A 135,431-nucleotide genomic window follows, 5' to 3' on the forward strand; every position below is an offset into this window, starting at 1 on the left:
TTTAATTAAGCAATTAATTCATCTTCTTAGGTATGAAAGAAAATTAAAGAAGCAGAAATTCAAACACCAGGAGGCACTGCAGAAAGGGTCAACAACTGCAGAATAAATGACAATGAGTGAAAGCATAACAAACATAACATAAACCAGATGTATTTTATCCAGATTTATTATTTTATTGTTTGTCATATTGTCACACATCTTTTCAGAATGATAATTAAACTAACACTTACGAATCTTTCCTTTTCCTTATGTTTTTAATATTTAACGGCAGGATTGGTAAAGTCCACAGTGAAGTAAAGTTGAGCTGTTTTCAGCCTGTCACTGACGGATCCAAGTGGATTATTTTTGAGTCAGGCTCACAGTCACTGGTGTCCATGGTGGTTGGGGTCGTACTACATTCATCAAACTCTCTAGCAAACTCCCAGAACTTGTCTCTTACGTCTCTGTTCTCAATGCACAGCACCCCGCCTCGTCTCTGATACTGGGTTTGAGCCCTGTTGACATCAGCTATACAGGTCCATTCACTGTTGGATTCACTGTTGGTCACACACCACCTTGAATGGTCCTTTGTAGGACTCCATGTACTAGCAGGACCCAGAACCTTTTTTATAGTTTTAATGTTGTACACATGATTGGGGCCTGAGCAGTCAGAATCGGCCCGATCTTTCTGGCAGCCCCACGTCTGCACATACACATGACTCTGAACTGCCTGGGCAATAGTGTGGTACAGGTCTCCATCTGCAAAAGGATCAAGGAGCATTTAAAGCATTTCCTGTCTTTTTGAAACATTGAACCTTTTAAAACCCGTTTACACTCACACTCTCTTCTCAGACACTGCATTTCAGCCATTGATGAAGACATAACGTCAGTAACAAAGTGAATAACAGTACGTGGATTTCAGATATGCAGCAGCTGTCGGCAGCTATAGGCAGCATAAATATCATCGCCTAAATTTCTATTTGGATGTAAATACATATATGTCAACTGGCATTGAGCTAGGCTGATCCTAAAACCTGTCCTCTCTTTAAAGATTCCAAGTCATCCATTCTCATCCCCAATGATATTTGTCTGGTTTAAGACCAGACAAATATCACTGTAACCATTAAAAGCTTAACCAACAAAAACGGGTGTTATGGCAGCCAACTAGGGGGCTCCACTCACACCCAGGTTGCTGGGAGGTTTGTTGTCAAGTGTGTGGCGCAAAGTTATGTGGAGACGGATAAAGTCGGAGTGAAAAGCTGGAGTTCCTGTGTCATCTGTGCCATACCTCCACAGTGTAATTTAAAGGATGATTATTACTTTAACCTTTAAACATGCAGACATCTCACCTGGCTCTTGCAACTGTTGTTTAGCAATGCTATAAAACCTCAGACCTCCTCTTGATGTGAGTGTTTGGTAATCACTCGATGGGGGAACTTCAACCCATTTTGTTGCATCTATGAGCTCTTGATGGAAATCATCTGGAATATCATGTTCAAATGGAAAAGCTCTGATGTACTGCAGATGTTTACCTGGAAAAAGTTAAACAAGATCTTTACTGTGAGGTTTAGATCAGCCTCTGGGCTTTAAATTGTGAAATGTCCAGAGTTCGAACTGAGCTTTTTACCGATCTGTATGAACTGGTTATAGTTGAAAGTTACACAGATGAACGTCTGAGCAAGTTGTAATCCAGATTCAGGCCAGAAATTGTTTTGGTCTCTTCTGAAGGGGAATTGAGGTGTGCTGTGCAAGAGCCAGACCCCAGGTCTGTCTCTTTCCACCATGATCACCCCTGTGGACAGTAAACAGTTACAGTGCTGGTCATAAAATAAGGAATAGGATGCATTTTATTCAAAGCACTTTAATCCTTTCACTGCCTTCATAATAATGATTCAGTCATTTTATAAGATCAATAGTCTAACAAACTTTTTCCAGTGTTTGTTTTATATGTTTGACAATGTGTTGTCTGTAAAAAGAAGCTTTCTTTACCTTTACTGTGGCCAAATGTGGTATGTGAGGAACATCCTGGAGGTTGATCACTGTAGCTGATGAATCCAAAGTTTGGCAGCTGTAAATCATACAAAAAAAAAAAAGAAAAAATCTGCATTAACACTTTCAAGAGACATCCTCGGCCTACATGACAGCACAGTCTCATAGACGTTTGTGAAATGGTGAAAACACTGAATCTAATCTAATTCCTGCTTCTGGATGTGGATTTTTTTCTCCTGGTAATAAAAATTCCTCAGTTGCCTGAAGCTGTCTCATGTGATGCGCTTTTGCCTCTTTGACTAAAGTGGGCATGTTGTTTTTTTCACTTGTCCACTGACAGCACTACCCAGCCATTGTTTTTCTTCAATCCCTTGCATGCGCTTGTAATAGTTTCAACTGGATATGTCAGAACTACTGTTAAGCACCTACAATTTAAGCAAATCATTATTTCTCTCCATTTCATGGAGCTAAAATGAAAAATCATGATAAAACAGCATTCACACTTTAAATCTGCACGTGTACCTGTATTGAGTGTTTCCAGCATATGCATTAAATGATGTGTTTTGGTAGAGGACCATTACTGGACCAAACTAATGGTCTCACCATGTTTCTAATTTTCTTCAAGATTGGTCTCAGGGTGTGGGCCAAGGCACCAGATGGATCTTTGAGGTTCTTGTAGTCGGGTCTATTGTGCATGTAGGACTTGCTGTTTGCTGAATCAATGTACAAGTAGTTCATCTTGTTGTTATATCTTCTAGGGTTAGATCTAGGGATAATCTCTCCAGGTGCTTTGTAAATGATGAACCTGATGAGAAACAAACAAAACATGACATGAAAAGAAACAAACTCCAAAGTGAAAATGTTAACCTGTTAGATGCACCGGTTCACCCAACATCAGCCTACGCAGAGGTTTGATCAAAAACCCCTTCGTATCATATTTTGATGCTCTCCGTACACTCTTAGTGGCATTTTCCAACATGAGGAAGAATGAAAACTTCTTATTGGGAGGTAAAAAATTAAGCCACATACAGTCGGGCAAAAAAGCATTTAGTCAGCCACCAGATGTGCAAGTTCTCCCACTTAAAAAGATGAGAGAGGCCTGTAATTTTCATCTTGGGTATACCTCAACTATGAGAGACAAAATGAGAAAAGAAAATCCAAAAAAAATCACATTGTCTGATTGAGGTGGGGGTGTGGTCTCTGGCCTGCTGCAGTATGGTGAGCTCTCAGGGCAGCGTTGAGGTGGCAGAGGAATTAGGTGTGGACTAAAATTAATCATGCTCTTTCTGCTCTATTTATGTACAGTGATGAAGGAGGTGAGGAGAAGAGTGTGAGGAGTCGTGAGAGCAGGGGATGCTCCTGGAGTAGGGATGGGTACCGGTATCCGGTGCCATGATGGCACTGGTTCTGACATAAACAGTAGTAACCAGACCGAAAAGCAGCGCACATTTCGGTGCTTTATTTCAGTGCTTTTTTTTCCTGAGCTGTGATACACTTTAGATTCTAGCCAATCATTTTACGTTTCCGAGGATAGTAGGCGGGTCCAGGTACGTACGTTCTTTTAGAGCAGAGCTACAGATTAAAAATGCCCAAGGCGAAGCGGTCAAAAGTCTGGCTGTACTTCACAGCAAAAGATGCAAACTCAGCAGCAACAAGTGCTTTAAGCTGATACTGTGATACTGTCAAAGGAGGTAACACCTCAAATCCGATGAATCACCTGGCGACGCATAGCATCCCCCAAGAACCCGAAGAGGAGAGTCCTGGCCCCTAGCCCTGCCAGTGTAGCAGAAATGATGAGGATGATGATGCAGCAGCAGCTGTTCTTCTCTGCGTGAGTAGCTTAATGTTGTTCGTGTGTAATTTACGTTGAGTAGGCTAACCACGTTATTACATTAATGCATGTAAGGTGAACTAGCAAACATCATCATAGCTACATGCGGCTGTCTTCTTGTTTGATGGCAGATACTCCCTTCACCCTGGCCAAAAAGGCTAAAATGACCAAAGAAAAAGTGGAAAACAGTTAAACATGAGAGGTTTTTGGACAAAGTTTGTGTTTTTTTCCATTGTTTAAGCACTGCTTCCAGCCTAGAGTGATACCATATATGCCCCATAGCTGCAGAAAAGGCTAACATTGTTATCTTTTTACAAAAAAGGGCCCCCCGCACCCCGGAGGAGGCCTGACCGAGCAACAGGCGCCAGGCCCCGCCAAGTAGTCACCGGGAGTGAGCCGGTACATACCTGGGTGCCCAGCCCCGGACACCAAGAACCACCAATGCACCGACCCCTGAGGGCATCAGTCACCGGCAGGGAGTGTGGTGAGGGGAGATAGGGGAGAGACCTGACATATAGACACAGACACAAACATGCATTCCCACCCTCATGCACACATATACAAACACTCAGCACTCACCCAACGTAAGGATTGACATAAATGGACATGTACACACAATCACACGGCCCCTCCCGAGAACCCTCAGTGTCTACATGGATTTAAAATTGAGAGGTGGGCACCAGCGCCAGAGGTAGGTTTGAGTACACAGACCGTCCACTGGACGCCATTAACGTGCCCACCCTCAAGGCCCTATATATATGTGTGTGTTATGAGAGTGTGAGTATTGTGAATGTCTAAGTTGTGAGATAAAATTGAGGCACAGGTGGCCAGAAAGGGACAGGGGGGGAAGGGTCTCCCCTGCACCCTTGTGACACACCCGCACCCCAAGGCCCTACCTGTGTGGGTGAGTGTGGTGGAGCGGGAAGAGGGAGGTAGCCGGGGATGGGGAGGAAAAGGAGGGAGGGGACAGTTGAGATGACATCATACAATCTAGTAAGAGTGGTTAGTTGCCTGGATCCAGCCACTCTTACTAGATTGTATGATGTCATCTCAACAAGGACAAATTAAGTTGCTGAATTTCATGCAGATGCTACATAATTTAATTACGTTCACCATAGAAACATGGAATTATTTAGTTCAAATTACAAGTTTGGATCTTATGCATGTAACAACCATCCAATTTCATTTTTTTGAGTGCATCTTTTGCTCGTTTCTCCTCCTCTTCTTTTCTCTTTTTTCTAAACTGAGGACCTGATGGCTTTGAACTTTTCTTGTGCATCTTCCACTGGTTTTAATTTTGCACTCCAGTATGAACACCCATCCCCTACAACCTACACCTTAGTTCACAGATTCACTTTGTCTATGGTTTATTTCTGGGATTTCACACGACCCAGGATTCAAATCATGAATACATGATGGGCTTGGATTTACATCATTATGAATGAAATGTGCTCTATTTGGAAGCAGCCAGCCCCGCCCCTTTCGACGGGTTGTGTGTGAGACTTTAAATCATCAAACTGTAAATTTTAAATTTTAAATTGTTATTGATCCTTTACCCCGAGTCCTAAAGTGTATATTTATTTTCTTACTCTTCTTATATTTATTGTTTGTTTACTTGCACTGCTGTAACTGGAGCCTCGTCGTCTCGTCTCTATATGCTGGACTGTCTGTAGCGGAGATGACAATAAAGTTTACTTTGACTTCAGCAGCGAGCAGGCGCACCGAGGGCTCTCGCGCTCACTTTTCGCGTACAGAATTTCTAAAAAACATCGGTGCAAATTATAAGTCTGTATCATGATGTCTGGTGTTTTCGTGTTTGTTGGTTTGTTTTTATTTTTGTTTTACTTTGGTTGGTTATTAGACGCCGCTCCAGCCACCAGTGAATCCCCCCCCCCCCCTCCTCCCTGTACCGCCAGCAGCAGGCACACCTCGCAAACGGAGGGCGCCCTTACTCCCAGCAAACGGGTGATAGAAAACCGATCGGTGCCTGTGCCATTCCCAATATGCGCTGGCTGACGTCGGGGCAGCATGAGTACGAGCAATTTTTTTTTTTGCCGATGCCCGTGATGCCGCCCCCCACCACGATGCCGCCCCGGGCAACCGCCCGTGTCGCCCGTATCAAAAACCGCTACTGGCTGTGCTCAGTCGCCTAGTGCCTGAGCTCGGATCATACCAAAATTAGGGGGAATTTACGACTGTGCGCTATGTGCTTCGAATATTGTGTGTAGGTTTTGTTTTATACAGTTGTCAGTCAGGCATCCAACTATGAAACAAATTACAATCCAAAAGACCCCGGGCTTCTGAAAAAAGCAGAGTAATGTTTTCCACGTCTCACAAGTGCAGATCGCGGCAGGTATAATGATGGAGTTGAGCAGACGAATCTTCGTCATCAGGTCGGTCTTTGGAGTGAAGCAGATCAGCTGCTGGAAGACCGCACCCACGTTCACAATCCGACATACAACATAATGATCAGTATCTCCGTCGCATGCAAGGATGCTGCCCAGGTTGGGGAATTGGTTAACCTCCTCCAGAGATGGGATCCTGTGCCGTCATGTAACCAATTCTCATAACCTTGATCTGGTTCCCGCTAATCCACAAGCCCACTTTGGCTGCCTCTTGCTCCAAGTTTTCATGTCACGGTCTTCATATTCTTCCAGATATCAGCAAACAAAGCGATGTCATCCGCAAAGCTGAGGTCCGTCAGGCATGTTGGTGGATGCCAAGGTATCCCAAAGTCATCTTGGTCCATGAATATGGAACGCCAGGACTGCCATAATGAATTAATTAAATACACCATTAAATAATTAATTAAATGTGGCAATAATTAATTAAAAATTGGAATTAATTAATTAAATAAATAGTTATGACACATGTAATTAATTAATTATTGACACATTTAATTAATTATTTAATGATATATTTATTTATTTCATTTTGGCAGTCCTGACGCCTGGCTCTCATCATGAAATAATTTTATCTGTCAGCCTCACCCATCAAACTCAGGGGGCGGGGTTAACTCTGATCGAGTCAAAACCATTGTTTTGGCCTGGTGGCCATTGTTTCTAGCACACAACAACCGGCATGTGGAAGCTAACAGAACTGAGCTTTGAAAAACCCTGTTTGTGTGTCACCAAATACCGTTTTAATATTTTTTAGCCGAGAATGTAGTGGTTTAATCTTCATGTGTCTGGTCGGTTTGTCAAGATACAGCCTCTTTGCAAAAGTGCTTCGATGATGTCGGAGATGTCTGCCCAGTCTCACGGCAAAGCGTGGGATAGACCCGCTCGCCTCGCAAGCAATCCCACCGACAAAGCGCAGGCCCCGGTACACAGCTGTAGTAACCCCCGCTGACTTCTTTTACTGAGGTTATATTTATCGGTGTTTTATTTCCTGATGTTCTTATGTGTCCTACGTGTTTCAGTCGCCAATTCTGAATTATAACTAACATTAAAAACATGTTTAAGGAGGAGAGAGAGCAAATAAATCTGTTTAACATCTGATCTTTGGGTTTTTGTTCAGTAATCAGCGTGACCTGTGTATAAACACATAAAAGAGATAACGTTGGTGTTTCCGTCATGTAGTAACTGCTGGCTTTAACTGTACAAAGGTTGTTTGACACTATGAAACACATACAGACTTCATGATGTTCGGCTAATATTTTTATTGTGAATATTAATCATGCTGACCTCGCTCTGTACACCACGCAGCGAGGTCAGCATATCCACGATATCCTCAGCTCCATGAGTTAACACAGAGTTTCACAGCTGACTATCTAACTGCCAACTATTCCAGAGACGTGAAAATATACAGCATAAAGAAAAGTGTAAGAGACTCAGCAGCAGATTAGAATAACAGTTATACATTTAATAAATCACCAAATGAATCCAAGAAACGAGCAAACCTGTTCCGACAATTTGAGTTTGTATTCCCTCAGCTGCAGACTCGCTGCTGTTTAAATGTTTGAAAAGGAAGATTAGATATAAACAAACGTCAAACATAGACTCAGTCTGCCTTCACATTTGATATGAGGCCAGCACGTATAGTGGCCTCAGCAGGCTATTACTGAAATACACATGCTATATCATAAACTATGATATAAACAGGGAGGTCCTATTAACATGTTTAGTTTTAAAGGACACCTTCCTGCCTTTAGTCTCATTCATGAGCAGTTTTAGTTTTCTTCTAACATCCAGAAGTCTGCACGATGTGTTTCATAGTTTGTAACAAGCCTTTGACAGGTAAACATAACATGACCGAAAAAGCAAAAAAAAAAAAAAAGAGAGAGAGAGAGTGTTGAGATAAGAAGAGAAAATGCTCTCAATTATGGAGACAGACAAATGGTTCATTTATGTTTGATGTGTGTTTATTCCTCCCTAAATATCGTCGGTGAAGTTCGCCATGCATGTCAGATTTTCCTGCGCATTTTTATACCTCTGCCAACAGAGAGAGAAAAAAAATCACATTCTAACAGACAGCTGGTGCTTAGAATACAGTTGAATAACTATTAAAAAACAGATGATATTTAGATGATAGTTCAGTCTAACACATGTGCCAGTGAACCATTAAACGTCTGTGAAACTATGCAGTTATGAAACGTAACTTTAACCTCAGCCAAACCGATTTGCTCAGTTGTAAATAAAACAGCGAAGTAAACGTGACCCGACAGACAGAACCTGAGTGAATGAAGTCCAGCGTTTAACCACTGAGAGCTAAAACTCAGCTGAGGTTTGAAAGCTGTGTGCCGGTGATTGGACATCAGCCGCTGATGAAGCTGTTCGCCTATAAAGTGCTCTGTAAGGAAACGAGCTCCAGCAGCTCTGCGCTCGGGGAAAACACTATATTTACTTATCTTGTGCAGAAAAATGCGCTGACATTGCGTTATATCGAGCACCGGCTGCCCAGTTAAACTGTGACTATCACCAGGTAACGTAGGCGTGTTTCTTGAATTAGCAGCAGGTGTTAAACAGCTGACAGATGAGGAGGAGGATGCATGCAGGTAAACTGAGGGTCTGCTGAGCTGATCGCTGGTTTCGTGAGAAAAATGTCAGCTCGTTCTTTATGTTACAGAAGCACAGAGACACAAGACCAGGCGGAAAGAGACGATCGTTCGGTGAAAATGAGAATCTGCGAATGCAACATGTGGAACACGGAGAGTGGAATATGTAAACAAACCGGTTAACGTAACCCCCTCGGTGCACTCTGCATGCTAACTGTTAGCAGAGCTAGTGAAATCTCTGAAAACATCTGAGCACTTTTGCAAACATATTCTATGTTGACAACCTGACCAGACATACGGCGCGACATTCGCGGCTAAAACACTGTTAAAAGTGTAGCTGGTGACAGAAAAACGGGGTATTTTAAAACTACACCACCACCATTGCTGCCTGTGATTTGATCTGCATTCTGGGATACCTGGCTGCCCCAAGTCTACACAAGCAATCGATTATCTAGGATCGACCTGTTTTGACTTACTTTGCACGGCAACCAATCAAATGTTAGAGAAGCTGCATGGGCAGCGTTAACCCCGCCTCCTGAGTTTGATGGGTGAGGCTGACAGATAAAATTATTTCATGATGAGAGCCAGACGCCAGGACTGCCAAAATGAAATAATTAAATACACCATTAAATAATTAATTAAATGTGTCAATAATTAATTAATTAAATGTGTCAATAATTAATTAAAATGTGTCAATAATTAATTAATTACATGTGTCATAACTATTTATTTAATTAATTAATTCCAATTTTAATTAATTATTGCCACATTTAATTAATTATTTAATGGTGTATTTAATTAATTCATTATGGCAGTCCTGGCGTTCCATACATGACAGTCCGCATGATAATAATAATAATAATAATAATAATAATAATAATAATAATACATTATATTTGAGGGTGCCTTTCTGAAACCCAAGTTCACCTTACAAAGAGAAAAATGTATCAATATAGCAGTAGATTAAAAATAGATTAAAATAAATTAAAATAGCAAAACAATAAACAATAAACAAGATTTGACAACATCTGTATTAAAGTGAGTAAGCCATACAAGTATGTTTTGAGCTGTGACTTAAATAAGGGAAGAGAATCTAGGGGGACACTGATTCAGGGTCTCTTTGAAGTGTTCCACCCCTGACACAACAAATCCAGTAAACGTGTTTTTATGGTTTGGTGTAGTAATCTGTCCTCATCTCTTTTTATTTAAATGTTTTTTTTTCTCTGTACTTTATGTTTATTTTATGGGTAAAAGTCCTGTCAGCCTTCTGCTGAGATCTGTTCTGTTCTAATAAACCCAAATTTCAGGAACACCTTTGGAGCTGTTCAGTTTAGCACCACTTAGCAGTCAACAAATGTTGTCTGAAGGTAAAGACCCTACAGTGTTAATCTAGCACACATGCTCAGTCTGATTTCATTTGGGAATAAAAGGTGAGTTTAAAAAAAAAACTTTGACCATAACTGACTACATATACTGTATCATCAGCTCAGCAACCACAAGGCAGCGATCCTACCTTAAAGCCACTCTGGATGTTATTATGTCTATAGTATATTATTTTTATTATATTGGTAAATGTTGGGATTGTCGGGTATCCTGTTTGAAGAAAACACGTCGCAGCCACTTAAATGAATGTATATCAACGTATTCACATAAAGAAACATTTATTTCAAGGAACATAAAAATGCTCAAATTTTAAAGATGACTTATTTTGTTCACGTGTTAGCTGTTTACTCGTTTTATGACGAGGTGGATGTTGTCGTTAGTATCCCAGATATCAAATACTGATTGAAACAAAGTTAAATCAGTATCAGGCAATTCTGTTGAATCAACACTGAAATCTGATATCTGCAACTCAAGAACTATATAAGGATATTTAACATTAATTGTACAAATGTTGCTGTTTACAAAGCACAGATTATTTTAAGAAGTTTACATTTAAGAATTTGTGAGCAAATGGTGCATTAGGTTGTAATTGTGTGGAAATATGTGTTTAAGGATATAAAGACGTACATTTAATGAGTTACAGTAAAAAGAAGTCCCTCTAAATGTTAACATAAACGGAAAATATCCGTCAATGGTACCAAAATATAACGTGAATTTAACATCCGTAGCCGATATCGGGCTTAATTTGATTTTGGGGGACGTACGTTGGAAATGCCAGTTTTGGCACTATTTAGGAACAGCTTTCAGATACATAAAGTTGCCTCTGATGTCGCTGCTGATGTGACGTTAAATATGAGGAAAGCAAAGAGGGAAACCTTTACGATGTGTTTTAAACGCAGAGGAACAGTCGCACAGATAAGGGCTGCTTATGCGCCATAATCACCACAAATGATGCCATAACACCTAAGCGTGAGCAGCGTGTGGCAAAGCAGCATTCATATTACGTTTAAGAATATGTGAAACAGACGTTTTTGCATGCACATCCACTTTGGTGGTCCACCGTCAGCCCTCCTCAGTGCGTCTGCGCTCTCCCCCCCATTCTTTCCTCCTCTCGCTCTGTTGCTCAGGCGCTGTTCTCTACCTGACAGCAAGCGGAGAGAAAAACACAGAACCGCGCTCCCAGCAGCTCACCAGCAGCTCACCAGCAGGTATAAAGGCTCGCGCTGGAGGGAGCATCGGGTCCCCGCGCTGAACACTGAGCGGTTGTTGCATACTGCTATACACAGCGGTATGGAGCGCTCCTGATTCCAGCAGGACGCCTGGAGGAGCGCAGCCATTCTTTCCTCGTTACATCTCGGATCTGTTTGGACGTTCAGAGGCCGACCATGTCTGTACGAGAGAAGAGGATCCAGACTAAAGACAGTGTTAGCCTGCTGCCCTGCTTCTATTTCGTAGAGGTGAGTCAGGCTTTGCTTTGTACCTCCATCAAACGCCTGCTACAGCGAGGATGTCATTTGATTTGATCGTATTTATATCAGAGCTGCATTATTATACACGAGCCTCTATTAGTAGGTGCGTTATATGAAGCTATATAAAAATAGATAATTCTAATTGGTCAGCATTAAAATGCAATAGCCTGTGATGAGCAAATGGCGCGCACGTTTTCATCGAGATTTTCATCCACTTAAAGTATGTGATAAAGCACAGCATCCCCCCTTTACCCCCTCTGCTTGTGCTCAGCACAGCCACCTGTTCTCATTATCAAAATAGGTCAAGTAAAAGCCAATGGGCTGCTGCTTTTTTCTATTTTTTAAGTAGCTGTGCAGCTGCAGCTATTGAATTTTATATTTCTAATATGTATGATATTAGCTGCTCACACAGTAAAACGCTGACATCTCAACAATCATCCGTGGTAATACACACAATATCACAACGTAGCATCATTTCTTAATTTATTTTTAATTTTTTCTGCTTTCTGTCGGATCCAATAGAAAGCAAAATGCAAACCACGAAAACAAATGTTTTTAAATTAGGGGAGACCGGGGATAGTTGTAACACTTCCAATTTCTCCAATCAGGGCTAAGTTTCAAATGATGTGACTCATCCTGTGCATGCCCAATTCAGTTCTGCTATTACATGTGAAAAATCAGCACATTTTGTCAAACATAGACAATTTAACATGAAAAAAAGTAATTTGTATGCCAAAAAGTAAGTTTTTCTACTTTATTTCAATTTCTAATAGCATTATCTGCTTTGCAGTTAAACTCATCAAACTTAAATTGTGTTATTTGTATGTCTATGGGGATATATTCTGTGTAGGTCTTTAGTGCTAATGTTTTAGCCGTTGGCTGTAATGTTAGCTAGTTCATGGCTATAGGAGTCTGGGTTAGTTGTAACAATAATGCAGATGTTACAACTTACCACACTATTACTTTAACTTATATTAAACAAGTTGGGGCAACGACATCAGCAGAGAGAGGTTCACTGGTCGCTTTTGTATATGCGGTTAATGCCATTGGCAACACAATTCCTCCACTGTTTGTGTTCCCCACACATACATTGTGCAGACCACTGTGTCAGAGATGGACCAGTAGGACTTACTGGTAGTGGAAATAAATCAGGATGGGTGCAAGAAACAGATTTCCTCATCTTTCTGAAGCACTTTGCAAACCTCACCAAGGTAAGCCATGATAAAAAGTAATGGAATTGCGATGCTGGTGAACAACTACATTTTTTCAGCTTCATTGTTATGTTCAAAATTGGTGCAAGAGTTGTAGGTTATAATGCCCACTGAGCCAATGAGGCCAAACTCAAGGAAGACCAACCAAAATTAATGAAATATTCAGTTGCAGAAAATTCCATAATTTCTCTTTTTTGGGGGGTTGGAATATGTTCAAAAGCTAGATTTCTGCATTCTGTCACACACACACACACACACACACACACACACACACACACACACACACACACACACACACACACACACACACACACACACACACAGCTACATAAATGGCTCTAAGTGCATTCATGTGTTGAATAAACAAAGATTACATGTTAATATTTTGTTAGTACCCTTATTTCATTGTGTTACATTTCACCCCAGGATATGTTACAACTAACCCAGACTATGGGGTTAATTGTAACATTTCACTCTTTGTGTTTGAGACCATACCATGCAATGGGTAATTGTGCTGCAGAGAAAATAGCTGCACTATTTAATAGCAGAGACATGTAAATACTTTGCATTACATTTTGAATCCACTACCTTAAACGAGCTCCAATTTACAGACAGAAATGTCAAAAATGTTACAACTATCCCCGGTCTCCCCTACATTTTAAGTGTTTGGGTTCATGAGCATCAGTTATGAGACCTCAACATTTCTGAAATATGTATCATTCAAAAAGCAAAAATCACATATCATAATCATCAGATTTTGCAGAAATCATTGCACAGTCTCACATTCAGCTGCTGTTTTTAGCCCAACTTAGAATCGTCCATCTGCTATTCGTTTTTCCAGCCAACCCCCAAAATACAAAATGAAAACACGCTGGTTTTAACTCCTTCTCAATTTAAAACATTTTAGTTGCTGGATAGTTTTTAGGCTGTGAGTATACATCTAAGGGAATCATTAGACGTATAATATACCCTAAACCAAAAAGACCTTTGTCTAAGGACCTGGAATTAGTCTCCTGCCTACTGTAACAAAAGGAGATCAGAGTCAAAATTTCAAGTTGCAGGGTCTACACAAAAATGCTTTAAGCAGAATATTATGGAAAAAGTATGTAAGTGCATGTTAGGAAGCTGTAAAGTTTAGTCAGTAAAAAGAAAGTACACCTGCCAATTGTAAGTCTTTTCTTCTCAGGAATAATACCACGATCTGAAGCACACTGGCATCAGATAATGGAAAGAATCAAGATATTACGAGGTTAGTTCAGGCCTCAAACGCTGTGGTGAGGAGTCAAGAAAGCTGTGGATAAACTAGAGACCTCAATGAACCGAAGCAATGTTTTAAAGAACAGTGGATCAAAATGAGTGTTGCTCACTATGTGTTTATACTCCTCTCTGCATTTAATTATTAGTTTAATTAATTATTAGTTACTATTAACCTCTGTCTCTCTTCCACAGCAGGTCTTTATCCTGTCTTCCTTCTCTCACCCCAACCAATCACAGCAGATGGCCCCGCCCCTCCCTGAGCCTGGTTCTGCTGGAGGTTTCTTCCTGTTAAAAGGGAGTTTTTCCTTCCCACTGTTGCCAAAGTGCTGCTCATAGGGGTTCATATGATTGTTGGGCTTTCTCTGTTCTCTTTGTATTATTGGAGGGTCTTTGCCTTACAATATAAGGCGACTGTTGTTATAATTTGGCACTGTATATATAAAATTAAAATGAACTGAATAGAAAACAACTACTTGAAAGGAAGAGTTCTGCAAGCTGCTGGATTATGGTGTATTGAGTTGTTCACACAGTCCCCTGCATTGTGTCTTAGTTTTTGTTAAAATGACACAGTGTAATTTCACTTGTGTTGTTGTTCTCAGGTTGTATTTACCTAATCTATCAAATTTTGTAATTTCTTGTTATGTCCTGATAGTAAAACCTTAGAACTCAAAGGGGGTGCACTTTCTTTTTTACCATTTTTAGGTGACAAATTAGTGCATTTAGTGCAGCCATGACAGAAGCAGATGAAGGCCAACAGTGTAGCGGTGCATTTTTATTTTCACACACATTTATATCAGGAAAATCAGGTTAAAAGGTCGGTTACAAGATAATGAAAATGAACTGATGATTTCAAACACTGAAGCGCTGCATGCAGCTTCTGTTGGCCGTTGCTCATTCCCCCACTGCTATCTTTATGCATGCCCTAATTCACTGCTGGCCTTTGGCTCTACAGTTATACAGCATTATGTATAATATATGACTCCATTTAATACTGTGTGATAGGTATTTCTGGAATGACTGCAACATTTCCATGAACGTCTCTCTCAGCAGTGACATTGTCAGGGGATTCCCTGGATTTTGTTTTGGGAATCTTTCATTCACACAGCAGTGCGACCTCACTGCAGTTAATGTGGCAGAACAGTGAAAGTCAGCCTCGAGCTTTTTAGAATCACTGAAGCAGCTCACTGAAGGATTTTTGCTTTTCTATTTTTGCAAACAGCAGGAGGCTTAAAGTAGGTCAGTGCTGAAAGTTTACTGTGCCCAAAGAACAAAGTCCCTCGTACTTATTGTTGTGGTGAGAATGATGTGTACACCGATCATGGGCATGCATGTCATGTTAATGTGAGCTTCACATGATTTCTTTGAAGTCTTGTCTTTGCAGGGTGGACTGATTGTACAGCATTCACCTTTAATACTTAAAACAACAACAATTGAATGCACAAGTTTTAGTTAATGTTGGAGTTTCTCTAATTCACATATGCTCAAAAGCTTAAAACATCTAGCTGTTGATTTGAGGTGAAGTTGAAGAATTTGGAGGCAGTCCTCCTCCTCCTGTTTACTTTGTGCAATGTACCAGTACCACTGGGAGCAAACAGCCCCAGAGCATGATCCTACTGGGAGCAAAACAGTAAGTGAGTTAAACGTATTTATATGTCATTAAAGTGCTTCACAATACAACCAGAAATATAAATAATAATATAAAACAATGAGAAAATTAAGTAAAAGCTTGTTTGCATAGAAATGTCTTCAGCTGCTTTTTAAAGAGTCGATGGAGTCTGTACAGCCTAAAGACAACAGAGCTCCACAGCCTTGGTGCCCAGGACCAACAGTGACCTCTGACCTGACGACCTAAGTGCTCAGGATGAAGTTTCAGCAGGTCAGAGATAAACTGGGGAGCCTCACCGTGCAGAGCTCTAAAAGATAAAACTACAATTTTAAAATGAAACCTAAAATTTACTGACAACCAATGAAGAGAAGCCAAAACTGGATTCTGGAGCGTTCTGTACAGTCTGAAGGCGATCCAAAGCTGATTTGAAACAAGTAAAAAGACCACTACAATAATCCAAACGAGAAGAAATAAAAGCAGGTTCTGCCTTTGACACCAGCAGCCTGAGTTTAGAAATGTTTCTTGGATGAAAAAAACAGTTGTTTGGAGTGTTTGTCAAGCGACATTGAACTGTCAAATATAACACTCAAATTTCTGAGACAGCCAGAGCATGCTCGGCAGCTGGAACAGTTTTCTTAGGTTTCAAAGCCTCGCTTTTACTCCTCTCGCCGTTGTGGCCACGTAGCTCAATTCTCGTCTCATCGTTAGAACTGCAAATGTTCAGTTGAGCTTTGGAGGAGTGGATTTTGGAGCAGTTTGCAGTTTGACCCTGGAAAAGGTGTGCTTATGTACATTTGTCTGAACTCATTATGTTGGAATCTGCAGTTGTTTAGGAAGAGTTTCAAGAGACCTACCAACTAGTGTAAATTTGTAATTCTGCTTCTTTGACTTGACTTTTGTTGTGAATACCAGTCAGTCCAATGACTGTTGTTAAATCCTTGCTACGCTGCAAAGAGAAACGAGTAGTTGTGGTAAATAATGAGCAGTTAATAGACTTTGGTCAAGTTAGAAGACACCGTAGATCCTTTAGCACCACTTACTGAAAGGCTTGAATGCATGTATATATTTGTATGTATACTTCTGACCCTGTGTGGATTAGATCAGTAGTCCCCAACCTTTTTTGCACCACAGACCGGTTTATGTCTGACAATATTTTCACGCACCGCCCTTTAAGGTGTCGCAGATAAGTACAACAAAATAAAACCAAAAAAAAGAAGAAGATTTATTCATAACGGACGGGAAAAGACCCAGGGACACCGAGTTAATGATAAAAGCCCTGAAAACCATATTTCACACCGAAGCCTCAGCTCTCGCGGCCCGGTACTAAATGGCTCACGGACCAGGACCGGTCCGTGGCCCGGGGGTTGGGGACCGCTGGATTAGAATAAATCTAAAATAAAGTGAACCTTGTTCACCCACTTTCTTTTTGAACATGAATATTGTACAATCATTCTACCCCAGGAAAAAACATTTGAGGGGCAGACAGTAAGCAGGGCATTACTGCTAATCGAGTGAGTCAGTTTTGTGCAATTATAAGAGAATCACAGTTCATCTGCGTGTTTTAATGCAGCTCTGGAGGCTTTGCTGCAGATTTTCTCTGTGTAAAACAAACGGTGGTGGATCAGGTGCTCTGATGAAGGAGTCCTGTTAGCGTTAGTCAAGGTTTTAATGGTGAGCACAGTAACAGCGCGACTGCTTTGGAGGCTAGAAACATGTTTTCTTCACTCTGCTTGAGATCACGGTCTCAGTAATGGCTCCGCCTCTTCGTTCTTCACGCCGACTCCATGTTAAACTGTGAAAGTGTCATCACGTCTGCTGCTGTTGTGTTATCAGTGTTTCTGTTTAAAACTGGCGCGTCACAGAGCCGTGCCTTCAGTGAAGCATCGAAGAAAAGAATTTGTGTCGAGAATTTTTTATTATCAAATTATTCGAAATACTCGATGAATCGTTGCAGCTCTATTTCCAACTAGAGCATGGATCACACTCGTCAGGCTCCCCAGGAACCTGATGTGTGTGCCAGGACACCTGAGAGGAGAGGTTGCCTGCTTTGGAGGAACAGTGTGGTGTTTATTCTGGTTGTGTAACGCTGGAGAAGCTCTTCATGCATGTATTCGTCTTACAGCTTGTTTAATGTGAGGAACAGAGAATCTGTTGTCTTCCACTGTGTGACAAACTGAGCCTGACTCTGTGCGCCTCGTCCGCTGTTTTCTCAGCCTGCAAACTGCAAAGCAAGCTATTATGTGGCTGCATGTCAAACAGCAAACTATCTGGATTCATTAAGCTTTGATGCTATCAAGTATTTCCCTCAATATTCATTCAATAAAAATGATATATGATAATAATAATACATAGTCAGCTTTATCACGGCTTTAGTCTAACATGTGCTTAACACGGTCTTTTAAGTTTGCCCCAAAGGTTTTTCAGAATGCTAAAAACTGACAATGTTTTTCAAGGTTCTGTGGTTCGGTGGCTAAAAACAGAACTTGTTGTTTGAGACAGATGTCCTGAGCGTATGTGTGAAGCAAAGCTGCCAACATTTATTTTATGTGCCATTAAAAGTGTGCACTTCACACAGCTAGTCCTGACTTACTGCAGCCTCAAATTCTGCCAAGAGGCTCTTGTACATCAGCCATGGAAACAGTTGGCATTGCCACCCAGTCACACCTGACACCCCCGTGCTTTCAAACAGCTTGCTTCATCTGTTGGTCTAATAATAGGAACACACAGAGCAGAATGAGGTGGAAACAGTCTATTTAGCCCTTCATCCATTCATCTTAACTGTGTGGGGACTAGACGCAGAGAACAGCCTGGGCAGGTCACTGAGCTCAAACAGACACAGTGCTTATTAAATATTTCCTACAGAATTTCAGTGAGGATTACTGAATATTAACACGTTTATATAGATGTAAATATCGCTGAGGTTTGGTTCAGCTCACTGGTGTGACTGCACAGTCCATAACTCAACATGTTACACTGTAGTGGGACAGTTCAAGCTTCCAAGCCTTTAGTTTATGAGCACTGTTGCCTTTTTATGGGTATTTTTCAAGCTAACATTTGTTAGCCTCAAAGTTAGAGAACAGCACAGGCCTGGAAGTTTGTGCAAGCAAAGATGACACAGACATCAGTACAAGCTACATATGAACTTAATATTATTGTTAAGACAAAAAACAGACAAAAGACTTGGAGACGAGGACCGAAGTTTCGTTGATTGAAGTTGCTGCAATATTCTTTTTCTTGTCACGATAAGAACAGCTCCACCTCCTTTGTTTACTGTTGTTGGCAGTCACATCTGATTTGCTTTTCCTCTTCTGCTTCAGATATTATTTAGCATCAGCTGACAGCAGGTGGACTTCTATTCCAAATGTTATTTGACAGTAAACTGAAAGTGGGTTGTGAACCTAAATAGATTCAACCTGTTTCGAATGTTCTCCTGGTGACGTGAGTCATTATTAGCAGGAAGTTTCACTAAGCCTCGTGGATTTTAAAAGATTAATGTTTGATTCCTGTAATACTGCGATTGCCAAGCAATATTTATGGGAACACAGACAAAAATGAAAAAGTATATATATAAGTATAAGTAAGTATATATGAAGGTATTTTTAGTCTATGAGTCTCAAAGTTTAAGGAAGCTGCAACTAATGTAATCATGCTGCCTGCACAGTTTGGTGATTGGATACTGTAGCAACTATCCAGCTACTGTGGGTCGTCCTCAATAAGAGTGAGAGCACTTCACTGTTTTGTACAGTTCAGTTACTTTTTGCATGCATACCTAATACTGCTGGGTGCATACTATGACCCAGCCAAGGAGCAGTCTTTCTTTAGAGATTCTCACAGCTACCTACTCATTAGTTATTATTCATCTCTAGCTACAGAGCTAATCTCTCTCTTCGACAGTATGTTCTCCTCCTCCTGTTACCCCAAACTGGCCCCTGAGCCTCTGTCAGAGGTTTCTTCTTATTAAAGACGGTTTTTCCTTCTCACTGTCATGAAGTGCTTTCTCAGAGGGGATCATTTGATTGTTGGGCTTTTCTCTGTATTATTGTAGGGTCCTAACCTTACAATATAAAGAGCACCGTGATTTGGCACTGCGTAATTAAAAATGAATTGAACTGAACTGTGTGCACTGCTCCGCCTCCATGTGCATGTCGTGGGCCTACATGTGTTATCTAAGGAGAGGAGATTCTCAGCTAAATCACAGCCACACTTCTTCCTTCTGCAGCTAAGCCAGAACAAACACAGCTGACAGCCACAGCAAAGCTTCAGCAACACTTGTAGGATAAAGAGCAACTCTGTTGTTCGACTGACACATTTCATCTCGTGCCCTTCACCAGGGTCATGGTGACAGGCTTTTTTTAATGCATCTTGGAAGTAGGTGAAGTTGTGCCAGAAACCACTGCTTCTGCAGTAGTTCAGTCATGAGTTTGCTGGGCTCCTAAATAAGACTTTGAGTAAAAATGCAAGGCACAATCAATTTTATTTGCAGTTTTGAAATAAAACTTATGATATGACAAAAAGAAAAGGGCAATGAGACACAAAGTAGGCTGGCAGCGAGTGTTTGCATATGTAGGCCAATGGAGGATCTCTGCTGGGCTGAGCTATCCCACAGGAGACGAGGCTTTTCAGAGAAAGGCAGCATAAGCAATGCAAGACAGTCTTGGCTCCGATCACTCTGCTAATCTTCCATTCTGACAGCACTGGTCGCTTTGCGAGCCTTCAGTTGACTCACTAATCACTGTCTGTAAAATAATTGTGTTCATTAGGTATTCAGTCAAATAGTCATTACTTGGGTAAACTAGCCTATCACTAAAATGGTCCAGTAACCCTCATTCTGTTTGTCTTCTAGCTGAGTGTGAAAAGCCTTTGCCTCTGGATGCTGTACAACAGCCAAGCCTGTTTTTGAAATATGTGTCAAGTTGGGTGCTTCAGATGCTTTAGATGCTTTAGAAAATGTTGTTTTTTCTTTTCTATTTATTCTCTGAGAAACGGGGAATTAATATGACAGAAATATCCATAGTACCAGTTTGCCCAGTGGTAGAACTCTCCATCTATGTACAAATGTGTTGTTAAAATAAGTAATTGACATCTATCCGTCTGGAAAGGGTTACAAAGCCATCTCTAAGGCGTGAACCACAGCGGCAGTCAGAATCCATAAAAGGAGAAAATATAGCCAGCCTACCAAAATTACTGCAAGAGTGCAACTAATCCGAAGGCAAGAAAACCATCCAAACATCATTAACCTGCAGGCTATTTGTCTCAGTTAAGGTCAAAGTTCTTTGTTCAACAACAAGAAAGAGACTGGACAAGTGGCATTGATGGCAGTGTTCAAAGGAGAAAACCACTGCTGACAAAAAGAACACAAAGACTCGTCTCTTTTGGGCCAATATTCTGTGGATTGACAAAAGTGGAACTTTTTGAATGTACAACTTCCAAAAAGTTCAACTTTGGAACTTACATCCCATTACATTAGTGTCTTAAAACTAACACATTTGCTGGAAGCATCAAACATGGCGGTGGTAGCATGATGGTTTGGGGCTGCTTTGCTGCTTCAGTGCTTGAATGCTTCGCCTCTACTGATGGAACCATGAATTCTGCTCTCTATCAGATAATCCTGAAGGTCACAGACATGACTTTCAACATTTTGCTACAAGTCAGACACTTAACCCACACATTACAATGAATAACAGGGGTTTTTAATCGTATATACAGAAACCTGACAGAGATGACTGGCAATACTTTACCTCAAACAACTGAATGGATACATACGCTGTTTGAAGCAACTATTTAAGATAAGATAAGATAAGATAAGATAAGATAAGATAACCTTTATTAGTCCCACACGTGGGAAATTTGTTTTGTCACAGCAGGAAGTGGACAGTGCAAAAGTTATGAGGCAAAAATTAGAATACAATAAGAATAAATACAGTACACAACTGTACAGAATAGAATAAAATAAAATACTATATACAGTAGAATAAAATAAAATAAATATACAATAAGATAAAAATAGAATACAAATACAAATACTATATACAACTGAGTAAAAATACAACGATGACAGAAAGGATTATTGCACTTAGTATTATTGCATATGTATGGATGTGTGTGCTTGATCAGTTAAAGTCTTTATTATGGAGTCTGACAGCAGTGGGGAGGAAAGACCTGCGAAATCTCTCCGTCCCACACCGTGGAGCAGCCCGTGATGCACTAAGTGTATTTTTTAAGCCACTTATTGTGTTTGTGTCAAGAGATTTTTGTTTTTATATAATTTGATCAGCTTTATGAAATGTGTTTTTCTGTTGTTTAAGCAATCTAAATGTCTATGTGATCTTTCACCTAATAACTTTCTGATGAACTTATTCAGCTACTAAATCCACTTCCTGTTTTTTCTGAGAACAAATGTAGAAAGGGGAAATAACCCGTTGCTTTGGGTTTGTGCAGATTCAGAGTGACGTTGTTACTTTTACACACACACAGACATGTATAAAAATAAAAGTATCCCACATCAAGAGAAAACATTACCTTCATCGAACAAAGTATTCGAGTAAAGCAGCTTGTAGTTCTTGTTTAATCCAAGTATCTGTTAGTAATGAAACATTTAGCCTAAAATGGTCCCGTAGTCCTGTATTAATGTTGATGACAGCTGGGTATAGTCAGAAATAGTGACTGGTTCAATTGCTGTTGTGTCTTTCAACCTATACTTTTTTTTTTTTTTTTTTTCAGTTCACTCAGCATACCTCTATATTTCTTCTTGGAACAGGCCTTAATACTGTGTCCCTCTAGTCCTAACGTTGCTCCTCCAGCCTTCCTTCAGCTCTTTCTGCTCAGTGCGTCTCAGCTCAGAGCTGCTTCAGCTGCAGCGAGGCCTCTGTTAGTGCTGCAAAGATGGTGTCCAGTTTCATTTGCACTTTTGCTGGATACAGACATTTCACTTGTACATCTTTTCTTTTGAGTTGTCTGATCATTTTGTAAACCTTGGATTTTGATGTCCTTTTCTGGTAGTTGTGTCACTTTCTACCGAAGCAGCTTCACAAATCCGATCATATCTTCACTCTGGAATAAGGAGCTTGGAAAAGTCTTCACATCAAACATTAGGATCTTCACTCTGAAAGATGCTAATGTTGTTGCATCTCAGTCTGATTTGGAGATCCTTGCAGCTTGTGGAGAGGTCCATATCATGGTGAATCTGGTATGGTGCAAAATCGCTGTCTTTGACTGTGCAAGCTCTTTCCTCTATTTGTCCAGTTCTTCCTTTGTGTTTAGCAATTTGGTCTTTAATATCTGTAACCGCTCAAGACATTTTTGTGTAATTATGCCCATCTTGATATACTTTATGCAGCGTTTTCAACTCTTTGAGTAGCATTAGGTCAGGCTGGCTTGGTGCTCTCTGTTTATCTTCCTTTTCTTTCCAAGTATCTGTACACAGAGTTATTGTCTCATGGTTGTAGTCATTTTGTAGGAGTGTATTTATTTTTTGCTGCTATTATGTATAATGTCACTTATTTTTCTCACTGTTTGGTGGAGCACCACTGTTTTGCTAAATTAGCTTCTGTGATGTCACTGGAAGTGTTACTTTGTTTTGTTTTTATTCATTCATTTTTGTGATAATCCAACAGAAACACAACGTTAACATTCTCTGACAAAGGAGCATAAAAAACAAACATATCCCAGACCAAGAACAATAAAATAAGATATCATAAAGGGAATTTACAACCTTATAATACAGCATTCCAGGATTCTTGTTCATTCACCCAGGTATCTGGTCATTTTCAGTTGTCATTCACTCCTTTGTGTGAACTCTTTTCAGTATGTTTCCATTGTTATGGACGGTGGGCTTGTTTCTTTCCATTAGTATCTGTAGAATACAGTTTTTGACTGGACTGTATGTCTCTCGAGGTATAGCTCATTTAGTGGAGAATTAACTAGAAGGATTTTCTCTGTTTCTTCTTTGATTCTTATCCAGAATCCTTGGATTCGGACATATTTCTATATTTTAGGTTTTTTTATAACATGGGGAGATAACAAGAGGTGTATTAAAAATCAGATTTTAAATTTCCAATCAGATTCTCTCCACAGTTGACTAGTTGACTGCTTATTCGCCTCTGTCAGTGCGCCCCAGGGTGGCTGTGGCTACAATGTAGCTGCCATCACCAGTGTGTGAATGTGTGTGTGGATGGGTGGATGACTGGTTGTGTAACGCGCTTTGGGGTCCTTAGGGACTAGTAAAGCGCTATACAAATACAGGCCATTTACCATTTATTCCCTTGTGACAGGGGTTGCACAGCTCTTCCGATACATTATCAGTGATAATAACACTCAATAGTTCCCATTTCTCCTAAATATGTCCTGTATTTTGGCAGGACTCATATAAGGCTTTTGTATTTATGAGAAACATGTTCCTTAGTTGGGAGATGTTTTTCTTCTATGCTGTTAGGATCAATCAAAGCTCTTTCTTTGTGGTTCAGGATGTAGTGTCTTATTTGAAGATATCTATATGCGTGTTTAGAGGGGAGTTGGAATTGTTCCTGAAGCTGGTTAAATGACTTGTTCCATTAATGAGTTGATTTATTGTATTAAGGCCTGCATTGGCTACCTACTAAATCCACTGTCCACACAGGGACAGTTCTACATTGCCTCTCACTGGCATGGCACTTGAGACAGATAAAGAGCCCCCCAATTTTTTACTTATTGTTGTCCACACCTCCAGAGTATGTTTTGTCCAATCCTTTTCTATTTTTAGGTTTTTGTCAGATTTTGCATTAATGAAAGGTAAAGTGTTGGAGTCCCCGCCATAAGTAAGAGTCCTTCACCTTTTTCATCTTCATTTGGAGCATATAAGCCTCCAGTTGTTCCAGTTACCATCATATAACGGCCTTCATCATCCTGAAAAACCTTTCCATTACTGTAATAAGCACATTTGTTAAACAGGACAGCAACCCCTCTGTTCGTCCTGCTCCTGCAGGATGCATCATATTCTTGGTTGATGTTCTGTCTCAGATGCGCGAGTTTATTGAATGAGAGCTACAGAGCACCGCAGTCTCTTTAATTGTCCGAGGATTTTTTTCCCTTAATTAGGTTATTAATTCTTTTTACGTTATAACTAACGAAGTTCATATCTGTCATATTCGCCACATGATGGCATATTCCCCTTTGTGTTCTAACATGTGTATAATGTATACATGCTTAGTCTGTAAGTGAAAATGTAAACTATGTCTGTAACATGTCAGAGAGAAGGAAAAAGAACAGGGCTTCCACGCTTCCAGTCGTCCACATTGTGGACAACCCCATTTATACTGGGGCAGAGAAGTGTGACCCTCCTTCTCTGTGGGAAAAAATGCTTAATGCACAAATAACCAATATCCCACTGTTGTGTAAAAATGAGTGTGGTCCACTCATATTAATCCTACACATCCACCGCCTGGACTTTATGAAGCATAATGTTTGTAAATATGTGACAGTTTACATCTATATTTTGGGGCGATTGTGGCTCAAGAGTTGGGAGTTCACCTTGGAATTGGAAGGTTGCCAGTTCAAGCCCCGGCTTGGACAGTCTCGGTCGTTGTGTCCTTGGGCGAGACACTTCACCCGTTGCCTACTGGTGGTGGTCAGAGGGCCCGGTGGCGCCAGTGTCCGACAGCCTCGCGTCTGTCAGTGCGCCCCAGGGTGGCTGTGGCTACAATGTAGCTGCCATCACCAATGTGTGTGTGAATGGGTGGATGACTGGATATATAAAGCGCTTTGGGGTCCTTAGGGACTAGTAAAGTAAAGACTAGTATTATAAATACAGGCCATTTACCATTTATATTTTGGCAGGAACAAATATCCAGATATACTCTGTCTTCTTTCTTTTTTCCTTTTCTACATGTCAATCAGCGTACCTTTAAGTCACTCTAGCATTTAACTCATTTAAAGTTCTTCCTGCATGAGGGCTCTTAGGTCTGATGTTGACAACGCTGTGTCTCTTTGGGTCTTCCTGTTGCATGTCCAACCTTCCTTCCGCTCGTCTTCGATGTCGCACCATGTTCTGACTCTGAGCTCTTTCAGCAGCGGTCTTCTCTCCTGCATCCAGTTTTATTCTCAGGTTTGCTGGGTATAGACATTTCGCCTGCACCTTGTTGCTTGATAACCTCATATGTTCTGGTTCTCTTCTTCTGTAGGTCGGACGAGTAGTCGTGGTCACAAAAGATTTGTGTATCTTTGAAAAAGACTTGTCTCTGGCTCCATGCTGTCTGTATGGTCATCTCACTATGATAGATCTAGGAGGCGTCGTGGGGTCTTTAGGTCGAGGACCACATGAAGGATGCACCCTCTCAATGATGATACCCATCTCCATTGGGAGTTTCAGTGATCCAGCTTCCGGTTAATTTTGATCATATCATTTCCTTCACTTCCCTCTGGAATCTGAAAAATCCACGTTGTTGCGTGTCAGTCTGTTTTGTAGCAGGAATCACAGCGCCGTCTGGTGTCGCATAACTGTGTCTTCTGCTAGTTCTTCCATCTATTGGTCCAATTCGCTCTTCGAGTTGGTCTCTAATATCTGTGACCTCTTGTTCCAGTCTTTCGAGTGACATCTTTGTGTGGTTGTGTCCATCTTGGTTCTCTTTACGTAGCTTTTGCAGTTCTTCCAGTAGCATTAGATCCGGCTTTGTTTTTTGTTCATAGTCATTTCATATAGATTTTCTGTTCTCCTGGCTGTTTAACAGCCTGTTGACTTCAGTCATCCCTTATTTCGTGTGTTGTGTGGCGGCGCTTTGTTGTTTTGCTGCTTCACCGGCATCACCGGAAGTCCGCCTGAAGTGTTTCTTTTTTAGTCACTATGTGTTTATATACAACTCTGCATGTGATCATTAGTTATTATTAATCTCTGGCTCTCTTCCACAGCGTGTCTTCGTCTCGTCTTCCTCCCCTCACCCCACCCAGTTACGGCAGATGGCCGCCCCTGAGCCTGGTTCTGCCGGAGGTATCTTCCTGTTCAAAGGCAGTTTTTGCTTCCCACTGTTGCCAAAGCAGTTGCTCATAGGGGATATAATAAGCAAACTTACAGAAAGATTACTCCCCTGTCTCTGCCATCTGTTGTGGCGTCTTTCAATGGTGTAGAATTATAGGAAATTAAACATTGCCAATTCTTAAAACTTAGACCCTGTAATGATGGGTTAAAATATACGTGGAACGTGCATATCAACATAAAAATGTGATATTCAATTTATGTGAATAAAATCAGCATGTACATGAGTACATGCTGATTGTTGGGTTTTTCTCTGTATCTATGAAGCGCCTTGAGGCGACTTTTGTTGTGATTTGGCGCTATATAAATAAAATTGAATTGAATTGAATTCGTCTTGATCACGTAGTTTCTGTCAGGGTGGTGAGGCCATTATGGAAAAATGCACCCAAAAGCAGAGCGACAAAGACTAAGATTTACAGAGTTTACTTTTACACCAGAGAATGAAGATAAGTACAAGTCTGGGGAAGGAACACACAGGTTTCTTCCTCGTCTGAAGGATGTATTGACTAGGGATGGGAATTGATAAGAATTTGGTGAGTCTGATTCATTATCGATATTACTTATCGATTGTCACTGGGTTCTCACTAGTGCCGCTTAGTGATGGTGGTAACTCTCAAAGACATTTCTGCAAATATCTGCATGTTGTATTGTCAAATGTTTGTGCATGTTGGATGTATTTCCCCTCTTTGTTGTGATCAGTGTTGGGTTGTTACTCAAAAAAGAAATGTATTACACACATCACACAGAATGCTTTTATTCAAAGTACGTTAGTTAATCACTCCAAGGAGACAATAATTCATTATATTGCTCATAGCGTAACTCTTGGTTTTTAGCTAGCTTAGCGTTAGCATGCTGTCTGTGCAGGTGCTTGCAAAGAGCCTAAGTTGTGTTAGCAGCATAATACAGTTGTTTCTGTCCTGGATGCAGTTTGCACTTTACCATTAGCTCTCGTCCTTAAAAATACAAGTAATGTCCAAATCTGCCCTATAAGTGCCCAACTATTCCAAAGATTCTCCCTGGATTCAAATTCAAATTCAAATTCAAATTTTATTTGTCACACACACACAACCATACACAGTATGACATGGGGGTGAAATGCTTGTAGCTGTACAATGCCCGACCATTAAATGACAGAAGAAAAGTTTTACAATATTTACAATTTACAGTTTACTACAAAAATTTACAAATTAACTTAGGAATTTACAGTAAAGAATGTGCAAATAGCAGAAGAGATTATAAAGATAAGGATTATAAATTATAGGAATTATAGGATTATAGGAAATGTGTGGTGGTGCGTGTGGTGACGTGTGTGAGAGTCCAGTCTTATAGTGACATGTTTGGGAGAGTCCAGTCCTACACCTGGTTCAGGCCCCGAATAGCCTGGGGGAAGAAGCTCCTCCTCATTCTCTCTGTTTTGGCCTTAAGGGAGCGGAAGCGCTTCCCAGACCTCAACAGTGAGAAGAGTCCATTGTTGGGATGGGAGAGATCCATCATAATCTTCCTAGCTTTGGACTTGCACCGCTTGGTGTAGATGGACAGCAGGTCAGGGAGCTCTGATTGAATGATGCGTTCGGCTGAGCGCACCACTCTTTGCAGATCTCGTCTGTCCTGCTTGGTGCTGTTCCCAAATCAGGTCCAGATTCTCAGCAGGGTTGAAGATTCAGCTCTCACATGCCAGCAGGCCATTAATCACTGAGATATGAAATTATCCTGCGGGCCGGATATAATTGTATCATGGGTCACATGTACGTTTGACTTCCCTGGCAGGATCGATAGGCCACAGCCTAACAAGAGAGTATAGTTTTTATATACCAATACATGGAAAAAGAAAATTTTATAGTAAACATTTTAATTTTGAATCAGTCACCTTATAGATATTATGAATTTTGGTTCTCTAGGAAGTTTCATCTAGATTAAACCGGTCATGTAGGAGGAATTCAGGAGCAATTATGGAATTATCTTTGTCTAACATTAAAATTAGTTTGATGATCTGAAACATCATCGTCATCCTCATCATCAGCGTTTATTTATATAGCACTGTAAAAACACACCTGGGAGACCAAAGTGCTGTACAATACAAATATAAATATAGTAATAAAATAGCAAAAAGCAGACATAGCAATAAAATTAATAAAAGTGTCAGTTACCCACAGAGTTAAAAGCCAGGGAATAAAAATAGGTTTTTAATCTGAACTTTACAACTGGCACTGATGTAGTCTGTCTAATATGGAGAGGAAGGCTATTCCAAAGCATTGGCGCTGCAACAGGAAATGCTCGGTCTCCTCTAAGTTTTAGCCGTGACTTTGGGACCGAAAGCAACAGCTGCTCAGCTGACCGAAGTGAAAGAATGGGGACGTGGGGCTTCAACAAATCAGACGAATTTCCTTTTGCCAGTTAAAGATCGTACCGCAGCATTTTGCACTAGTTGCAAGCGTGACAAAGTGCCCTGCCCAACCCCTATTAACAGAATTCCGATAATCCAAACGTGAAGTAATAAAGGCGTGAATAACACTTTCCAAGTCACGCTTGGAAAGAAATGGCTCAACCTTTCTTTAAACATTCTTAAACATTTAAGTTTGACAAAAAGCTGAGAAATCAGGAAGGAGGTAAAGACTTTGTCATAGCGCTGTAGCTTGGTTATACATTTGATGCTGAATCCTCTTATAGCGAGTTTGGTATTCCTTCAAACTGTAAATGCATCACTCAGCAGCTTCAGGCTAAATCAGTGCCTCCTCCTTTATGTAACTACACTGACACATGTGGACGGTGGTGCTACAGAGGGTATCTGCCCCCAGCAGGATGTAATCACAGCTGCAGCACTAACCCTCTAACCTGGAGGCTGGTTCCAAAGGGCTTTGTGTCCATTCTACTTTTGTGTGACAGAATTCACTTTATGACATTTTTAACTTTCTGCTGATATACTGGAATTACTACCAGTGAGTCACTTAAAAAGCTCTATGACTGTTGGTGCCATTGGCCCAGGACCCACCAAAAATAACTGCCAGGAAAAGCCCACTGGAGCCTGCTTTCCATTTTTACACATCTATTATTCAAAATGCACTGTCTCTACGCTGTGCTCTCATCTCTGTAATCACTAAGGAGCTGCCAGGAACACATACGAGCCAGTAGAAGGATTGTGTCAGAAGAACTTTAAGGGATTTTATATGCTTCAAGTCCAAAATTCTGATCATTATGGGTTACAGCTCATGGAATCCTGTACCTTAAATGATTATAATATTTATTTTCAAATGTGAGTAAATTACTGTTCAAACTCTGTAACTCTGTGTGTTCATGCCAATGCCTGTCCCTGCTTTTACACTCCAGCAGGAGTGTGAACAGTGTGTGCTGTGGGTGGGTGCGGTCCTTGATGATATTGTGTGCCCTTTTCCTGACCCGAGTGCTGTAAATGTCCTGAGTGGTGCTGTTCCCTGGGGTGGCTGTAGCTCAGATGGCAGAGCAGGTCAGCCACTAATCAGAAGGTCGGTGGTTCGATCCCAGGCTGCATCCTGGCTGCATTCCAAATATCCTTGGGCAAGATACTAACCCCATGTTTGCCTACTGGTGGTGGTCAGAGGGCCTGGTGGCTTGCTATCGCGAATGGGTGAATGACTGAATGTAGTGCAAAGCGCTTTGGGGTCCTATGAACTAGAAAAGCGCTATACAAATGCAGGCCATTTACCACACTGTGATGGAGTTTGTCAGGATACGCTCCACTGTGCATCTGTAGAAGTTGCTGAGAAGTTTGGAGGTTAATTCACAATTTTATTGTTGAGCCTTCATGATGATCTGCCATGTGTTATGGGTCCAGGTGAGATTCTCACTGATATGGGTGCCGAGGCATTAAAGAAAAACTTTAACCATTGGAGAAAAAATTATTCATAAACATCCCACAGATGTAATATTATCTACAGCTACTCTTAGTACCATTGATGTTAAGTTAGACTCTTTTTCTCCAATTGATCTTTCTGAGTTAACTTCAATAATTACTTCCTCCAAACCATCAACTTGTCTTTTAGACCCCATTCCTACAAAACTGCTCAAAGAAGTCCTGCCATTAATTAATTCTTCAATCTTAAATATGATCAACCTATCTCTAATGATCAGCTATGTACCACAGGCCTTCAAGCTGGCTGTAGTTAAACCTTTACTCAAAAAGCATCTCTAGACCCAGCAGTCTTAGCTAATTATAGGCCAATCTCCATTAACCTTCCTACAGTAGTTGTCAAACAGCTAACTGATCATCTGAGGAATGGTTTATTTGAACAGCTTTAGAGACGGTTACATTACATTATATAGGTTTCCCTTAGGCCAGGGGTGTCAAACATACATGTGGCCCATGACACAACTATATCCGGGATATGGTATGTTTGTATGTGGGAGCTGAATCCCTGCTGAAAATCCATGGAGAGTCCTTGGAATCATTAGTCTGCTTGCCTATTGATTCTGCTCATAGGTTCTTGCATTTGTCCTTTAGTGCAATAAAAATAAAAGTAAAGTGCAAACTGCATGCAGGACAGGAACATCTGCATACTGCTTCTAACACTCTCGCTCTTTGCAAGCATCTGCACAGATAGCATGCTAACGCTAAACTAGCCAAGGACCCCAAGTGACAAACATTTGACCACACAACATGCAATTAATTTCCACAAATGTAATGTCTTTGATATGCTGCTTACTAATGGTGTTGACTCTTAAAGTGGAGCTAGTGAGAACCCAATGAGAATCAATAAGTAATAACAATAATGGAATCGGAATAGCTAAATTCTTGTCAATTCCCATCCCGAAGACAGCAAGTGTAGTGGTACGTTCCAGGTATACTGAGAGATGGAGGAGCCGGATTTAAGTGCAAGCATGCTGGGGAAAAGTGAAGAAATAAGGGAAAGCATAAAGTGAGCAGCATCTGGGTGCATTTCAATGATATTGGAGACGGCAAAGCTGAGGGCAGAATTTATAAAATTAGGAGCTGACACCCATTTTTATTTTTACCCATTTTCCATTGTGGAAGACAGAAAATTCCAAACCTGTCCAGGCCTTAAACTTCATGTTTGTTTACCCTCGTAAATGCATAGAAACAAGGTTTTTATGAAAACACTGAACAAAAAATTTCCTTGAAAAAGTCTAAAATCTACAGTTCAGTATTGAGTGTTACATAAAATAAAGTAGATACAAGGTGTCTTTGATTAGCAGAGATGCAGAGATGTCTGCATGTACCACAGAGCCATGGCTCAGTGTCTATCTAATTGAGTCTCACAGGCCTGAATGTGCGCTTGAAGCCATTTTTAATTATTAACTGCTCACCAAACACAAACAGAAGCTGAAATTTTGGACTTTTAACTGTATTTTCTTCAGTTTTACTGCTTTTCCTACAGATAAAAACTTCCCTTATGGCCACTCATACTACACAAAGCAATTAAGCAATTACAAATTAACCTGTTTAACTCCAATGCCCTCGGTACCAGAGGTTCTCTACTATAGAAATTTCAGTTTCTTTATAGCTACAGTTAAAAAACAAAACAAAACTGGACAGTCTGGGCAATGAACTGTTTACACATTTCTTCCAATCTAACTCCAAAGAGTCGCACTGACAAATTTCTCTCTCTGTCACAGCATCTTTTTTGTAATCATGTAGAAAAACAATATGTAAGTTCTTTCCTCTGACAGAAAGGAGAATGTCACTGGTGCAGCCCACTTAAGGTCAGAGTGGACTGTATGTGGCCCACAGTGTAAAATGAATTTGACAGCCGTCTCATGCATCAGAAGACATAGCATACATTTACACTGCTATGCAGATGACACCCAGCTCTATCTGTCCATGAAGCCAGATAACACACACCAATGAGTTAAACTGCAGGAATGTCTTAAAGACATAAAGACCTGGATGGCTGCTAACTTTCTGCTTCTTAATTCAAATAAAACTGAGGTTATTGTACTCGGCCCTGAAAATCTTAGAAATATGGTATCTAAGCAGATTCTTACTCTGGATGGCATTACCTCGGCCTCCAGTAACACTGTGAGGAACCTTGGAGTCATTTTTGACCAGGACATGTCCTTCAACGCACATATTAAACACATATAGCCTTCAGTCTTTCAGTCTGTGGCACCAAGGCCGTGGAACAGTCAACCACCACAACTACGTTTGGTTGACTCTGTGGAATCCTTTAAAAAGCAGTTAAAAACTTTTCTGTTTAAATCAGCCTTTTGTTGATCAACGCTTTTTAAATTTTAAATTTTTCATTTACATTTAACATTTTTTATTGTGTATATTGTCTAATTTGTTACTTAACTTTCTGTTTGTTTTCATCTTTGTGTACAGCCCTGTGACGGCCTGTCTATGAAAAGCGCTTAATAAATAAACTTTACTTACTTACTTACTACATAGTACTGCTTTCTTCCATTTGTGAAATATTTCTAAAATAAGAAACATCCTGTCTCAGAGTGATGTTGGAAAAACATGCACTCATTACTTCCGGGCTGGACGACTGTAATTCATTATTATCAGGATGTCCTAAAAACTCCATGAAAAGCCTTCAGTTAATCCAAGTGTTTTTATCTCAGTTTGAAAATCTCTTCAGTGATCTATTGGTTTACCTTTTCAGCTTCATTTACTGATATTCACTGAGGATCATTTCTGTACAATGAAATAAATTCAACGTGGCTTTAGCAAGAACCCAGAACAACAGCACCATCCCTTCTAACCAGGGCATTCTCCTTTGTGGCATACATCTAACTCACGATGTTTCACAGCATCTGAAAAACATTTAATTACTTTGTTAGGCAATTAACAGAGAAATTCAATTAAATGTTTGTTAATTACATAGAGGACAGTGAACTTTACTTATTTCAGGGGTTGGTTACAATAAACTCTACGATTCATTCCGCCTTTGTGAGACTTTTAAATAATGGAGGTGAGCCAAAAAAAAGCATTGATGTGTGTTACCTCACAGCTGAAAGGAATCATGACACTATGAAATGTTTCAAATGCAGTTAGCTGCTATTGACCTGTGCAAATCATACTGCACTCTCAAAATGAGACCATGTGACATAAATTATTCCGCTAAAATCGGCTTTGAAGAATGAAGGGTACAGTATTTCTCCTGGAGCAGCTTCGTCTGCAGTGTTAGCAACGTGAGTCACTGACCTATATTTGTCATATTCACAAGCTGAGGGAAGCTGGCAGCGGCCGGGAAAAAACAGACGAGAAAATGGGAGTCGGGAGGAACGTAGGGATGAGCTCAGTGTGTGGAGGTGGTTCACTGTCAAACATGGATGACTCCTGCATCCATCGTGCTTCCTTTATTCATTCACCCAGCATGTTATATTTAATAGGCATCATCAAAGGAAGATGGACGCTTTCACAGCTCTGATTAGTCTTTTTATTTTTTATCAGCAAACACTAATCACAGCTTGTTTGAATGCACTCTGTGCAGACCGGTGTAAAACTAGCAGGGCTCAACAACCTCATTCACCTCGCAGTAGTGCACACGGGGGCAGGGATAGCTCAGTAGGTAGAGTGGTGGCCCCATGATCGGAAGGTCGGGGGTTTGATTCCCCTGAACAGCTACCCTGAGGTACCCCTGAGCAAGGTACCGTCCCCACACACTGCTCCCCGGGCGCCCAGTGGCTGCCCACTGCTTCACTGAGTGAATGGGTTAAATGCAGAGAGGGATTTTCCCCACGGGGACCAATAAAGTACACCTTCTTCTTCTAAAGAAGCATATAGACCCATCTTCACTATGCACTGTGTGACTCTTCCATCATTCTCATCTCCAGCATGGCAGCTAAGTCCTTCTGAAGTATTTATCTTTCATGTCCAGGTAATCTGTAGGGCTGGGCAGGGGGTCATCTGTTGAAAAATCTACTGTCGAGGCTGGTGTGGGAAGGTTTTTCACAACAGGGTGAGGCAGGAATGATGAGTTTGGTGCCTCAGGCCCCGGCTCATTTCTGTCCACCAAACTGTGGATTCTTCGTCCTTCCATTTTTTAGGAGGTTCCAGCACTTCCAGCACTCCTACCTATGAGTGGAAACCAGTGTCCATAGCTGCTCTGGGACCTGAAGAGAGAGAGCAGACACGAAGGTGTTACTGCATGTGCTAGGTTGTGGTGGCCCATGATGATGATGATGGTCCAGGAGAAGCAATGAATCCTGCTTCTTCACAGGCAGCCCGTCCACAAACTGCTCTCACACACTCACAGTCACATTTCTCTCTCCGGCTGCAGCCAGTTGGTCACCGTGTCTCTGAGCCTCTGGACATAAGAGAGGACAGTGTTTAATGATTGTAGCTGCTATACATGGTTCTAGAATGTTTATGCAACTTACCCTTTGAAAACAATATAAATTGAGAACATAATATTGTCTGATAATAGATGTTTGTATCCAAAAATCAGTGTTGTTAAAGCTAAACAATACATTCTTCCAGGTCTCTGAAACATTAATTAGGTATTAATCATCCATTTATACATTCTCAATAGAAGTGTGTAGGCACGTACGTACTTGGTCAAAATTGAACCAAAAATGCTGGAAAGGCATGTAAAGAGCATGTAAGAGTTGTCCTGGTCCTGCTCTGTCGACCCAGTGTTTATGTTTTTGATGATTAATATTCTTTGATGAATGTTTCCATGGTTTAGTCTCTTGCAGTTCTTTTGTATTTTGTGATTTCTTCTGCGTTTCATGTGTCACGTCTCATCGAGTTACATCCTCGTTCCAGCGTCAGCTCTGCGTCTCTCTTTTTATCTCTTGTTTCCTATTGTATTTACTTCCTGTTCTGGTGTTAGTGTGTTCAGTTTTGCTAACACAGCATACCTTCAGAGTGTTGTTTGTGAGTTTGTGTGTTTAATGTTGGGATTTTCATTTCTTTCTTATTATGTCTTGATTACAAAAATCTCAGCAGAGCAACATTAGATGCTCAAATTTCCGGGCCAAGTAATAAGACAAGCAATTTAATGACTTGTAATGGCTCATTCATCATAAAATATCGATATTTTAGTAATTTAGAGTAAATTTGTAGTTTATCATTAACAGGAACACAGTGGAAAAGAAACTATAACATTCGGATTGTCTACATTCAAAGGAACTACTTCCTCTTCCGCCTTTCACAGTCATGTGCAAAATAGGGCTGTATAAATGCCTCGCAGCCCCTTGGCGTGCGCACTCACAACAATGGCTGAGCGTAATTGTAGTCACGTGCGGACTTATTTTACCTCCACAAACAGCTGAGACGTGGTTTGCGATACATGTGGCAAAAAAGTGCTCCAAGAGTGAGGTGTTGTGGCCATACTAGGGAGACATTCATAAGGGCTGTTGGGGGGGATGGGGGGGTAAAAACATTTTACAGAGTTTATTTATCGGATAAACTACGTTAAATGTCACCGTTATTATTGGCCGGCCCAGAAACAGCGGGGGTGTCCAAATTCAGAGGATGCTTCCACCTGAGGACCCGGCCTTCACGGTCTAAAGAAAGCCGGGTAGTACGTCACGAGCTCCCTCGGTGGAGTAAAACTGCCGTCTGCTCCTTGCTATCTAAAATATAACCGGGCGCTGACGTAAACTCTTCTGTTTAATTATTTTCTGTTTGACGTTTATTCAGCTGTGTGAAAACCCCGGAGGAACCCTCCCAAGTAGGGATGGGTACCGGTTCTGACATAAACGGTAGTAACCAGACCGAAAAGCAGCGCACATTTCGGTGCTTTATTTCGGTGCTTTTTTTCCTGAGATGTCATACACTTTAGATTCTAGCCAATCATTTTACCTTTCCAAGGATAGTAGGCGGGCCCAGGTACGTACGTTCTTTTAGAGCAGAGCTACAGATTAAAAATGCCCAAGGCGAAGCGGTCAAAAGTCTGGCTGTACTTCACAGCAAAATATGCAAACTCAGCAGCCTGCAACAAGTGCTTTAAGCTGATACTGTGATACTGTCAAAGGAGGTAACACCTCGAATCTGATGAAACACCTGGCGACGCATAGCATTTTTTTAAGAGCCGAGAAATGCGCCGTATTTGATAGCTTGCTGCGAGACCTCACACCGTGCACATCTACTGCGGGTGTGGTGCCTGTTATCGGACCCGGAGTTAGCAACATCCCCCAAAAACACGAAGAGGAGAGTCGTCTGTGAAGGTTCTCAGTCATCCAGGTCATCGTAGTCAAAGGAGCTTGCAAAGAAAAGCGTCTGGACTTCTTTAAGTTACTTGAAGACGTTTCACCTCTCATCCGAGAAGCTTCTTCAGTTCTAAGGTCAAATGGTGGAGAGTCCCAGATATAAACCTAGTGGGAGTTTCCCCCCACAGAGGGACAAAAGGACCCCCTGATGATCCTCTAATCGCCTGAGCCAAGGTGTGAAACTGGGTGTGGGTCCCGTGGATGAGAGGTGAAACGTCTTCAAGTAACTTAAAGAAGTCCAGACGCTTTTCTTTGCAAGCTCCTTTGATGAAGAGCAGAGTCCTGGCCCCTAGCCCTGCCAGTGCAGCAGAAATGATGAGGATGATGATGCAGCAGCAGCCGTTCTTCTCTGCGTGAGTAGCTTAATGTTGTTCATGTGTAATTCACGTTGAGTAGGCTAACCACGTGATTACATTAATGCATGTAAGGTGAACTAGCAAACATCATCATAGCTACATGCAGCTGTCTTCTTGTTTGATGGCAGATACTCCCTTCACCCTGGCCAAAAAGGCTAAAATGACCAAAGAAAAAGTGGAAAACAGTTAAACATGAGAGGTTTTTGGACAAAGTTTGTGTTTTTTCCATTGTTTAAGCACTGCTTCCAGCCAAGAGTGATACCATATATGCCCCATAGCTGCAGAAAAGGCTAACATTGTTATCTTTTTACACAAAAACAGCTGAACATGAGAGGTTTTTGGACAAAGTTGGTGTTCTCCATTCTTTAAGCACCGGCACCGTTTCAAAAGTACCGGTTTGGCACCGGTATCGGATAAAACCTAAACGATACCCATCCCTACTCCCGAGGGAATAATAAAGTTAAATTTAATTTAATCTAATCTAATAACTTTAATCTCAGCCAAACCGATTTACTCACGAACAAATAAAACACTGAAAAAGTCAAACAATAACATTTTTAAGTTATCAAAGTGACTTATATATCATGCTTAACCCGAGTAGCGAAAGACCGCAGGGTTTGAAGACGATGTGTCAGTCGGCTCAGATATTTGAAGTTTACACAGCTACATTCACTCCTGAAAATATGTTAAAAGTTTTTTTGCGACCCAGAAAGAGAAATAAGAGTAATATTAAAACTAAGTTGCTGCTGCCATTGTTAGAGACTGGAATTGGCTGGGCCGCGCTATGAATTCTGCGATATGGTTTTTTGAATTTTGTTGTCTGGGTGGAAATTTGGGAGAAATTCGGGAGAATGGTGGCTCCGGGAGATTTTCGGGAGGGGCACTAAAAGACCACGCAGACCACGCCCCACCACAGATTGATTCACACTATTTGCTCAAATCCAGCTAAATGCACTCAGACTGACTCGGTGGCGTTTCATAAAACAGATGGACTGAAAGAAAACAAAAAACACTAAAGCAATATCAAATATGGTACTTCATATTTTTCCCATATTATAGTTTTTCTTCTTGGTAAAACCCACTGCTCATCTGGCAAGCAGAGTGTGGTTAGATGGGCCATACTGGGCACCTAGGAGATGTTATGGTACTGGGCACTGGCAGTTGAACTCTGGTGAAGAATGTCAAAAGGAAAACCGAGTATGCTCCCGTTTGCACACATAAACCTCCTCTCAGCTTCACAGTTCTGCTAAAAACAATGTCCCTAGCTCACTGTATAAAGCAGATATTTATGTAACTAGTTGAGTATTTTGCTTACACATCAGTACAGCGAGTACTTCCATTTGCTGAATTGAAAAAGTAAATACCACATTTATAACTCTGACCTTATTTTATAGTTGGGATTGAACTGAACATGTTATAATTAATGTTGTCTTAAGACCTGGTTGTCATTTTGTTTGTTGGGATGTAATTAATAAGAGGAATTAAGTCCACGTGCCATCTTGCATAACCGTCCATCCATCCTGACCTTTCTATGTTGTTGTTCTTATTATGAAATGAAATGTTAATGTGCTCATTGACCCACGGGTTCATATGGGCATTTGCAGCTTTGACTGGCTGTTTAGCTATTCAGTGGCAATCTGCTGAAGCTCTTGCTGTTTATGACTTTGAACTAACGCCTCATTTTCTCTGTCTGCTGATGTTGTGTCTGTGTGTAGCTGCCCATCCTGGTCTCATCTGTGGTGAGTCTGTACTTCCTGGAGTGGACGGATGTGTTCAAGCCAGTGAAGTCTGGCTTCAACTGTCATGACCGCAGCCTAAGCCTGCCCTACATTGACCCTAACCACGAGGTCATCCCCTTCCTGATGTTGCTCAGCCTGGCCTTTGCTGGACCTGCCATCACAGTAAGGCTTCACACTTGACAACAGCCTTATTTTAAGTCTTGAAACAGTGCAAAATAGCCTTTAGCAGTCATTATGGAGGTGCTCTAGTCTTAGATTTTATAGTATAAACACACAACCATTGTAAAATGTAAATTAGAAAGAAGGGGAAGAGATCTGCATTTTTTCCTCTGGGTGTCCGTCATCTTTATCACAAATCAAATTACCAGAAAAGCTCTGAGAAAACTGTCAAAGCTAACAGGCAGTGAGACTCCAGACCTGGACAACTCAAGTGCAGGACTCGGGAGATTACAGCTCAGTGCATTTATTTACAGTGAAGTTATTTACAGTTACCTTTGCAGTTATTTATTTGTAAAACATGCTTGGAATCGTATGATTTTCGTTCCACTTCTCACGTGTGCACCACTTTGTGTTGGTCTTTCACGTGGAATTCCAATAAAATTGATTCATGTTTGTGGCTGTAATGTGACAAAATGTGGGAAAGTTCAAGGGGGCGAAATACTTTTGCAAGCCACTGTATGTACGACAGTTACAATACAATACAACTTTATTTATGTAGCACAAAGACCAGAGGTACATCAAAGTGCTTCTCAATAATACAATAGTAGGAAACTAAATTAAAATTACATAAAATTGAAATCACTTAAGGAAGTGCAAAATACACTACCAGATGAAACAGAGCGCTAATTACTCGGCAGTGCTAAGTTAAATAAATAAGTTATTGATCGTAATTTAAAAGATTGAATGAATTCAGACACGGGAATATCAACTGGAAGATTATTCCAGTAATGCAATAATATAAGTTAAGATTGCATACAGGTGCGATTGGAAAATGCAATGAATACTACCTGATAAAAACACCAACTAGTGTCAGAGTTCATGTGCAAGTGGGGGTGGGGCAGTCAGTGAAAGGGCGGTGTTGGATTCGGAGGGAGGAGCTGGATACAGGTCTGGAGTTCATGTGTGTGAGAGTCGAGAGGGACGGAGCAGGGCGAGACTTCAGCTTCCTGACAGCCTGATGGACGAAGCTGTCTCTCAGTCTGCTGGTTCTAGCCCGGAGGCTCTGGAGTAGCAGGAGCACGGTTTTAACTAACCGATTAGCTCGATGATCCAGTGAATACAAAGTCTCAGCAGCTACTTTAAGTAGTGGCTTCTTAATTAGATCATTAGGTGGGTGATTGGAGCAGGTGTGTTCGGCCACAGACGGGAACCTGTGATGAGTCCCGCCCACAAACACATACAAACAAGAACAAGGACACAAGGAAAAAGAGAATGTCATGAGGGACCATGACCAAAAACAGGGTGAGGACATCTAACAAAGCTGAAGTCACAGAAAACTAAGAACTAAAGTCACAAATAACAATACAATAAAAAATCATCTTAAGACAACAAGAAGTTCAGGGAAATGCAGAATAAAATTATTAACAGAAAAAAAAAAAATACAGAACTCGAACACATAATATATCAATAAAGAGCTGTAAAAGCTGCTAATAATAAAATGCTCAAACAGATTTAAGGAAGGATCATGTCAGTTAAACCTCAGTTAAGTAGCAGAAGTGTTGATGAAATTAACAGGCATGAATTAACATGTGTGCTAGAGTGGCAACAATGAGACAACCCCCAGGACAATGTTAAATTGTCTCTGATCAAGGAATCAGAAACTGACTTCATGAGGGGGGCCTGAGGGCCCAGCGTACTCTAGTGGGTGCCTGTGAACAGCTGAAATTACATTATTTGGAAATGGTCCAGGAAACCTTACCAACTTTGATTCTACAAGTTTTCTTCTTAGATCTTCACTGAGTTCATTGGAGTTCAAGGTTCAAGGCTCAAGGTTCTTTATTTGTCACATGCATAGTTAAACAAGTATAACACACAGTGAAATGTAGCCTGACACGCTCCTCGACATTTGCAAAAAAAGGGGGGGGGGGGGGGGGGGTAGAGGAAGAACATTATATATATAGTATATACATTAGGTGAATGTGCAGTAGTAGCAGCAAGCAGGTGAATTCTGTGCATTAAGTGAATTAAATAAGAATAGACAATCTGACTATTTTACAGGATAGACAATATAAACATATTTAAAATTAAAGGAATTTGAAATGTACATTGTGCCTTGGTTTAGTGTCTGGGAGAGTCCTGTCTCAGTCAATTATAGATGATGTGAGAGGGCGGGTGTGTGTGTTTAGGGCACGGATGGCTTGGGGATAGAAGCTCCTCTTGAGTCTCTCTGTCCTTACCCGGATGATGCTGAACCTTCTACCAGATTGCAGAAGTTGGAACAGTTTGTTGCCTGGATGGGACGGGTCCTTCAGTATCTGCGCTGCTCTAGTCCGGCATCTCCTGGTGTAGGTGTCCTGAAGCGGGGGGAGAGCAATCCTGCAGCAGCGTTCTGCTGTACGGATCACTCTCTGGAGAGCTTTTTGGTCCTTCACACAGCTGTTCCCAAACCACGATGTCATGTTCTGATGCTCTCCACAGCGCCTGTATAGAAAATCCTGAGGATCTTTGGAGAGACCCTGAACTTCCTCAGTTGTCGTAGGTGATACAGGCGCTGCCTAGCCTTTTTGGTCTGGACCTGAATGTGGGCAGCCCATGTCAGGTCTGAGGAGATGTGGACACCAAGATACTTGAAGGACTGCACCCTCTCCACTGGAGCTCCATTGATGATAATGGGCTTGTAGTCTCTGTGCTGACTCCTTCTGAAGTCCACCACCAGCTCCTTGGTCTTGCTGACGTTCAGCTGGAGGTGGTTGTCCTGGCACCATGATGCCAGATTCTTCACTTCATCCATGTAGGCCGCCTCATCGTTGTTGGAGATGGCACCCAACACCACTGTGTCGTCAGCAAACTTCACAATGGTGTTGGAGCCGTGGGTGGCCACACAGTCTGAAGTGTAGAGGGAGTAGAGCAGTGGCGAGAGGACACATCCCTGAGGTGCTCCTGTGTTGATGGTGATGCTGTTAGAGACGCATCTATCCACCCTCACCACCTGAGTTCTGCCAGTGAGGAAGTCCAACACCCATGCACACAGACGGCTGTTAAGTCCCAGATCCCTCAGCTTTGTGAACAGTCTGCAGAGCACTATTGTGTTAAACGCTGAACTGTAATCAACAAATAGCATTCTCACATAGTTACCCTGTTTCTTGTCCACGTGGCTGAGAGTGGTGTGTAGGACGTGGGCGATGGCATCCTCTGTGGATCTGTTGGATCTGTAGGCGAACTGCAGCGGATCTGTGGTGTCTGGGATGGAGGAGGAGATGATGTTCTTCAGCAGCCTCTCAAACACCTTCATTACTACCGAGGTCAGTGCAACTGGCCGGTAATCGTTCAGGGATGAGGGTTTGCTGTTCTTGGGCACAGGGATGATGGTGGATCTTTTGAAGCATGTGGGGACCACAGACTTCGCCAGGGACTCGTTGAAGATGTAAGTGAACACACCTGCTAGCTGGTCAGCACAGCAGCGCAGCAGACGGCCGGTGATGCCGTCTGGCCCCGCCGCTTTCCTTGTGTTCACTCTCCTCAATGCCGCTCGGACGTCATGCTCCGCGATGCTGGTCACCGGTCTCTCGCTGATGACGTCACTGTCCTCGGTAGTCAGGCGGTAGATAGCATTAGTGAATGCAGAGTCAGCATTGTTCTGAATTCTGTCCACTACCAGAAAATCCTTGGCTTCAAAGTGGCTTCAAAGTTTCTCCATCCATCCATCCATCTATCCATCCATCTTCTTCCGCTTTATCCGGGGCCGGGTCACGGGGGCAGCAGCCTAGCAGGGAAGCCCAGACTTCCCTCTTCCCAGCCACCTCCTCCAGCTTATCCGGGGGAACACCAAGGCGTTCCCAGGCCAGCCAAGAGATATAAGCTTTCCAGCGTGTCCTGGGTCTGCCCTGGGGCCTCCTCCCAGTGGGACATGCCCGGAACACCTCACCCAGGAGGCGCCCAGGAGGCATCCTTGTCAGATGCCTGAACCACCTCAGCTGGCTCCTTTCGATGTAGAGGAGCAGCGGCTCTACTCTGAGCCTCTCCCGGATGGCTGAACTTCTCACCCTATCTCTAAGGGAGAGGCCAGCCACCCTTCGAAGAAAGCTCATTTACACCGCTTGTTTCCGCGATCTCGTTCTCGTCATTACCCACAGCTCGTGGCCATAGGTGAGGGTAGGGACGTAGATCGACCGGTAAATTGAGAGCTTCGCTTTTACACTCAGCTCTTTCTTCACCATGACAGACCGGTGCAGCGTCCACATCACTGCGGCCGCAGCACCAGTTCGTCTGTCGATCTCCAGCTCACTTCTCCTATCACTCGCGAACAAGACCCCAAGATACTTGAACTCCTCCACTTGGGGCAGGAACTCATCCCCAACCCGGAGTGGGCACTCCACCTTTTTCCGGCTGAGAACCATGGCCTCAGATTTGGAGGTGCTGATCCTCATTCCCGCTGCTTCACACTCGACACTAATAACTGCTGTCATATCGAGTGAAAAAAATACAACATGCTTTTTTTACATAAATATTGGTACAATAAGTGGTGTAAAGTGTGTAATATAAAGTATTGAATGAATGTGTTTGAATGGGTGAGTGCAGCTTATAGTGTAAAATGACTGAATTGCCAGTAAGTGTAGAAAAGTTCCGTATATAAATATCAGTGCCATAATATTTAGACACAGTCGTGTAAATCTGATGTAGAAACCTGGTTTGGATATAGGGCTGGGACAACGCGTCGACGTAATCGATTACGTCGACGCAAAAAATACGTCGACGTAAAAAAATCTGCGTCGATGCGTCGTCACTTTCAAAAAAAGACATGGCGGCAGCGAGTAGCGGAATCATGAGTGAGGCAGTTGCAGTCAACTTAAATCACTCCACCCGAACACGCAGTTCTACAGTATGGGGATATTTTAACAGAAAAGGAAGTGATTCAGTCGTTTGCCGACTTTGTAAGGTGGAAATAGCCTATCATAAAAGCACGACGGCTATGCACCAGCACCTCAAACGACTGCATCCAGGAGCAGCTTCTGCAAAGGACAAACCACCGTAAGTTTTCAACTTTTTTACTAACGCTAGTTTTTACCCGTTAATTCATCCAGACCCCCCCACGTAGACGTACACTCACTCATAGACACAGAGATAAACACCCAACCTCCGTAAATGCAAAACTCATTTAAGCTGCTGAGCAGTAACATATAGCAGTTGCTGTTGTTATTGTTTTTTTGGTTTGTGGCCCATGCTGGCGAAATGAGTCTGAATGCACGCAGGCTGATTATCAGAATCGGCGAAAGACAAAAATGTGAGACAGCGAATTGGCCGCAGGAGAAATGTTAACAAGGATAATGCACCACCTGCTAAACGTAGCCGTCGTGGACACTATTACAACATTGTTAAAGTGCTTGCAAAAGCAAAATGACAATGAACTCTTGATTTGTCAAATTTAATGTGTTTCATCCTATTTGAACGCTGTTTTTATACATAATGCTTCTCCAGCTTGATCTTATAGGTCAAAGTTATGCCATCTAATGACTAGAAAGCAGTGCACCAGTAAAGGTGCCATCAGCCCTGGGTGTTTAAACGTTATCTTTTCCAGCCATCATGATTACTGCATATCATATGTTCAACATTGGGGATTATCATTAACCTCTTACTGTTATGCTATGAAAGCACATGGCATAACAGTATGTGTGTATATATCTATCTCAACCAGATCCTTATCAAATTATTTTGATATTATGCTTTCCATATGATTATTTTGTAATTATTCGAATTCATCTGTGTGCTGTGTGTGATTTATGATTTCAGGAATAAACAGAAAAGTCTGGAGGACTACTGTCAGAGAAGAAGTATACCATGCACCCCCCAGGGGGTGGCTGTACTTACTGAGAGCGTCTTAGCTATGATTTTAAAAGACAAGAGACCACTTGCTGTGGGTGAGGGATTCAAAGAAATGCTGACCACTTTCCAGCCAGGTTACACTCTTCCGTCTAAGCGTCATTTTACAAGCATGATGGAGAGAAAGTATGAAACTTCAGTGGAGAAACTAAGGAATGAACTAAAAAAAAAGCCTCCAAAACATCCAAAATCTCCCTTACCACTGATGCTTGGACAAGTCTGGTCACAGAGTCCTACTTAGGGGTAACTTGTCATTTCATTATTTGTTCAAAGACGCCATTTCTGCTGTTTGTATATTATTAATTTTTTGCTATGATTTCCTTTGTTATATTTGTTTTGCAAAACATTTAATTTTTTGTTTAAAACAGAAGATTGTAGTACAATGTTATTGTGGATTTTGTTTTGTGAATGAAGAGCACTTTTTGGCAGAAAGCAAAGTGAATGTTACATTTTGTTTGTTTAAAGACACCATTGTTGCTATTTATTTGAAATGTTTTGTTAACTTTTCCTTAATTTTATATATGTTTGCACATTTCATTTCTTGTTAAATGCTATCTCTATTGTATTGATTGTACGACCTCTACAACTTTATTTTGAATTTTTTTTTATTAAAAGGTCTTCAAATGAATAAATTTGTGTTTTTCATTTATATACATAAATTAGTAAATGTGAAATTGCTATACAAGTCAAATAATGGGGGAAAAAATCGTTAATCGAATCGAAATCGAATCGGATTGAAAAATGAATCGTTAGATTAATCGATGCATCGAAAAATTAATCGCTAGATTCATCGATTAGGAAAATAATCATTTTGCCCAGCCCTATTTGGATAATTTACTTCTATGCATCTCTGAGTCTTTGGACGTGTTGGTTACTTTCACAGTAAGTTTTATAGACTTTTAGATATCATCACTGTAAAAAGCATAAAACTTAAAACACCTTGGAAAGTAATTAAACTTTGCAAACATAAATTCCCGTATGAAAAATTTGCAAGAGAAAAATGTGGTGTACATTTCTCTCTGGTTTAGGGTGGGTCATGTGTCCAGGGTCAGTTTTGATAATATGCACATCACTGGAGCCCCCCTCTCCCTCTCCCTTTTGCACCTGTCCAATGCTAAATAATCTCTAAATATTTATTTTTTCCATCCTTCTGGTTCTGCAAAGATGTGTAATCCCATGCAGAGTGCATTTGTGTGTTAGCTACGTGGCTGGGTTTATCCGAGAGCTTTGAGTGGAATCCAAAGAACAAGCTGTGGCACATTGCTCACATAAAGCAGCCAGTTCCTGTTCATGTTCTCAAACTGGCTGATTATGTCAGAACCACTTTGGCAGAGATTTATAGTCTGAATTTTCTGAGTGTCTCCTCCTCTGTGAGCAGACGTAACAGGTGAGTTGTTGTGTTGACAGATAATGATTGGAGAGGCCATCCTGTTTTGCTGTCTGTCTCGGAGAAAGCTCGGCGGTGGCGGTGAGGCTAACATCAACGCAGCTGGCTGCAACTTCAATTCCTTCATACGCAGAGCCGTCCGATTTGTTGGTACGTTGATTTTTTTAAACTGCACACTTACTCATGTCACATAAAGGCAGTCCATGGTAGCCAGTTAAGAATTCTAGTACCTTTGTGGTGACACTTTTTTCCTTATGGGAGCTCAAAATGGGAATTTTACAAGACTCCCCAATTTATTCATATACATGCCGTTTTTTTATTCTATGCCATCAAGTGCTTTATAATTATTTTACGCACACTCTCGATACATTGGGAGGTGCCCAAGGGTACTTGGGCATTCCGAGTGGAGCAGCAAGGAATCAAACCATCAAACCTCTGATTAGCAGACCTGCTCTACCCTCTCTGAGCCACAGCCACCTCTATGTGTGCATTTTATCTGCTAACAGTAAAATTACTATTATCTCAATGGATTCATGCTTTTCGTTTTGGTTTTGCTTTATTAGCATTGGATATTAAAACTGATTCAGTCTCTAAAGACGATGCATTCATCCACAGTGCTAAACCAAAATCATATAATTCCAGCATTACCAGCAATACCCAAAAGTAACAAACACAAACTTTGTTTTTAAACCATTTTTGGTTTGGTCATTACTACATGGTAAATCATCCAAATGGTAAATCATCCAAATGCATCCACTTTATAAATTAGCACATCATCCACATTGCAGTGTCACACTATTTGCTTCATTTAATAAATCCGGCCTGTCATGGTCCTGGGCCATGTTGGCCCAGTGTTCTTAGTTTTCTTGTATGTTTGTATTTTGTTCCCTGTTTAGGTTCTGTTTCCTGAGTTGCCCTGTTGTGTTGTTCCCTGAGTGCTTTCACTTTGTGACTCTCACCCCCTGTGTGCCCCTCTGTGTATTCATGAGCCCTCGTCCCCTTTCGTGTTTATTCCGTGTCTCCCCTGCCCGTTATGTTGGTGTTCTCCCCGTGCTCTCTCTCCTCCTGTCTGAACCTCTGTACTTCCTGTTTCACCTCTACCGTGATTATTATCAGTGTCACCTGTGTTCCCCGTGTGCTCCCACTTCCCTCGTTAACCCTCTGTGTATTTATGTCTGCGTCTCCCTCAGTTCTGTGTCGCGTTTTCCCTCATGTTGTGTGTGTTCTTCCCTGTGTTTCTTGGTGAGCTTTGTATTTAGTTTTCCCAGTTTAGTTTTGTATTTCCTACGTTCTGCCTCTCCAGCATTAAAGCTGTAATTTTTGAGTTCATCCCCGTGTCTGTGAGTTTTGCATTTTGGGTCCTCCTCGTGCCTGCCACACAGCGATCCATGACACGGCCACATAAATACTCTCTCACTCACACAAAGAAAATATAATACATAATACAACACTTCACGGTAATTTTATGGCAAAGTTGTTTGTCGACTGCAGCCTCAATTGTGTAGTTAATTTATTATTCATCGTCATTTTACCCTCCTTCATTTTTGCTATTATTAATTGTTGGACAATTCGTGCGGCGTTGAGAGCAACCATTGAAAAACTGAGCTGAGTTAAACTGGACTGGATTGTGAAGTGATCCAGCGTCAGACTATACCGCGATACATTATTTTGTCTAAATAATACAACCATACAATTTAAACTAAACATTGTAAAATCTGATATTCTCACTCTTTTTCCTCTTGGTAAGCACATATCTCACCATCTATCCTCAGGAGTTCATGCGTTCGGTCTTTGTGCCACGGCCCTCATCACAGACGTCCTCCAACTGATGACTGGATACCCAACACCATATTTCCTAACTGTGTGTAAACCCAATTACACCACCCTAAATGTCAGCTGTGAACAGAACCCATACATAATGGAAGATATTTGCTCAGGGAGTGACCCTGCAGCAATCAACCAGGGCAGGTAAGGAAAGAAAAAACACTCGATATGCTCCACTTTACACTGAAAGACTTGGATTCTGAACACTTTCACGCAAACGACACACAAATTAAGAGTGGATCAGTTTTGTAGTCAAGAAAAATCATTTAACGTGATTCTTTGTGATGCTTTATATCACTAGCTATAAAGTACATTAGCACTCTTAGAGGGGAATATAAGACAATTGTCTTATAAAACAGAGAAAAAAAGGCTTTTTCTTTTTAATATTATTATGAAGTATATCACATAAAGAACAGAGCAGGGATAGATTGGAAAACTTACAGACAAGACAGAGTTGGTAAGAAAAATAATACCAGCAGGACTGTGAATGTGTGCAGTGAATGTGAGGGTGTTAATTTTATTCAGTCCAGGTTTAATGCAAATTAGGAGAGAATTATGACAATAATAATAATTATAGTTCAAGCCAAACATCACCACCAATAATCCCAATCAATAACTACGACCAACAATGACAATAATAACAGTGTCAATCCCAAAATGACTTACTTACCTGGATGACTGAGCATGCATCAAGACAGATAATGACAACAAATTACAACAATAATACCGTTATAAGAAAATTATAGGGAATAACTCAATTGCATGCATCATCAATTCTGCAAAAGTATGCTGGAAGGATGATGACGCTTCTTCAGAAGCTGGACAATGATGCCAGGAAAAGCACGAAGCAACTAAGTAGGTCATTAGAAGAAGAAACAAACTACTGGAGAGAGGAAGATGATCAGGGAGCCAGAAAGAGCCAGAAAGAGACATTCTCTCGTTAAAGAGAATGAGGGAAGGAAAACAGCCTAATTACACACCAGGGAGGGAGAGAGTGTATGAAACAAGTGAATTCAAACACATGACATTAATGAAAACAGGAAAAAAGAACAAAGGGGAAAACAGATAAGTCAAATGAAAATTCAGTTTGGATTTCATTTCTGCTGCGCTAATAGCAACACAGGCAAAGTCACCACTCTGAAAGACTTTTGTCATTTGGCTCTTTTACATCAACAATGTGGACTTGTGATTTAAATCAAAGGATTTAACACAAGTTTTGCACAAATTGTTTAGATGTATCGCCATTTCAATACATGTCACATATTCCAAAATCAAATGTTCAAAGTAAAGCTTTTAAATATGGATTGTTTTTTAGATCTGGATAAAACACCTTTAGAGTCAATGGCCTGTATTTGTGTAGCACTTTTACTAGCCCTAAGGACCCCATGGCACTTTACACATCCAGTCATCCACCCATCAGTGATGGCAGCTACATTGTAGTAGCTGACCACCACCAGTAGGCACCGGGTGAAGTGTCTTGCCCAAGGACACAACGACCGAGACTGTCCAAGCCGGGGCTCGAACCGGCAACCTTCCGATTACAAGGCGACCTCCCAACACTTGAGCCACGATCGCCCCACCAATGACCACCTTAAATGACCAGCTACAAATATCACACGATACTGTGTTTCCTGTGATTTATCTTCATGCTCGTTTGAATTATGATCAGGTGAATGACTTTCTTTGCCTTAAGAAACTCTTGAGCTGTTTTTGCAATATGAATAAGACTGAAACTGAGAAGAAAGTACGAGCCTGTACACTTCACAACTCATTCTGCTACTTCTATCAGCAGTCACATCAGCAAGAAACATTACTGAAACAGTTCCACCTTGTACCATACATGCCCATGCAATAATGCTGTGATATACTTCAGATCATGAGTGTTCTTTTCCATCTCTATACCTTTCTCTTACCATCCTTCTAGTACAAGTTAATCTTGATTTCCCCTACCCAAAGATTTTTCTTGACTGAGTAGGTCATGTTGTGTGGTCATCATGGTCTTTTGGTGTTGCTGAGTTGGCCGGTGCATTCTTTTTTTTTAACAATGTACCATGTTCTGCCTTTTATAAATTACACTGGATTATACAGTTTTGCACACTGCACTAGAGCTCCCTCTAGTGGCTGATGTGTAATATTGTTTTAAGTGCTTTGGAAAAAGAAAAATAGAGGAAGTCCATCCAAGATGGCTGAACGTAATGCCGAAATATTAAAGTTTTAACCTGATATGGACCTTAAAATATTGTTGCTTTGGACGATATTTGTCTGTAAGAATGAGTGATGATAAAATAATAAAAAAAATTTTGTTTTGTTTAAAAATGGTATGATAATTTGTAAGTTTAGGTGAGATCAACACCAAGGTACCTGTAGCTGTCCACAGTCTCAATGTACCTTGTATGTTCAGTGGTTGCAGTGGAGGATGTTTGTGCCTGTGGAAGTCTACCACCAGCTCCTTGGTTTTTCTAGTGTTGATCTGGAGGTAGTTCTGCTGACACCAGTCCACAAGGCCATGGGTCAGTTTTCATCAGTGATGAGGCCAACTATTGCAGAGTCATCAGAGAACTTCTGCAGGAAGCACTGGGTGGAGTTGTGAGAGAAGTCTGCAGTGTAGATGGTGAAGAGGAACGGAGCCAGAACCGTTCCCTGTGGGGCCCCGTACTGCAGACGACCCTGTCCGACACACAGCCCTGAGTTCTCACATACTGTGAGCGGTCAGTGAGGTAGTGAAAGGTTGTGAAAACTGCATTCCCCAGAATCCTTTGCAGTAGAGATGGAATGTACTCAGGTTTAGCTAGAAAATGAAAAGTTTTTGGGAAGCCATTATATATCTTGCTCTGATGTCAGGTTTTTGTGTTGTACCCCCTTTTTTTGAAGTCTCATATGATGACTATTGTTCCTGTCCATTTTCTTGGCTAAGTGCATTTGCTACAACAGAATCCACCATTCCATACTTGGTATCCGTAGCCAGTCTTGGTAATGATCTGGCTGAGTTTGTTCGCCACTTCCCAATCCTCCTGATGAAGGCCCTTCCTGTTGATCTTGTACAGTTCAAGGCATTACAGGATCCATGTGTGAGGCACTGAGTCATAGGCTTTGTTGTAGTCTATTCATGCAGCGCGCAGGTTGGCCAGTCTGGTCTCACAGTCTCAAGTGACTGCCCTGTCTACACTTGTACTGTATTGACTCTGTGTTTAATCATTACAAGACAAAAATTTAGATTAGATACAACCTCCTCTTTTTGGAATCTGTACATGCTTATTCCAATATAAGTAAGACAAGACATTGTAATTCACATGCTTAAAATGGATGGAACCTGGACTTTTCTGGTCATGATTTCCGATACCATACTTATCCATACCCATAGAAAAAGTGCTTGTGTTAATAGGTGAATGAGGCAAGTTCTGTAAAGCTTTGAGTGCTCCGGTGCTTTGGAGTAAAAGAAGCATGTTTCACTTCGCATTACCTCAGTAAGGCGATGTGAAAATGAACAAATATCATCTTAGGTTGACTTAAATGTGCTTTGTTCCCCTTTTATTAAAACACAGAAAAACACGTCACACAAAAATATTGCAAAAGGAAACAGTTGCCTTATATGCATAAAGTATATAAAGTCAAAACGCACATCTCACTTAAAAATTAAGATAGCCAAATGTAAACAAATCAACTTGTTAGAGTCCTAAATGATCACCTTTAAAGTGCTAATAACATCATGTACAGTGAGACAAGCATGGAGAACAGCACTGACTGGGAGAGGCTTTGAACAGACGACATACTCAGTTCAATTCAACATGTACGACTTTAAGAATGCACAATGCACTCTTTACTGTAACATAAGTAATACCACACAAATTCATTATTACCATTTGCATAATGTGCTTCTTCTGCAATAAATAATTTCAACTTGTTCTAGAATATATTTCACCTTCACAACCTGCAATGAAATTGTTGACATATTTTTTTATTAAATACTTTTTAATTCAATCTAATTAATAATAACTTCTGTTGTTGCAGGATGTGGTAATAATCTTCCCTGTGGTATCAAAAATGGTATTCTGTATCAAGTATTTTCCTAGACATTGGCATGAAGTTTAAATATCTAGTAATGTGACAACTAGAGATGGACCGATCCGATATTACGTATCGGTATCGGTCCGATACTGACCTAAATTACTGGATCGGATATCGGAGAAAAATAAAAAATGTAATCCGATCCATTAAATATCACGAAAGCACCTCGCAAAACTTGCAACACGCCGTAACTCACCTCAGAACGTTAGCACTCGGAGCAGTATGCATCACGTGATAGAGCGGCTGTGGCATGCGGGACCTGTCGGTGGTCTGGATAGCATGTGGAGCTTCGCTAGCAACCTGGCATTTCATCTCCGACAAAGTTATCCCCGAGAGAAGTAAAGCAAGTGTGTAAGTCCATCTCTGAATGTTTGTAAAGCATTCCCACGTTAAGCTTAACGAGCGACTGCCTCTCGCTCTCCGGCTGCTACTTCAATCATGAAACTGCTTAACGATCAGCTGATCGGCTTTTCTGTCGCGAGTCCGTCTCTCTTGTTTGTTTTTGGTCCACTTTGCACCAGAAAGAGGAAACCAGCGGCTGAACAACAGCAGCACGTTTAAGCTTGATAAGCTGTTGTTAGAATTTATTTAATATTACTTTCTACACCAGGATCTTTTTCTACGTAGCTGACGGCTGGTAACTGTGCAGGGGCGGATCTAGCAAAGTTTAGCCAGGGGGGCCGATAGGGCATTAACTGGGAAAAGGGGGCACAAAGACATACTTTTCTTTCTTATTCTCATTTAAAATGTCGAGCTTTTAATAAATAATTATCTGACACCCAAAGTTTTAATTTGATGTAAAAGGAATAGAAGTCAGTTACTGTATATAGTGACTATTAAGTCTAATATATATACCCTAGTAAGCTATAGTACTTTTTCCTTTGGGAAGGTACCATCTGTGCAGTCTGCAATTTTGTTGAAGAAAGATGTTGAATCTATTTAATATTTCTTGAAAAATAATTGATTTCTGTGCATTTTTTTGTCACACTGCATCAAATTAAGGTTGATTACGTTGATTAAGCATCATGAGGTGGAGCGTGAGGGGTGGTTCCCTATTTTTTATTTATTTATTTTTGTTGTTGCTGGGAGTTGGAACCCTATTAGTTAGGTTGCTTAATATTTACGCTAAGTACTCTTTAAAATACCAGAATAGGGAGGATGGTGTAGGTCTAAGTTTATTAGATTGATCAGTATTGCTGAACTATGAAATTTATTTTTTTTGCATACAGGTATAACAGAATAGCTTTAGTGTAGTTGTTGTTTTAAACTTGAGTATGAAGTTATACAAAATGCAGCAAGATATTTAAAAAAAAAAGTTTTGTTGATTAAAAAACACTATATCGGATTCATATCGGTATCGGCAGATATCCAAATTTATGATATCGGTATCGGACATAAAAAAGTGGTATCGTGCCATCTCTAGTGACAACCATAGTCCTTTAAGATGCAGCTATAAAAAAATAGAAGTATTTTAGATGTTAGGAGGGGTATCACTGCATAAATGGATTGGTTCTTATAAAGTGCTTTTCTACTCCACCTGAGTACTTTTTGCCTCATTCACCCATTCATGCAAGCACTTTTTTCTATGCAAGAGTTATACTCTGATGGATGCACCAGAGAACAACTTGTAGTTATTTTCTTGGCCAAATACATTTGGTATGCAGACTGGAGCATGCAGGGATTGAACTACCAACCACTAACCTTCTAATAAGGCAGACGACCTGCTCTGCCTCCTGAGCTATAGACACCACATAGCAGTGGGAGGCCTCACATTACAAGGGTGCACAGTCTCGTCACATCTGCTTTGTAGAACTGAACAATAAACACAAACGTTTTTCCTTTTGCTCCCTACATTTTACATAAATATATATTTTCTACTCCTTACATTTTCAAAACAGGCTCACTACTTCTTACTGACCAGTTGGTATAGAAGAGAATAACTCCCCCCAAAATGCAGCATTTATGTCATGAGAACTGCCCTGAGCAGTAATGACAAGAAAAATGATATCCTAGTCATTATACAAGAAGGGAAAAAAAACAATTTAAATTGGAAAACCAACTGGAAAAATCAATTTGTCATCAACATGATTACAATTACCAGTAATCAAGTAACTTGAACAAATACTTGTTTGTACAAAAGATGTACAAAAAAAACAACCACACAATTTCTAGGATGTTATGTGTTTTCAACGGGTACTTTATTTTCAGATGCCATGGTTTTCTTCGTATATGTCCCCTAAGGCTGAAGTATCATTTTCTGATTGTTAATTAGAAAGAAAATACAAAAGCTGAAGCAGAAGAGACAAGTTTCTCTGAAGAGATGGTGAATAGACAGATTTTACAGAATGAACATTACAAACATTTAACCTCTCTAATATTGATCACCACCTGCACTCATGTATATATCATGTATATATCTATCCACTTAGCACTTTTAATTCTTATTCTTATTTTTATATTTTTATGACAGTATGTTTGCACTGAAGCACCGCAGCAATTTCCTAATGTTGTAAACCTGCTCAACATTTGGCAATAAAACCCTTTCTGATTCTGATTGTATCTGACAGAATTTCTTTTAAAGCAGCACAACTGTGTGTATGTGCTGTATGTGTTGTTCTAAGTTTACAACTGGACTTCCTCCCCCTCTGAGAGAGACAGTGGTCTGTTCCTTCCTGCATGTGTTCCAAGAGCCAAAGAGGTGCTTTTTGGACGCTACTACTACGACTGGTTTAAAGGAGGCTTCAAATGATTATTGCACTCCAGCTTTAAATATTATGCATGTCTTTTGTATTATTTATTACGTTTTGTATTGAAACCTCAGTTTTAAACTGACATACATTGTAACACTTGTGTTACAATGAGATTATTGCAGGTATAATTATAATGGTTATGTCAGCACTAGAGTTGACCCACTTCTAGTGCTGACATAAGCTGTGCTATCTGTTTTCAAACCCTTAATGCAATTTGCATGACACCACAGATGTTGCAACTGTGCAACTATGTTTCCATAAATGCACCAACACTTACCAATGTGCACATATGCAGAGTCAGGAGTTAGCATGAGGCTTTAATATCAGGAGCTGTCATAAGTAGGTCATGGATGGAGCAGAGTGAGAAACAAAGCTACAGATTCACTTTCCTTCTGTAGCACTCTGCAGTTTATAACGCTAGCTTAATTTGGTTCTGCTTTGTTTATATAGGCCAGTTTACAACAATAGTAGCCTTAGGCAAGCCTTGTCTCTATGCTTGTATGTGTTTCATTAGTAAACATATGACTGCAATGTTGCAGAGCACCAGTGTTGGGGAGTAACGGAATACATGTACCGCCGTTACGTATTTAAAATACAAAATATGAGTAACTGTATTCCGTTACAGTTACCGTTTAAAAAGGTGGTATTCAGAATACAGTTACTTTGTTGAAATAAATGGATTACACTGCGGTACTTTCCTGTTTCATTTTGTCGCGGGTCAGGACTGTTTGGGTTTGTTTGACTGTTGTTCTGTTGTTCTAGGCAGCGTTACGGTTGCCATGGTTACAGGGCGACGCTCTCTCTCTCTCTCTCTGTGACTGTGTGTTTCCTGGGTGAGAGAGCGCCTTTTCGTCGTTGTTGTTGTTGTTGTTGTGCTAAGCTAACAGGCAGAATGCTACAAGCATAGCTCTAAAGAATGTAGCATCATGGGCAGTGTAGTCCGTGCTGCAGGGAGAATGGACTGCCATACACGTTATGGGTCTGTGAGCGCGAGGAGGGAGAAAAAGGGGAGTGGAAAGGTACGAGCTGTCATCGAGGAAAAACGGGAGCTGGAAGCATGTAAATATAATAATAACCACTGCAGCCAAGAAGAGTGCCTGACGAGCCCAGTTGTAAGTAAGCTATTAAGACTCGACTGTACACCGTGTTCGTGTTTTCCTCCGAAACAATAAGTTCCGTTGGAGCAGCCTTTCAACGCGTCTCTCTGTCAAGAAATGTTGACCCACACAACAAAGTAAAGCTAGTTTTCGGCTACGAGCCAACAGGGACCCCGCCGTATTAGTCAGAGGTGTCACGGTCCTGGGTCTCCTGACCCAGCGTCTTAGTTCTTTGTGATTTTTGTATTATTGTACTTGGTGTGAGTTTCTATGGTTTCTTGTTTCGATCCCTTGCCCTTCATGTTTCTCTATGTCCCCTCTGTTCTGTGTAAGTCTGTGTCTGCATGTTTGGGTTCCCCTCTGTGTCTCTCGGTTCTTAGTCCTCTGCCTTATGGTTTATGTCTCTGTGTTTCTTAGTTGCTGTCTCCACTGTGTCAAGTTCGCGTCTCTGTGTGATACTTCCTGTTTTACTTTGAAGGTCCGTGTCTTATGTGAATGTGTCCTGCTTTGCTTGTCTCGTCAGTTCTAATTTCCCCCAGCTGTGCTCTCCTTCTGTGTCTCATTCTCCTCGTTACTTCCCAGTGTATTTAGTCCCTGTGTTTCTCTGAGTCAGTGTTGCGTCGCACCCTCAACAAGCTGTGTGTGTTTTCCCTCCGTGTTACCAGTGTTTTTGTTTCCAGCTCAGTATTTCTGCTTCAGTGTTTTAGTCCACCAGCGTTTTTGTTTGTCTTTTGGTGAGTCTAGTTAGTAAGAGGTTTTACAGCAATAAAGCTGCACTTTAAGTTGAACTTCTGTGTCTGAGTCCTGCATTTTGGATCCACCACTCCTGCTTACCCACCTGCCACACAGCCAACCATGACAAGAGGTCCCTTTACTACAGTTCGGAGTCGCGGACCTTCAGTAATAGTAATAAATCACACAGCAATAGTACATTCACGTTGTTGTAAAAAGCATGATAATATATTAAGTAATCCTAAGTATTCAGAATACGTTACTGTCATTGAGTAACGTAACGGAATACGTTACAGAATACATTTTGGAGCATGTAATCTGTAATGGAATACATTTTAAAAGTAACCTTCCCAACACTGCAGAGCACATGAAATGAGGTTCAGTTTTGGTTCAGTCATTTAGTCCCTAAGATAGTGTGTAGGATTTTGTTTTTGATATCTCAGGCCAGTTGTGTTTCTTTTTACCTCCTGCTCTCCTGCTGAGGTGAATCTTGGATGAATTTGTTTTTGTTCTTTTGTCTCTTGCAGGAAATCCTTCCCATCACAGCATGCTACTCTGGCATCCTTTGCTGCCGTCTATGTTTCGGTGAGTGATGTTTTGAGCTCGTGCAAATGGTGATCCCCAGTGTTACAGCAGAAGTCCCTCACATCTTCTTAGGATACCGTTGTTTATTTGACTTAACAAAAAAACTTCAATTCAACTTATCTTCTTATTTTTTTATCAGTTACATAACAAACAACTCAACCCTCTGTGAACCAAACAGGCTTTCTTTTCAGTTAAAATGTAAAATGAGTTTTTCTCCTTATGGAATATGTCTGTGAAGGTTCTCAGTCATCCAGGTTATCGTAGTTTAAGGAGCTTGAAAAGAAAAGGATCTGGACAAAGAGTGACCTTGGTCCTTTAGATGCAGATGGACAGTCAAGTCCATCTCGACGGGACAAGACTCAGCTGTCCATCTAAAGGACAAAGGTCACTCTTTTGAGGACGCCATTGTTCACATTTTGGACAGAGAAGACCAATGGTTTGAAAGAAGGGTGAAAGAAGCCATCTATGTCCTCTGTGAGCGACCATCTTTGAACAGAGGCGGGGCTTACGACACCAACTGTCTGCCATCTATAATCCCGTTTTGAGATCCTTCCCTCCGCACACATCCTAGAGCATTTGACCTCAGGAAATCACAAGATGGGGTGGGGCTAGGTTTCACAATGAGCTCACCCAAAACCCTGGCTGATTGTGACCTACACCCGTTTTCACACCTTGGCTCATGTGATTAGGGAGAGGATCATTAGGGGGTCCATGACGTTCATGGGGGGACACTCCCATGGACCTTAAATCTGGGACCCTTTACACCAGTTGCTCTTAGAACTGAAGAAGCTTCTCGGATGAAACAACTTCAAGGAAACTTAAAGAAGTCCAGACACTTTTCTTTCCGAGCTCCTTAGACTCCTCATGGAAGATGCTTTGAGCAGCAAAAGTGAAAATTGTTGTATTTAGACATAGGAAGAATGCACTTATATTGGTGAATGAGACATATTGTACAAAGTGCTGAAATTGTTCAAAATCAATTGTATCAGCTTCAGCTGAGCATAGCTTCAGCTCATTCCTTAGCTGTGCAGTCCATAAATTTGTTTTTATTGTTTGGGGGAAATGGTAGTATTTTGAGACAGACCCACAGTATGCTACCTCCCTAAGCGTATATGACAAAAACCAATAAGCTTAAGGCTATAAATAAAACCAGTATTGTATTTGCTGTATGTTGCAGATGTATTTCAACAGCACTCTGACGGACTCATCCAAGCTACTTAAGCCCCTGCTCGTCTTTTCTTTTATTATGAGTGCCATCATTTGTGGCTTGACCAGGATTATTCAATACAAGAACCATGCAATGGACGTCTACCTGGGCTTTCTACTTGGAGGTGCTGTTGCTGTCTATCTGGTATGGAATTAGATGTGGTTTTTGCCACTATGGGTACAGATGTTCTCATCATAATAAAAGTTTATGTTTGGAGACACGTGTTGGCTGCTTTTAAGTTTTCAACCAACTTAATTTAAATCAAGGTTAGATATTTTATCAGGTATGTATGAGATTTAATTGGATTCAAATTGAGTTAGACAATCACCAAAGCCAGTGGGATTTTTTCTCACATCAAAGCACTCGATCAAATAGTCTCATGAAAGACTGGGGCTTTCAATGTAGTATAAAGCATTGAACCGACTAAATTGTTCACAGTGTTATGGGTGGGATTAAGGGACCTGAATCCATCCAGTTCAACAATAGACCCATCCTGAAGGCCCATGAGAAGTATTTTCTGTTTTTCCTTAATTTATACACACACTTGAAATCGCTTGTAATAAAAAGGGTAGTATTACTGTAGTTACAAGGCCCTGCCCAAATTACACTAGGGCTGCCACAAACGATTATTTTGATAGTCGACTAGTCACCGATTATTTTTGCGATTAGTCGACTAATCAGATCATCATCCATTGAACGTAAAAGTACAGCTTATTGCACCAGCAGCATCTGCTCTTATATAACTATCATTAGCTTACAGCTTTAAGTGTTTAAGGTCTGTGCTAACTAAAAATAAAGACAAGATGATAGTTTATTCAATTTTAATGAAATCTGCAGATTGTTTCGGTGAAGTTTAATAAACTCTTGCTATCTAAAATATAACAGGACACCGGAGTAAATTCTCAGCATCTCACACTTCTGATAATCAGCTGTCTGCTTGACGTTTATTCAGCTGTGTAAAAACTATAACTTTAATCTCAGCCAAACCGATTTACTCAGGAACAAATAAAATACTGAAAAAAGCCAAACAATAACATTTTTGAGTTATCTAAGTGACTCATATATATTTAACCTGAGTAGCGAAAGACGGCGGTGGATTTGAAAATGATTTGCCGGGAGTCTGGTGTTCTCACGGCTCTAGCTAGCCTCGCCCCCGGCTCGCTATCGAGCTAGTGGGTAACAGACGTCTCCGAAAACGTCGGAGCGCTTTTGAAAATATGTGGTGTCTTGATAAACTGAGCAGATATTTGAGGTTTACACAGCTACATTCTCGCCTGAAAATATGTTAAACGTTTATTTTGTGACCCAGAAAGAATAATAAGAGTAATATTAAAACTAAGTAGCTGCCGCCATTGTTGGAAACTGAGCAGGGCTGCGCTATGAATTCTGGGACACAGCTGCTTCTTCTTTTTCGGGGTTTAACGGCAGCTGGCATCCTTGTACATGCAGTGCTGCCATCTTCTGTTTCAGTCCGTTATTACACTCTTAAATCCTGCTACTTATTCCTGCGTCTTTTGTGATCTTACAAAGCTTCAAACGACGCGTCGACTATTAAATCAGTCGTCGACGATTTTGATAGTCGACGTAATCGTGACTAGTCGACTAATAATGGCAGCCCTAATTTACACTAGCCTATCCAAAATCAGAATCCAGGTATCAAGCATGAAATCATATTAATATCATATTAGGTTTTAAGTAAAAGAACCTAGAAGTGTTTCTCTGTTTCTCTGTTGCCAGGGATTGTATGCAGTTGGAAATTTTCAGTCTAGTGAGGAGACCAGCAGCAGTCCTCCTGCACTTGTGCACTGCCCACCTTGCTCCTTGCCACATATTAGCCAGGAAGCTGTCCTCAACCACCTGCAAATGAAAGCTAGCATATCTGGGGAGCCTACCATCCCCATCTCCCATTCTGAGGGTCTGCTTCACCGAGGTCTTCAGCAGCAGAGGCCCGATGGAAGCCTGAAGCGCTCTAGTGCAGATGTGGAAGTGATATCCCCACACAGCCCCCACAGCAAAGATGCCATGATGACCTTTAGTCACACTCTCCCTCGGGTCCACACCCCACAGGCTATGGCAGCATATGAAGAGGCAGCTAGGCGCCATGCTGCCACCCTCCACCATGCCTCCATGGACTCTAGCCGCTCAAAGCAGCTTTTGTCTCAATGGAAAAGTAAGAACAACACTCATAAGTGTTCTCTTCAGGTCCCAGATTCATTCTCCTCGTCTGTAGACTCGTCATCAGGGCCACCCTCCCAGCATCCACACCATCATGGCAGCATGGAGCTCCGATCAAGCTCTGAGCCATCTGCAATGGGTCTGAATGGTGGTTTTGATGCCCATGCATATATGGCCAAACTGGCCACAGGTGCTAGTACCACTTTACCCACTAACTGTAGTGGTATCACTGGAGGAGCTAGGATAAACATGCAGCCTCGACCTGGGTCTTCTCAACTGGTCCACATACCAGAGGAAGGTCATGAAAGTTATGCCATCTCTGACAGGACAGTGGGAGGCAGAGGAGGAAAAGAGGGGATGTCAACAACAAACAGCACTATCCAGGCTACCTGGCAAAGAGCTGCAGAGAAGACTGCAACCTGCAGGACTAATGAAAATGGGCAGAATCTCCAACCTCGAATCATGCAAGTGATTGCTATGTCTAAACAGCAAGGACTTCTACAGACCCATTCCAAAAGCTTAGATGAAAGCAGCATGGCGTGCAACAACACAGGGAGTTTCCAAGGCACTGCTCACTACAGGGCACTTACTGATCAAGACCCCACCAACACCACAGGGCCCAGCTCATTGGGCAGCACATCAGGCAGTATTTCAGGGAGCACTGGTGCAATTGTCAGAGTAGAGGCACACCCCGAAAACAGCAGACCAGTGATCCAAGCTCCATCTACAGATGGAAGCGGAACATGGAGGTGGCGATCCCTGGATCACGGCACTGGAGCTGGTGGAGGTACAGAGACGATTGGTGTAGGGGGAGCATCAAGTGGGTGTTTGAGGCAGTCTTTTGAGCTCAATGATCTGAACAGAGACTCAGAAAGCTCTGACTCAATACGTGAAGGATCTATTGACAGAAAGCGTGCCAATCACATTGTTACTACCACCGCCACCATTAGCACCCCACCCATAATTACAGTTCACACGCAGAAAACTGGGCAGTCAGAGCAGAGGGTTCAACCACAGGGCCTCTCTACTATAAGGGTAACTCCAGGTGATGGAAGCACTTCTGGGTCTGGAGGAGGTGGTGGCGAAGGTGGAGAGAGTGCTTCAGAAACCCCTTCAGTCACCTCAAGTCGAGAGTCCACACTACAAAGAAAAGTCAATAACATCATCCTGATTCCAGAGAGAGCCAACAGCCCAGATAATGCTCGGAATATTTTCTACAAGGGAACATCTATTACTCCTGTTTACAAGGACTAAAATAATAAAAAACTCAGCACTGATGAGATGCAACAATATTTTTAAGGAATCCCCAAATATGATAATAAAATAAAAGAAAGGGTTTTAGTCAGCATGATTTTTGTAAGTGTTTACACTAAAGCACAACCTTTTAAGTGTTGTAGAAATCACTGTGTACTTTTGTGATCACTCCCTATTGTAATGTAGATGCTCTGCCAGTGGAACCTTTTTTATAGTGTTTTGGATAAAAACATCCACAAAAAAGTAGCGCAGAAACAATGAAAGTGTAGCAGACTACTAAAAATACTTGTATCATAGCCGTAAAACCAATGTTTCGTTCTCTGAACTGTAAATACTGTGTATGGTGCTACACCCCCCAAAACAGTTCACGTACTACATGACATAATGTAAAATCCCAATAGATGCAAAATGTAATATTTCATAAAGCGTTAAAGAATGACATGTGAAAGAGAGAACTTTTATATTCTGTCTCTTTTCTGTACAAATTCCACATATTCAACAAAACACTGTTTAAACCATAAGTGTGCTTAGCATTCCTTCTGTAGCTATGACGTCAAATATGCTGTGACTTGCACTGAAATAAGTGTTTACTGTACAACGTATATCGTTAACCCCAATTTTGTCTTTATATCCTCTACCTATATTTGGACTTCCACGTGGGTCCCAGATCTAAGCACAACAAGGCAGCAAAGTGGTGAAATCTTCTTCTTTATACTGAGAGGTAATTAGTAAATTTTTAAAAAGGCAGTGCAATTAACCTCAAGTCTCCTTCCCTACGTGGCAGGTTGATTTAAATTGTCTTTGTAGCTTTTAGTGAAACACTTTAACTTTTTGTTCACAATAAAGTAACAGAATATTCAGCACCTAGAGTTTGGATATAAAAACCATGTCTACAGTCCCTAAATTGCTCACCCATTTCAGCAGGTGGCCCACATGTTAAAAGGCTACAGCACAGGCCTGGGTTTGAATCTGCTCCAGGTCCCTGCATGTCGTGTCCCTTCTCTCGACTTGCTTTCCTGTCCACTTTCTCCATAATGTCCTAGCAAAACAAGGGGAAAAAAACCTATGCATTTTCAGGCACAGATCTATAGCAGTGTAAAAGCATGTGTTGCACCATAATTTTAATGTCACGTACCCTTTGTTAAAATTTGAATTATAACTTCTGAGGTTATTTTGCATTTAACACATCTAAAAGTAATTTTAATTACAGTCTCGTTAACTGATAGAGACACCTTACAAATCTGGTCTTTAGGTGATGACGTGATGAATCCTGCTTCTGGGCCCAAACTACTCTGAATTTATTAAGGCTCTTGTGTTTTTAACATGTTTTAATGCTTTCTATCTTGTTCTATTTAATCTCAACAAGCCCTTAAAAACAGTCAGTGATCACTGTTGGCCTCTCTCAATTTTTATTACTGCTAATCCTTTTAAAGCTCAGTTTTTAAAACCTTACGATGTAGCTACAGCCCAGCCCATGCAGCAGTATATTAATGACTAACCTCGTATTGTGGATGGATTATCTCAGTTGTTCTCCTGGCTGAAGTTTGGTCCGTTTACAGCATCCTGCCATGTGATTACATTTGTTCCTAACCATCAGGAACACTCACGTTAACTTTTATCGAGTGGAAAAAAGTTAGCGTTCATCCTCCAGCTTCACTGTGTTTATGCTATGCTAACGTAGCTGTGTCGCTAGTGATCATGTAGCACATCATTATATACCAGCTAGCCCAACTTCAATAACAATGTTTCCTCTAAGCTGCGCACATGCGCAATTGCGCACTGCTGGCATGTCTCTGCGCACAGAAAATCTGCGTTGCACACAAAAAAAATCTAACCTGAATTGAAATTAAAATTAATACTTTAACAATTCTGTTTTGCAGTGTGAGTCAGTGACTGGCTGCTCCCGTATGGGATTAGAACGATGCCACCTTATCCCGTAGTCCAGCCAATGATGCGATTCACATTCGTATATACACAGCTAATCAACGTGGTTGACAGGCTATGACAGCGTCCTTATGTGCCGGTGTTTTAGCAAAGCGGCTGATGTGGAGTGAAGCCATGTTAATGACAACGTGTACAACCATTGGAGATGTGAGCAGGACAGACGGAACAACTGACAGACAAAGTGTGGACTTTATACCAGTTTTTAAATTGTGTTGATCGGCCGCGTAAAACCAGAGTTTCTTCCTGAATACTGTCGTTGTTTATATTTACTGCGGGAAAAAAGGTTAAAAACAGCGTTTTATAAGGAAAACGCTCGAAAGCCTGTGAGCAAAGACAACAAAAACAAAAGTCTAACATAAATGTAAATGCTGTGCTTTGATTATTTTAATAAACCTTGGATGGATTCGATGCTGGCGTGACCACAGTGCACACGTCTGCTGTTGCTCACAGTGGTCCAAGGGACGCTCTGGGAGTTTGTGTGTTCGCTCAGACACGTGAAACATTAGAGGAAACATTGTTCAGTAACCCTACAAACGTCACTGCTGTTTAGTTTTCTGTCTTCATTTATGTTGGAAGTGATAACAGAGCTGCAGGTTTGAATTGTTTCAGAAATCTCTCAGTCAGAACATGCTATATTATGTTTAGGTGGAAGTTAGCGAGCTAACTTCCTGCTAACTTCAAACTCTGTTAAATTTAATAAATTCTGTTTTCATGGATGCCTGGATGTTAAACTTAATTGTTACACCTGGTAGAGCAGCAACACTGATCATTTTATTACAGATGAAAGAATTTAAACAGTTTTTAACTCTCAGTGATGCTGCAGTGTTTGTTTGACGTTGGGGCCTGAAGCAGAGTTTGAGCCCAGGCACGGTTAATGACGTCAGACTTAAAAGACCGGATTATATTGGAGAAACAAAGAAACACACAAAGTAAAAGTTGTATGTACTTTATGTTATGAATGCTCGATCCACATAAGAGCAGATATAGATGAATAAAATGGGTGACAATCTGTGTTTTGCTAAATGACAATCACTTTTGAAGATGTTTTTTTTTTTTCCTGGTACCAGACTAGTGATTTTTGGGTTTTTTGTAAATATTGGTGACCAACAACTGGAATATTTACTATGAAAGCATGGAACGTTTCAAGTTAGTCACATTAGATATACAACAGTATACACACACACACACACACACACACACACACAACAAAACTACAAAGAAAATTGAATAAAATGTCAAATTTATAGAGCCCCCACAGCAGGATGTCATTCAGGATGTCAGGATTCACTTGTAGCATTGCCCAACAGCCCTATATATATATATATATATATATATATATATAACCAACCCTCATTTACAGGTGCTATGTGTAACAAATTTCAAAGAAAATTGTAATACCTCAGCATAATTATCACGATGGAAATAAAAAATGTGATTTTACATGACTAAGCGTGTAAAATGTGTGGACCAATCTTTCCACGAATGCAAGAGCAGCATCATGTTCGCTGCAAATTTATTTTGTGCCATTGAGCAATTTATTTCTATCAAAACTAATCCAGGTACTTTTCTTTAATACTCTATACTGTGTAGAAGCCAGTGTATGCACATTCTCTCAATAATTGTATTTTATGGTGATTCTGAAATCTCTCCCATTATCACGGTTATTGTGACTGTTGATTAAAAACAAACAGAGATCTGCTTAGAAGTTTCCACTTTGGTGGACATTCTACCATCTGCTTCAGGGATTATCACCATGACAGGCACCAATTATCTTGCAAATCAGCAAATGAGATGCAGAACATGGTCTGCATAATCTTGGTGTTCCAGCTTCCCTTCGAATACTGTTCTGGTCTGTGGAGTTGAAGATCTACCGGACTGGGGCCTTTGTTGGTCTTGGCCTTGTTTTTTTTTCCTGTCACAGCAGTCAGCTGAATCACTCTTAGTCTGGCCCCTCACCCAGGACCTGGGATTTTGTTCCCCTGCCACAGAAAAAAAAATCCCAGCAACACTGGGATCACTGTGACAAATAAATCCCTATAGCATGGTAAGGTTGCTGTTCATGGAGGGGCATTTCTATCTTTGCTATCACTGTTTGAATGTTACCATTGTACAACCATGGTACGTTCTGGACAGGTTACAAGTCTGTGATGAGGGTGAAAGGTTTCAGTGAAAAGCACAACTGCAGTGCCACTTTTTGCAAATATTTTTCCTGTTGTTTCTTAGCACCAAATCCTGCAAAAAGACAAAACCCTCAACCTCACTGGTTCTCACCAGCCATTGCCATTCAGGCACATCACATATGGTAAATGGGCTGGTTTTATAGAGCGCTTTTCTACTCTGAGCACTCAAAATGCTTTGTACAACTCATTCATTCACCCAATCACGCCCATTCATACAAGCACTTTTCTACGTTTTTAGTGCTGTCTAACTAACATTCACACTCTGATGGATGCATCGGAAAGCAACCTGGGGTTAGTATCTTGAATATTTGGCATGCAGACTGGAGCAGACTAGGATTGAACCACCTAACCACTTAACCACCTAACCCTCCTAACGGTGACTTGCTTTACCACCTGAGCTACAGCCACCCCATATGAACACATGAACACATCTTCAGAACCCATTGGCACCACATAAAAATGACATTTAAATCTTTTTCCATATTTACGGTAAAGTACAACACTTAAGAACACAAACCTTTCCTAAACCGAACCATGTACAACAGAAAAGATTAAGTTCCCAAAATTGAACCACGGTCTGAAAAACCTGTGACTTCCTCCTGCTCAAGGAGTATTTTGCGAGTTTGGAAAAATGGACTGTAATAATAATAATAATAATAATAATAATAATAATAATAATAATAATAATAATAATAATAATAATAATAATAATAATAATACAGGCAGCACGGTGGGTAGCACTGTTGCCGCACAGCAAGAAGGTCCTGAGTTCAATTCCACCATCAGGTCTTTCTGTGTGGAGTTTGCATGTTCTCCCCGTGTTTGCGTGGGTTCTCTCCGGGTACTCCGGCTTCCTCCCACCGTCCAAAGACATGCAGCTTGTGGGGATGGGTTAACTGGATAATCTAAATTGCCACTAGGTGTGAATGTGAGTGTGAATGTCAGTGCGAATGGTTGTCTGTCCCTGTGTGTTAGCCCTGCAACAGACTGGCGACCTGTCCAGGGTGTACCCCGCCTTTCGCCCTATGACAGCTGGGATAGGCTCCAGCGCCCCCCGCGACCCTGAAAAGGATAAGCGGAAGCGAATGGATGGATGGATGGATGGATAATAATACATTTTATTTAAAAGCACCTTTCAAGACACCCAAGGATGCTTAAAAAAGAGGTAAAACACATAGTAGAACAATGACAAAATGAAGAACAATAAAAAAGAAGATAAAATAAACAATAAGTTCACAGTGAATATGCAGACTTGGACAGCAGGTTTGAGTTGAAACTGGGGGAGAGAACCAATGCTTCTTATATCAGGGGGTAGAGAGTTCCACAGCCTGGGAGCAGAGCAGCTGAATGCTCTGCTTCCCATCGTGCTGAGGTGGAAAGAAGGCACAGGAATTTGGAAAGAGGAAGATCAAAGTGAGCGAAGAGGTAGTGCTTAACAGGTCAGAAAGGAGGAGCGAGGTTATGACGGGCCTTGAAGGTGAGCAGAAGTTTGAATACTACCGTGAAGTTCCTGAAGGAAGGGGTTGATGTGCTGGTAGGAGGGGGTTCTGGTAATAAAGCAAGCAGTTGAACCAGTTGCAGCTTATGGAGGGATTTTTGGGGGAAACCATGTAAGAGAAAATTACAATAGTCAATGCGGGAGGTAGCGAGACTTTGGACAAGAATGGACGTAGACTGGGTGGAAAGAGAAGAAAGTAATCGGTTAATGTGGTGTAGATGGAAGTAGGCAGAATGGGTGAGATCGTTGTTGTGAGATTTATTGGATAGTGAGCTATCTAGGATGACACCATGGCTCGTTACCTGAGGTGAACAGGAAATCGCGGAGCTGTCAGTAGGGAGAATGAAATGATTTGCCTTCAGTAGGTTGGATTTGGTGCAGATGAGAAGGATTTCAGTTTTATCCTCTTTGAGCTTAAGAAAATTAGAGAAGGTGGGGGGAGGAATGAGGCCTGCAGGAGACATATAAGTGGGTGTTATTGAGAAAACAGTGAAAGTAAAGATTACATTTAGGGAAAATGGTACCAAGAAAAGAGAATACACCTTCTGTTCATAATATATGTGCTGAACCTTGGAGTGCACCAGCAGTGAGTGGGTCACTTAGTCATTTTAATGTGGGAGTCTGTGGGGACTTTAAATTCTGAGTCAGCCAGGATTAGCCTTAAGAAGAACAACATTTTGTGGCACTTCCACAATGATTTCATTTCTCACTTTCAGAGCTGTGCAATGAATGTGCACCAATGAATTTTACATTAGCCTCTTAACACCTTCAAAGGAAAACATCAGAATTGCCCCCCCCCCCCTATGACATTTATTAAACCAGCCTGTGTGATGTCACCTGAACATTGCCACGTTTACAAAATTTTATATAAAAGATGCGATGGTGAGAATTACACATTATATTCTTTAGAGTAAAGCTTAGGTCAAAGCAATCCTATCCTCACTCTCTTAAATAAATTAAAATAAAAGTTTGCCATAAAGAAAAATGACATGAATATTTACACAAAATTTAGTTACTTTATTTCCTGATTTAGCTGTCCCAAAGGTCAAATCCAAAGTAAAGTAAATGTAGCACACGGGTAGAAATGTAAATCCAGTGGGTAGAACTGTGAATGAATACTCTCTCCGTGTGTAGACTCTTGTGTTGTCCCTGGGTGAATAAATGTTTTCTGATGTGATCAGCTGTATGAATTCTACACAGAAAAATGCATTTACAGTCAGCTGAGTTATAATAGTTCACTTGTTGTGATATTGTGCTACAGTCAAATACTACAAAGTGTTGATTGCATAAATCATTGGATCTAGCATCTCACACACAAAATCAACCACTGGATTCTGTGTGTCCAGAGGACGATGATCAGGGTAGAAGACAAACTGTGCACTGTTTCAACTATTTGAATAAATGTTTGTTAATGAAACCAACCAGTATATTTCCTGTTGTGATTTCAGATCAGCATTGATTCGAGTATTAAAGACAGGGTAGACTCAGTATGCTCTACCAAGAGGGAACGTCGCTGAGCAGAACGCAGATGGAAAAAGGTGTCATTTCAAATTTCAAACACAAAAGACTACCGCTAGGTAATCTTGAAAAGATTGTCATCACCATGGCTCCTGACTCTGCTGTTTTTACTCAGTTTGAGTTTGTGACTTTCTCCCTTTTAGAGGATGTGGTTCACCAGCTCCCCCCACCGTGATCCTGTCCTAGTACAGAGCACTCTGTTCTTGCCATTATTAGCTGTGTGGTTCCTGCAAATTTCAAACATGCAGTAGTTGCAGCCATTGCTTAAGAAACCTGGCCTCGATCACACTCTATTGGCTAATTATAGGGCTATTTCCAAACTGCTTTTCTTTCCTGCATTTTAGAGAAAATTGTATTTTGTTAACTGAAATATTTTCTAGATGATAACAGCATCCTGGAGGTTTTTCAATCAGGTTTTAAAACACTTCATAGCACAGAGTCTGCATTATTAAAGATCCATAACAACATGTGATTCTGGTAACCATGTTGTTCTGGTGTTGCTTGACCTAACTGCTGCCGTTGACACACTGGACCACAATATTTTAATATTTCGATAAGTGATTTAGTGGGCATTGGTGGCACTGCACTTAATTGGTTTAGGCCCACAGGGCTTAATTTTAGGGCCACTGCTTTTTTTGCAGTATTTATTGCCTCTGGGTTCCATCCTTAGAAGGCATCAATCTCATGTCATCGTTACACTGATGACTGCCAAAGTTATTTGCCCCTGAGGCAGAAGGATGCCCACTCTTGGCATGTTAGATGACATTAGAGTTTATTTGGCCTTAAATGTTTTAAATTTTAATGAAAAGAAAACAGAAGAGTTGCCTTTTAGTAGCCCTGCATCTACACTGGAAAATCTTTGATGAAGCTTGCAAACCATCTGATCCACACAAGGGAAAAGTAACACTCTTTCCGATGTGACTGAGTTGTCCATTCAGTGCATGAACCCACAGTTGCCTCCAGCACAAAATCCTCCCTTTTCTTCTGTTTTTGCCTCGTCTTGGCACCTGGTTCAGGGATACTGTGGGTGTTGCACAGGGCCTTGGTTTTCACATACAGCTCTGTGGCAAATGCACCTGAGTGTTTGTCCTTAAGTGTGTCACACACAGCTTGTTTGCAGATAAAAGCTTCTGCCAGGTCTAAAGTCTCTTTCTACAGGAACTTGTGGAGTCCTTCGGTTACAGACAGAAGTGTGAAACCTCAGTAGTGCAAAGACTGCTGAGAACTTGTAGAGCTTTGCTCTGAGACCAACAGCTATGGGGGATCCTATGGCAGGTAGCAGGCACTCCAAAATGGCAGTCAGTGTCTCAAGAACTGCACTAATTGATCACAACTGACATGCCCAGCAAGTATTTGAAAGTTGCACACGGTCAGTTTTTGACCTAACTATATGCTTTAGCAAAAAGCAAAGTTTGAAGCCTAATCTTGAAAGTAGAGATAGTGTCTGTCTTCTGAATCCAAACTGGAAGCTGGTTCCACAGAAGAGGGGCCTGAAAACTGAAGGCTCTGCCTCCCATTCTACTTTTAAATACTCTAGGAACAACAAGTAGGCCTGCAGAGCGAGAGCGGAGCGCTCTAATAGGGTGATATGGTACTACAAGGTCATTAAGATAAGATGGGACCTGATTATTTAAGACCTTGTATGTGAGGAGCAGGATTTTGAATTCTGGATTTAACAGGAAGCCAAAACAGGAGAAATCTGCTCTCTCTTTCTAGTCCCTGTCAGGACTCTTGCTGCAGCATTTTGGATCAGCTGAAGGCTTTTCAGGGAGTTTTTTGGACATCCTGATAATAATGAATTACAGTCGTCCAGCCTGGAAGTAATAAATGCATGAACTAGCTTTTCAGCGTCACTCTGAGACAGGATATTTCTCATTTTAGAGATGTTGCGCAAATGGAAGAACGCAGTCTTACATATTTGTTTAATATGTGCGTTGAAGGACATGTCCTGGTCAAAAATGACTCCAAGGTTCCTCACAGCGTTACTGGAGGCCAAGGTAATGCCATCCAGAGTAAGAATCTGGTTAGATACCATATTTCTAAGCTTTTCAGGGCCGAGTACAATAACCTCAGTTTTATCTGAATTAAGAAGCAGAAAGTTAGCGGCCATCCAGGTCTTTATGTCTTTAAGACATTCCGGCAGTTTAACTCATTGGTGTGTGTTATCTGGCTTCATGGACAGACAGAGCTGGGTGTCATCTGCATAGCAGTGAAAATGTATGCTATGTCTTCTAATGATACTGCCTGTTTAATGTATAATGTAAACAGAATTGGTCCTAGCACTGAACCCTGTGGAACTCCATAATTAACCTCAGTGTGTGAAGAGGACTCTCCATTTACATGCACAAACTGGAGTCTATTAGATAGATATGATACAAACCACTGCAGCGCAGTACCTGTAATACCTACAGCATGTTCTAATCGCTCTAATAGGATATTATGGTCAACAGTATCGAATGCTGCACTAAGGTCTAGCAGGACAAGCACAGAGATGAGTCCACTATCAGAGGCCATAAAAAGATCATTTGTAACCTTCACTAAAGCTGTTTCTGTGCTGTGCTGAGCTCTGAAACCTGACTGAAACTCTTCAAATAAGCCATTCCTCTGCAGATGATCAGTTAGCTGTTTGATGGCCTGCATTTGTAAATGGCCTGCATTTGTATATAGGACGCTTTACACTACATTCAGTCATTCACCCATTCACACACACATTCACACACACATTCACACACACATTCACACACTGGCGATGGCAGCTACATTATAGCCACAGCTGCCCTGGGGCGCAGTGACAGAGGCGAGGCTGCCGGACACAGGCGCCACCGGGCCCTCTGACCACCACCAGTAGGCAAACATGGGGTTAGTATCTTGCCCAAGGATATTTGGCATGCAGCCAGGGTGCAGCCTGGGATCAAACCACCGACCTTCTGAATAGTGGCTGACCTGCTCTGCCACCTGAGCTACAGCCACCCACAACCAGTGTTGGTCAAGTTACTTGAAAAAAGTAATCAGTAACTAATTACTGATTACTTCCCCCAAAAGGTAATCCAGTTACTTTACTGATTACTTATTTTCAAAAGTAATTAAAACCCGTAGATTGTCTTGGGACCTTTTTGTGGCTTTTGTGTTCTTCGTATCCAAGCCATTTGCACTGTCTTGAATGGAATATAGCCAGATTTTCCAAAAAAAAGTTCGGTTACATTTAATTTTAAAATTTCAGTCTGACTTCCTTAAATTAGGTTCAGTGGCTAAGCTACAGATAAACTTACACTATTGTGCCAAGTGGTCGATGTGTGCCCCATTGAAACCCATTATAAACGCTATTTTTCACTGCAAAATAATTACCGCTAATGTAATCATCATGTTTCCACTTTCAGTTTCGTTTTGGACTAGGGGCCTTAGAGTTGTAATTTTTTTATTTGTCCACCAGGTGGCGCCCTTGTTTCACATTTGACGCCTGCTCGAAAATACACCTTTCCAGCGGGCTGCTCGAGACAGACCCGCAGGAGAGGGAGACTCATTCCCGGCGTGCAGCAGCAGCTTGGCCCGCTGCTCGGGCGGGACCATTTTCTGCCCTTAGGGCTTTTAGAGGGTTCTTTTTTTTTTTAATCAACAGAAAATTATATATTTGTTGTCACGTGGTATCTGACGTGTGTGCTGTGTGCTTTTGGGGCTAAAAAAAACAGGGCACTTGTGTAATACAACTGAGATTTAAAGGGTTAAAACAACGAAAATATAATTAAAACTTTGTATGAATATTTCAGGGAGAAGTAGTTTTAAAAGACTGACCAATTTAAAGTGAAAGAAAATATGAATATATAAAGTTTTTATAGCACTTTTTGGGGAATTGTCCTTAGGATGCATTTTTTTTAATGTGCTCCTGCAAAAAAAATAATGGCAGGTCAAAATGAATGTTGGTGCCAATCTTTGGACCATCTAAAGGCCTAATTATAATAACAATCAAATATTACTTCAAATGGTTTTTTTTGGAAAATATTTAGGGTTTTTTTGTTTTTTGGGGCTAAAAAAACAGGGCACTCGTGTAATACAACTGGGATTTAAAGGGTTAAAACAACGAAAATATAATTAAAACTTTATATGAATATTTCAGGGAGAAGTAGTTTTAAAAGACTGACCAATTTAAAGTGAAAGAAAATATGAATATATAAAGTTTTTATAGCACTTTTTGGGGAATTGTCCTTAGGATGCATTTTTTTTAATGTGCTCCTGCAAAAAAAATAATGGCAGGTCAAAATGAATGTTGGTGCCAATCTTTGGACCATCTAAAGGCCTAATTATAATAACAATCAAATATTACTTCAAATGTTCTTTTTGAAAATATTAATTTTTTTTTGTTTTTTAGGGCTAAAAAAACAGCGCGCTCATGTAATTAAACTGGGATTTAAAGGGTTTAAACAACGAAAATATAATTAAAACTTTATATGAATATTTCAGGGAGAAGTAGTTTTAAAAGACTGACCAATTTAAAGTGGAAAAAAATGAATATATAATATTTTTATTGCACTTTTTAGGGCGGGGCCGTTTTGTGGCCTTAGGACCAATAGTGTGACCATTTTTTTAGGACAAATTGGGGTTAATTACTTAGTTACTTAGTTACTTTTTAAAAACATGATTTACAATCTGAATAGGTGATAAAGCGATAGATCTTTTAGCCCAATTCTACTTTTTCTACATAATCCATCATACAAAATGTAATCAAATGGAAAAGTTTCTTTTTTTTAAACTTGTTTTATCAGTTTTAATCTTTTAACTTTATGCCTCAAGCAAAAATGAAATTCTATGCAACATTCTCTGACTTGAAGAAATTTGTTTAACATTTAAACCTATTTTGCATGTGACAAATAAAGAACCTTGAACCTTTCTGCACATTCCAGCACATAAAATAAAAATATTTTTTGTGTTTACACTCAGTCTTTCAAATAGATGCAAGTAAAACACAGCAGAAAATAAATAAAATCAAAGACTCAGTGGTCCTGTTGCTCTATTTTCACCTGTAAAGCAGGACTGGGGGTACGCGGAGGTTTACCCTGGTGCAGGTGTGCCGCAGTGGTCAGTGGAAGAATCCGCGAGTTTCTCTGTGAATTTCCCATTACGTCGTAGCTACTCGGTGCTTGCTTGGAAGTTTAGGGGGTTTTTTGCTGTAAAAAGAAGTTTTCTTCCCACGCACGATGGACACTAATGTTTTTGTCACTTTTTATGGAATCAAACTCAAAGTAAGGTCAGTACTTCCACGCTTTAAACGCTGCACGCTGATACTCTCTCCTGCACTCGATATATGATCCACTGTTGATCTGCACACAGCTGTTGTCACGAACGTCACACTCGCTTACGTCACTGTCATGAGACATTCTCACAAAAAATCACAGTTTTAGTAACGCAGTAACTGCGTTCCTACGGGAAAGTAACGGTAATCTAATTACCGTTTTTGCAATAGTAATCCCTTACTTTACTCCATCCATCCATCTTCATCCGCTTTATCCGAGGCCGGGTCGCAGGGGCAGCAGCCTAAGCAAAGAGGCCCAGACCTCCCTCTCCCCAACCACCTCCTCCAACTTATCCGGGGGAATACCAAGGCGTTCCCAGGCCAGCCGAGAGATATAATCTCTCTACCGTGTCCTGGGTCTGCCCTGGGGCCTCCTCCCGGTGGGACATGCCTGGAACACCTCGCCCAGGAGGCGCCCAGGAAGCATCCTTGTCAGATGCCCGAACCACCTCAGCTGGCTCCTTTCGATGTGGAGCAGCAGCTGCTCTACTCTGAGCCCCTCCCGGATGGCCGAACTTCTCACCCTATCTCTAAGGGAGAGGCCAGCCACCCTTCGGAGGAAGCTCATTTCTGCCGCTTGTATCCGCGATCTCGTTCTTTCGGTCACTACCCACAGCTCGTGGCCATAGGTGAGGGTAGGGACGTAGATTGACCAGTAAATTGAGAGCTTCGCTTTTACACTCAGCTCCCTTTTCACCACCACGGACCGGTGCAGCGTCCGCATTACTGCAGCTGCAGCCCCAATCCGTCTGTCGATCTCCGGCTCCCTTCTCCCATCACTCGTGAACAAGACCCCAAGATACTTGAACTCCTCCACTTGGGGCAGGAACTCATCCCCGACCCGGAGTGGGCACTCCACCCTTTTCCGGCTGAGAACCATGGCCTCAGATTTGGAGGTGCTGATCCTCATTCCCGCTGCTTCACACTCAGCTGCGAACCGTTCCAGTGTGAGCTGGAGGCCCTCACCCGATGAAGCCAACAGAACCACATCATCCGCAAAAATCAGAGATGAGATTCTGAGGCCACCAAAGCGAAAGCCCTCCGCCACTTGGCTGCGCCTAGAAATCCTGTCCATAAAAATTATGAACAGAACCGGCGACAAAGGGCAGCCCTGGCGGAGCCCATCACCCACCGGGAACGAGTCCGACTTATTGCAGGCAATGCGAACCAAGCTCTTGCAACGGTTGTATAGGGATCGAATGGCCCGTAGCAATGGGCCAGACACCCCATACTCCCACAACACCTCCCACAGGACACCCCGAGGGACACGGTCGAATGCCTTCTCCAAGTCCACAAAACACATGTAGACTGGTTGGGCAAACTCCCATGCACCCTCAAGTATCCTCAAGAGGATAAAGAGCTGGTCCAGTGTTCCGCGACCAGGACGAAAACCGCATTGTTCCTCCTGTATCCGAGGTTCGACTAGCGGACGAACTCTCCTTTCCAGCACCCTGGCATAGACTTTCCCCGGGAGGCTGAGGAGTGTGATCCCCCTGTAGTTGGAACACACCCTCCGGTCCCCCTTCTTAAAGATGGGGACCACCACCCCGGTCTGCCAGTCCACAGGTACTGCCCCTGATCTCCACGCAACATTGCAGCCAACCAGGACAGCCCTACAACGTCCAGAGCCTTCAGGAACTCGGAGCGGACCTCATCAACACCAGGGGCTCTGCCATCAAGGAGTTGTTTAACTGCCTCAGTGACCTCACCCCCGAAAATTGGCGGGTCATTCCCCTCATCCCCAGACTCTGCTTCCTCCTCGGAAGACGTGTCAGTGGGATAAAGGAGGTCCTCGAAGTATTCCTTCCACCGCCCGACAATTTTCTCAGTCGACGTCAGCAGCGCTCCGCCAGCACTAAACACAGTGCAGGTAGAGCACCGCTTTCCCCTCCTGAGACGCCTGACGGTTTGCCAGAATCTCTTCGAGGCAGTCCGAAAGTCTTTTTCCATGGCCTCTCCGAACTCCTCCCACACCCGAGTTTTTGCTTCAGCCACTGCCCGAGCCGCATTCCGCTTGGCCTGTCGATACCTGTCGGCTGCCTCCGGAGTCCTACAGGCTAACCAACCCCGATAAGACTCCTTCTTCAGCCTGGTGGCTCCCTTCACCTCTGGTGTCCACCATTTGGTTCGGGGATTACCACCACGGCAGGCACCAACCACCTTGCGGCCGCAGCTCAATGCAGCAACTTCGGCAATGGAGACGCTGAACGTGGTCCATTCGGACTCAATGTCCCCAGTCTCCCTCGGAATGCTGTTGAAGCTCTGCCGGAGGTGTGCGTTGAAGATCTCGCGGACTGGGGCCTCTGCTAGACGTTCCCAGCACACCCTCATTACGCGTTTAGGTGCACCAGGTCTGTCCAGCGTCCTCCCCCGCCACCTGATCCAACTCACCACCAGGTGGTGATCAGTTGACAGCTCAGCCCCTCTCTTTACCCGAGTGTCCAGAACATATGGTCGCAGGTCTGGTGATACGATTACAAAATCGATCATCGACCTACGGCCTAGAGCGTCCTGGTGCCACGTGCACTTATGGACACTCTTATATTCGAACAGGGTGTTCGTTATGGCCAAACTGTGATTAGCACAGAAGTCCAATAACAAAGCACCGCTCGGGTTCAGGTCAGGGAGGCCGTTCCTCCCAATCACGCCCCTCCAGGTCTCACTGTCGTTACCCACATGAGCATTGAAGTCTCCCAGCAGGACAACAGAGTCTCCAGGTGTAGCACCTTCCAGCCCCGGTAACCCTATCCCGAGCAGGGTAAACTGTTCCCTCGATATCCTTTTCATAAGGGTCTTCTGAATCACTCTTTGTCTGATCCCTCACCCAGGACCAATTTGCCATGGGAGACCCTACCAGGGGGCAAAAGCCCCCAGACAACATAGCCCCTGGGATCCCTGGGACACACAAACCCCTCCACCACGATAAGGTAGCGATTCAAGGAGGAGCCTTACTTTACTCGTTACTTGAAAAAGTAATCAGATTACAGTAACGCATTACAAGTAACACGTTACTCATATTTATTCATATTCGATCATATTTAAGATTGAAGAATTAATTAATGGCAGGACTTCTTTGAGCAGTTTTGTAGGAATGGGGTCTAAAAGACACGTTGATGGTTTGGAGGAAGTAATTATTGAAGTTAACTCAGAAAGATCAATTGGAGAAAAAGAGTCTAACTTAACATCAATGGTACTAAGAGTAGCTGTAGATAATATTACATCTGTGGGATGATTATTGGTAATTTTTTCTCTAATGATAAAATTTTTATTTGTGAAGAAGTTCATGAAGTCATTACTAGTTAACGTTAAAGGGATGGTTGGCTCAACAGAGCTCTGACTGTTTGTCAGCCTGGCTACAGAGCTGAAGAGAAACCTGGGGTTGTTCTTATTTTCTTCAATCAGTGATGAATAGTAAGATGTTCTGGCTTTGCGGAGGGCTTTCTTATAAAGCAGCAAACTATTTCTCCAGGCTAAATGATGATCCTCTAAATTTGTGACACACCATTTCCTCTCCAGCTTACGAGTCATCTGCTTTAGGGTGCGTGTTTGAGAATTATACCACGGAGTCAGGTACTTCTAAGTTTAAAGCCCTGAAAAAAATGACTAAATTACTATCTTACTTAACTCTCTCCCCTCTAACTCTCTGTGCTCTTCTGTCCTGACTCCTACAGGTTCATAGGGATGGACGAGTTATTATTATTAGTGTATTATTATAATGTCCACTGATGACAACCATACCTGAATGAGCTCAGCTCCATTTTTCAAAGCTAAAACAAGTGACACAAATCAACATTATGCTAACAATTTAACTTAGTGTGCTAGCTAGGTTTATCAAAATAAAGCACTTGGTTTATTAATTACATGGGACTTGCTGCTGTTAGCTGGAGCTAACTAACTGTTACTACCAGGAGTGATGAAGGCTTACTTTCTTGTCTTTCTGTGTGCAGCATGTACGCTAGCGCGTCCCCCGGTGTAGATGCAGTAGAGCGTAAAGTAGCACTGAAAACGTGGATTTTCAGTAATGTGGCCGATCACTGTGAACGACTGGAACGGATTGGATAACGAAGCACTGACTCTACCCTAACAGTGTAAAATGAAAGGTACCAAGAGTTTTATGATCATATTTAAGTGAATATATTTATCCATCCATCCATCCATCTTCATCCGCTTTATCCGAGGCTGGGTATATTTATTTATATTTAATTATTATTTATTTAAAGTCATATTCCTGCAAGTCCCTTTTCCTGCCTGCTGAACAGCCGAATCATCACACCGCCTTAATTCCTGAGGTTCTTCAGCCCTACACACCCTCTCAGGTTAGCTGGCCAGCTGCTCCTGGAAGTGCCGAGATCTAGGAGAATGGTCAGAGGAGATAATTGCTCCTAAATTATGGAATAACTTGCCATTGCACGTTATAGAGGCATCTTTGCTGTCCACTTTTAATACACATCTTAAAACCCAGTTTTATTCTTTGGCTTAGACTTTTTTTACTTTTTCTTTTAATTATTTGACCTTTTTTTTTTATAAAATTTGTTTTTTTATTTAGGTCTTATATATTTGTATTTAGTTCCAGTATACAGCACTTCGTATCACCTGTGGTTGTTTTAAAGTGTTTTATAAAGACGGACGGATGGATAGGTGGATAAAAAGGTAAGCGAGTGGTTTTGCTGCATCAGTGCTGCCAGAGGGTAGCTGAGCTCCAGAATCCACATGGCACAGGTGACAAACCTTCTAAACAGACAAGTTTCATGCAAGTCTTCCATGTAAACAACTACAATGGCCACATCTTGATGCATTCTCAATCATCCAGGAAAGTAAATCTCCAAAAGTTGATTCTGTTCATCTGGACGTAGCGTTTTGTGGGAGAAACGTTTCGTCACTCATCCAGGTGACTTCAGTCTCAGCTGACTGCAGGTTTCCCCAATCTTATAAACAGTACATTTACATAATGTCTGAAACCAGCCCACTGAAGGAACAATGGGCTGGGAGGTCAGTTCCTTCATCATAATTATGCAAATTCAAACCAAATCAAATCACTTTTATTGTCACATCACATGTGCAGGTACATTGGTACAGCACATGTGAGTGAAATTCTTGTGTGCGAGCTTCACAAGCAACAGAGTTGTGCAGAATACAATAATGTAAAACAAGCAAAATACAAGAATGGCTAAATCTGAAACTAATAAATATATGTACAATATATATATATGCATACACTATATGCATTTCTGGATGTGTATACTAAATGTGTTTTTCTGCGTGTGTGTGTGTGTGTGTGTGTGTGTGTGTGTGTGTGTGTGTGTGTGTGTGTGTGTGTGTGTGTGTGTATACACATTTTTACAAATTAAATAGTAAAAAATAATAAATAAAATATATAAAATATACAGAGTTGAATATGTGCAAAACAGTGGCATTTATATACAGTGTGGAGTGCATAATGTTGAAGTTCCAGTAGTGAAGCTGAGGTGTCTATGACGTGTTCAGCAGTCTGATGGCCTGATGGAAGAAGATGTCTCTCAGTCTGCTGGTACGGGACCGGATGCTGCAGAACCTCCTTCCTGATGGAAGCAGTCTGAACAGTTTATGGCTGGGGTGACTGGAGTCCTTGATGATCCTCCCCGCTTTCCTCAGGCAGCGCTTCCTGTAGATGTCTTGGAGGGAGGGAAGCTCACCTCCAATTATCCGTTCAGAGCACCGCACTACTCGCTGGAGAGCTTTGCAGTTGTAGGCGGTGCTGTTGCCATACCAGGTGGTGATGCATCCAGTGAGGATGCTCTCAATGGCACAGTGATAGAAGGTCCTGAGGATGCGGGGGCTCATGCCGAATCTTTTCAGTCTCCTGAGAAAGAAGAGGCGCTGCTGCGCCTTCTTCACTGTTTTGTTTGTGTGTACTGACCACGTAAGATCCTCAGCCAGATGTACTCCAAGGAACCAGAAGCTGCTCACTCTCTCCACTAGCGCCGTTGATGGTGATGGGGGTGTGTACTTCTCTGCACCTCCGGAAGTCCACTATCAACTCCTTTGTCTTTGCGACGTTGAGGGTGAGATGGTTGTCTTGACACCAGTGGGTCAGGGCGCTGACCTCCTCCCTGTAAGCCGTCTCATCACCGTTGGTGATAAGACCCACCACTGTAGTGTCGTCCGCAAACTTCACAATGATGTTGGAGCTGTTAGTGGCTGTGCAGTCGTAGGTGTAGAGTGAGTACAGGAGAGGGCTCAGTACACACCCCTGTGGAGCACCAGTGTTCAGTGTGATGGGGGATGAGGTGATGCTGCCCAGTCTGACCACCTGGCGTCTGTCAGACAGGAAGCTAAGGATCCAGCTGCAGAGGGAGCTGCTCAGTCCTAGATCCTGCAGTTTCCTGTCCAGCTTCGAGGGAACGATGGTATTGAATGCTGAGCTGTAATCTACAAACAGCATTCTCACATACGTGTCTCTCTTCTCCAGGTGTGACAGGGCAGTATGTAGTGTCAGGGCTATGGCATCATCAGTGGACCTGTTGTGGCGGTATGCAAACTGTAGAGGGCCAGTGAGTCGGGTAGTGCAGAGCGGATGAAGTCCCTGACCAGCTTCTCGAAGCATTTGCTCATGATGGGGGTCAGGGCTACAGGTCGCCAGTCGTTCAATGAGGAGATGGTGGAGGATTTGGGTACAGGGACGATGGTGGCCATTTTGAAGCAGGCTGGGACTACAGACAGAGAGAGGGAAAGGTTGAAGATGTTGTCTCATGACCATTGATCAACAACCACTGATCAACAACCACTGATCAATGGCCATGAGTACCATTCACAGAGAGTTGGGGAATGGCTGCAATCACAGCATTGTCAGATGGCCATGGCCACAGAGATTACAGGTAAGCAAAATGTTCTAAACAGACCTAAGCCCAAAGTGGCCTGGTTGTCACCATGTTCACAGATACAGTCTGGCAGACTTCTTCTTGATATACTTCCTGGTTCCACCTGAGAAATCATTAATAGAGAAGGGTAGAAGAAGAGAGAAAGAAAAGCAGAATAAAACCAGTCAGACCAGAAAGCATAAATAAGCAATTTGGTGAACCTGATTTTGCAGTAAGAAGCACTTTGAATGTACTAGTCCATTTACTATTTCACTGGATAAAAAAGGATGCATTTTGTGCACTAAAGCTTTTGAAGAGTTCATTTGTATAAAATCTAACGTACTGCAGAAGGGTTTCAAACCAAACTGTCAAGTAAATGGTGAATAATTAAAAAATGTAAACTCAATAATTTAAAAGTACACACAGGATATGCAAAAGCTGCTTCACTCAAAAGGATAAAATGCCTGTGTAATAATTTAAAGATAGAATATGTTGTTTTCTACATTAGGTCTGCTGAGACTAGGAGGAAAAGATAACAAAGAGCCTCGGCTGCGTGACTTCTGTTCAGCAGTTGAAATGTTGTTGGTACCAGGACAGCCCTATTTATCCCATTTGCTTCCTATACCTGATTTTTGAATGATAACGTACCCATTACAGCCATACATGCATGTCGCTTCAAGATGAAATTAAGTTATGCATACCACCAGACAGGCTTTTGTGGCAATGTAACATCTGTGGGGTCTGTTACGGCCCTGGGCCTTGGAGGGAGTGAGACTGCCTTTTTTTGTTCATGCAAATCCAAGTGAGTCGTGGGTGATTGGTTACTGGGAGACCTGTGCCGGCCTTCTTTTATGCAGATTAAAGTGTGCCAGACCACGCGGACGATTGGCTGCCTGGTGGGTATAAAAGGCTGAAGATCCCTCACACTACGGGGAACTACTGTTCTGACGTGAGCATGCAGTGTCCTCCTCGTCTGCCTACCATTTGAACTGTGTTTGTAACCCCTAATATACAACTGACCTTAGTTATATTAGAGTCTTGTGTTTGCTGGTTCTCCTTAGTTAACCCTTAGCTTTTATTCTTGCCTGTTCTTCTCTTTGTGTATTTGTGTATTAATTGTTTGCCCGGTGGTCTGTTGAACAGCCCCGTCGGTTTTCAGTTTAACGTTTGCAATAAAACCCCTTATTTACTCTGATTTCGTTAGAGGGCTTGTGTATGTTTCTCCCCCACCTGTCGCCTAGCAGAGGGGGTGGTAACAGGGTCGGAGACAAATATCCAAATGGTTTTAAGCAAAACATTTAATTTTTGAGACGGCCCATCATGCATAACGGCCCCCCCTTTCTTGTCCACCATTGCTTTTCTATGGCTTCATGCTCCAAGCGCTCTCTGCCAGACCTAAATAAAAGGTCTAAGTTATATGAACACCAAGATGTCATTATAAGTTTCCTGTAGACATTTGAGTGCTTGCCAAATTCTCCCAAAACGAATGAATTTAGAGGTAGTGAGAGTACAGCTGTGTAATAACATCAGTTTACATCAGGGTCCACAAAAACCACGATATCCTAGTTTATATGTTTTTTTTTTTTTGGGGGGGGGGTTGTATCTTGTGTTTGCAAAGTAGTAGAGAATGGAAGCCACAGTTAGGAAACAGAGTCAATGAATAAAAACACAGGGCTGAAAGCACAACATTATCATTAATAATGGTCGATGGTCAATGCTGACTTCTTATTTGGAGGACACTTACCTTTTCCACTTACAGTTGTCAGGACCTTCTGAGTTTGGGCTTGCGCTGTGCAAGGAATATTACGTCGGACTATCACCACTTCCGGAGGACATAATAAGAACTCCTTCCCAGCGGCAAGCCAAAGAGGAAACGTAAACAAAGGAGGCAAAAGCGTGGCTTTAGGGCGGGGCCGCCCGCACGGATAAAGAAACAACGATTTAGCCACCGCTCCCGAATATCTTCCTCTCCAACGTCAGGTTCATAACCAACAAAACCGATGAACTGAGGTTACAGATTGCAGTCAACAAGTGTGTACGGGACAGCAGCGTTGTACTACTCACAGAGACTTGGCTGCAGCCATCAATTCCGGTCCTCTGTCACGACAGGAACGGCCACCCCGGTAAGAACAAAGGAGGGGTTTATGCATCTACACCAATGACAGCTGGTGCAAAAACACAAAGATATTTGACTGTGAAGTGCAGACCCTTCTACATACCTCGCAAGTTTACTGTTGTCATGGTAACAGCCGTGTATGTACCACCCGATGCTAATGCTAACTCAGCCGTGGAGGAGCTCCACAAGACAATAAGCAGTCAGCAGAACTCCATCCTGACGCAGTGCACATCATAGCTGGGGACTTCAACCACACTGATTTAAGGTCAGTATTCCCCAGATTTAAACAGCATATTAAATGTGCAACACGGGGGAGACCTTAGACAAACGTCTCCGGGTGTATTCCAACCAGAAACCCTTGATGACTAGAGGTCCAGGTCCTGCTGAAGCAGCGTGACCCCACTTTCAGATCCAGTGATGTTATGCAGTACAGTGCAGCCAGATCTGAGCTGAGAACAGTTATCAGAGAGGCCAAGGCAGCGTACAAGAGGAAGACTACTTCAGCAATAACAACTCAAGACCAGTATGGCAGGACGTTCAGCACTTAACCAACTAGAAACCCTGACTGAGGGTAACGTGGCGCTTGTGGAGGAGCTGAACCACTTCTATGGGCTCAAATTGTGATCATAGATAATTTATACTTGTAAATCAAATGCGTGTTGTGTAACCTTGTAAACCAAAATATGTTAAAGTTTTATGTTTGTGCATCTACAGATGAGAATTTGTGTGTTTGCAAAAAATATTTACATGAGTTACAATTTTTTTTGTTAAGGTCTGCTTACAGGTACAGAGCAAAAAACTTCGTGTAAAACTCTGCGCTCAGGTTTCCTGCCTGTGTGGGGATTTCAACTTACAAGTACAAATTTTGACCCGATTTTTCTTCCTTTCAGCTGATTGGTCAATGTCATGTCAATCACAAATGTAACAATCCAATCAGAGAAGAGATGGGTTTGGCTGTTGGAGGGGTGCTTTAGGTCCTGGAAGGGTAATATAGTTTGAAGCTGGAGGATCTCTATATAAATATCATATATAGAAATACCATTATTACTTTAGGATTAGTTTAACAGAAAGAAAAAGAAATAATAATATGGAAATAGTTAATTAAATTGAGAAATAATAAATGTATTAAATATTTATGACACATTTAATTAATTAATTGATTATTGACTCATTTTAATGATTTAATGGTGTATTTATCTAATTCATTTTGGCAGACTTGACTCCTTCAGCTCTCAACATGAAATAATTTTATCTGTCAGCCTCACTCATCAAACTCGGGGCGGGGTTAACGCTGATCGAGTCATAACCGTTGCTTTGGCCTGGTGGCCATTGTTTTTAGAAGGCGTTAACAACCGGCATGTGGAAACTAACAGAACTGTACTTGGAAAAACCCTGTTTGTGTGTCACCAAATACAATTTTAATATTTTTTTAACCAAGAATGTAACGGTTTAATCTTCAGCTATCCGGTCAGTTTGTAAAGATGGAGCCTCTTTGCAAAAGTGCTTCGATGAGTTCGGAGACGTCTGTCCAGCCCAGTCTCACGGCAAAGCGTAGGATAGACCCGTTCGCCTCGCAACTGCTCGACCTGTTATTACCACTGACAAAGCGCAGTACTGAACAGCTACAACCCCCGCTGTCACTGACTTCATTTCCTGAGGTTATATTTATCGGGGTTTTATTTCCTGATGTTCGTATGTGTCATACGTGTTTCAGTCGCCAATTCTGAATTATTACTAACATTAAAAACATGTTTAAGGAGGAGAGAGAGAAAATTAATCCGATTAACATCTGATCTTTGGGTTTTTGTTCAATAATCTTCGTGACCTGTGTATAAACTCATAAACTTTATTAAGATAGATAACGTTGGTGTTTCCGTCACATACTGTTGGGTTTAACTGTACCAGGTTTGTTCGACACTGTGAAATGGTAAAGGGCCTGTATTTGAAACACATACAGACTTCATGATGTTTGGCTAATATTTTTATTGTGAATATTAATCATGAGGGTAAGCAGCACTGTACACCACGGAGCGAGGTCAGCATATCCACGATATCCTCAGCTCTCTGAGTTAACCCAAAGTTTCCTAATTGGGTCACATGAAAGTGTCGGCAGCGTCAAACTAATCTAACGGTCATCTACGAATAATTTTTTATTTTTTTTATTTTTTTAAGTTTCCAAAAACAAAAAAATTAACACAGTCACAAACAGCGGGACAGAGGAACCCAGACAATAAAGACAACAAAAAGAAAATCAAAACCAAAAACAGGACAAAAAAAGAAAAAAAAGGGCAACAGACCCAACAACAGGATACGCGGCCAGCACTTATTAAGAACAGCGGAAAAGAAAAAAGCAAATGGTATACATGTCACACAATAATCCAGTAAGTTCAATCCACATTGAAGATTGAATCCAGAGATCACTAGGAGGAGCCGATTCATAACAGTTATGGGCAACAGCTCAGAATGATAATAGTTAAAACAACGTAGTCAGGACCCAGGGCGTGGACTGCCCTTCTTAATGTGATCTATAAAGGGACCTCATATCTTCCTGAACTTCTCCATGGAATCAGATGTAGAAAACCAAATTTCTTCCAGGTATAAAAAGGAGACCATCTCCTCGCGCCACCTCTTGAAGCAGGGAGGGGAGGCCGATTTCCACTCCTTTAGAATTAGACATTTGGCAATAACCATACCAAACATTAAGGCCTGTTGCACAGCAAAGGGAACTGCCAAGGAGTTGCTGGAGCAGCCCAGGATTACCATAAGACAGTCAGGATACAGTTGCCGATTGTAAACAATGCTATAGAAACTAAAAATACTAGTCCATGAGGCTGTAAGTGTAGAGCAGGACCAAAAAAGGTGGCCAAGAGTACCGTCCACAAGTTTGCATTTATCACATTTGAGGGAAATGTCCAATGTTCAATTTGGTTTTGGAATAGTGCAGCCTATGGACTACCTTAAATTGAATTAACTGAAGCCGGGCGTTAACAGAGCATAGTTTTATCCGGCTTAACACTTTTGCCCATGCATGGTCAGAGATAACCAAACAAGTGTCCCTTGTCCAAGCCTCTTTAATGTGGCGAAAGGGGGCTGCTGAAGAAAAAAGATTAACAAGCCGAGAGATCAAGTGCTTTGAGGTGGGAGGTTTGTTCATTAAATTGTGAAAGACATGCTGTACGGGGATGTTACCTAAATTAGAGAATGCTTGCTTGACATAATTCCTAATTTGTAAGTATCGAAAAAAATGACTTGTAGGGAGGTTGTACTTGGTCTGAAGTTGAGCAAAAGAGGCAAAATGATTGTCAATATAAAGATCCTTTATAGCAGTTAACCCTTTAACAGGCCATTGTTTGAAAGCAGAATCCATTGTACTAGGCTTAAAACTAGGATTGTGGCAGATCAGGACAAAAGTTGCCATTTTCGGGAGGTTCAGGATTCTCTTGATTTGATTCAATATTTTTATAGAGTTTCAAAGAATAAAGTTATCACATAATGGTATACTTTTAATAACCGGTTTTGAAAATAAGATGGTTGGCAAGGATGCTCCAGTGTGCTCGATAGCGGTGCTAGGCTCCATTTCGAGCCATTTAGGGCTGGGCCCGCCTTCCACAGCATCATCAGCTATAGGCTGATTCCAGAAGACCCAGGCTCTGGCGTTACAGGCCCAGTAATAATGTTTATAAACTGGAAGGCCCAGACCTCCCTCGTCCGTGGGCTTTTGCAAGTGAGACTTCGAGATGTTGGGGGGCTTGTAGGCCCAAATAAAAGGCATGATAATGGCATCCAGCCCTTTGAAAAAGAAATACCTGAGAAAAACGGGAACGTTCTGGAATAGGTACGTGAATTTAGGGTGCACAATCATTTTAATTATATTGATACCGCCAATCACTGAAAGTGGGAGAAGTTTCCATTTATCTATCATACACTTGAGCTCATCAGTTAGCACCGAATAATTAAGCCTGAAGAGGAGTTTTGAGTTCCTAGGGATGTTAATACCCAGGTATGAAATATAATCATGGGAGACCTTAAAGGGCAAACTAGACAGGAAACTTCTTCCAATTTATGGTGAACCCTGATAAGTGGCCAAAGGTGTCAATCAGTTTAAGAAGTGGTGGAAGGGAGACCTTTAAGTCTGAAAGAGCCAATATTATATCATCTGCATAAAGACCTATTGTTAAGTCTAATTGTTGAATGTTGCCATTGTGTTTCTTAAATTTGTATAGTCTTAGTTTAAGCAGTAGGATCAAAGCCATTCCTTTGATCCTGACCACCTCTCCAGCCACTGTGCTGGGGGAGGTTTTATTGTAGATACATCCTATCTGAAAGATCTGTTTCTTTTGATGTAAGCTTCCTGGGTTTATGACCCTTTGGTCAGCAGGAGGTCTCACACACACATTCTCACATTCTCACATAACACACACACACACACACACACACACACACATTCTCACATAACACACACACACACACATTCTCACATAACACACACACACACACATTCTCACATAACACACACACACACTCAGTGTATACATTTATATACAGTGCCTTGTCTTTGTAACCAAAGGGGGGTTGCAAGGGGAGGTGTTTTGTAAACTATTGTTTGAAGTTTGTCAATAAAAGGCAGCGAGAGGAGGCCACCATTGTGGTCATTTCAACGTGCTGGTCACAGATGAGAGGCCTCCCTTGCGCAAGAAATCGATCGAACACTGTTGCTTTGTTTTTCGTTCATGGGAATAAGTCCTGGATACAGCGGGGTCTGAGTTTAGACCCAACACCTATGGTGTACTCTGATGTGCCACAATTTATACCAGAGATATGGCAATGGCCAACGGCTCAAGAGCTAAAGCAAAAAGCGTTGCAGGGAGGCAACAACCCTGCTTGGTCCCACGGTGTAAGAGGAACGGGAGCGACCTCTCATGGTTGGTAAGGACCGAGGAACGAGGGCAAGCGTAAAGCAACTTAACCATATTCAAAAATTTCGGCCCAAATCCAAATTTGTCAAGAGTAGCAAACAAATAACTCCACCTGGGCATCAAGTGAAATCACAGCAGAATTGGGCAGTGTTGTTGAGTACATTGCATTTAAGAGACATCTAGTATTTGAGAAAGAAAGTCTATTGGGGATAAAACCCGATTGATCAGGATGAATTAAATGGGAAAAACTCAAAATGTCAAAAATCTGTTTTTCATAACATAAATATCATCAAATAACTTTAGAAAAACTTCCATTTGACTCGTTACATTTAATGTTAAAAAAATATATATTTTATTGTTTAATTAATGTTAAAATGTTAGTCTGCCAAATGTGCAGCAATTTAATGTATTTATTCTCTTTAGCTGATAGTTTGTGGGGCCCTGGTAGACTGTATAACTGCATCTCTACCAGTTTCTCTGCACTGCAGCCTCCTCTGTGCCACGTGAAGGGATTTCCCTTAATGCAGGAGAAATGATCTCCACAAAAAGGAACAGGTTCGGCCATCGCACAGTGGAACAAATTCGCTTCTTAAAAAAAAATTTAAAAAAGGGTTACCTTAAAAGCATCATGTATTTAATTTGCAAGTTCATAAGCATTTTCCTTTTCACAATCAATTCTACCCCCAGGTCAGAAATATGTATAGGAAAATTTCCCCAATGTAATATTATTGATAAATACACCCATCTTGCGATTAATTGCATAAGTGCATGGAGGCAGGACCTCACAGCAGAAGCATACTCCATAATGTGTTGTACATTATTACATGTATATTATATGTAATGTGGTGTTTTCCAATTATTGTATTTACCAACATCAAGAAGTGAAAAGCAAAGAAAGACCACGCCATGGTGCATGTTTGAACAAGGAGAGTTTACTGGTCAAAATTATTTATTAAACAAATAAACCACATTTTTTAACACGTTTTTAACACGTTAGAAGCAACACAACGGCGGCCCGTATCAGACAGAACTCCACTCTGTAGAGTGGGCAGTCATAATGAAGCAGTTGGTTTTATTGTGTGGATTCAAGCTGCTCTTCATATTTTTGGCCACCAGATGTCACCAGAGAGGACTGTGTTGAAAAGCTTCGAGTAATAAAGCGTTTTTCAATGCAAGCTTCAGAAAGCTTCATTTGGCCATCACTAATAGTTTGTTTCGCTCCTCTGAGTTCACTACTTTACTCGCTGTGGATGAAAAGCAGCTCTGCCTGCGCAAACACCTCTTCTTATGCGGTAGACTCACTTTTCCCTTCTTCTTGTCCTGCTGTGACTTGTTACTGTGCAGTCACGTGACTCATCTGCAGGCACAGAGCTGCAGAGAGTGAGAAAGAGGAGTAATAGATATGATTATTAGTGCTAGTAGGACGGAGATTAAGAGTAGAATAGAACACAAAATGAAGGAAAGGTGGCAAAAGCAATGGAGGGAAGAGAGGAAAGGGCGATGGTTTTACAAAATCCAAAGGAAAGTGGGAGACATGAAGTACAGGAAGAAACAGGAGATTAGACGGTTATATCTCGATTTAGATTCAGACACACTGGTTTTAATAGCACATTACGTTCAATAGGAAAAAACTGTACAGGGGAGTGTGACTGCAGTAGGGAACAGGAAATATATGTTGTATTGCATTGTCAGAAGTATGATATTGAAAGAAGACAACTAATCAGAAAGCTGGACGATATGAGAGTAAAACTTGATTTATTTATTTCGCACGAGCTCTATAAGTAAAAGCTACTTTTCCAGCTATCCAAAACATGCAGCTCAACTGGAAACTCAAAGTCACCCACTGAAAACTGACTTAGTTTGAAAATAAAAGAGACCATTTAAAGATTCAACCAATGCTAAATTTTGAATCTATCCAAAACATGTCTAGTTAATGATAAAGGACTGAACAGGTCTCCAGTAAATCTAATCAACTTCTAGATGGTGATTTGTGGTTAGAGATCAAATTTACTCATAAACGTTTTACCGGATAGATTTGAGCACAGTAGTTCCATAACCCAGTTGTCCTCCAATAATTTCCACCTACACAGATATGAAAACTGATTTTTAGGATGATTCCTCATCCTTTCTGTCACTCCTCAGCGTGCTGAACACATAAAGATTGCAAAACAAAAAAAAATCCCTGCTGGGATTTGAAACTAGGATCTCTGTTTAGTTACATCAGTTCTGGGATGGAAATTTCTTCTAATTTTAAGTATTGTTTACATATTTTAACAATCTCAACTCTGTGTTACTTAGTTATATACATATGTAATGGCATCACATGTGTGTCAAATGTTGTTTTACACATAGTGGGGCATGTCTTTGGATGGTGGAAGGAAGCTCGCCGCGGAGTCGTCCGCTGCACAGCAGCAATCGCCGCGGGAGGCGTTTCCACACCGCGGCCACAGAGTTCCACTACTTGCCGCTTAGCTCACCCGCCTCCTGCTTGGCGGGTGAGCTAAGCCACCAGATGTCATCGCAAGATGAGGACGAGGACGTCATTTCTCAATTGTCACCAGTGCCATCCAGCAGGAAGCGGCGCCTCCGCCGTCATTCCACACTACAGCCAGAGCCCATTCGTCAGAACAGCAGGCAATGGTGAGTGATGTTGACTTTACCCCTATTGCTTCACCTGTAAATAGTAATGGGGACTGTTTTTCTCTCACGGCTGAGAGAAGTGAGGTGAAGGCGGTTCGTTCTATGGACATTCATTCAGTAGAAAGAATAGACTTTCTGACTGATTGTGACATTTTTTCCGTTAAAAAGTCAGAATGTATGGACAAGACTCTGATTGTGCACCCTGACCCGGCCCACGTTGACCGCAAAGGCCGGGTCCTAAGGAGGATTATCTCTGCTATGTTATAGAAGTCTTCCCCCCAAAGACTCAGAGCCGACCAATAAATGTTAAGACAGAACTTATCCAGAGCAACATCAGCTGGCAGAATACACCGGGCGCCTGTCCACAGTGCTGGAGGACAGGCGGCATGCTCACTGAATACATCAGCAGCCAGAAGGAGGCGCTCATGGAGAGAGAGAAGAAACTAGAGGTTAGACACGGACAGATGCAACAGTCATCAGCAAAACAAGCCCCTAGGAAACGATGTATGAATGCTTGTGTTCATCTCATTATTAATGAGAGCCTGAAGGTAAGAGTTAAGTACTGATGTCTGAATCATAACAGTTACCATACAGCATGCCATATTATTTCACAGGTAACTGCAGGAAAAATCTTCTTGATGCATGCTCAATCAATCAATGTGCTTCTCGGTTTTTTTTGTTTTGTTTTTTTATAAAATGTTATAAAAATTAATCAGTTATAATCAAGTGGAGTGAGTGGAAAGACACAACACATTTACTCGTGAAGCAATATGTTTCACAGCTAAATGGGATCAGCTGCTCATCAATGGTGACATTAGTCCAGGGATGTCAAACAGGGGGAGGTGGTGCACACACTTATTCCACACTGTCCTGATGGCAGCTAGCTTGCCTCTCTGCCGTCGAGCTGGTCTGTCGTCTCGGTTATCAAAACGGATAATCCTGGAAATTTTGTGGAAGTTTTCCAGAGACGTTGATGCACGGAAAGGTTCTTGCCGGTTTCTGCATCCCACAGGGATTCTGTGGATTCCCCTTTGGACCTGAAAACTCCTGCAAGGATAAGAACCCCAAAGTAGGCCTTTGGGGTTCTTAGATGAATTTGGTCCATCTCCTTCCATCTCTCTCCAAAAACACACTGTCCTTCTAGATTACTGCAATCCAGAATAATTTTCTGCATGGAATCTGGGATGAAAAGCTCAAATGAAGACTTGATGTCCTGTCAGCCGTGTTGGCCCTGGCTTATCACAGTAGCAGCTCTGTAGGGTGGCTCATTTCTTGGGCAAGAAGACCATTCAATTTCACCAGTTATTGACATCCATATTTCTTCACTTGCTGTCTGGTGGGCTTGTTCTGGTCCTGAGCTGGCTGCAGATGGGGTACTCGTCTTCGTTTTGTTACTAAATGGTGCTCAACCTCATCCTCTTCTTCAAAGTCACTGTCAGACTCTGAATTTTCAGAAATGTGAAATATTCTGAAACCTCTTTGTCAACATCATCATCCGAAGCTCCTCTCTCTTCCAAAATCAATTGGATGGCCCTCGCAGCAGATAATCTTTTGCCATCTTGATCAGTTGTGATAAAGAACCACACTGGCAAAGTCTTATTTATAGTATTATGCCCCTAATTTGCAGGTGGGACAGGGTATGAGAAAATAAAATTTGGATCCCTCAATAAAGAGGGTAAAATGTGCGGGAATGTCAGAGCAGATGGTGTTGATAGTTTAATTTTCAACAATGCTGCAACTTTGTGCGCCAGCAGGAGGGGAAGAAAACACTATCAGCAGCACCAGAAAGGAGGAAGACAGAGTGTGGGAACACAGGACCTGCACTTTAAACACTTTTATTAGACCTGGGTCCAGTGGACCCGAACACCTTGTATGTAATCAGTATGAGGTCATTGAAAATTAGTTCGGATTTATGTTCTTCACAGAAAATAAGCCAAAGCCAATGAATTTCAGGTTGAATAAATAATTGAATAAATAATTAACTGTTTAATTTTTCTTTTGAAAAAAGCTGAAAACGGGTCTCACAGACCCGAACACCATACGAGGGTTAATCATAATTATGCAAATTCTCATGACCATTGATCAACAACCACTGACCAAAACCCACTGATCAAAGACCACTGATGGCCATGAGTACCATTCACAGAGAGTTGGGGAATGGCTGCAGCTGAGAAAAAGACAGAGTGGATGTGCTATTAGATCGATGCTACTGTGACGAGATTGATATTTGAACACTGAATCGTATAAATGTCTATTTTTTTCTTTATGGAAATGTAAAAGAAAAGTATACTTCAAACACGCTCCATGAAAAATGGCTTAACCTTTTAATGTTGATTTTTAGCTCTATTTTATTTATAGCCTCGGCTATGAGACATTAAACAGCAGAAGCAGAGTCAAAGTTTTAGAGACATGTACATTTACATTTCATGTGTGTTTTTATTGTGTTGACTCATTATTGTGGGAAGTAAAAGTCATTCAAATGTGTTAAGAATTCATCTCATACTGTCACGGCTGTCGAGGCGAGCCGTGTGGAGTTAGAAGAAGGACCCAAGATGCAGGCAGTGGATGAGATGCTGGTGAGTTTATTTACACAGTGGTGAGAAGGCAAAACAGGCAAGAGGGAAGACAAAACTAAAGACCTGAACTGGGAAAGCTAAATGACAAACCTGAGATGAAACAAAAAGGGATGAGAGGCAGAGAGACGAGCAGGACACCGAGTAACACAGACTGACGCGGCGTTACACAGACGAACCGGCAACAGGCAGGAGAACACACAGGGCTTAAATACACACCAGTAATCAGGGGATGAGAGACAGGAGGGCAACACAGCTGGGAGGAATCTGAGCTGACGGGACAGGGGAAACATAAACTGATCACACTCACATATGACACAGACCTTCACAATAAAACAGGAAACTCAGACACATGGAACCAGACAAGACATTGAACTAAACAGACAGATTCACAAACAGATGGGGTGACACCACAGACAGACAGATACAGACGCAGACTCAGAGGCAGACCGAATATAACACATAGAACCTAAACAATCATCCTTATCATCTAGAAAATAATAACAAACTAAATGCGCTGGGTCACCGACCCAGGACCATGACACATATATCATTACACACTGCTCTCCTCCACAGCTGCCTTTAATGTGAGTGAAGTTGCCCCCCCCACCAATGTTCCCTTTAATTTTTCACGTGTCTGAGCGAACACACAAACTCCCTGAAATGTTTCTCCCACTGAAAACGAACAGATGAACAGAATCAACCTTTAGAGATTTACTTACCTGGATGATTAAGCACGCATCAAGACATTATTTTATTAATATTTTTAAAATGATAGCGGCACACACGAAAATTTTTGCAGCACAAACCTGCACAAACGTTTAACATCAAATTTTGTTTGATTTGGGTAAAGGTTGACCTTTTGACCTTTACATTTTCATTAAAATCTTTAAAACAGAAGCAGCACAAATGACAATTTTAGCAGCACAAACCAGCATAAACATAGCACAACTGATTGACACCGATCTTGTTTGATTCCGTTAATATGGGGGGGCTGGTTGACCTTTGATGACCTCTAGAAATTTTATTAATATCTTTAAAATGATAGCAGCACAAAAGAACATTTTTGCAGCACAAACCAGCACAAACGTTTGATACCACTTTTGTTGGAGTTGAAGAAGGGGGGGGGGGGGGGGGGGGGGCAACTTCACTCACATCTGCCTTTATAGGTTAAACATGAAACCTGGCTATCAGACAAGGTACCCGACTCCGCAATACAACTACCGGGGTTCTCTGTGCACCGCGCAGACAGGTCACAGGATCTTACTGGGAAAAGCAGAGGCGGTGGTGTATGTTTCATGAACAACAACAGCTGGTGTGATTATGCGAACGTGCACCCGGTCAAATCCTTCTGCTCACCGGACCTGGAGTACCTGATGATTAAGTGCCGGCCATTTTGGCTACCGAGGGAATTTACAGCAGTGATTATTACGGCTGTTTACATTCCCCCACAAGCCGATACTGACCGAGCACTCAGGGAACTGTACAGCGCGATCAGCAGCGAGGAAACCGCACACCCAGAGGCAGCGTTTATCACAGCCAGAGACTTTAATAAGGGAAACCTAAAGAAAGTCTCACCAAAACTCCATCAACACATTCCTTTTAACACACGTGGAGAACGGCTACTCGACCACTGCTACACCTCTTTCCGGGATGCGTACAAAGCCCTCCCCCGCGCCCCATTCGGCCTTTCAGATCACCGCTCCATCCTGCTCCTGCCCGCCTACAGGCAGAAGCTGAAACAGGAAGCTCCAACCCGGAGGGCGGTGCACTGTTGGACGGACCAATCGGAGTCTGCGCTGCGGGACTGTTTTGATCACACGGACTGGGAAATGTTTCACGTGGCTGCTAGAGACATTAGTGAGTACACAGATTCAGTCTGTGGATTTATCAGGAAATGCGTGGAAGATGTCGTCCCAGCCAGAACAGTTAAATCCTTCCCAAATCAAAAACCCTGGATTAACGGAGATGTTCGCGCGGCACGGAACACCGCCTTTGCCTCCGCGAACACATCGGACTACAAACACGCACATTACCAACTCCGGAAGACGATCAAAGCAGCCAAACGTGAGTACAGGGACAGGGTGGAGCAACAGTTTGACAACCCTCGGAGTATGTGGCAGGGACTAAACACGATCACAGACTTTAGAGGGAAAACCAGCACACCGCAGACCACGGCCTCTCTGTGTGAGGATCTAAACGTATTCTACGCTAGATTCGACACAGCGAACACCATGAGACCGGACAGTGTGCGCACCGCGGATGACGTCAGTGCGCACACTGTGTCTGAGGAGGATGTGCGGAAGTGCTTCAGGAAGGTGAACGCGCGCAAAGCTACTGGTCCGGACGGGATTCCCGGCCGCGTCCTCAAGTCATGCGCGGCTCAGCTGGCTGGAGTGTTCACACACATCTTCAACCTTTCCCTCTCTCTGTCTGTAGTCCCAGCCTGCTTCAAAATGGCCACCATCGTCCCTGTACCCAAATCCTCCACCATCTCCTCATTAAACGACTGGCGACCTGTAGCCCTGACCCCCATCGTGAGCAAATGCTTCGAGAAGCTGGTCAGGGACTTCATCCGCTCTGCACTACCCGACTCACTGGACCCTCTACAGTTTGCATACCGCCACAACAGGTCCACTGATGATGCCATAGCCCTGACACTACATACTGCCCTGTCACACCTGGAGAAGAGAGACACGTATGTGAGAATGCTGTTTGTAGATTACAGCTCAGCATTCAATACCATCGTTCCCTCGAAGCTGGACAGGAAACTGCAGGATCTAGGACTGAGCAGCTCCCTCTGCGGCTGGATCCTTAGCTTCCTGTCTGACAGACGCCAAGTGGTCAGACTGGGCAGCATCACCTCATCCCCCATCACACTGAACACTGGTGCTCCACAGGGGTGTGTACTGAGCCCTCGCCTGTACTCACTCTACACCTACGACTGCACAGCCACTAACAGCTCCAACATCATTGTGAAGTTTGCGGACGACACTACAGTGGTGGGTCTTATCACCAACGGTGATGAGACGGCTTACAGGGAGGAGGTCAGCGCCCTGACCCACTGGTGTCAAGACAACCATCTCACCCTCAACGTCGCAAAGACAAAGGAGTTGATAGTGGACTTCCGGAGGTGCAGAGAAGTACACACCCCCATCACCATCAACGGCGCTGCTGTGGAGAGAGTGAGCAGCTTCCGGTTCCTCGGAGTACATCTGGCTGAGGATCTTACGTGGTCAGTACACACAAACAAAACAGTGAAGAAGGCGCAGCAGCGCCTTTTCTTTCTCAGGAGACTGAAAAGATTCGGCATAAGCCCCCGCATCCTCAGGACCTTCTATCACTGTGCCATTGAGAGCATCCTCACTGGATGCATCACCACCTGGTATGGCAACAGCACCGCCTACAACTGCAAAGCTCTCCAGCGAGTAGTGCGGTGCTCTGAACGGATAATTGGAGGTGAGCTTCCCTCCCTCCAAGACATCTACAGGAAGCGCTGCCTGAGGAAAGCGGGGAGGATCATCAAGGACTCCAGTCACCCCAGCCATAAACTGTTCAGACTGCTTCCATCAGGAAGGAGGTTCTGCAGCATCCGGTCCCGTACCAGCAGACTGAGAGACAGCTTCTTCCATCAGGCCATCAGACTGCTGAACACTTCATAGACACCTCAGCTTCACTACTGGAACTTAACATTATGCACTACACACACTGTATATAAATGCCACTGTTTTGCACATATTCAACTCTGTATTTATTATTTTTTACTATTTAATTTGTAAAAATGTGTATCCACACACACACACACACACACACACACACGTAGAAAAACATTTAGTATACACATCCAGAAATGCATACACTATTATATATTGTACATATATTTATTAGTTTCAGATTAGCCATTCTTGTATTTTGCTCGTTTGTGTTGTTGTGTTTGCACATCTCTGTTGCTTGTGGGGCTCGCACACAAGAATTTCACTCACATGTGCTGTGCCAGTGTGCCTGCACATGCGATGTGACAATAAAAGTGATTTGATTTGATTTGACATATCTACACTGGCATTGGTATCAGCAATACTGGCCCTGTATTTACTTGGTATTGGACAGACACTAAAATTTGTTGTATCATCACTCATCTCTAACATACAGTGAATTTTATAAACCGCCATCTTTATTCATTAAAATACGCAAAATACTTTTAACTGTGAAGATTTGGAGAAACTGTTTTTTGGCATCACTTCATAGAGTTTTAACTGTCAGCCTTCTGGTCTCCTTAAAATATGTGTGCTGCATATTAAACTCAGCCTAGCAGCCTCGGAGTCATCACCTTTGCAGGCCATGTATTTGCAGTAAGCACAATGAGCATGTGCAAAGACAGTAGGATGCAGAGTAATGAAAATAAATTATTAATAGAAGATATTCCTCCTTGAATCGCTACCTTATCGTGGTGGAGGGGTTTGTGTGTCCCAGGGATCCTAGGGGCTATGTTGTCTGGGGGCTTTTGCCCCCTGGTAGGGTCTCCCATGGCAAATTGGTCTTGGGTGAGGGACCAGACAAAGAGCGATTCAGAAGACCCTTATGAAAAGGATATCGAGGGAACAGTTTACCCTGCCCGGGATAGGGTTACTGGGGCCCCGCCCTGGAGCCAGGCCCGGGGAGGGTGCCCGAGGGCGAGCGTCTGGTGGCCGGGCCTTAGTACATGGAGCACAGCCTGAAGAGGAGACATGGGCCCATCCTCCCGCAGGCCCACCACCCGCAGGAGGCGCCATAGGGGTCGGGTGCATTGTGTGCCGGGTGGCGGCCAGGAGCGGAGGCCTTGGCGGACTGACCCCCGGCTGCCAAGACTGCACTCACATTCATTTGCACATTCACACCTAGTGACAATTTGGATTATCCAATTAACCTACCCCCACAAGCTGCATGTCTTTGGACGGTGGGAGGAAGCCGGAGTGCCCGGAGGGAACCCACGCAAACACGGGGAGAACATGCAAACTCCACACAGAAAGACCCTGATATTGGAATTGAATTCAGGACCTTCTTGCTGTGTGTAACACCCCTTTCAACACTTGGGATACAGATTGAAATGGTTACCTGTGTGTTGGGCCAATAGCTGAGGTTCAACTACTGGAGCAGAGTGGATGACTAATGAAACGCTCTGAGAACTTGGCTTGATCAATTTGTATTCACAATTAAAGAGAGACATAGGAGAGGTGGAGAATAAACTTAACCCGGGTGTCTATTATCTTGTGTAGTCTAGGAGATGATTGAATGTCGGGGTGGGTACAGTTTCCTCTGCGGTGGGGTCATCGGGTGGGCTGCCCCGGGTCCTGAGGGGCTGGGCGATGCTGCTGCCGTAGGCCCCGGTCTGGATGGGCCTGGGCTCCCTTGCCTTGGTGGGTGCAGGAGGACGGGGGTGCCTACTGGGGTCAGCGGGGGAGCTGGCCCTAGGGAGAGGCATAAACACAATCTATTTGTCGTTTCAGGTTGTAGTGTTACACAACATTTTCAGATCTAATAGAAATAAAATAAGTTTTTCGTAATTCATTCAATTTATTGTCTTTATTTATAACTCGCATTATTGTTTCATTCTATTATAGAATCTTACAAGAAAGAGGCAAAATTGTATTCCATCATGCTTTATTAGCTGCTTCGGTGAAAAACAAATCAACAATGCAAAAAATAAATAAAAATAAAGTGTCGGCAGTATAAAAGAGTGTAGAGTAGTTTATGTTTATGGTGTGGGAAATGAGTTAAAAAGCAGAGTGGCTTTGGGGACGAAGGTGGCTCTCCTCCTCTCAGTCCTGCGGGAAATGCAGCGGAGGCGTCGCTCAGAGGGGAGCCACTGAAATGCTGGGTGAAGAATGTGAGACATCAACAATTATGTTATGATAAATTACGTAATAACTACAACAGAAGACTGACCTTTGTGGGAATGTGTCACGGTTCTGGGTCCGTTGGACCCAGTATTTTGAGTTTATTATGTTTTGGTTTTATTTTGCATCATGGATTGTTTTCTTGTTCTCTTGTGGTTGTGGGGATTATTATTATTATTATTATTATTAGAATTTCATGTTTCTATTATCCATGTTTTAGGAATTGTGGTTTCATGTATAGTTCAGTTCCATGTGTCATTTTCTGTCTCTGTGTCTAGTCCATGTCTCTGAGTTGTGATTCATGTTTCCTGTTTTATTGTGAAAGTCTTTGTCTTATGTTGGTGTGTGCAGCTTTGTTCCCCATGTCTCATTAGGCCTGATGTTCTGTTTTCAAGTCAGCTGAAAGGGAGGTGGTTAATGTTTCTAAGCCAGCCTTTCAGCCATGTACTTTTCAGCAAGGGCGCAGGCAGTTGGTAGGGACAGAAATTGCAGGCTGTAACTCAGGCTCTCTGAAGGAAGGGGCTGTCTGTTCCCCAAGGACATTTAAGGACTCTAGTTGCACCTCTCTACAATCTATTAAGACCGTGGCTCTTCCCAGGGACTGTTCTGTGTCCCGGTTGAATGTTTCTGAGGTTGCCCACTCTGCTAAGACTATATGCCCAGACCCAGTTGGCAATTGTTAGATTATAATATTATTTTATGCCATGTTATACCCCTAATTAAAGATTGTGAATTATTATGTAGTTTTAGTTTGCATTATTCTCCTGAATTAGAAGAAGCTGATAACTATTGCATTACATTAAACTGCTGACTTATTGTGAATGAATGATATTGTTTTATGATGCATTATACTGCTGAGTTATAAGAAATACTGTTTGCAGAAAGTCATCGCCTTATTTGTTTGATTAGAAGAGAACAGAACATGCTGGAGTTTTCTGCCCCATCTCAGCAGGAGCAGATAGACGGGGAGCCAAGGTCGTAGCTTAGACTATATGCTTCCGGCGCCCCCCGTGTGCGGCAGCCTGTTACAGCAGCTCTGCTCATTCTGAGTTTCTTTCTTTCTTATCTTTTTCTTCTCATAATTTTTTATAACTAACGTATCAGTAATTAGACTCTGCAACCATGTTCTACCGTTTTGTGCTAGTTCTGGTCGTTTTTCTTAGTTTATTTCTACTTTTTTCACCCGTGTCTGGGGACCCAGAGCAGCGATCCTTTGTTTACAGTAAGGATCAGCTGTTAGCGCTGCGTCCTGCAGCGGTACTGCCGGCGGACAGACCCGACATTCCCAGCGAGCTGAGGAGGCAAAGACGGGGGTGTCGTGCTGGGAAGGAGCGCCGTCGCCCGAGAAGGAGACGTTATCGACCATCTCTTCCTTCTGTAATTATTGGAAACGTAAGATCTTTACCCAATAAGATGGATGAGCTCACGTCGCTAACCTGGTCACAGAGGGAATACCGGCAATGTAGCATCATGATGCTTATGGAGTCGTGGCTAACACCGCTAACTCCGGACACGAGCGTGACACTACCGGGATTTCAGATGCTGCGAGCGGACAGGACGAGAGAGAGCGGTAAGAGGAAAGGAGGGGGACTGACAGTGTTTGTGAACGACAGATGGTGTAACCCTGGGCACATCACTGTGAAAGAACAACTCTGCAGCAGAGACATTGAGCTGTTAGCCGTTAGCATGCGTCCGTACTATCTGCCCCGGGAATTCTCGCATGTTATCGCGATAACAGCGTATGTCCCCCCCTCGGCCAACGCGGATGCAGCCTGTGACTCTCTCCACTCTGTGGTCAGCAGACTGCAAACACAATCACCGAGAGCCCTTCTCATAATATCAGGGGACTTCAATCATGCCTCACTGGACTCCACACTGCCCACCTTTACCCAGTATGTTACCTGCTCAACCAGAGACAATAAAACACTGGACTTACTGTATGCCAATGCAGAAGAGGCATACAGTTCATCACCTCTCCCTCCACTGGGCAAATCTGACCACAACCCGGTGCACCTTGTCCCTGTGTATGAGCCCTTAGTGCGCAGGGTGCCACCAGCCACCTGCACAGTGCAGAGATGGTCAGAGGAGAGCGAGGAGGCTCTTAAGGACTGTTTTGAGTCGACTGTGTGGGAGGTGATCTGTGACGACCACGGAGAGGACATCGACGGCCTTACTACATGCATTACTGACTATATTAATTTCTGTGTGGATAACACCGTACCTACCAGGACTGTACGGTGTTTCTCCAACAACAAACCTTGGATTACCCCAGAAATTAAAGCTGTCCTCAAGCAGAAGAGGAGGGCCTTCAAATCCAAAGACAAAGAGGAGTTGAAAAGGGTGCAGAGAGAGTTGAGGGGACTGATAAGGAATGGGAAGGACAGCTACAGGCAGAAGATGGAGAAACAGCTTCAGCAAAACAACGTTGGTGAAGTCTGGAGAGGCCTCAGAACCATCTCGGGCCACAAACAGCAGAACTCTCTGCCTGGGAGGGATGTGAGATGGGCAAATGAACTGAATCATTTCTTCAACAGATTTGACTCAGCCATGAGGCAGTCTGCAACATCGGCTGCAGACTCACCCACCCCCACTGCTGCTGTTCCACCTCAGACACTTCACACCTCCTCTACTCACCCTGCTCACCCCCCCCCCACCCCCAACAACAGCATCCAATACACACTCAACACAAGGCTCCAGCCTGTCTCTCTCAACCACCCAGGTTAGGAGGGAACTGAGGAGGATTAATGGCAAGAAGGCAGCGGGCCCAGATGGCATCAGCTCGAGGGTCGTCAGGTCCTGCGCGGACCAACTGTGTGGGGTGATGGAGCACCTCTTCAACCTGAGCCTGAGGTTGGGAAGAGTCCCACAGCTCTGGAAAACCTCCTGTGTTGTTCCAGTGCCAAAGACTTCACGCCCCAAGGACCTCAACAGCTATAGGCCGGTGGCTCTGACATCCCACCTGATGAAGACCCTGGAGCGGTTGGTCCTGGCTCAGCTTCGGCGCCTAATAAGCTCATCACTGGACCCACTTCAGTTTGCCTACCAGCCTGGCATTGGAGCGGATGATGCCATCATTCACCTCCTACATCGTTCCCTCACTCACCTGGAGACCGCTGGAAGCACTGTGAGAATCATGTTCTTTGATTTCTCCAGTGCCTTCAACACCATTCTTCCCTCGGTTCTGAAGGACAAGCTGGAGAACTCTGGAGTGGACCATCACCTCACTACCTGGATTTTGGACTACCTCACCGACCGACCACAGTATGTGAGGACTCAGGGCTGTGTGTCGGACAGGGTCGTCTGCAGTACGGGGGCCCCACAGGGAACGGTTCTGGCTCCGTTCCTCTTCACCATCTACACTGCAGACTTCTCCCACAACTCCACCCAGTGCTTCCTGCAGAAGTTCTCTGATGACTCTGCAATAGTCGGCCTCATCACTGATGGGGACGACAAGGAGTACAGAGGACTGACTCAAGACTTTGTGGACTGGTGCCAGCTGAACTACCTCCAGATCAATGCCAGTAAAACCAAGGAACTGGTGGTAGACTTCCGCAGGCACAAGCATTCTCCACTGCAACCACTGAACATCCAAGGTATGGACATTGAGGCTGTGGACAGCTACAGGTACCTTGGTGTTCATCTGAACAATAGACTGGACTGGACTCATAACTCAGACGCCCTCTACAGGAAAGGGCAGAGCAGGCTGTACTTGCTGCGGAGACTCAGGTCATTTGGAGTGGAGGGCCCACTCCTGAAGACCTTCTATGACTCTGTGGTGGCTTCTGCTATCTTTTATGGTGTGGTCTGCTGGGGCGGCAGCATCTCTGCTGGGGACAGGAAGAGACTGAACAGGGTGATCCGAAGGGCCAGCTCTGTTCTAGGATGCCCTCTGGACCCAGTGGAGGTGGTGAGTGACAGGAGAATGGCGGCTAAGCTGTCATCCCTGTTGGACAACATCTCCCACCCCATGCAGCAGACTGTGACAGCACTGAGCAGCTCCTTCAGTGGGAGACTGCGGCACCCACGGTGTGGGACGGAGAGATTTCGCAGGTCTTTCCTCCCCACTGCTGTCAGACTCCACAACAAAGACTTTAACTGAACAAACACACACATCCACACATGTGCAATAACACTAAGTGCAATAATCTTTTCTGGCATCGTTGTTTTTTTACTCAGTTGTATATAGCATTTGTATTCTATTTTTATCTTATTGTATATTTTTATTCTATTTTATTCTACTGTATATAGTATATTATTTTATTCTATTCTGTACAGCTGTGTACTGTATTTATTCTTATCGTATTCTAATTTTTGCTTCATAACTTTTGCACTGTCCACTTCCTGCTGTGACAAAACTAATTTCCCACGTGTGGGACTAATAAAGGTTATCTTATCTTATCTTAGGCGCTGTGTGAGAGAAAGCATGTGAATGTTTAGGCTTTTTATGGTAAGGTGGAGGCACCAGAGGCTATAAAAGTTTGAGCAATGCTCCACCATTTTGAGATCTGATGCTGTCTGCGTACAGTTTCCATCTCCCACGTGTGTGATCATTAAAATCATCGTTTGACTCAACCCGACCAGACCAGTGTTGTTATTGTGGTTTTTCTCTTGTCTCCATCCCCAATATTTATGAACCTTAACACAATATTGGGCATTTTGAGACCATTCCTGAGCTTCTCTCTCCTCCTGTTTCTGCTCCTAGGGTAGCTCGGGCCCAGCGTTCCCCTCCACCCGTTTCAGTTCCTCGGATGGAAGGGTTTGGTGTTCAGCTGGTGCTGGCACCCGTTCCTGTGTCAGCTGGAGGCTCAGGTGAGCCCTTCCAGCAGTTTTTCTCGTGTTCACAAGGCTCAGGAGGATTAGCTCAGTCACCATCACAACCACCATCACTACAACCTTTACAGCAGCCACCTTCAGCTCAGTTTTCTGATCAGCAGCCACCTTCAGCTCAGTTTTCTGATCAGCAGCCACCTTCACCTCAGTTTTCTGATCAGCAGCCACCTTCAGCTCAGTTTCCAGTGTCACCTGATCAGCAGCCACCTTCAGCTCAGTTTCCAGTGTCACCTGCTCAGCAGCCACCTGTAGCCCAGTCACCAACTCCACCACCACTACTTTCACCTCAAGTTCAGTTATCCATGGCTCAGTCGCAGCCGTCCCGCTGCCGTCAGGTTCCGCAGCCGTGTCTTCATCCACGCCTGTTCCGGCCTCCGCTCCGCCTTCGTCTGGTCCTGCCTCGTCTGGTCTTGCCTCGTCTGGTCCTGTGGTTGCCACGCCGCCGTCAGAGCCAGCTCGACCCGTTCCGCCTCGTCTCTGCCAGCCATTTTCCGGGCTTCTAAGGTGGCGTCATGACCTTCGGGGACGGCCTCCGGAAAGAGTCTGTCACCGCCGCTGGCATCGCGGCCACCCTCCGGACCTGCTCAGTGGCCGCCACTGCCTTCCAAGTGGTCGGCCTCCAGAACTGTTTTCCCGTCACCGCCGCTGGCATCGCAGCCGACCTTCAGTGGCCGCCACTACCTTCCAAGTGGTTAGCCTCCTGATTGGTTTTGCCTCCGCCGCTGTTGCCGTGTGCACGGTCGGTCTCCAGAACTGTTTGCCCGTCGCCGCCGTTGCCGTGTGCACGGTCGGCCCCCTGAACTTTTCATGGACTCTTGTTGGGCTCTGATTTGGTTTTGTTTTTGATTTTTGATCTGTTTTCCTGTGTTCTTGGACTGTTTTCTTGTGTGTTTGGACTCTTGTGCTCCCTTTTGTTTTCTGTTAGGACTGATAGGTTCTCCTCTAACACTGCTGCCCTAACCTGCGGGGTTCCACAGGGTTCAGTTTTGGGTCCATTAGTATTTTCTTTTACATGCTTCCTTTAGCTGCATTATTCAGTCTTTTAGTGACCTGTCTTATCATTTCTATGCTGATGACATTCAGCTGTATATGTCCTTTAAGCCTAATCAGCTGGATACACTGTCCATCCTAGTCCAGTGCTCAACCCAGGTTTCTGATTGGCTTTCTAACAATTACATTGTTTTAAACATGAACAAGACAGAGACCATGATCATAGCATCTCCTCTATATTCTAAAATCAGTCAGGTTCTTGCCCCTTTCTGTTTTTCTGCTGAGCCAAATATTTGAAATCTTGGAGTAATATTTGACTCCTCTTTGGGCCTTGACTCACACGTAAAGTCTCTGTCTCGTTCCTGTTTCTTTCATTTAAGGAATATTTCTAAACTGCGACATATGGTCTCCTTAGCTGAACTGGAAAAAGTTGTCCATGCATTTGTGTCATTGCGTTTAGACTATTGTAATTCCCTGTTTACCAGCTTGGATAAATCATCTCTGTACAAAATGCAGCAGCCAGACTACTAACTCGCTCTTGCAAGCGAGCTCACATCACTCCTATTTTATGTTCTTTACATTGGCTCCCAATAGATTTTAGAATTCCCTTTAAAATTATTGTTTTAACGTACAGAGCAGTACATGGCCAGGCACCAGATTATTTATCCAAGCTTCTCACAAAATACACTGCTGCTCGTTGTCTCCGCTCACAGGCTCAGAGTTTGTTGGTTGCTCCCCGAACATGACTGAAGATGAAAGGGGGCAGAGCCTTTCAGTCTGTGGCACCAACACTGTGGAACAGTCTACCTCCACAACTACGTTTGGTTGACTCTGTGGAATCCTTTGAAAAGCAGTTAAAAACTTTACTGTTTAAACAAGCTTTCTGTTGACCAATGCTTTTTACATTTTTAATTTACATTTAACCTCTATATTGTGTATATAATTTGCTATTTATCGGACTGTTTAATTTAATCTTTGTGTACAGCGCTTTGTGACTACCTGTCTATGAAAAGCACTTAATAAATTAACTTTACTTCCTGTGAAAATGAGTCCTCCACCATAGTCATCCACTAATTGTCCTTTGCTCTTCTCCCTGTACTCCAGGGTGGGCAACTCCAGGCCTCGAGGGCCGGTGTCCTGCAGGTTTTACATCTCACCCTGGGTCAAAACACCTGAATCGTTTATTACCAGGCCTCTGGAGAACTACAAAATACATTGAGGAAGGAATTTAGCCATTTGAATCAGCTGTGTTGGATCAAGGACAAATCTCCAATCTGCAGGACACCAGCCCTCGAGGCCTGGAGTTGCCCACCCCTGCTGTACACCAACTGCTGCACCTCCAACCACCAGTCTGTCAAGCTAGTGAAGTTTGCAGATGACACCACCGTTATTGGACTCATCTCGGATGGGGATGAGTCTGCCTACAAGATGGAGGTTGAACGTCTGGTGTCCTGGTGCAGCCACAACAACCTGGTGCTAAACAATGACAGTGGAAATTATTGTGGACTTCAGGAAGCACACAGCCCCACTCCCCCACATCATCCTGACTGACACCCTCATCACCACTGTGGACTCATTCCACTTCCTGGATACCACCATCACCCAGGACCTGAAGTGGGAGCCCACCATCACCTCCGTCATTAAGAAAGCCCAGCAGAGGATGTACTTCCTGAGGCAGCTGAAGAAATTCAACCTGCCAACACGGACGATGATGCAATTCTACACTGCAATCATCGAGTCCATCCTCACCTCCTCCATCACCGTGTGGTACGCTGGAGCCACTATCAGGGACAAACAGAGACTGCAGCGTGTTTTGCGCTCTGCTGAGAAGGTGATTGGCTGCAGACTCCCATCTCTGCAGGACCTGTACACCTCCAGATCTCAGCTGACCCTTCTCACCCTGGACACAGTCTGTTTGACCTGCTCCCCTCAGGCAGGAGGCTCCGGTCCATTCGCACCAGAACCTCTCGCCATAAGAACAGTTTCTTCCCCTCTGCTGTTGGACACATGAACAATAACCATAAGACTGTTCCCACCACAAACGCATGACCTATACTGTGTTCACTGCATCGGTCCCATGCACTGATCATCACCTGCATTCATGTATATTTCAATCTGCTTATCACTTTTTTAAATGTTTATTTTTATTTATTTATTTTACAGGCTGCGTCACGCCTGTTCAAGAGTTGCCCACAACAGATGGCAGGAATAAAATCTCCGCAAAACTTTTCTGGCACAACTTCACCTGTTTCCAAGGTGCATGGAGAGGATGAAAGAATTCAAAAAGCAGGAACTCCAGCAACACTTGAGGGAAGATGAACAACTTTAATAATTGACCAACGCGTTTCGGCTTGTGGCCTTCATCAGGGTCATAGTAAAACATTGTAAAAATTGCTTAAATACAAGACAGGAAACAGAAAAAAGATTCCAAATTAACCAGTCAAAACTTCATAGATAGGTCAGCTGACATATAATAGGTAGGTATTGGTTAATTGGCTCACGCCCAAGTAAATATCGGACTAGATCATTACTGATGAGGAGGAGGGGGGGGTGACATAACCCCCATATGTCTGAAAATAACACATGCATGAAATGCATAAGGAGGATGCTATAAATATACACACGGGTTTTAAAAAAAAGGGGGGGCAGTCTTTAATGGTAAAAGCACGTTTGAATTAGAAAACAAGATTACAGGAAGGAATAAATTCAAATTCAAATTTTTATTTGTCACGTACACAGTCATACACAGTACGATATGTAGTGAAATGCTTGGACAACTGAATAATAAGATAAAATATATAAATTAAATTGAAAATAAAATAACTGTACAACAAAATACACAATACACAATAACAGCAGCAGTGATTTAAGTGATTTAAGTGATGAAGTGAAAGTAAAATCTCCAACTACAAACTAAATGAAAAAATGTTTGGCTGTCCAGACAAAACCTTCTTGGGGTCCAGATTTGGACCAGAGTCAGGGGATTGGGGATCCCTCTTGTAGGGTCTACCTTACCATGTAAAGCACTTGAAGGAGACTGTTGTTATGATTGAAATAAAACCCAACTGAAAAACTAAACACACTAACACACTAACAAATTCAGCAGAGAGAAGTCCCTCGCTGTGCACACAGAGCCGAGAAAAGAGACGCTCATGTCTGTTCATTTCTGCTCTGTTTGATGAAAACTGTATTACTGAGGAACAATGAGAGGACTCGCCTCTGAACACTCAGCGTGAGGAGTTGACACTGCAATAACATTCACACATCAACATACAGAAGATTGTTTCAGTGTTAGGTTTAGTGAAATTTGAGGTTAATGGTGTGCCTCAGACTTTGTAATTCCCGTGTGTGTGACTTATTCAAACATTCTCCTAAATGCAAAACAAGGTTTACCTTTTAAGACTAAATAAATCTGAAAGCTTTTCCATCCTAAAAGAGGACAACAATGTGTAGTTTATGATGTTCTAAAGGTTTCAGCAGCTTTTTGAATTTGTCACACGTGTGGAAATGTATGAGTGAGTCTTTGTATCTTACTGTGAGTGATGCTCGTCAGCACACAAACCCAGAGTTTCTCTACAGGAACACAGAGAGAGTTATTCCCTGTACTGTAAGGACACATTCAGCATTGTGCAGTAACTCCAGATCAGCCCAGTTAAATGATTACATGGATGTGAGTGTGATCGTCAGAGCAGCACTGATCAGTGTCAGGTTATAATGACCAAGGTGTACACAAACACTAAGTTTGATATTAAAATGTGTGAAGTGTAAATTCAGCCAAAGCCTTTAACCGGGCTGTGAAAAAATACAATGCCTGTGTCTCAATCTCGCATCTCATATGAAGTGAAGAAATATTTTTAAAAATAATATGAAGGCAATAAGAGAGTGTTACAAGCATAGCTCTAAAGAATGCAGCCTCATGGGCAGTGCAGTCCGTGCTGCAGGGAGAATGGACTGCCATACCCGTGATGTGTCTGTGAGCGAGGAGGGAGAAAAAGGAGAAAAGTACAAGTTGTCATAGAGCAGAAACGCGAGCTGGAAGCATGTAAATACAATAATAATCACTGCAGCCAAAAGCCCAGTTGTAAGTACGCTATTAAGACTCGACTGTACACTGTGTTCGTGTTTTCCTCCCAAACAATAAGCTCCGTTGGAGCCTTTCAACGCCTCTCTCTGTCTCTGGCTAGCAAACTTGACCCAGACAACAAAGTTCTGTAATCTGTAGTGGAATACATTTTAAAAGTAACCTTCCCAACACTGTTAATAGACCTCTCTGCATTGAATCATACTTGTTATTAATCTCTGTCTGTCTTTTCTCCTGTCTTCCTTCTCTCACCCCAACCAGTTGTGACAGATGGCCGCCCCTTCCTGGTTATTTGAGAGTTCTGCTTTCCTGTTAAAAGGGAGATTTTCCTGCCGTTTTCATCAGATTCCACTACACTGCATTTTCGCAGGAAATGCAACTTTTTATATTTTTTATTTAACATTTAATTAACAATATATATATTTGGATTCAAACTAGAACAAGACTTGGTATTATTTAAATGGTATGCTTATGTCTCTGACATTACCCCCCAAAAACTGGACTCATGTCTTAAAAGTTGGTCTGCTAAAGGATTGCCTATATTTGATAGCTTGATTAAAGATGGAAATTTTATTAGTGTTGATACATTGAAACAAAAATACAATCTGGAAAGACAGGATTTATGCCGATACTTGTTAATAAGACACTATATAAAGAGGACAATTAGAGTGGTGTCGGACACTAATGTAGATTTGATAGCAATGCTCAAAAAGGCATATAGTGGTGACGTCAACAAAAAACACATTTCCTGTTTGTATACATTTTTTACAAATAAGATGGGAGAAGGAGGGAGGAGTGTGCATAACATAAACAACAATTGAAATGCACTAGCTCACAAAGATGGAGGGAATTTGGATGGAAATTTTGATTAGGTTCTTTATCACCTCTTACCAAAAGACTCATTATGATGGGAATCCCCCGTATGCTGGAGAAAATATGGACACAGACCTCTGACATTTGCAGGCAGAATTTTAAACCTTGGGTGAAATGTGGTCAATGCAGTTCTTAAGCATGCATGCAAATGTTCATTAGTCAGCTGTGAGCGAGTTTTCCCCATTCATCTTTAAATGCCAGATTTTCACTTCAGGAAGCACACAGCCCCACTCCACTGACGACTTGCTGTTGGCCAACACCCTCAATGACTTTTACTGCCGGTTTGATGAGACATCGAGCAGCTTTCACACCTCAATAGAGACACTTTGGTCACTCATCCTCCCACCTTCCCCACTCCCCCCACAACAGAGCCATCGACGCTATCAAAGACTTCACCCACAGGAGCCCCCTTCTCACTTCACACCTATGAGGACTTCACACCACCTTCTCCCACTACAACCCTTCATATTCATGAAGCAGATGTGAGGACGCAGTTTATCCCTTTAGACCTACTAAATAACCAATTTAATTCAATTCAGTTGTAAGGTCTTTATATCAAGCTCTGCTGTGTTCAAGCTATTAATTACTGTACGCAGGAGAACCAAAACACACATCAAACATTAAAGTTCAGTTATGCCAGCTTTAACCTTGGGATGCCTCAGCTTCTCCTTTATATCCCCCACACTCAACTCTCTGCATCAGGAAGCTCCTGGCACTGGTCACCCTGGGAGTTTCGTCCTTCTACGCCCCAACAGTGAGCAGATAACATAGTGAAGCATCGCCAAGCAGTTTTCACAAGGTCATGCTGACACAAAATTTGACTGACTTTAAACACTGGTCACTTCAGGTGTTGCTCTGATATACAGGAAATGACATCACGGCTCAAACTCTTTGTCAGTAAACCATTTCTTTATTTAACATGTAAAATTTTGGTTTAACTGTTGCAGGATTTCATTACACAAACAAGCTGAAAAAAAAACTGCAGAACACCTGGATCAATGCATTCAATAAAAATTTAACAGGAAACAGATTTCTTAATCAAACTGCTGGAACAAAGCTAACCACTCAACACAAACACTACAGTAGAACAGTTTAGAAAGCTTAAAATGTAACGAGAGGCACATTTTCATTCATAGGTGTCTAATCAGATCTTTACAGAAGACTCCACCTGAACTCTGTGGAGCCTGATCTCAAGGGTTTAAGTCTGACCCTGAAACCAGAAGAGGATCTTTCTGTCTCTGCAGATTCACTTTGATCCAGAGATGGGAGTGATTTCAGTCCTGCATCACGCTGATGTTTGCACAGAGGAGATAATTTAGTAAACGTTTTTGAACATTGGTAACAGTAAAACAGTTCCTTCATAATCATTATGCAAATTTTTACTCTGTGAATGGTACTCATGGCCATTGATCAGTGGTTGTTGATCAATGGCCATAAGAATTTGCATATTAATGATGAAGAAACTGACCTCACAGCCCATTGTTCACTCATTGGGCCGGTTTCAGTCGTTATGCAAATGTACTGTTTACAAGATTAACGTAAAAGCGGGAATCAAGACGTAACAGTTTATTTGTAACATGGAATCGTTTGTGAGTGGAGTATGAACTGAGATTACTCAAACTCTTTCACAGATGAAGTTCTCTTTCATGTGTCTGCTTTCATGCTTAGTATGATCACATGATTGGGAAAAGGTTTTGTCACAGTGTCTGCACTTGTATGGTTTCTCTCATGTGTGGACTCGTTTATGCTTTTCAAGCTGACGTGCACTGATGAAGGATGACCCACACTGATCGCAGACATGCTTTTTAACGCCACTGTGAATGACTTCATATTGTTTGAAGTGCTTTGAAGTGCTTTCTTTACAGTAGTTCATTTCGTCTCCAGTGTGTCTACGTTGATATATTTTCAGAGTCCTTCAATGACTTCAAGTTTTTCCACAAAGGTCACAACAAAAGTCTTTCCCGCAGCGATGACAGGGTTGAGAACTTGATCCATCTGTGTTGCTCTGCTTCTAAACAAAGACACAAAGACAGTGTAAGTCAGTCCGTCAACATTTTTATCCTGAACGTCGCCTGAGATAAAGAGCATCTCTGCCAAAGTCCAATTACATTTTACTGTTTACATTGTCACACTCAGCTCAATTTAATGTGCTATAAAAACGATAAGAGTAAAAACATTAAATTAATAGTTTAATGCTACAATAACAGTAATACAATTCTCAAACACTATCCCTAAAAACCTGTGATCAGAGTCTGAATAATCATTCAGAGCTGCCTTTCCATGCTAACATGCTAACATGCTAACACAATTTGATGAGCAGAGTTGTTTCAAACAGTCGGGCTGACAACATAAAAACAAAAATACATACCTCACAGTAGCTGCACTTGTAGAGTCTTTCTAGTGTGGATCTGTTGGTGTGCTTTCAGGTAACGTGGAGATTTAAAAGTCTTCTCACACAGGTCACATTTATAAGGTCTCTCCTCAGAGTGGGTAAACATGTGACATCGTAACTCTGTGTTTGTAGCAAACTGTTTGCCACACTGCTCACAGCAGTACACATCATGTCTGGTGTGAATGCGTAGGTGTGTATTTCGGCTCCCTATCTGGCTGAAGGTTTTTCCACAAATGTCACAGCTGTATGCCTTAATTCCAGAGTGGGTAACTAGATGGCTCTGTAAGCTGCTACTGCGAGTAAAAGCTCTGCCACACTGATCACAGCTGTACGCTTTAACTCCACTGTGGATGAGTTGGTGTGTTTTTAAGCTTCCAGAGTGGGTAAAAGACTTTCCACACTCGTCACAGCTGAACGGTCTCTCTCCAGTGTGGATGAGTTGGTGTGTTTTTAAGTTTCCAGAGTGGGTAAAAGACTTTCCACACTCATCACAGCTGAACGGTCTCTCTCCAGTGTGGATGAGTTGGTGTATTTTTAAGCTTCCAGAGTGGGTAAAAGACTTTCCACACTCGTCACAGCTGAACGGTCTCTCTCCAGTGTGGATCAGTTGGTGTGTTTTTAAGCTTCCAGCGTGGGTAAAAGACTTTCCACACTGCTCACAGCTGAACAGTCTCTCTCCAGTGTGGATGAGTTGGTGTGTTTTTAAGCTTCCAGAGCGGGTAAAAGACTTTCCACACTCGTCACAGCTGAACGGTCTCTCTCCAGTGTGGATGAGTTGGTGTGCTTTCAAGTTTCCAGATTGGGTAAAAGACTTTCCACACTCGTCACAGCTGAACGGTCTCTCTCCAGTGTGGATCAGTTGGTGTGCTTTCAAGTTTCGAGAGTGGGTAAAAGACTTTCCACACTCGTCACAGCTGAACGGTCTCTCTCCAGTGTGGATCAGTTGGTGTGTTTTTAAGTTTCGAGAGTGGGTAAAAGACTTTCCACACTCGTCACAGCTGAACAGTCTCTCTCCAGTGTGGATGAGTTGGTGTGTTTTTAAGCTTCCAGAGTGGGTAAAAGACTTTCCACACTCGTCACAGCTGAACGGTCTCTCTCCAGTGTGGATGACCTGATGCATTTTTAGGGAAGCTTTCACAGTAAAATCTTTCCCAAACTCGTCACAGTTGTATTTTTTTCTTCCACTTCTTTCTTCAACAAATTTGTCGGGCTCCTGAGAGCGTTGACTTCTCGATCCACGTTGGTCCTGCAGTGACAGAGATACAAACAGAGGCAGTGAGTTGTGGGAAATTCATTATTCTAACCGGCCTTTTATTAGTGGTATTTTGTGACCTTTTATTGAATAAGTAGTTATACTTCTTTTCATACACACATTGCAAATGTGCTCATGAGAGTTGGCATTCAGTCTTTTGAGGGTCAATGCAAACACACTTACAGACACAGATAAATATTAGACTTGTTTCTAGGGCAAAGGTGAGAGACATTTGGCCTGCAAAGTGTCTGTACGCCTGCCCAGTGAGATTAGCACAGGATGTAAAAGAGTTTACCCACGCTTATTTACCCACGCTTATTAGCACAGAGGAGCATAGCTGATGCTATAGCAGTGGAACGGAAAATAGTTGGGCATTTTAAACATTCCGCCTTAGCCTACTCCCGCCTCGAGGACATTCAGGGACAGGTCAACCAGCCAAAAAAAGAGACTGCAGCAGGACGTACAGACGCGCTGGAACAGCACGTATTACATGCTCCAGTCCCTCATTGAGCAAAAGCGAGTTCTGGGCGTTTCTGAGCACGAACTCCCTGACTATCTCACCGCTCACCAATGGGCTCTTACGGAGACGACTGTTGCCATCCTCACCCCCTTTGAGGAACTAACTAAAAAAGTGAGCAGCTACGACGCACTAGCCTCTGATGTCATCCCAGCTGTGACTGTGCTTGTGAGACTTCTAAACAGAGAAACAGACGAGTAAATACCTCTCATCCCCATGTAGCAGTGTGGAAAGTGAAAGTCTTTTTAGCTCAGTGTCACACATTATAGATGAAAACAGAAACAGTCTGACTGCTGATAATGCAGAAAAGCTACTTTTCTTATAAAAAAAAAAAAAAAACCTGCCACTCACTTTTTCTCTCCATTAAGTGAGTCATCTTAGACTTGATGTTAATACCTACCTCAGTTGCACTGACTGCCACAGTTCTATGTCGCTGGATGTTGTTAGTTTATTCAAATATTGTGCACTAAATAGCAAAGATGTTTATTAATGCCCCTTGTGTTGTCCAAAGCGGCAGAGTTTACAATAAACTGAAAACAATACTTGAGTTGCACTGTCACTGTTTACATTTTTTTCTCATAATTATTTATTCTGTGATGTGTTGCATACAACATGCTTTTCATTTTAAATAAATGTGCTTAATTCCAAGTGTGAGTGAGTGAGTGAGTGAGTGAGTGAGTGAGTGAGTGAGTGTGTGTGTGTGTGTGTGTGTGTGTGTGTGTGTGTGTGTGTGTGTGTGTGTATAGCGTAGTGGACTACACGCCTTTGGAACCCAGGATCGCACGTTCCATTCCTGCCTGGGGCGTCTGTATCCAGTAAGGGTCCTAAGGCTAGATCCCCTATGCTAAGCGAGCCTACCGCAGACATGAGTGAGACAGATAAATATGAAGGCATGCCGGCTCGGACGTCGCCCGGATCAACAAGGTCCGCGTCAGGTGTTGAGGAACCAGGGCACCCTGACGAAAAGTGGGCTACTGGAACAAGAAGGCATCGGTGGGCAAGAGACGAAAACAGGGCGTTGATGGAATGCTACTACGCAAGTAACCCCGGCGGAAGGGGCTACATGAATAGGATGACGGACCTATGGATTCTTCGATACCCAACATCCACAATGAAGGCGAAACAACTAGTAGCTCAGTGTTCCAACATTCGAAAGAAGGGACTGATATCACAGCTAGAGATTGATGAGGTACAACACAACACACATGCTATGGCAAGGAGGAGTCAGGACGCCAGGTCAGGGGGGAGATATCATCACCCCCACCCGAGATTAGCCCCAAGTGCGATAGGAGAAGGATCGTTGAGTGCGAGAGGAACTGACCTGAAAAATAGGAGCTTGAAACCTGGATCCCCCGTAGCCGGTTACCAAGATTACATGAAGTAACCTCAGAAGGTCTGCTAGATGATGTTAATGCAGCACTACGGACAATACCTACAACCACGATTACCGACACTAACAAGCTCATCTACAATACGGCAGCAGTGATCAGTGAGATGCTTGGCTACAAGTTGAACAGCCACAAGGGGCAGTACCCTCCATGGAGAAGGAGGCTAGAGGGCAAGATCAAAGTAGCACGGAGGGAGGTTAGCCAACTAACAGAGTTGCAGAAAGGTGCGACAAAGAAGGTGCATAAGAAATACAGCCAGCTGTCCATACCTGAGGCCTTGGAAACTGCCGAGCAAAGACTCACAGCCTTGGCCAGCCGCTTGAGGAGGTACACCAGAGAGATAGAAGGCAGGAGAATAAACCAGCTGTTCTCCACAGAACTCTCAGTGGCAAGGGAACAATAATAAGAGAACAGCACCACCAAGGCTGGAGACGGAGCAATACTGGAAGAGCATATGGGAGAAGGACGCAACCCATAACGGCAATGCTCAGTGGCTAGTGGATCTGAGGGCAGACCACAGCGACCTCCCTGAACAGGGTCCAGTAACCATCACAGTGGCAGATATCCAAGAAAGGGTCTCCAGTATGAAGAGTTGGACAGCACCAGGGCCCGACATGGTTCACGCCTACTGGCTAAAGAAGCTGACTGCACTCCACAAGCGTCTGGCAGCACAAATGAACCAGCTGCTAGTTAACGAGAGACACCCGGAATGGCTAACCGAAGGTCGGATGGTCCTGATCCCCAAGGACCCCAAGAAGGGACCGGTCCCCTCCAACTACCGACTAATAACCTGCCTCAGTACTACATGGAAGCTCCTGTCAGGCATCATATCGGCTAAGATGAACAGGCACATGGGTCAATACATGAGTGGGACACAGAAAGGAATTGGCAAAAATACCAGAGGCGCAAAACACCAGCTACTGGTAGACAGAACAGTCAGCCGAGACTGCAGGACCAGACTGACCAACCTGTGCACTGCCTGGATTGATTACAAGAAGGCCTATGACTCAATGCCCCACAGCTGCATACTGGAATGCCTAGAATTGTACAAGATCAATGGGACCCTAAGAGCCTTCATCAGGAACTCAATGGGGATGTGGCGTACAACACCAACTCCAAGCCCATAGCACAAGTCACCATCAAGTGCGGGATCTACCAAGGAGATCTGGTAGATCTAGAGCTCTGTCCCCACTGCTGTTCTGCATAGGCCTGAACCCCCTCAGTGAGATCATTAACAAGACTGGCTACGGATACTGACTACGGAACGGAGCAGTTGTCAGCCACCTCCTGTACATGGATGACATCAAGCTGTATGCCAAGAGTGAACGAGACATCGATTCACTGATCCACACTACCAGGCTATACAGCAATGACATTGGAATGTCGTTCGGACTGGAGAAGTGTAGTCGGATGGTAACAAAGAGAGGGAAGGTAGTCAGAACTGAGGGGATTGAACTACCAGAAGGCAACATTGCAGACACAGAGGACAGTTACAAGTACCTGGGGATCCCGCAGGCGAATGGGAACCATGAAGAGGCCGCTAGAAAAGCTGCAACCACCAAGTACCTGCAGAGGGTCAGGCAAGTCCTGAGGAGTCAGCTGAATGGTAAGAACAAGATCCGGGCCATCAACACGTGATCAGGTACCCTGCTGGGGTAATAGGCTGGCCAAAGGAGGAGATAGAAGCCACTGGCATAAAGACAAGAAAGCTCCTTACCATGCATGGAGGGTTTCACCCCAAGTCCAGCACCCTGAGGCTGTACGCTAAGCAGAAGGAAGGGGGCCGAGGACTGGTGAGTGTCAGCACCACAGTCCAGGATGAGACAACGAACATCCAAGAATACATTGGAAAGATGGCCCCAACTGACCGAGTGCTCAGTGAATACCTCAGGCAGCAGAAACCCAAGAAAGAGGAGGGAGAAGAGGAACCATCATGGAAGGACAGGCCCCTGCACGGTATGTACCACCAGCAGATAGAGGAGGTGGCTGATATCCAGAAATCTTACCAGTGGCTGGACAAAGCTGGACTGAAAGACAGCACAGAGGCACTAATCATGGCAGCACAAGAACAAGCTCTGAGTACAAGATCCATAGAGGCTGGGGTCTATCACACCAGGCAAGACCAGGCACCACTGTAAAGATGCCCCAGAGACAATCCAGCACATAACAGCAGGGTGCAAGATGCTAGCAGGCAAGGCATACATGGAACGCCATAACCAGGTGGCCGGCATAGTGTACAGGAACATCTGTGCCGAGTATAACCTGGAAGTCCCGAGGTCAAAATGGGAGATGCCCCCAAGGGTGGTGGAGAATGACCGAGCTAAGATCCTGTGGGACTTCCAGATACAGACTGACAAAATGGTGGTGGCTAACCAACCGGACATAGTGGTGGTAGACAAACAGAAGAAGGCGGCCGTAGTGATCGATGTAGCGGTTCCGAATGACAGCAATATCAGGAAGAAGGAACACGAGAAGCTGGAGAAATACCAAGGGCTCAGAGAAGAGCTCGAGAGGATGTGGAGGGTGAAGGTAACGGTGGTCCCCGTGGTAATCGGAGCACTAGGTGCGGTGACTCCCAAGCTAGGCGAGTGGCTCCAGCAGATCCCGGGAACAACATCGGAAATCTCTGTCCAGAAGAGCGCAGTCCTGGGAACAGCTAAGATACTGCGCAGGACCCTCAAGCTCCCAGGCCTCTGGTAGAGGACCCGAGCTTGAAGGATAAACCGCCCGCAGGGGCGTGCTGGGTGTTTTTTTATATACATATATATATATATATATATATATACATACATGAGCGGGACACAGAAAGGAATTGGCAAGAATACCAGAGGCGCAAAACACCAGCTACTGGTAGACAGAACAATCAGCCGAGACTGCAAGACCAGACTGACCAACCTGTGCACTGCCTGGATTGATTACAAGAAGGCCTATGACTCAATGCCCCACAGCTGGATACTGGAATGCCTAGAATTGTACAAGATCAATGGGACCCTAAGAGCCTTCATCAGGAACTCAATGGGGATGTGGCGTACAACACTAGAGGCCAACTCCAAGCCCATAGCACAAGTCACCATCAAGTGCGGGATCTACCAAGGAGATGCTCTGTCCCCACTGCTGTTCTGCATAGGCCTGAACCCCCTCAGTGAGATCATTAACAAGACTGGCTACGGATACCGACTACAGAACGGAGCAGTTGTCAGCCACCTCCTGTACATGGATGACATCAAGCTGTATGCCAAGAGTGAACGAGACATCGATTCACTGATCCACACTACCAGGCTATACAGCAATGACATTGGAATGTCGTTCGGACTGGAGAAGTGTAGTCGGATGGTAACAAAGAGAGGGAAGGTAGTCAGAACTGAGGGGATTGAACTACCAGAAGGCAACATTGCAGACATAGAGGACAGTTACAAGTACTTGGGGATCCCACAGGCGAATGGGAACCATGAAGAGGCCGCTAGAAAAGCTGCAACCACCAAGTACCTGCAGAGGGTCAGGCAAGTCCTGAGGAGTCAGCTGAATGGTAAGAACAAGATCCGGGCCATCAACACGTACGCCCTGCCCGTGATCAGGTACCCTGCTGGGGTAATAGGCTGGCCAAAGGAGGAGATAGAAGCCACTGACATAAAGACAAGAAAGCTCCTTACCATGCATGGAGGGTTTCACCCCAAATCCAGCACCCTGAGGCTGTACGCTAAGCGGAAGGAAGGGGGCCGGGGACTGGTGAGTGTCAGCACCACAGTCCAGGATGAGACAACGAACATCCAAGAATACATTAGGAAGATGGCCCCAACTGACTGAGTGCTCAGTGAATACCTCAGGCAGCAGAAACCCAAGAAAGAGGAGGGAGACGAGGAACCATCATGGAAGGACAGGCCCCTGCACGGTATGTACCACCGGCAGATAGAGGAGGTGGCTGATATCCAGAAATCCTACCAGTGGCTGGACAAAGCTGGACTGAAAGACAGCACAGAGGCACTAATCATGGCAGCACAAGAACAAGCTCTGAGCACAAGATCCATAGAGGCTGGGGTCTATCACACCAGGCAAGACCCCAGGTGCAGGCTGTGTAAAGATGCCCCAGAGACAATCCAGCACATAACAGCAGGGTGCAAGATGCTAGCAGGCAAGGCATACATGGAACGCCATAACCAAGTGGCCGGCATAGTGTACAGGAACCGAGAATGACCGAGCTAAGATCCTGTGGGACTTCCAGATACAGACGGACAAAATGGTGGTGGCTAACCAACCGGACATAGTGGTGGTAGACAAACAGAAGAAGATGGCCGTAGTGATCGATGTAGCGGTTCCGAATGACAGCAATATCAGGAAGAAGGAACACGAGAAGCTGGAGAAATACCAAGGGCTCAGAGAAGAGCTCGAGAGGATGTGGAGGGTGAAGGTAACGGTGGTCCCCGTGGTAATCGGAGCACTAGGTGCGGTGACTCCCAAGCTAGGCGAGTGGCTCCAGCAGATCCCGGGAACAACATCGGAGATCTCTGTCCAGAAGAGCGCAGTCCTGGGAACAGCTAAGATACTGCGCAGGACCCTCAAGCTCCCAGGCCTCTGGTAGAGGACCCGAGCTTGAAGGATAAACCGCCCGCAGGGGCGTGCTGGGTGTTTTTTTATATATATATATATATATATATATATATATATATATATATATATATATATATATATACACAGCAGCTGTATATATACAGTAACAGGAACAAAAACAAAAGTGGAAACGAGAATAAAAAAGGAAAAAAACAAAAGCTCCAGCAGTGCTATCGCTAATTTACAAACAAAGACTATCCACTAGCCTCTGGTAGAGGACCCGAGCTTGAAGGATAAACCGCCCGCAGGGGCGTGCTGGGTGTTTATATATATATATATATATATATATATATACACACACACACACACACACACACACACACACACACACACACACATACAGCTTCAAACGACGTGTGGACTATTAAATTAGTCGTTGACGAATTTGATTGTTGACGTAATCGAGACTAGTTGACTAATCGTGGCAGCCCTAATATATATATATCAATATTTTTCAATACACGTGTCCATATTTATGTCTCCAGATTGTTTGTATAGTGAGCCTTTAAGACTGTACTCTTGGAACAGTTTTTATTTTTGCTGCTTTTGTCTTACACTGTCAAATAAACACAGATTTGCAGCGTTTGTATGTGTGTGCAAAAGCAAATGTGCCAGGCCTCAAAGACAATGGGTGCTTTGCACAACAAAAGCAGGATGTGAATCGAGCATATGACCTGTACAAATCTCAGCAGGGGTGATTAACACCTCGGGACTTTCACCAGAAAATAAAAAAGTCAGAAATTCTAGTAGGTGTTGGGTTCAGGGGATTTCTGCAAATTTGCGCAGGGTTAGTAAATCAAGTGTTGAAGTTAGCTCGGTGCTTACCTTTAGATGAGCCCACAAACCGAGAGAAAGTCCGTGATGAAGCTGCAACTCTTTCTCTCAGCTACGATCCAGGAGACAAGGGTGGGCGGATCGATGCAGATATTTATCCAGACGTTGGTAGTGGTTTTTGATCGGTACGTTAGTTTGTTTCTCTCCTGTAGATTCACTTCTTTACTCGCTGTGGATGAAAAAGCAGCTCTGTCTGGGTGAACACCTCTTCTTATGCGGCAGACGCACTTTGCTCCGCCCCCTTCTTCCTGCCCTGCTGGGATTTGTTACTGTGCCGTCACGTGACTCAGATGCGCTCAGAAGACGCATTTGGACTGCAGAGAGTGAGAAAGAGGAGCAACATGTGGAGATATTTTATGACTGTAATTGAAAATGCTGGAGAACAGATGGAAGGCGTGTCAAGCCACAGGGGACCACAACAAGCTGTAGAGTTCAGCTTATTTTACCTCAGTTAAATGCTTTGACTGAAGTCTCACTGCACACACTCAAACTTAGTGTTTGTGTACACCTTGGTCATTATAACCTGACACTGATCAGTGCTGCTCTGACGATCACACTCACATCCATGTAATCATTTAACTGGGCTGATCTGGAGTTACTGCACAATGCTGAATGTGTCCTTACAGTACAGGGAATAACTCTCTCTGTGTTCCTGTAGAGAAACTCTGGGTTTGTGTGCTGACGAGCATCACTAACAGTAAGATACAAAGACTCACTCATACCTTTCCACACGTGTGACAAATTCAAAAAGCTGCTGAAACCTTTAGAACATCATAAACTACACATTGTTGTCCTCTTTTAGGATGGAACAGCTTTCAGATTTATTTACTCTTAAAAGGATAAAAGATCTTTTTAAGAATTTTGCATTCAAGACGAGAATGTTTAAATAAGTCATGTAAATGAGAATTTCAAAGTTGGTGGCTGCAGTATATACAAATTGGTGTATCTCAAAAATAAAACTATGAAGACACTCAAAATTAATTTGGAAACTGTTTTATGCAACTTTTTTACATTTACAATTTTGAGGGATGAACCTCTGAAATTTCTTTAACTAGAAATTTGTGTAAAAATACTTCTGTAAACATTTGGGATATAATGGTTGTATTGCTGTATAGCAACTTGAAATACTCCCAGAAATGGCACTACAACATGTAAAAATATAACGATAAGCTCAGGCAGACTTGGTTCTGTGGTAGGTCTAAAGGGTTAAACTGCTTCCTCACATCTGCTTCAAGATTATGAAGGGTTGTAGTAGGAGAAGGTGGTGTGAAATCCTCATAGCTGTGGAGTGAGGGGGGAGCTCCTGTGGGTGAAGTCTTTGATGGTGGTGATGGCTCTGTGCTGGTGGGAGTGGGGAGGTGGGGGAATGATGGACCAAAGTGTCTCTATTGTTGGGGAAGGTGGAGGTGTCAAGGCTGCTTGATGTCTCATCAAACCAGCAGTAAAAGTCGTTGAGGGTGTTGGCCAGCAGCAGGTCGTCAGTGGAGTGGGGCCCTGTGCTTATATCCTTACTCTCATTTCCCTTAGCGTATCTGCAACATGCAACTTCTGTCGGTGCTGTGCTACTGGAAACTGAATTTCCCGGAGGAACCGAGCCGAGGGATTAATAAAGGTCCATCCATCCATCGGACATTTGCACACATGCTTAAGAATTGCATTGAGCCCATTTCCTCCAAAGTAAAATTCTAGCTGCACATGTCCATGAAAATTTCTCCCACTGAGATGAGAGCCAGCACTGTTTTGCAGTATGTTTTAAGTTACATTGTTTTGAGTTTGTCATAAATATTTACTGCACAGTTTAAAGCACTTCTGAATTTTCCTGAATATTGAGTCTTTTTTGTGGTGAATTGTTTGTACCAACATAATTGATTCTGTTCATCTGGACGTGGCGTTTTCAGTGTTCCAAGTGACTTCTCAGTAAACAGTACATTTGCACACTGACGGAAAACAGCCCACGGAATGAACAATGGGCTGTAAGGTCAGTTTCTTCATCATTAATATGCAAATCATGACCATTGATCAAATTCCACGAGTACCCTTCACAGAGAGTTGGGGAATGGCTGCAATCCCAGCATTGTAAGATGGTGAAAGATGTACCCTTAGGGTTAGGGGCTCCAGATTGGACCCCCTGCCCTGCAATAATACATACAAAACCCAACAATCCCTTTGGTGACAATGGGAAGGAAAATCTCGCTTTTAACAGGAAGAAATCAGAAATCTCCGACAGAACCAGGTTCAGGTTCTTCTTTCACCCCACAGACGGTTGGGGTGAAAGAAGGAAGACAGGATAAAGACATGCTGTGGAAGACAGACAGAGATTAATAACAGATATGATTGAATGCAGAGAGGTCTGTTAATACATAGTGAGTGAGTAAGGTGACTGGAAAGGAAAAACTCAACACATCATGGGAATCCCCCGGCAGCCTACATCTATTGCAGCATAAATAAGGGAGGATTCAGGGTCACCTGGTCCAGCCCTAACTATATGCTTTAGTAAAAGGGAAAGTTTGAAGCCTAATCTTCAAAGTAGAGAAGTGTAGAGTAGAGAGTGTCTGCCTCACCAATCCCAACTGGAAGCTGGTTCCACAGAAGAGGGACCTGAATGTCACGGTTCTGGGTCCGTTGGACCCAGTATTTTGAGTTTATTGTGTTTTGATTTAAGTTTGCATCAGGGATTGTGTTCTTGTTCTCTTGTCATGTTATGGTGATGATTATGATTTCTATTATTAGAGTTCCATGTTTCTGTTTATCTGGGTTTACGATGTGGGTTTAGTTTCATATGTCATTTCCTGTCTGTCTCTCAGTGTCAGGTCTGCGTCTTGGTGTGGTGTTCTCATTTCCTGTTTTATTGTGAAGGTCTGGGTCTCATGTGAGTGTGTTCAGTTTTACCTTTGTCTCGTCTTGTTGATTATTCCCAGCTGTGTCCACCACCTGTGTGTAATTCCCCTGTGGTTCTCTGTGTATTTAAGTCATGTCTTCCGTCATTGTTGTTGCTGGTCCGTCTGTGTTTCCACCCTGCTTCATCTGTGTGTTTCCCTGCTGTCCATCATCATCATTCTCCTCTGGTCGTTCTCGTTAAGGTTTGTGCTCTGTAGTTTAGTTTATCCCAGTATAGTTTAGTTCTAGCTCCTTTTGCCGTTTGTATTTACTTTCATGTTCAATAAACCACCTTCACACCTTCACGACTGCCTGCATTTGGATCCTCCTTTATTTTCCACACGGCTCACCTCACTCGCCGTGACAGTACGGACCAGCCAGATATGGATCCAGCGGCATTCACCCCACCCACGGAGCTTCGGGACCTCATCACGAACTCCGCTTCAAAAATAATCAACCTGTGGCTAGAGCATGAGGGAGAAGCATTCCTCCACGTTCTGGAAGCCAGACTGCAACAGCTGCTCACGGATTATCCCTGGCTATTGGACTCACTACACCCACTCGTGCAAGACTTCATCCTTCACGAACTTCACCTACACCCACCAGCCGCTACCGCTTCCCAACTCAGCCGGACGCCGGAGGTTTTGCCCGGCCCGCCGGAGGTTTTGCCCGGCCCGCCGGAGGTTTTGCCCGGCCCGCCGGAGGTTTTGCCCGGCCCGCCGGAGGTTTTGCCCGGGAGGAAGCGACGATCGCGCCGTCGGCGCGTCGCCCCACAGCTGGAGAATAGGACTTCAGAACTGCCGGCTGTGGTGAGTGGAAAAGACGCTCTGTCTGTTTCACCAGTTCATATGACTGTTTATACCGGGGCTGTGTTCGTTGAGTCAGCTGCTCAGCCGGTAGCTCGGTTAGCTGCCCAGCAGTCGCTAACTCAGTCAGCCACTCACTCATCACCTCCATTACAGTCACAGTCAGACCCGGTGGACACCATGTTACAGTCCATAGCCCAGTCAATAGCTCAGTTGGCAAGAGATTCATCAGCCTTATCAGTTCAGCCAGCCACTCCACCACCTGTTACTACTTTGCTACCTGTAGCTCAGTTGCCACCAGTTCAGCAGCCTGTCCACTCACTTACCCAGCCTTTATCCTCACAGCCTCATTACAAGCAGGGAACACACTTCACACAGACTTTAACTGGTTCAGTTAAACTGGCCATCTCAGAGACAGTTGCTCCCTCTAGGGCCTCCCCAGAGGCTGGGTGCCAGTCACCAGCCACCTCTGGACCCCTAGAGGTCGAGATGCTAGCACCAGTGGCTTCATTAGAGGACTTTACTGAGCAGTCTCAGCCGTCATCCCCTGCTGAGAGCTCCAGTGAGTCCGCCCCTCTACCCCTGTCCTCTGCTGGAGGACCAGAGGGACCCATTCAGCCGTCAATCTCAGCTGGGGGGCCCGAGGAGCCCGTCCAGCCTCATGTTTCGTCTGCTGGGGGTTCGGGAGAACCCAGCCAGCCTCATGTTTCGTCTGCTGGGGGTTTAGGAGAACCCAGCCAGCCTCAAGTGTCTTCTGCTGGGGGTTTAGGAGAACCCAGCCAGCCTCAAGTGTCTTCTGCCGTGACACTGAAAACTCAAGGCTCTGCCTCCCATTCTACTTTTAAATACTCTAGGAACAACAACTAAGCCCTGTCAGTACTGCAGCATTTTGGATTAACTGGAGGCTTCTCGGGGAGCCAAGACCAAAACCCAAACCCAAAGTGGGTTTTGGTCAGTGATTGTTGATCAATGGTCATGAGAATTTGCATAATTATGATTGTCTGTGAAGGTTCTCAGTCATCCAGGTCATCGTAGTCAAAGGAGCTTGCAAAGAAAAGTGTCTGGACTTCACAAGTTAAAGAAGTCCAGACGCTTTTCTTTGCAAGCTCCTTTGACCATAATTAAGATTAAGGAACTGACCTTCCAGCCCATTGTTCCATCAGTGGGCTGGTTTCAGTCATTATGCAAATGTCCTGTTTATAAGATTGAAACCTGCAGTCAGCTGAGACTGAAGAAGTCACCTGGATGAGTGACGACGTTCTCCCACAAAACGCTACGTCCAGATGAACACAATCAACTTTTGGAGATTTACTTACCTGGATGATTGAGAATGCATCAAGACGATATATTGTGGTGGTTAATGTGCACCTCTTGGTGATTTGGGAGAATCATGTTTTTAATCATGTTGTGGATTGAATGTTGGGTTTTATTTTATTTTGTCTACAGACGTTTTTCTCACCTGTGATCGTTCAGATTGATTTGTTGAGTTGACTTGAATCACGTGAAGGTTTAAAGCTGCTCCTCCCCCAAAAATAATAAAGTATAATCATGAAGAATGTAATAATGTCTTCCTGTGTCAAACACAGCTGCAGTCAAAGCAGGAAGGAAAGCTGGTTCAAACTGTTGAGAGGCCCCATCATTAAAGCACAGGTAGATCTGGCTGAAATGAATGTTTAGCATCGAGGGAATTCAGATGTTCTGTTCAGTTTTCTTTCTATAGGTAAAGTTCACAGCAACAGCCGTCTTAAACTGATGTTGTGATCCACTGTATGGTTTATGATGGAGACACTGAGTCTGGTTCAGCTGCTTTGTTGGATTCTGTATGTTAAAGAGTCTGTTTACATGGTGGAGGGGATGGGGGCTGAAGGTGTACTTTGGGAGTCATACTGTTGTGATACTGGGGAGAAAAGGGTAGGGTTTGATAGACTCAACCATTACACACAAAACTTCAAAAACCGGTGTGTGAGGCTTCTAGCTGTGTTGTTCAGCAATAAACTCATCTACAAATGTGTTAGTAAAGAGTGACTTGTACTTCTGTCCCATTAAACAGTGGTTTAACAAATTTCACTGCAAACTATAAAAGGAATCTGGATTGAAATAGGACATAGTAGTGATGGATTAAATGCAGGAAACACTAGTATAAGGTGTCTATGGAACAAATCTCCTTCAGCGCTCAAATGACCAAAGTGAGGCCTGCAGGCGTTTCTCTCAGTTGGTTGTGTTCAGGGAAAAAGCAGTTAAATACACTGAGACTGCTCCACATTGTTAGTGAGTTAACTCTGGATATCTGCAGGTTTGTCAAACTTGGAGTGAACAAAAGCAGAAAAACAGTAAAAGATGCAGACAGTGAAAGTCTGGTTTATTTCATGAACACAATGAAACATTTTACAGTCCACAGAGCAAAGTAGCATACATGATAAATAGATACACATAACACGACAGTGAGAAGTAAAACTCGTCGTCTTACCACATGTTATATTCTGTAAACTTAAAATAAACCACAGAAATTAGAGTTTAGTGTTTTAAAGTCATTATTAAAAACATGAGTCAACATTACTGAAGTGACACTTTAACGATGCTTCATATCACAGTCTTTATGATGATAAAACATGTTCTCTCGTTAGTAGTTGTCTGCGCTGACACTTGTCATGAAAATGTCCTGAGCATGGGTTCCTCTTCAATCACCATTGATCATTAATAGGACGCACAAAAGATTTGTTGCATTATCCCCATAAACAACACGCTTTTATAGAAATCATTGTGACACAAATATTTAGATTCTTGTTTCACAACATGCACGAACTCAAAATCTTTAGAGTCTCATATTCATAAAGAAACCCAAAGAATACATTTATACCATTGTATGAGCTGCACTTCTTGTAAAAAACTGATTGGAAATGCGTTTGAGAAAAGCTCCTGCTGTGAGGGCGCACACACACACACACACACACACACACACACACACACACACACACACACACACACACACACACAGAGAGAGAGAGGGAGAGAGAGAGAGAGAGATCATTACAGGTTTTTTACAGACGCTAGGACACATGTCTCAATACTTAGGTCACAAAACTCCTCACACAGTGAGCACAACAGAAGTCTATGTGGACTAAACTGAGGACCAGTTATCATTGTTTTGGCACAAAATGCATTCAATGACTACATCTCTCAAATTTCATGAATTATTTTCTCACTCAGATGCAACAACTGCCAAAAACCTTTGTACGTACAGGACATTTTGCATGTGCTTACATACTGTTTTCAAAACTGTTAAACTTATGGTCAAAACAATGCAAAACTTAAAAAGACAGCAAAATCCAACAGCAATATTTTATTGAAACATATTTTAAATCTAAAAATGCAGTTTAACCAGCCACAGCTGATTCTCATTGTAGATGAACATCTACACAGGTGTTACTCCTTCAATTTCATTACAAAAGGAGACAACTGCTGAATAGGTTTGTTGTGTGACGTAAACATGGACCCAGCCAGAAATGGAGAAGTGGCTGAAAGAGGAAGAAGAGTGGCTGGGAAGGGGTGAGGAATACATATGCATGGTGGAAGAAGAATAAGAGGAAGATCAAGAGCTGTAGTCTCAGATGAGATCAGAGCTACTGTAACTGATCATGTAGTAAATCATGGTCACTCAATGAGAGGCTGGTCAGAGAGTGCAGCCAAATCTGCAACGCTCTACAGTGGCATCTAGTGTTAGAGTTTTCCAGCAAACCAACAGGTAACTTGTATTCTGCAGGGCATTTGCACATTTCAGAAGTAAATAAGCTTTTGTGTAATTGTTGTTCCATTTCTGCTTAGGACTCAACGGTTACCTCACACAGGAGGGAGAGGACAGATGTTCACTGATGTGCAGGAAACTGCCATTGTTGATCTGGTCATCAGAAACATGGGATAAAACTCACTGAAATTAGACACAGAGTCTTGGCAGACAACGTTACTTTTGCAAACATTCACAGTGTAAGCGTAACAACAATTTCTAGAGTCCTGAAAAACATCAGGTCAGGATGAAGCAGTTGCACACTGTGCCTTTTGAGAGGAACTCTGAACATGTCAAGCAACTCAGGAACCAGTATGTCCAGGTAAGATCAGAATGAAATACAGATCTGTTTTTGAACAAAACCAAACACACACAAAGACAATTTTACAAATTTACTACTGTAACAGCTTATGTTGCCTTGTGGATTTATGTTAGAGAGTCATGGAGATTGAAGGCAGGCAAACGCACCACATTTTCATCTTGGTGGATGAGGCAGGTTTCAACTTGGCCAAAGCACGGCGACGAGGGAGGAATGTGATTGGGAAGAGCGCCACAGTGAATGTCCCGGGCCAGAGGGGTGCCAACATCACAATGTGCGCAGCAATATCCACTGATGGACTGCTGCTACACAGACCACTGATTGGGCCATACAACACTGAACGGCTCCTTGCGCTCCTGCATGATCTCTATGGTCGGGTTGTGCTAGGTGAGGAAAGGGATGCGGAGAAAAGGAATGAGCCAACATTTAGAACTGTATGGGACAATGTGGCATTTCATCACTCCCGTGCAGTCACCGAGTGGTTTGCAGCCCATCCCAGAATGGAGTCTCTTTTCCTCCCACCTTACTCTCCATTCCTCAACCCCATAGAGGAATTCTTTTCCTCGGTGGAAGGTTTACGACAATCATCCACATCAGGGGTGCCCAATCCCGGTCCTCGAGAGCTACTGTCCTGTAGCTTTAAGATGCGTCCTTGTTTCGACACACCTGAATCAAATGATGGCTTGTTATCAGGCCTTTGCCAAACTTGATGGCACGCTGAAGAGGTAATCAAACCATTTGATTCAGCTGTGTTGCAGTAGAGATGCATCTAAAAGCTGCAGGACGGTAGCTCTCGAGGACCAGGATTGGGCACCCCTGATCCACATGATCAAATGTCCCTCCTGGATGCAACGAATGCTGGATGCCTGGAGATATCAGCAGAAGATTGCCAGGGATGGATCAGGCATGCCAGAAGATCCTTTCCTAGGTGTATCGCCCTGGATGACATAAGATGTGATGTGGATGAGAACCTGTGGCCAAATGGAGAAGACCAAGTAGATTAGCATTACTATTGTATGTGTATCAGTGGATGGTGTGTATACAAATTCTTGTATTTTGGGATTACTTAGTGCAAAAACATAAAAATACATAAACAAATATTAACGAATTCTGCATGATGTCTGATTCATTCCAGTAACATATATTGAAATTATAAACAGATGTGTCCTTGTTTTACACAAGAAAACACTGTGTAATGCTACATGTTGTTAGTGTTTTTTAGGTCATTGTTTTGTGGGTGACAAAGTGTGTTTGTCGGCTGTCAATCTTTGCTAGTGTTCTGGAAGAATGAGTTTATTTGAGACCTGAATAAAGTGTTTTGGTAGTTGTAGTGCATTTTGAATGTGAAATGAACTGCTTTGCCAAGCTGAGGGTCAGTTAGGAGAATTGTGTGAAGAGTTTTGCAAAAGTGACCTAAGTATTGAGACATGTGTCCTAGCGGCTGTATGTTTCCATTATTTTCCTGTAAAATGAATGTGTGACAGTTACAGTAATGAGTGCTTCTATTTTTGTAGGACACAGAGACGACCACCTGGTGGAGGCAGGTTAAGGCTTTTGTGTTTATCGTGTGACAAGGGTTTTGAAGGGGAGAACCATAGGCAACCTAATTGTTTTGGAACTATTGTTTTGAATTAATTGTACCAGTGTGCAAAACTCTGTTGTAGTGTGTGTGTTTTTGAGGGCTTGTGTTTGATGTCTGAGGGCAAAGTTTGGTTTTTCAGCAGGAGTGAATAGTTTTGGGTGTAGAGCTTCATTTTGACCTGGAAATAGGATGTTTGGGAAATTGAGTGAGATGTTATGGATTTGTGTTTACTGTTGTGAGGATATGAGGCGTAGTTTCAAGAAATGTGTTTTAGCAATCGAGAAAAACTGTAAAAACAATTCAGCAGACCCTCAGAGTGCAGATACAAACTGTTTTCAGCTGTAGAGGTACGCTTCATGTACTTATCAACATACAGTTCAGAGGCTGGCATTAGAGTGCATTGGTGCTTGGGCATCTTTTATTTAGCACGGTTATACCATTGTGAATGTAGCTATAGAAACATGCTCAAGAGTCTATCATATGTTTGACATGCAACTAAAAATTCAAAAATATGTTTTTAAATCAGTAACTTTGCAAATTTAGAGGAATTGTTTTCGGACAACATGTGTGTCACATTTTAAACGGGGTTTGAATAATCAGCACTGACATACAGACATTTATGCGCTGGGTATAACAGACACGCTTACCGTGTGAAAGGCCCGCTGATGTCTTGGAGCAGAGAAACACTCTGTATTGTTGCTTTTCTCTATTGTATAAGCAGCGCCCGAGTGTCAGAAACGCTCTGTGTGGGAAGCAAAGTTGGCCACAAATGACTAAGATGTTGGTGTTAACATGTCTTTTTATTTCATTCACACAGACAATGAATACTGAACAACATACATTAAACCAGGGGTCTCCCAGCCCAGTAGTTACCAATCATGCGAAGCATGCCTGGTTTAACCTGACGGGCATAACTACTTGCTTCTAACAGCAGCGCAATGTTGTCGTTAATTGTGCATACTATATGTTGTGATGATCTCAGTTCAGTCATGGTGTGTTCTGCAGTCCTGCTGAATTGTTCCAGTCCCATTGACTGTGTATGAGCGTACAAACAGGCGTCTGGCGGGGATGAATCGGAATGTCTTGAGCCTTAGCATCACATCATCATAGTGTGTGTCAAAGTAATACTCGGGCAATTCGAGCAAGCAGCTGTGTTGCAGTTGACTGGGATGAGCTGTTTGACATCCGTAGCATGTTTCCTGTAGAAAGGCGTTTAGCGCCAACATCACCAGGTGGTTGGTTGCAAGCTTGATGTCGATAATGGTTTCCTCACACAGACCTTATCCTGTAGGATCCTGCACAACTGTGGGGGGGGGGTCTGGATTAGCAACCATGGTGGTGGGGAGTCTGGAGAGTCTGAGAGGTCCCATGTTGCATGTCTCCCTCTGAAAAATGAGAACAATAAAAAAAAAAAGTACAGCTATATTACTACCGGCTTTCTATCTGGCTGAAAGTTTTTCCACACAGCTGTATGCTTTTATTCCAGAGTGGGTAACTAGATGACTCTGTAAGCTCTTACTGTGAGTAAAAGCTCTGCCACACTGATCACAAGTGTACGCTTTAACTGTGGATGAGCTGGTGTGTTTTTAAGTTTGAAGTCTGCGTAAAAGACTGACTTTCCCAAGCTTTGAGCGCTGACTTCTCAGTCCACGTTGGTCCTGCAGTGACAGAGATACAAACAGGCAGTGAGTGAAATGCAGTCGTGGAACAAACTGAACCTTCAAACGTCCTCCATTAACACTAGTTGTAAACCCCAGGCTGGTGATGTGAAGTTCATGAACAAGTTTGCTCCAAAAGCCGATTCTTTGTAGCGAACGAGACAAACTGGCTTCTGCCACAAGGAGATAAATAATCTGCCCTACCGCACCCACTTCAACACCTTCAGCCCCCACCCCCTCCACCATGTAAACAGACTCTTTAACATACAGAATCCAACAAAGCAGCTGAACCAGACTCAGTGTCTCCATCATAAACCATACAGTGGATCACAACATCAGTTTAAGACGGCTGTTGCTGTGAACTTTACCTATAGAAAGAAAACTGAACAGAACATCTGAATTCCCTCGATGCTAAACATTCATTTCAGCCAGATCTACCTGTGCTTTAATGATGGGGCCTCTCAACAGTTTGAACCAGCTTTCCTTCCTGCTTTGACTGCAGCTGTGTTTGACACAGGAAGACATTATTACATTCTTCATGATTATACTTTATTATTTTTGGGGGAGGAGCAGCTTTAAACCTTCACGTGATTCAAGTCAACTCAACAAATCAATCTGAACGATCACAGGTGAGAAAAACGTCTGTAGACAAAATAAAATAAAACCCAACATTCAATCCACAACATGATTAAAAACATGATTCTCCCAAATCACCAAGAGGTGCACATTAACCACCACAATATATCGTCTTGATGCATTCTCAATCATCCAGGTAAGTAAATCTCCAAAAGTTGATTGTGTTCATCTGGACGTAGCGTTTTGTGGGAGAACGTCGTCACTCATCCAGGTGACTTCTTCAGTCTCAGCTGACTGCAGGTTTCAATCTTATAAACAGGACATTTGCATAATGACTGAAACCAGCCCACTGATGGAACAATGGGCTGGAAGGTCAGTTCCTTAATCTTAATTATGGTCAAAGGAGCTTGCAAAGAAAAGCGTCTGGACTTCTTTAACTTGTGAAGTCCAGACACTTTTCTTTGCAAGCTCCTTTGACTACGATGACCTGGATGACTGAGAACCTTCACAGACAATCATAATTATGCAAATTCTCATGACCATTGATCAACAATCACTGACCAAAACCCACTTTGGGTTTGGGTTTTGGTCTTGGCTCCCCGAGAAGCCTCCAGTTAATCCAAAATGCTGCAGTACTGACAGGGCTTAGTTGTTGTTCCTTGAGTATTTAAAAGTAGAATGGGAGGCAGAGCCTTGAGTTTTCAGGCCCCTCTTCTGTGGAACCAGCTTCCAGTTGGGATTGGTGAGGCAGACACTCTCTACTCTACACTTCTCTACTTTGAAGATTAGGCTTCAAACTTTCCCTTTTACTAAAGCATATAGTTAGGGCTGGACCAGGTGACCCTGAATCCTCCCTTATTTATGCTGCAATAGGTGTAGGCTGCCGGGGGATTCCCATGATGTGTTGAGTTTTTCCTTTCCAGTCACCTTTCTCACTCACTATGTATTAACAGACCTCTCTGCATTCAATCATACTTAATCTCTGTCTGTCTTCCACAGCATGTCTTTATCCTGTCTTCCTTCTTTCACCCCAACCGTCTGTGGGGTGAAAGAAGAACCTGAACCTGGTTCTGTCGGAGATTTCTGATTTCTTCCTGTTAAAAGCGAGATTTTCCTTCCCATTGTCACCAAAGGGATTGTTGGGTTTTGTATGTATTATTGCAGGGCAGGGGGTCCAATCTGGAGCCCCTAACCCTAAGGGTACATCTTTCACCATCTTACAATGCTGGGATTGCAGCCATTCCCCAACTCTCTGTGAAGGGTACTCGTGGAATTTGATCAATGGTCATGATTTGCATATTAATGATGAAGAAACTGACCTTACAGCCCATTGTTCATTCCGTGGGCTGTTTTCCGTCAGTGTGCAAATGTACTGTTTACTGAGAAGTCACTTGGAACACTGAAAAGCCATCACCACCATCAAAGACTTCACCCACAGGAGCTCCCCCCTCACTCCACAGCTATGAGGATTTCACACCACCTTCTCCTACTACAACCCTTCATAATCTTGAAGCAGATGTGAGGAAGCAGTTTAACCCTTTAGACCTACCACAGAACCAAGTCTGCCTGAGCTTATCGTTATATTTTTACATGTTGTAGTGCCATTTCTGGGAGTATTTCAAGTTGCTATACAGCAATACAACCATTATATCCCAAATGTTTACAGAAGTATTTTTACACAAATTTCTAGTTAAAGAAATTTCAGAGGTTCATCCCTCAAAATTGTAAATGTAAAAAAGTTGCATAAAACAGTTTCCAAATTAATTTTGAGTGTCTTCATAGTTTTATTTTTGAGATACACCAATTTGTATATACTGCAGCCACCAACTTTGAAATTCTCATTTACATGACTTATTTAAACATTCTCGTCTTGAATGCAAAATTCTTAAAAAGATCTTTTATCCTTTTAAGAGTAAATAAATCTGAAAGCTGTTCCATCCTAAAAGAGGACAACAATGTGTAGTTTATGATGTTCTAAAGGTTTCAGCAGCTTTTTGAATTTGTCACACGTGTGGAAAGGTATGAGTGAGTCTTTGTATCTTACTGTTAGTGATGCTCGTCAGCACACAAACCCAGAGTTTCTCTACAGGAACACAGAGAGAGTTATTCCCTGTACTGTAAGGACACATTCAGCATTGTGCAGTAACTCCAGATCAGCCCAGTTAAATGATTACATGGATGTGAGTGTGATCGTCAGAGCAGCACTGATCAGTGTCAGGTTATAATGACCAAGGTGTACACAAACACTAAGTTTGAGTGTGTGCAGTGAGACTTCAGTCAAAGCATTTAACTGAGGTAAAATAAGCTGAACTCTACAGCTTGTTGTGGTCTCCTGTGGCTTGACACGCCTTCCATCTGTTCTCCAGCATTTTCAATTACAGTCATAAAATATCTCCACATGTTGCTCCTCTTTCTCACTCTCTGCAGTCCAAATGCGTCTTCTGAGCGCATCTGAGTCACGTGACGGCACAGTAACAAATCCCAGCAGGGCAGGAAGAAGGGGGCGGAGCAAAGTGCGTCTGCCGCATAAGAAGAGGTGTTCACCCAGACAGAGCTGCTTTTTCATCCACAGCGAGTAAAGAAGTGAATCTACAGGAGAGAAACAAACTA

General features: G+C 42.8%; 2 protein-coding genes and 1 pseudogene across 2 annotated transcripts in view; 1 reads left to right on the forward strand and 2 right to left on the reverse strand.

Moving 5' to 3' along the window:
• Nucleotides 1-310: 310 nt before the first annotated feature.
• LOC146624979 (deoxyribonuclease-2-beta-like) lies at nt 311-11,515 on the reverse strand (annotated as a pseudogene).
• A 48-nt stretch (nt 11,516-11,563) lies between these two features.
• Nucleotides 11,564-62,082, forward strand: plppr4b (phospholipid phosphatase related 4b). The gene is made up of 7 exons (XM_085361878.1): nt 11,564-11,635; nt 38,947-39,132; nt 46,414-46,543; nt 48,166-48,361; nt 57,389-57,446; nt 58,624-58,797; nt 60,391-62,082. The coding sequence occupies exons 1-7, from the start codon at nt 11,564-11,566 to the stop codon at nt 62,080-62,082; spliced, it is 2,508 nt and encodes an 835-aa protein (XP_085218004.1).
• A 50,521-nt stretch (nt 62,083-112,603) lies between these two features.
• LOC146624981 (uncharacterized) overlaps nt 112,604-135,431 on the reverse strand; it is a 58,988-nt gene continuing 36,160 nt past the window's right edge. Inside the window, exons 4-6 of the mRNA XM_085362583.1 lie at nt 132,051-132,145; nt 127,974-127,989; nt 112,604-113,772 (exon numbers count right to left, since the gene is read on the reverse strand). Of these exons, the coding sequence (XP_085218709.1) occupies nt 112,604-113,772; nt 127,974-127,989; nt 132,051-132,145 (1,280 nt within the window). The remainder of the gene's footprint in view (nt 113,773-127,973; nt 127,990-132,050; nt 132,146-135,431) is intronic.

Source organism: Diplotaxodon limnothrissa, linkage group LG9, assembly GCF_057381915.1.
Source record: "Diplotaxodon limnothrissa isolate DT_005_m linkage group LG9, D_limnothrissa_male_GT1.1, whole genome shotgun sequence".
NCBI lineage: Eukaryota > Metazoa > Chordata > Actinopteri > Cichliformes > Cichlidae > Diplotaxodon > Diplotaxodon limnothrissa.

Bases quoted from the DNA above. Each gene is read 5' to 3' on its own strand.
- plppr4b (XM_085361878.1), top strand. From the start codon at position 11,564: ATGTCTGTACGAGAGAAGAGGATCCAGACTAAAGACAGTGTTAGCCTG. The intron at 11,636-38,946 runs GTGAGTCAGGCT...GTCTGTGTGTAG, and splicing joins CCTGCTTCTATTTCGTAGAG to CTGCCCATCCTGGTCTCATC. The intron at 39,133-46,413 runs GTAAGGCTTCAC...TTGTGTTGACAG, and splicing joins TTGCTGGACCTGCCATCACA to ATAATGATTGGAGAGGCCAT.